The following is a 135,663-nucleotide window of genomic DNA, read 5'->3' as shown; positions in this document are numbered from 1 at the left end:
CAGTGAGATCCCTACAGGTCCTTAATAAACATGTATATGCATGGGTAGATGCAATAGCCATTGAATGTCCACTGTGGGAGCCGTCACTTTGATGCCAGCCTCCTCTGCCAAGTCTCCTCAAATGGAAGGAGAGTGGCCAGCAGCATCCTCACCCTTGCCCATTATTCTGTCATGGCTCCACCCAAGGATGCTTCTCTGTTCCACTTCTCAGCTTTCACCCTGGAAGGCATCAAACTTCGCTGTCTATTCTGGCTTCTATACTCTCTTCCTCTTTCTGATCTCCTATCCTAGCATCTGTGACTCTCCTCTCTTCTCAACCTCAATTCCTCTGTACCCTTCCCACCTCTAACTTTCTGCTTCCACGTTTCCATTTCTGTGATCAGCCCTCCTGTCCTGGCCACCAGGCCTCCTGACACTTGCTGCCGCTCCCCAGGCTGCCCCCTCTTTCCCATCTGTCCACCTCCACCGCCGTCCCACTGGCCAGGTTTCTGTTCCTGTCCAGTCTCTTCTGGAAGCCTCTTCCTCCTTGCCTCCACCCTCAGCACTACCCCCAGTCCTTTATCACCCAGCTGTCAGAGGGCTCTTTTATCTGTCACTCCTCAGCTTTGGAAGCTGCCAGCAGACAGCCAGGGGAACCCTCTGACCCTTTTAACAAATCTGCTCCAAGCCTGCCCAGCTGATTCTTATCATCTCCCAAGACAGTCCATCCTCCTTTGGGCTGCCCAGCCCCTCGGCCGACCCTCAGGACCCCTGCCTGTCTTTCACTGGTCCTACATCCTTAGAGCCCACCGACAGGCGCTGCTTCCTGCCCCTCAATAACCCCCTGCCCCCCACCTGGTCCATGTGTGCTCCCAGCTCAGCTGCAGGAACTCCTTCCCCACCCGCTGCCACTCCGCGCCTCTGCACTGCGGCTGGTCTCCAGGCAACTCCAGGCTAAGAGGCCCCAGACCTCGGCTAAAATTCTGGCTCTGCCACATGGCTCCCGTGGCCTTGGATCAATGACAATCTCTCTATAGCGTCTATCCCTTTATGGAACAGGGACAATGGCAGCCGTCTCATAGAACGATTTTAAGGAGGTTCGTTTTTCTTGCCTCCAGCGTCCATTCTCCCTTTTCGTCAGGGACAGCCCCTCCTCACCTGCCCTCCTGTCTCCAGCGGGGCCACCTCGCAGGGTGGTTCCAAGTGGGGGGCTCGGGAGCCCCGGTTGCTGCCTTTGAACACTTCCTACCTCTGTGGCTCCACGCTTCCTACCTCTGTGACCTTGAGCAGATCACAGCACTTCTCTGTGCTTTTCTTTTTCAAAAAACCATCTCTTAAATTTTATTTTGGCTGCCTCGGGTCTTAGTTGGGGCGCATGGGTTCGTTCCTTGCGGTGCATGGGCTCCAGAGTGCAGAGTCTTAGTTGCCCTGCGGCATGTGGGATCTCAGTTCTCTGACCAGGGATCAAACCCGCGTCCCCAGGATTACAAGGCGGATTCTTAACCACTGGACCACCAGGGAATCCCTTCCTTTTTTAATCTTCAAATGGGGATGACAGCATGTACCTCATGGAGCTGAAGTGAGGGTAAATGACAGACTTTATCAGCACTTAGTAACCGTTAAGTGATTTTTATGACACCTATTTAGGTCCATCACCACACAGCTGATTTAAAGTTCTGCTGCGTGAAAGCAGGCCTGAAAACTTTCCTGTCCATTCTGCCATTGTGTCCTCTGTACCAGAACTTAACCCCAACCCTTAGGTTGGACCCCAGCATGCAAAACAGATTTTTGAAAATGGGATAGCTCTTAAGAGGGAAGGTGGCACTACCCTAACCCGGAGAACCCCCAGGCTTGCAAACCACAACACTGTAGGGTCTGGGGTGAGCCGACGGACACCTGATCAGGGCCCAGGGGGCCATCCTTGGGCTTTCAGGATTCAGAGACCAAATCTTTTGCTAGTTCAACTAAAGTGACAACTGGCATAGCGCAAGATTAGGAAAGACGCTGCCAAGGAAGTGGCTTTTAAGCTGGGAAGGAAGGGCATGACTTCAACAGGTGGACAGCAGAGGACCAGAAGCAGGCGGGTGTTGAGAGTGGGTGCTAGCTTGTCTCGGTGGAGACCAGGAGGCACCGGGAGAGACTGCCGGGCCCCCAGGGGCATGAAGGCTTGCACCATGGAGCAGGGCAGAAACCTGACCCCTAGGGGTCAGCACCGGGAGCTTGGCAAGACGGTCCGTGGGTACGGCGGGGGCTGGACCCAGGGCTCTGGTCTGTCCTGCACTGCCTCCCAATCCCACTGCCAAGTTCTTCCCAAAAGGGAATATGGGAGGGGATTCACTATTCGTCTGCCAGGGAGACAGCTTTGGGGTGGTGGACGAGGCGTGGTGAGGAACCTCCACAGCTCAGGCTCAGAGCGGGATACACCCGAAGGATGCTGACTCTAAGCTCCAGACACAGCCATGTCCTCGGCAACCAGATCCCTTGTTGGGGGCAGAGCACCCCAAGTTCACCCAGAAGACAGGAGCTGAAGGGAGCTCACATGCTCCGTGAACCCAGGGAGGAAACAGGGACAGGCCTGCTGCGGAGTCCACACTCTTTATTGTCCTGTCCAGGGAGGCCTGCACAAAGCGACCTGTGCAGCAGAGGGGAGGGGGCGCAGGGCCCGTCCTCATCTTGGAGAAGGGGAGCCCTGGGAGGCGGGCAGGAACAGCTCTCCTTCGGCCTTCTGACGGCGCTGCCTGCACAACGGCCCTGCGACATCTTGGAGGTTGTCCAGTCACCAATGCGAGGTCCACACCTGGGGCTGAGGTCAAGCTTTGTGACACTGCTCTGATCTGCAGGGGTCACCTTGGGTATATCACTCGTTTCTCCAGCCTGGTTGGGGGAGCCCAGGCCCCAAACTTCAGGGGAAGATAGGCCCAAGGGCTTGGAGGCCCTGGGAGAGTGGGAAGACAGTGCTGCATGGGCTGGAGGCCGCCCGCTCGTGGGGCCCAAACCACCCCAAGCACAGCTTCTGACAAACATCTGAGGGGGGCCGTCAGTCCTGCTGGGCCATTCTAGTGGCCAGTGGAGAAGGCAGGCCCCGGGGAGCCGAGTTCACGGAGACTTCTCAGGGTGCCCTCGTCCTGGGACCAGAGCCCTGGCAGGAGAATGCAGGGCTGCCCTGGCTGGTGGGTCCAAATGCCCTTCTCTCCCCAGCCATGCGCTGGGCTGAGGCAGAGGGAGCCCAGCTCCAGAGGGAAACTAAGGCTTTTCCGACAGATGAACAAAGGGTGCCTCGAGGATGGGGGTCTCAAGCCTGGGATGGAGGGGCCTGGGAGCTTCTGAGCAACCGGTTAGGCACAAAATGCAAACGCCTCTGCCCCAAGCTCACCCTCAGCCTTTAACTCCATCCCGTCTAAACCAGACCCTGGGTCAAACCCAGCAGGCCCATCCCTGCCTTTCGGGGCGAGGACAAACAATCTGGGACAAAACAGAGGTGGTGGCTGCCTCCTCAGGAGCTGGGTGGGCCCAGGGCCACGGAGCGGCCATCACCGCAGGTTAAAGACCAAGCTGATGGTCAGGATGATGCCCAGGAGGAGGACAAAAGGCAGCCAGGTCTTCACGAAGGCGCCGACGCTGTGGAGAGAGAGGAGTGTGGGCCGCAAGGGCCTGGGGAGTGAGTGAGTGTGCAGCTCAGAACATCGTCCACCTGCACACCCAGACGGGGCTGCTCCCTGCAGGAAGCTCCAGGACCCACCCTCTCAGCCCCAAACTCGGTCAACTGAGGGACTGGTCCACTATGGAGGCCCACCAGCTCCCATCCCGGGCGGCCGCCATTCCAGGCGCCTGGCGATGGGACACCTCGCTGGGCATGTACAGGAAGACAGGCCCCGCTGTGGGCCTTCATGACTCCATCCACAATCGCCCCTGTGTCTGGAGAGGGGTCTCCGGCAAGAGAACCAGCAAGTCTTTAGTCTGTATGGTGCAGGCAGCCTACGAGGTGTGGACTGGCTGGCCAGAGTCAGCACAGGGTTGGGGCTGGAGTCAGGGCCCCGGGTTCAACCTCAGCTCTGACTCAGCCTCTGTGTGACCGCAGTTAAGGGCTTCCCAGGGGACCTCTAAAAGCCTTTGGATCAAAAGAGTCTTCAGAAAAGAACCCTTTTCAGAAGCTTTGAACCATGAGCGCAGCTGGAGGAAAGCCTGAAGAGGCGGCCAGGCTAGCCCAGGTGTGCGCTGGGGCCCCATGGGTGGGTCGCTCCACCTCTCCGAGTTCCCTCTGCCTGTGAATTGTGACTACGACCTGTGACCTCACAAGTCATGGGGCCATGGCTTCAAAGGGCTTCCCGGGCCACCACAGGGGACCCACCTTCCCAGAACCCTGCTTCTGGCAGGTCTACCTGGTTCCCTCAACCTGAGCACAGGGCTCGGCACGTGCGCAGCATCCCCAAGGAGCCACCATCTTTGTCTCCGTTTTACCAAAGGGCAGGTGCCACTTAGGAGAGGCCAAGGCCACTCGCTGAGATCTCGCCGTGAGCAGGGGACAGAGCTGGCCTCGGACGGCACGCCCTCTCGGCCAGCTCTGCGTTGTTTCAGAACCTCCGCGGCTCCCATCAGCATCTACTTGGCCCTGCTGGCTGGAGGACCCCAGAAGCTGCCCTGCTGGGATGCGTGGCCCTGGTGGGATCTGTGGAAGCACAGCCCCGGGGGGCTCACCTGACGTACTTCCCGTAGAGCAGGCAGAAGAAGCAGAGCGTCACCATGTTCCAGTTGGTGCTGTTGTTGTAGCGCATCAGGTTCAGGGCCAAGGCCACGTGTGAGTGGCAGTTGTCACAGCAGAGATTGTGCTGGAGGTGCAGGGAGGGCTGGCTCAGGCCGGCCTGCGGGGGGGCGCCCTCCCACCCTGCTTCCCGCCCCCAGGGGTGGCCCACCTACCATTCGGTGCTTGTACTCCTCAGAGGCGTCGTGCACACCGGTGTCCCACGCGTTGGGCCCGCTGGCGTAGACCTGAGCAGGGTCCAGCTTCCAGTACCTGAGAGGGGGAAGAGGGCGTTCTGGGCACTGGCTCAGCTCCATGAGTGTCCCCTGACGCCTGCTCCGCACGGGGCCCTGAGCGGGCGCGGAGCTGCAGGGGTGAACCAGGCGCAGGCAGAGAGCCACGCAGCTGGCAGCTGGGACAGTGACATGCGCAGATCCTGGGGAGGACATGGGCTCACTCCGTGGGAGGCTTCCTGGGGGCGGGGGTGGGCGGGAAACACGAGTCCTGTGTGAAACAGGAGGGATCAGCCAGGCACGGCGTGGGGAGTGGACGTTCCAGGCAGAGGCAACGTCTGAAGGAAGGAAGCGGCCCGGCGCTGTGTGGCGCCTACAGGCACGAAGACACTGGAGAGGCGGGGGGCCATGCTGTGGGGACCCGACTGTCCTCCTGAGGAGTTTATCCGTCTTTCCCCTCACCTCCTCACTCGGGAGGCTAGGGTGAGGAGGAGAACACCCGGTGGAGCTTAAAGCTCACAACCCTCAAGCTGGGGGTCGGCCCACAGGGTCTCTCAGGCGGGAGCGCCGGGAGCTCGAGCGCCCTCTGGCTGCTGCGTGGGGAGTGGCTTGACAGAGGAGCCGACAGCCTGGACGGGAGAAACCGCCGCCGTCCGGGGACGAGGTCTGGGGACATGGGCTGCTCGGCGGTTCCTGCTTGGAAAAGGGTGCCTGATGCCCTTCTGACTCCTGCTGAAGAGCGGGCTGGCAGCAGACACCCAGGCCAGAGGTCCCTGAGGACGCCAGCAGGGCTTGGGAGCCCCGCTCCAGGCTGCCGGCGCTGTGCGGGACACCCACTCCTCCAGGGCTCCACCCTCCTGGACGCCGCCTCGACCAACAGGGCACCCGATGCTCTTCTGAGCAGACAGATGACTGGAGCGCTGTCTCCAGGCCACAAGAGAGGCAGGCCCCCAGACAGAAAAACTGAGGTCCCCAAGCCCCATGCAAACTAGCAGTGCTCCAGGAGGGCCTAAATTTGCTTTCGTTCTCTCCAACCAGAACTTCCCAGCAGAGTTCCAAACAACGCCTCCCTTTTACCTTAAATGGTGTATTTGTTCCCTGAGGGGCAGGAGAAGGGGTCTAGGTTTTGGAAGGAGACAGACCTGCATGCAAGTTCCAGTTCTGCCACCTCCTTTCCATGTCTCACCTTTTCCTTCTTTCCCTCACCTTTCCGACGCAGCTGAAAACACGACCTTGCACGGCTGAGGCAAGGTCTAGGAGTCCTGTGGGTAAAGGACCTGGCCAGAAACCGGAGCAGGAGATGTGTGGTACAAGGCCAGACCCTCTGGTGGACCCTGGCTGCGCTCCCCTCAACCCCTCCTCATTGCTAGCTTCTGCTGTGCCCCCAGGAAGCCTGGCCTGCTGCTCCAGGCAGAGGAACCTGGCTCCAGGGCCAGTCACACGCACGTTCATCACTTACTTGGCAGGCTTCCCAAAGGCCATGTTGTCTTCCTGTTGGGGGACAAGAGCAGAGGTCAGTGGGGAGCCTGCATCCGGGCCTAAAGACAGACCTGGGTTGGTAGTGGAAGTGTCATGACTTAGAAGGAGGTAGGTGGGGTGGGCACAAGTGGGGCGTGGGCCCTGCTCTGGGGCCGGCGGGGTATCTCAAGTGCCTGCAGCAGCTTTGCTGTGTGAAGAAGGCGACGCGGCGGGGGTGCACAGAGTCCTGTGCCCAGAGACCAGATGCTCGGGGTACAGGCATGACCGCCCCTCTCTGTGGCTCCCAAGTAATTCTCTCCCCCTCTCCGGGCCTGGAGTTCTCCAGGTTCTCTGGTCAGTCCCTGGTCTGTGCCCACAGGGAGGTGGTTTCCTTGACTGTGAATGAGGACGCCCTCTGACCTCCCAACCCGACAGTGCTGGCCCACACGGAGCCTGGCAGTGTGACTGCAGTCGGAGCAGGACGTGGGGTGGGTTGCGGGGGGACACAGAGTGGGCCTCAAGAGGCCTCCTTTGAGGGAGATGTTAGAGCCGAGTCCTAGACCTGCTGCACAAGACGTGGAGTGCAGGAGTTACACAGGGACGGAGGCTGGGCTTAGCATCTGCTCACAGAGCTCGTCAGAGATGAATTCTCATCAACGTGTATGACACGGAAAGTGAGGGGTATGAAAGACCTTTGTGGTGTTAGAGATCATGATAAATGTGAATCAGACAGGCTGGTACTGTCACACTCCTTTGTCCCAGCCACTGATGGAGAGGAAGCTGCAACCTCGAAAGAGGCAGGATGCTGCCTGCTTATCTAGAGCAAGCCCACTGCCTCCATCTTGGGCCCAACCCCTGGGAGCAGACCTGAGAACACAGCTGGTTCATTCTAGAAGGCCTGCCCCTTCTTCTCCATGGCCATACCCAGAGAACCATGTCAGCCTCCCATGTGCCCCCACCTTGTGACTCCCACCTTCTGAAAGTCCAGAGATGTAGTTCCAGGATGGTCTGACTCTCCACTCTTGCCTCTAACCCCTACCCATGTCTTGGTACCCCCGGGGTGGGCCAAGGGCTGGGTCAGTTACTTAAGACTCCTTCTGGCCACACTGCCCTCCCGGCCTGTCCTGGAGGCAAGAGAAGGGGAAAAGGGGTCAAAACACTGGTGGGGAGCAGAGGGCCAGGGCCAGGACTGTGGGGCAGCTGCACTCTCTGGATACTAGGGACATGCGAAGGCTGCCTGCTGGCAAGATAGGCCAGCCTTCCATGGGAGCCTCAGAGCCCTCCAGAGGGCGCAGAACGGGGAACTCACCGACACAAAGTAGGGGCCAGCAAAGTCCCGAATGACTCCTGTGGATGTGCAGATGCCCATGTGGCCAATGATGGGGAAAAACCACCTGTGAGAAACAAGGACATGGAAGGGCAGAGCTCAGGGGAGTCTCCCGGCTGGTCAGACAGAGCTGGGGACACTCCACCCAGCATGAGAACAGATGAATATAATATGTGTGATGAGTGCCCATGAGGCTGGTGTGAGGGGCGGGTGGGTAGGGAAGAGGGACCAGTGCAGATGAATAACAGAGCGGGGAATCTGTGCGCCCACAACACAGCTAAACTCCAGGGACAGTAACACTGAGTGAGGTGCGGATGCGGAGTGACGGGAATGCTCCTTCACTGCTGCTGGGAGTATAAACCGTTTCTACAGCTTTCACAAACAGGCTCTACTTCAGCAACTCCACTTCAGAGTAAACACCCAACAAAAGCAATCTTTTGGTGCCAATGTCCACCAAAGCTGTGGACCAGAACCTTCACAGCACCTTTATTAAAAAATAGCAGGTAAAAAGAAAAAGAAAAAAGTTTTAAAAGGAAGGAAAAAAAATAGCTGGAAATATTTGTCAAAACTCACTTAAAGTGCATGCACTTTACTGCATGTGAATTATACCACAATAAAGTTGATGAAAAAAACCAGAAATAAGCTAAATGTCCAACGATAAAATGGGTAAGTAGCCTGGGGTAGAGTCACACAGTGGAATAGCAGCTAACAATGCGAAAGAATAAACTGCTACATACAAAACAGATCTTCACAGACATAAGCAGGGTAAAATAAATCTCACACAAAAATGCATGCATAGTATTCTGTTTATATAAAGTTCAAGAAAAGGCAAAACTAATCTATTGTGCTGGAGGGAGAAGATGGGTTATTTCTGCGGCAGAACTGACAGGCACAAGGGAGGCCCCCTGGATACTGGAAATGGCCTTTCTGGACCTGGGTGACGTGAGCGTACACATATGCAGAATTCATTAACCCATACACTTAAGATCTGTATCCTTTATGCTATATCTTATATCTCAATAATTTTTTTTCCTTTTTTTTAAAGTAGGGGGGAGCATTTAAACCAAAATATGTATATGTGTGTGTGTGTATGTGTGTGTGTGTTGGGTGTGGGGTAAGTTCAGAAGCTTCCTCTGAGGAACTGATGAAGAAACAATACGTGCAAGGGTAGAGAACCGGACAAAAGCACGGTGTATTACAGGAATTGAGAGTTCAGACTTTTAAAAGTCATGGGCATTTACAAAAACCCAAATCTCAGTAGGACCCCTATATGCAAAACACACAGGAACTCTAGATCTGTCTGTAGTCTGAGAACTATGGCTCCACAGGAACTAGGTGGTGGAGAGACTGATCAGTTTAAGAAGGACTCACAGAGCCAGCAGCCAAGTGTGATTTTAAGGCTGCCTGCTGGAGAGGTGGAGGCAAAACCTGGAGATGCAGCCCAGGAAACAATTATGTGGGGCTAGGGCATCACAGAGGAGGTGACCTTTAACCCAGACCTGTGAAAGGACAGGATGTCCAGAGGCAGAAAGCAGAACTCCAAAGGCAGCAAAGTGCTGCACGTGCCTGGAGAATGGGAGGACAGTTCAGAGGCTCTTCTGGAATACTGGCAAGAGGTGACAGTGATCCTGAGCAGAGGAGTGGTGGTGGGGTGGTGAGAAGCAGATGGCTTCAGAAGATCTTTCAAAGGAAACTGGGTGGTTTTATGACAACAGAATAGAGTGATTCTGGGCTGCAGCCTGAGGACCTGAAAGGATGGTGGGGAGCGGTGGTTTGTTTTAAATTTTTTGCTGTCACATGGCTTGAGGGATCTTAGTTCCTGGACCAGAGACTGAACCCAGGCCCCTGCAGTGAAAGGGCTAAATCCTAACCACTGGACCACCAAGAAATTCCCAAGTTGTCTTTTAAGAACGTAATCCAAATGCCGTCATTCCCTTGCTTTGACATCCACTTCCTATTACACTTATAATATACTCCAAACTCCTTCCAATAGTCTCGTCTTGCTTATCGTCTGATGCCACCTCACTCTTTTCTCTAGCTACACTGCCCACTCTGGTTCATCAAATACACCAAGTCCTCCCACCTCAATGCTTTTTTTGTTTCTTGCTTTGGCTTCCATCCCAAACCCTCTTCTAGAGCTTTGAATAGCTGGTTGCTGCTTATCACTGATGCCTCAGCTCAACCATCAACTTTGGAGGTTTTCCTTGATGATGCCTTCTAAATTAGCCACACACAACCCCAGGCACCCTAGATTGCCATTACTCTGCTTTAATTTCTTTATAGTATCTACTACAATCTCAGATTACCTTGTTCACTTATATGGTCAGTGTCTTTCCCTGTGCCTGTGAGCTAAGTTGCTTCAGCCATGTCTAACAGTCGTGTCTGCAACCCTATGGACTGTAGCCTGCCAGGCTCCTATGTCCATGGGATTCTCCAGGCAAGAATATGGAGTGGGTTATCATGCCCTTCTCCAGGAGATCCTCCAGACCCAGGGATCGAACCCACATCCCTATGTCTTCTGCAATGGTAAGCAGGTTCTTTACCACTAGTGCCACCTGGAAAGCCCCTGTCTTTCCCCACTAGCATGTAAACTCCAGGAGAGCAGGGATTTTCTCTTTGGTATTAGAGTAGCCCACAGGCAGTGCCTGGCACATGACTGGAGCCAAGCAGCCATTGACTAAATGCTGAATGAATGAATGTCCTGCATTTAAGAGTGGAGTTAGGCTCTGAAGTCAGACCTGGGTGGAGTCTTCACTGTGTTTTGGGCAGGCACTCATTCCCATCTCTCAGTGAGAGGTGAACGCTAATGATAGTGCCTCAATGTGGTGTAATTGTGAGGATCAAATAGGATATGTTTGCAAAATGCTTGACACTTCCTTGCACTTGGTAGTTGCTCAATGTTGTTACCATGAGGTGTACAATAAACACTTGCTATATGACTGGTTGGACTGGTGTATAAGTTGCTGAAGATTCCTAGTGGCCACAGCATGGACACTCAGGATTACGGGAAAAGCCTCAGATCTCTCAGACCCTAATCTCAAGATCCCTCTTTCTCTCCTCTCCCCAGTTTCTTTCATCTGGTTGGGGCAAAGGTATGGCTTTGACCAGTACTCTATATACCATGGCTGCACTGGAGGTTAGAACAAAGCCTGGAGACAACGGCAGGGCCTGCACGTGGGGAAGCCCCAGAGAAGAAACTCTCAAAGTGTTTGTCAGTCTGGAAGCTCCATAAAGGCAAGCTCCAAACCTGCTTTGTGGACTACCGTCTATTCAGACCTAGTATGTAACAGGGCCTCAAGATCTGCTTATTGAATGAATGAGTTACTGACCCTGGACCCTTACCTAGTAAGGTAGAGTATTTCAGTGGAAAAAGCCCTATGCTGGCTTCAAAGCTTTTGTTTCCTCGTCTATAAAATGGGGGTGATAGTATTTATTTTCTTTCTTTAGGTTGATGTGAGGACTGAATGAGACAGTGAATATAAAATGTTTAGAACAGAGCCCAGAACAGAGTAAGTATCTACTCTTTGCTGTTTTTTGTAGTAGCAGTAGCTGTTATCAGGCTTTTCACGCAGAATTATCAACAGTTCTGAGGGGACAGACAGATCTCTGGATTCAGTTGCCTCTTCTGATCCTCCCCCTCCAAAATCAATGACAGTTGCTTGTACCCCATCTGTTCCTAGCTCTGCACTCGAGGTCGGCAATCACCATAATGCACTACAATGGTTCACCTCTCTCTCTCTCCTGCTGGAGGGCAAGTCCTTTGAGGGGAACAGGAGCCCTCTGACAGGGGCACTAGATTCATCTTATGAACACCTGTACACAGATCTGCAGAGAAACGGAGTGTGCACTGCTTCTGGCCCAGATGACTGGGGCCTGTGGTGCTTCCACTCAACGTTGCTACCAGCTCTCTGAAGAGCAGAGGACTCTGCAAACGTGTTTTTGAGAACAGGGGAAAACCAAAGAGACCTGGGATAACAACACAATTTTTAGCAAAACCAATACATTTCCTCCCACTTATTCTTACATTAACATTTTACTTTCTTCATAGCACTAATCACTATCAGTTCTTTTATAGTTCACTTGTTTACTGTCTATCTCCTTCCACCATGATTTAACTCTGTGAGAGCAAGTATTATACCTGCTTTACTCACCACTATATTCTTGTCACATAGAACTATTCTATGCACACAGGGGTCACTGAGCAGGTGTGTTAAAAGGAATATTGAGTTAATCAATGAAAACACTTTCTTAAATATTTTTATTTTTAAAGGACCCATACTTGGATATTCTTAAACAAATGCAAAAGCATTTGAAACAGAAACAATAGAAATATTTTAACATGATCCAAGACTTAAGAAAAAGAGCTCATTTTAGAATCAGAAACATATAAGGACAAAAAAGGATCTGTTCTCCATACCTCCTGGCTGTTTTTGATACAAGGAACAAATAAGTCTATTCCATCAAGTGAGAGGGAACAGGATGTGGTTAAAAGAGAGCAAGTCAAAAAACGGTGTTGGGGATGGCTTTGCTCACTGTCATGTGAACCTGATCAAGACATTTAATGGTAGAGATCCATCATCTGAGACTGTAATTCCTACCTCAGAAAGTGGCTGTGAAATTCAGAGAAAATGGGTGTAAAAGAGCTTGGCCAAGTGTCCAGCACGGTGGGTAATGGTTATCATCAGTCGTCAGGGCTGAAGCACCAGGGGAAACCAGCTCCCTACCTCCCTAACCCCGCGGCTCCTTGCTACAAGGCACCAGCACTTTCTGGCGCACCTGCTTTCTTTTCTGACAAAGGCTGATCTGATGCCATAGAAAGAACTTTGGTTTGGTGGGCAAACTGCCTGGGACCTAAACGCGCTTTGCAACAGAGATGATGTGGCCATATGTCTAGGGGCCCTTCCAGGGACGACATCCCAGGAGTCAGTGTGGTCTCAACCAAACTCCCATTCTGGGCCTCCAGACTCAGCAGGATGTCTTGCCTACAGGAAGTGACCAGAAATCGTCTGGTTAATGAATGAATAAGCCAGTGAATGAATGAAGATGTCTCTCTCACACTAAGTCAAGGGGCCCCTTTTCTGTACGCCCACAGGTCCTGAGCTTCCCAGCCGCTGAACCTCTCCACAGTCAACAACTGTCTCTCAGATCAGACCAGGTGTAACGAGGGCGAGGAGCCGGTCCCATCCGTCAGCACCACTGAAAACACGCGGGTGGCCGGGTACGATGAACCCCGGCCCCTCGGGAAGGCTTTGCTGCGCTTTGGGCCCGGAGGCTGGCCCGGGGCCGCCGGAGGACAACGCGCCGGCCCATCTCTCCCCGTCCCGGCCGAACGCCAGAGAAGACTCACGTGAGCACCGGAATGGGCGTCCACACCACGCAGTACGGGAAGCGGCTCCGCTCCACGTCCATGGCGCCGCTGCCAGCACCGCTAAGTTGCTTCTTGTCCGTCTCGGCCGCCGTCGGCGCCTCCACTTCCGCCATACCGAGCGGGGGAGGCAGCGGCGGCGGCAATAGGAGCGGCGAACTCCCTTCCGCTTCCGCCATGCTTCGTGCGCCCTACCGGCCCAGCCCCTGCTCCAGTGCAGCTCGCTGGGTGGCGTCACTTCCCGGAGATGGGGTCCGCCCGGCTTGGCTTTCCCCCCGGGAATAGGAGCTGCGTCCCTCTGGGCCCGGCGCCCGCCCGCGCAGCGCCGTTGCGCCCAGTCTAGTGCGGGAGCCTCACCAAGCACTCAGTAATTCAGTACGCTGAGGGTTTCTGAGAGGTGTGGTGCAGTCTCTACTTGTTGAGCGCTCCTTAGGTGCCACGCGCCTGACATACACTGTTTTTAATCCCCACAAACTGGCTAGACATGCGAGAATTACTGGAGTGGGTTGCCATGCCCTCTTCCAGGGGATCTTCCCGACCAGGGGATCGAACCCGCCTCTCATGTCTCCTGCATTGGCAGGCGGGTTCTTTACCTCTAGCGCCACCTGGGAAGCCCCTAGATTTGCTAACATCAGTTCAGTCAGTTTAATCGGTCCGTCCTGTCTGATTCTTTGCGACCCCATAGACTGCAGCAAGCCAGGTCTCCCTGTCCGTCACCAACTCCAGGAGTTTACTCACTCATGTCCATCGAGTTGGTGATGCCATCCAACCATCTCATCCTCTATTGTCCCCTTCTACTGCTTTCAATCTTTCCCAGCATCAGGTCTTTTCCAGTGAGTCAGCTCTTTGCATCAGGTGGCCAAAGTATTGCAGTTTCAGCTTCAGCATCAGTCCTTCCAATGAATATTCAGGACTGATTTCCTTTAGGATGGACTGGTTGGATCTCCTTGCTGTCCGAGGGACTCCCAAGAGTCTTCTCCAACACCACAGTTCAAAAGCGTCAATTCTTCAGTGCTCAGCTTTCTTTATAGTCCAACTCTCACATCCATACATGACTACTGGAAAAACCATAGCTTTGACTAGATGGGCCTTTGTTGGCAAAGTAATGTCTCTCCTTTTTAATATGCTGGCTAGGTTGGTCATAAGTTTTCTTCCAAGGGGTAAGCATCTTTTAATTTCACGGCTGCAGTCACCATCTGCAGTGATTTTGGAGCCCCACCCCCCCAAATAAAGTCTGTCACTGTTTCCATTTCCTGCTGGTTACAAGTGAGAAACTGAGGCTTAAGAGGTGAGGTAAGTGGCCAGGACTCAACTCCAAGTCTGTTTCCCTCTCTTTTTCATTCTGTGGTCTTTCATGAGGTAGTGGTAGCATAAAGGAAGGATAAGCTAAAATAATGTGTGGCATATGTGTAGAAGTAGGGAAAACTTGACCTGGAGATATTAGAGCTGAGTCCTGATGTTTGCCGGGTGGCTCCAGGATGTGTGCGTGCAGTGGTGCAAAGCAAGGAAGGCCTTACCAGAGCAATGCGCAGGAGTGTGAATATCATCTTGGCTGGAGTAAATCACAAGCCTTAGATGTGATCCCATCCCTTCATTGTACAATTGGCAAAACTGAGACTCAGGGAGGTTAAGTAATTGTTTGAGATCACACAGTATCATATGAAGAAGCTGGGCTCAAACCCTGAATTCTTTGGGTTTTTTAAACAGATGCCAAGATACACAAAGGAAATGGAATCTGTGGGAAGGGGAAATGGGAGGACAAAGAAGGAAGGCAGAAGCTCAAAATTAAGCTGGTGAGAGGTATGGCTACATCCACTCAGAAAGGTGGGAGCTGTGTATTTTTGGGAAGATTTTTTTCCATTGAATTACCCTCCTTCAATGCTGATCTATTTTTAGCACCTAATATTTTAATGCATTTGTGGGGCATACACCTACCTCTGTTATGGAACTCTAAGGTCCTTAATTTCAGTAGCTTGCACTGTTCCTAGTGCAGAGCAGATGCCCACTGGATATTTCCTGATTTACAGAGTGACTAAATGGATGCTTTTATAAAGGCCTCGCAGACATCACAGGTGAAAATGATTCTCACCCATTAAAAATTCTTTTGAGTATGTTTGTGCCTCTCCTGTGGCCCATGTGTGTGATCCGTGAAAGGCAACGACCAGCACCTGGCACAGGTATAGAAGAGGTGGACAGTATGTTTGTGGGATGAAGAAATTGCATCTTGATTCACTGGCTATAGCTGTCTCATCTCTTCTGGAGGAAGGTCTCTGAGGAAAGTCTATACCTCAGACATGCCTCTTCCATCATTGTCAACCCGTAATTCTAGCAAAGGGCTGGTGGGTGCTCTTTAAACATTTATTGTGTATATGGATGAATAAACAACCAAAGCCAGCCTTTCTCAGGGCCTGCCACAAATCTGGTAGTACTAACATAAGCAGCACATTCACTCTACGGCCTTCAGTGGCTTCCCACTGCACTTTAGACAAACCACAAATCCACTGCGGCTCCCAAGGCCCTGCATCGTGCCCTTTTGCCTACTTGTTCACTGTCATACAGCCCTTTTCAGTTCCTCTCATGGGCCATGCTGTTTCATGCCCCCATGGACTTGGCACATACGGTTCTCTTTCACCTGAAATGCCCCCACTGCCTCCCAAACTGGCTAACTTCCATTCATCCTTCAAGTCACAGATTAAATGTCGCTTTCTCAGAGAGCTCTTGCCTGGCCTCCCAATCTAAATGAGAAAGCTCCTGGAATACCTTGTTCTTTTCCTTCACAGCTCGTTTGTGGCTATGTCTTGTTGGACTCCCCCACTAGGCTGGAAACTCCTTGAAGGAAGACACTGTATGTGTCTTATTCGCTTTTGTAAAACCAGTGCCTACTAGTGTCTAGCATAGAGCATTTCCTTAGTCAGTATTTGCTAAACTGAATGAATGACAAATACTTATAAGCTTAGTATGACAGCTACAGTCAGTTTGAGGGCAGGAACCTAGCTTGTTAGCTGCTACCTCGCAGTGCCCCCAGAGTTTTAAGGGCCCATGGATGTTGGTAGGCACAGTGCTCTGCAGAGTCTGACTAGAGAGCCCCAGCCCCTTCCCCCGTGGCCTGCATCCTCCTACCGTTGGTCTAAGCAGCTGCAGCAGGCACACGAGAAGGGGCAGGTACCTGAAGGGGTCCATGTGCCGTGCTAAGTCGCTTCTGTCATGTCTGACTCTTTGCGACCCTGTGGACCATAGCCTGCCAGGCTCCTCTGTCCACGGGATTCTCCAGGCAAGAATACTGGGGTGGGTTCCCATGCCCTCGTCCAGGGGATCTTCCTGACCCTGGGCATGGCAACCCACTCCAGTATTCTTGCCTGGAGAATTGCATGGACAGAGGAGCCTGGCAGGCTATGGTCCATAGGGTCGCAAAGAGTCAGTATTCTTGCCTGGAGAATTCCAGGTACCTGGAGGGAGAAGCCAGCTCCTTCTCTGACTCCTCTGGAGCCTCTGTCCCAGGCTTGTTCCCCATCACAGCCTGTTCACAGGGCCCCCTCCCACACGTACACGTCACCTTGGTTCTCTTACCCAATGTGAAAGCCTCCCTGGCCTGTGTCCTTGCCGCCTCTGCTGCTGCCCACCCCAATCACGCACAGACAGATGGGATATCTCCACCAAGGCCTAACACTCCCTTCCAGGCTCAGAGGATCACAGCAGTGTCCTGGAAGAAGCTCCTCTAACAGAGAGCACAGGAAAGGATTGATAGAGCTCAGAGCTACCCCTCCCCCAACACACACCCCGACCTAAAATAGGAATGACCATCTGGACCCACTTATAGGACTGGCTGGGGGAGGGAAGGATGGCAGAGCTGGAAGCGTCAAGCTGGGAAAGCTTCTAGGGTGAGATGCTGCTTGTTTGAAGGGTGAACTCAGGGCATGTTCTTTTTTGGTGTGGGTCAGGACAGCCCCTCAACTGACCCCAGGTAGAAGTCCCCAGGGCCCACATCCTTCCTTCCTTCCCCAGGCCATTCCACTCCTCATTCTGGCATTCAAGGTTCTCATGGTCTGGCCCCAACCCTTAACCTTCTTTTTCCACCCTCATCTCTCTGTCTCCTTTGGGACTGGCTTGGAGTTAACCTCACCGCGCTGTTTGCCCTTCAGAGAAACGAGCCCTGCACTTCATACCTCGTGTCTTTGCTCGAACTGTTCCTTCAGCAGAGTGCCCTTCCCCGGCTCTCCTACACCACCTTCAAGGTTTCCAGCAAATCCTCCCTCTTTGCTCCCAGAGCACGGAGGCTGTTTCTGCCTATTGAATATTCATGTGTACTTGCATTAGCATTAGCTGTTTACATGTCTGTCTACCCCAGGAGACTGTGAACTCCTTGAGAAGGGGACTGACTAGATCCTTTGGACCTTGGAGTCAGAACGGCACCCGGCAGATAGGAAGCGCTTCGGGACTGTCCCCGGATCTGTTTGTTGACCATACATTGGTCTCCTTCAGGGATCTGGCAGAAGAGTCACCTCAATCAATAAGCCAGGGAAGCGGAGCTGAGCCTGGGGCAATCTCAGCGCAGGTTGGAGGAGCTGCTGAGGGTGATGCTCTGTCTCTGTGTGTGTCCCCTCTCTTCTGCAGCCTTTCTGCTTCTGCTCCTTTGGATTCCCCCCATTAAGCCCTAAACTGTCTTCCTGGATGGCCCCAAACCTTTCTGTGGTGGGGAAGGGACCACCGGGGTAGATACAATGCAACAAACCATTTGAGAACACACCCTCTGACCCTTAAGACATCAGAGATTACAAAACGATTTCCTTCTCCATTCCATTTTATAGATGGGTAAACTTCCCTAAGAATATAGAAAGCACAGCCAGGCCCAGAATCTAAGTGTTCTGCTGCCAGGTGGGCAATAAAGCATGATGGTTGAACACGTGAACTTGGGTGTCAGTCAGCAAGCCCAGTACTGACCCTTAGCTCTGTCAGAGGTTGTCAGACCTTAGGAAAGCAACTGAACCTGTCAGGGCATCAATTTCCTCATCCCTAAAAGGGGCGGGGGGTGGGGAGTTGCAAAGTTCCTGTAAAGGTTATTGGATAAGCTATAGCTGATCAGCTATTGGCCCAATATGAACACTCAGTGTTAAGCTATTATAGCAGTTAAAACCACTCATCACCATTTTAAGACTCTTAACCACTTAAAAAGCACTTTGATGTGCATACTGTATGATTTGGTGCCTCCTTACAATGCAGTGAAGTAACCAGAGGGCAGGTATCATGGCATCCATTTTCCCAAAGAGAAAAATAAGCCCAGAAAGGTTCAGGAAATTTCCAAGGTCTAAACAAAAACTGGGCTTCTCAGGTGGTACTAGTAGTAAAGAACTCGCTTGCCAATGCAGGTTAGATGTAACAGATGGGGGTTCGATCCCAGGGTGGGGAAGATCCCCTGGAGGAAGGCATGGCAACCCACTCCAGTATTCTTGCCTGGAGAATCCCATGGTCAAAGGAGCCTGGCAAGCTGAAGTCCATAGGGTCCCACAGTCGGACATAACTGAAGCAGCTTAGCATGCATAAACTAGATAGAGTTGGGGTTCTGAACCTCAACCCTGCTTTTTCTCTGCTGGTGACCCCTTTTAGGGCCATTAAAGAGAGAGGAGGAGGAGACCTGAGATTCTGTAAATCATCATAAAATGGTGCAAACTGTGGCCTCACGGGACCGGGACCTGTTTGTGTTAGTCACTCAGTTGTGTCCGACTCTTTGCAGCCCCATTGACTGTAGTCCACCAGGCTCCTCTGTCCATGGAGTTCTCCAGGCAAGAATACTGGAGTGGGTTGGTTGCCATTCCCTTCTCCAGGGTCTCTTTCCTACCCAGGGATTGAACCTCGGTCTTCTGCATTGCAGGCAGATTCTTTACTCTCTGAGCCACCAGGGAAACCTTAGGACCTATTATATATACAGAAATGTGTCAGATACAGGAAGCAGACCATGTCTCCATGAGTGCCTCATGCCTGCCATCACGTCCATCAGACACAGGGCCTGACACTCAGCAGGGAACTCCATGGCCAAATCCAACATTCAGGGACCGTGCACATCCCCCATAATTGCTACCCACGTCTTCCAGATAATGTGGGGGCTCCAGGAAGGCAGGGGCTAACCCACTGGGTGCATTTTTGTTAAGCCAGTGCTGGGCAAATAGGGGCTCAAAAAATATCATGACATTAAATAAGAAAAATGATTTTTAAAGAAGTGGACCAGGAAGCAGAGATTAGTGACCCAGTCCTGGTTTTGTCTTTAATTAACTTGGGTTTTAGGCAGCCCATTCCCTCTTCCTGCCCCTCTTTGGAACTTGTCTATATTCGTAAATAGGACTCCATAGATGGTCTGGAAATAGGACTAGATTGGTGGTTCTCCACTCTGGCCCTACATTAGAATGAATCTGGGGTTTTCAAATAATGGATGGATGCTTGGACACCTCCCCACCTTTCCTGCAGACCAGTTAAAACAGAATCTCTGGGGTGGTTAAGTATCCCAGGTGGTTCTGATGTATAACTGGGGCTGGGAACCTCTGAGCTAGATGATCTCTCATCACCTTTTCAGTTCTGCAACTACATTTCAGCATGCTCCTTAGCAGAGAGACCCACCACAGGCCCGCGGGGCCACATCTGCCCACCACAAACACAGGAGTTCCAATTCTGAAGTCTCTTTTGCTACACATTCACTGTGCAGGCTTATCTGACTGAGCCCCGGGCTCCCCACCAGCAGGGTTTAGTAACACAGGTGGACGCACATTAAAAATGGAGCACCACAGGTCTTTTTACTGTCTCTAGTTATGCCTTTTCCAGAATGTCATATAGTTGGAATCATATGGTATGGCTTTCAGATTGGCTTCTTTCCAAAGCAATAATGCACTTAAGTTTCCTTCCTGGCTTTGGGGCTTGATTGTTCATTTCCATACACTGCACAACTGTACCTATTTTTTTTTTTCAGCTGTACCTATTTTATCTATTCACGTTTTGAAGGCTTCTTGGTTGCTTCCTGTTTGGGGCAATTATTAATAACGCTGCTATAAACATTTACGTACAGGTTTGTGCATGGACATAACACTTTCAACTAAGGAGGGCAGTTGCTGGATCTTACAAAAAGACTATTTAACTTTGTAAGAAACTGCTAAACTCTTAACATTTTGCATTCTCACCAACAGTGAATGAGTTCCTGTTGCTTCACATCCTTGTCAGCATTTGATGTTGTCATCCTAATCGGTGTGGTGTGGTATCTCATTGTTGGTTTAATTTATAATTCCCTAGTGACATAGTGACATAGAAGAACTGTACAAAAAAGATCTTCATGACCCAGATAATCTCAATGGTGTGATCACTCACCTCAAGCCAGACATCTTGGAATGTGAAGTCAAGTGGGCCTTAGGAAGCATCACTACGAACAAAGCTAGTGGAGGTGATGGAATTCCAGTTGAGCGATTTCAAATCCTAAAAGATGATGCTGTGAAAGTGCTGCACTCAATATGTCAGCAAATTTGGAAAACTCAGCAGTGGCCACAGGACTGGAAAAGGTCAGTTTTCATTCCAATCCCAAAGAAAGGCAATGCCAAAGAATGCTCAAACTACCGCACAACTGCACTCATTTCACACACTAGTAAGGTAATGCTCAAAATTCTCCAAGCCAGGCTTCAGCAATACATGAAACGAGAACTTCCAGATGTTCAAGCTGGATTTAGGAAAGGCAGAGGAACCAGAGATCAAATTGCCAACATCCCCTGGATCATTGAAAAAGCAAAAGAGTTCCAGAAAAACATCTACTTCTGCTTTATTGACTATGCCAAAGCCTTTGACTGTGTGGATCACAATAAACTGTGGAAAATTCTGAAAGAGATGGGAATACTAGACCACCTGATCTGCTCTTGAGAAATCTGTATGCAGGTCAGGAATCAACAGTTAGAACTAGACTGGTCCCAAATAGGAAAAGGAGTATGTCAAGGCTGTATATTGTCACCCTACTTATTAAACTTATATGCAGAGTACATCATGAAAAACGCTGGGCTGGATGAAGCACAAGCTGGAATCAAGATTGCTGGAAGAAATATCAATAACCTCATATATGCAGATGACACCACCTTTATGGCAGAAAGTCAAGAAGAACTAAAGAGCCTCTTGATGAAAGTGAAAGAGGAGAGTGAAAAAGTTGGCTTAAACCTCAACATTCAGAAAACTAAGATCATGACATCTGGTCCCATCACTTCATGGCAAATAGATGGGGAAACAGAGGAAACAGTGGCTGACTTTATTTTTCTGGGCTCCAAAATCACTGCAGATGGTGACTGAGGCCATGAAATTAAGACACTTTCTCCTTGGAAGGAAAGTTATGACCAACCTAGACAGCATGTTAAAAAGCTGAGACATTACTTTGCCAACAAAGGTCCATCTAGTCAAAGCTATGGTTTTTCCAGTAGTCATGTATGGATGTGAGAGTAGGACTATAAAGAAAGCTGAGTGCTGAAGAATGATGCTTTTGAACTGTAGTGTTGGAAAACACTCTTCAGAGTCCCTTGGACTGCAAGGAGATCCAACCAGTCCATCCTAAAGGAGATCAGTCCTGGGTGTTCATTGGAAGGACTGATGTTGAAGCTGATACCCCAATACTCTGGCCATCTGACGCGAGGAGCTGACTCAGTGGAAAAGACCCTGATGCTGGGAAAGATTGAGGGCAGGAGGAGAAGGGGACAGAGGATGAGATGGTTGGATGGCATCACCGACTCAATGGACATGAGTTTGGGTAGACTCTGGGAGGTGGTGATGGACAGGGAGGCCTGGTGTGCTGCTTTTCATGGGGTTGCAAAGAGTCGGACACGACTGAGTGACCGAACTGAACTGAAGTGACATAATGCTGGACAGCTTTTGTGTGCTTACTGCTGCTGCTGCTAAGTCGCTTCAGTCGTGTCTGACTCTGTGCAACGCCATAGACGGCCGCCCACCAGGCTCCCCCGTCCCTGGGAGTCTCTAGGCAAGAACACTGGAGTGGGTTGCCATTTCCTTTTCCAATGCGTGAAAGTGAAAAGTGAAAGGAAGTCGCTCGGTCATGTCCGACTCTTAGCGACCCCATGGACTGCAGCCTACCAGGCTCCTCCGTCCATGGGGTTTTCCAGGCAAGAGCACTGGAGTGGGGTGCCATTGCCTTCTCCGTGTGTGCTTACTAGTCACCTGTATATCCTCCTTGGTGGTGTCTATTCAGATATTTTGCCCATTTTTAAATTGGGGTGCTTGTTTCATATTGTTGAGTTGTAAAAACTCTTTTCTCTTAATTGTTGGCTTCTCCTTTTCATTCTCTTAACAGTGATTTCATAGAGCAGGAGTTTTGATGAAGTCCAGTCTATCAATTTTTTCTTTCATGGGTTGTGCTTTCAATATTGTATCTAAATACCTGTTGCCAAACTTAGATCTTCTCCTATGTGGTCTTCTGAGTTTTATTGGTTTGTTTTACGTTTAGTCCTATGATCAATTATGAGTTAATTTTTGTGGACAGTGTACTCAGTGTTTAGATCCTTTTTGGGGGGATGGGGTGGGGCATGTAGATATCTGGGCCTCCCAGGTGGCTCTAGTGGTAAAGAACCACCCATCTCTTGCAGGCTATGCAAGAGATGTGAGTTCGATCCCTAGGAGGGGAAGATCCCTTGAGGAGGGCAAGGCAACCCACTCCAGTGTTGCTGCCTGAAGAATTCCATGGACAGAGGAGCCTGGTAGGCTACAGTCCATGGGGTTGCAGAGTCAGACAGGACTGAAGCGACTCAGCACACAGCCACACATGGAGATATCCAGTTGTTCCAGCACCATTTGTTGCAAGGGTTGCTTTCCTTTCTCCATTGACTTGATTCTGCTCTTTTGTCAGAGGTCAGTTGACTAAATTTGTGTGGATCTACTTTTGGGATCCCTAGATCATTCCACTGATTTGTCTTTTCCTTCACAAATGCCACACTGTCTTGGTTATTGTAGCTTTATGTTAAGTCTTGAGGTTGGGTAGTGTCAGTCCTCTGACTTTGTTCTTTCTCTTTGTTATCTGTGTTGGCTATTCTGGGTCTTTTGTTTCTCCATTCAAACGTTAGAATAAGCCTGTGGATAGTCAGGAAATAATTTGCTGGGATTTTGGTTGAGATTTCATTGCCCAAGTTGGGAAGAAATGACATCTTTATTAATAATAGGCTTCCTATTCATGAGCATGGAATGTCTCTTCACATATTCTGATTTCCCTTGTTTTCTCTCATCACAGTTTTATAGTTTTCCTTTTAAACATCTTGTGTATACTTTGCTGGTACTTAGTAGGTACTAAGTATACAAGTACTTAGCACTTACTTTTTCTCTCTCTCTTTTTTTGTGCTGGTAAGGACTGAACAGGTGGCGCGCAGGGGATTTTTATGGCAGTGCAGCTATTTTCCACAGTGTGGATACAGAACACTATGCATATGTCAAAACCCATAAAACTGTACAATACAAAGAGTGAACCTCAGTATAAGCTACAGACCTTAGCTATTAATGATGTATCAATACTGGTTCATTAATTATAACAAACGTACACTGATGCAAGATGTTAATAAGGGGAAATGGAGCCAGGGAGAGAGGGGGTATATGGGACCTTGTATTATCTTTTTAACTTTCTGTAAGCCTTAAACTGCTCTAAAAAAAAGTCTATTAGAAAAAAATGTACAAATTCCAAATGAAATGGAGCTCCTGGTGAAGTCTTCCAATGGCTAATCCCTGCTCACAGGACCAAGCCTACAATCCCTCATCAAGCACAGGGAGTCCTCCACAGTGTGGCTGCCCCTGAAGCCCACGGGCCACTCCATCCTCTACCATGCGGCTGAACTGAATCCCTCAGGCTCCACGAGGGCACTGGGACTCTGCCCTAGTCCCTCGATCTGGTGTATCACCCCTTCCCTGCATGGTCTGCAAACATCCTAAAGCAGCGTCAGTTTGGGGACACAGAGGAATGATAAGCTCCTGCTTCATGACATCACCTATTGCGCTTCTGACAGAATCTCTTCCCTTTCTGTCTCTGTACTAAACTGAGTATACCCTGCTGGCCTCAGCCTGGTTCTTTCCAAATGTACCAACAGAATAATCACCAAATCTCACTAGTGAAACTATTGTTCCTACAGTACTGAACCACAGTTCCCAAACTGTGCATCAAGACACCTTAGGGTGCCGCCGTCAAGTCACAGGAGCACAGAAGGATATTTTAAATTCCGAGTTACTTAGCATCTGTTGGCTACCGTGAGGACAAGCACAGGGTGGCTCACTTTTATCCTTAGACTCCACGGCATTCCTTTGATTACGTCGTCTTTCAGAAGCTGAGTTTTTACAGCTTGCTGAGATACAAAGTAAATGAAAGTCACTGTGGAAGACAAAATGAGGGTGGTGGTGTCCAATCTGATTAGAAAGTCTGACAAGTTTTACAGTACCCAACAAGCACACGGATTCCATTAGTTACTGTAGTCTTTAAGAAGGAAATAGAGTTTCTTCTGATACGTATTTTTTTTTCAATTTTTTTTCTTTTGTGTATTCTTTAAAGACTAACTTGGTAGGACAAAAAATTTTTTTAAAGATTATTTATTATTTACTTTTGGTTGCACTGGGTCATCATTGCTGCATGGGCTTTTCCCAGTTGCAGTGCACGGGGTTCTCATCTCGGGGGCTTCTCTTGTGGAGCACAGGCTCTAGGCACACAGGCTTCAGCAGTTGTGGCTCATTGGGCTCAGTAGTTGTGCACGGGCTTAGCTGCTCCGTGGCCTGTGGGATCTTCCCAGACCAGGGATCCATGTGGGATCTTCCCAGAAGAGGGATTGAACCCAGGTCCCCTGCATTGGCAGGCAGATTCTTAACCACTGGACCACCAAGGAAGTCCAGGAGATAAATTCTTAAGTCATCTTGGCTTAATTAACATGCTGAAATGTTAGGTATTTCTTTTGGCTTAGGGGGTCCAGATAAAAACTACTGAGGCACTGATGGTTCAGTGAGCTGAGAAAGTTTGGGAACCTCTGGTCTAAGAAATCCTCTAATCTAGGGCCCATCAAGAAAACAGATTTTGAAATCAATTAAGTGGGTTATAGATAGCATTTTTTTTCCACCATAAAATAGAATGGTGACTAGAACACACTGCATGTAGCAAGGCTTAGTCTTATTGTGTAAAACTTATGTTCATTATATACATACGAATTAGCATGGGTATCTTGGGTCACAATGTAAGATGTATATTTGTTTGGGTTGTGATTTTAGAAGTTTGAAAAACCACTAAGAGTTCACCCTCCTTACTTTACAGATGAGAAGACAGCCCAGATAATGAAAGCTGATTATTGCAAATCACAGCCATCAGGGCCAGGCTCTGCACTTGGTCCTGCTGGACTGGTGGCCACGGCCCACAGGGATGCTCCAAGGCCAGCCTCATTCCACCCGGCAGAGGTGTGGTTACTCAAGAGTCATGGAGCTACGGAGATTACATCCTCTCCCTTTCCCCCAGACCCATGGGCAACCCACAAATGCCACCAGCCACACCTAGAACAAAATGGTTTTAATCAGTTGCGTCACCCTCACTCTCCTGGGAGCGGAGCAACAAAAAGGCTCGGCTCCTGCCCCCAGAGGACAGTAAGGCTTCTGTGTCTCTCCACACGCAGGGCCCAGGCTGGGCAGGCAGGAGGCAGGGAGGGAGGAAATGGCGGGTGGCTGGAACACAGGAAAGCAAAGGGGCCCCTGCTAGTCCTTGGGCCCCAGGCCCAGCCTCAGCGCTCCGGCTCTCCCCTCCCAGCTGGAGAAAGGTCGTGGAGAAGAGACAGGGGAGCGAGTCCCAGCAGCAGGAGAAGCAGCAGCAGCTGTTTCCTTCACCAATAAATACACTTCATTACCAAGCTAGGAGAGAGGGGTGGGGGGTGATGGGGGGGAGAGGAAGGGGGAGAGGCTGCCACCTGTGTCGCTGGGATTAAAGCAATGACGAGATGGTGCCAGACCCCCCACCACTATCCTCACCAGCCCACCCCCACCCCCATCTTCTTAAAACTGTGAAAAAGCTTTTAACATGGCCCTGCTGTCTCCAGGGCTTCTCTGAAGCCTGACTGAGAGGAGGCACCTGGCAGAGACAGGGCGGAGGGAGGGAGTGGGGCGGAGGGAGGCTGCAGCTGGAGGCTGGAGCCCGGGGAGCGCCGAGGGGAATGGGGAGGCGGGGAACCAACGACCAGGAGAGCTCCTGAGCTGAGAGCCAAGGGGGCCAAGAGGGAGGCCTGGGGGGGGGGGGGTGCTGGGGTGACCGCTGCATCCAGTGTAGAGCTCTGGGCTGCTGAGGAGGGGGCCGAGTTAGGGACTTTCCATCCCAGGGCTCAGGAGACCCACCCCTCCCCCCAGAGCAGCAGGGGGCAGAGAAAAGCCATCACTTCTTTGGTCTTTGTGGCGGCTCAGCATGTGGGGGGGGGGGCGGTGGAGGGAGTGCCATCTCAGCAAGAGGAGGCCTGGCTGGGAGCTCTGGCAGAAAGGTCACAGTGAGGCCGGAGAGCGCCCAAGGGAGGAGTGGGGCCCCCCCAGAGTGCAGAAGGGCTGGCACGGGTGGGCGGGGAATGGTGTGGTGCCCCCGCCCAGTGCCAGGGCCCATGGGAGAGGCTGAGCCCCCAGAGGGCCGGGGAGGGCGGCAGCGCAGTCAGGACCCAGCGCTCATGCTGGGGGGTCGGGGGGTCCGGGGGGGGGGGGGGGGGAGAGGGAAAGGACTCCGGGCTGCCAGGAGGCAGTGGCCTGATCTTGCCCTCTCCAGGTCTCCCTCCTCACTTCTCTTTCCACCCCGACACAGCGGCTCTGCAGGGGTGGGGGCGCCCTGTCCTTTTCTAGAACATTCCCTGAAGACCAGGAGGGAGCCAGCCTCACCCGTCAAGAGCAAGAATGCTAACAGGCCAAGGCCAGTCTGTCCAATTCCACCCCACTCCTGCTGTCAGCCCAAGGGTGGGGCAGCCCCTGGAGACAGCGGCAGCTCTGGCCTCCCCACCTGAGGCAGGCCAGAGCCCTCAGGGACGTGGAGGGGGGAGGGGGGTTGGGGGAGATGGGGGGCTTCCCCTCCTGCTCGTCTGCTCAGGGCTGGGGCCAGTCAAGGGGCAACTGCCCAAAAGTCCAAAAGCCAGCAAGTTGTAGCAATCCCCACCCGCAATGCCAAACTAACAAACGTAACGGGGAAAAATGAAAAAAAAAAAAAAAATGGGGGACGGGGAAGACAAACCAAAACAGAACCCCCTGACCTCCTGCCCGGGGCAGAGGATCCAGCCGATAGCGGGGGCTGGGACCGGGGCTAGGAGGGTCTAGCTGGGCCGGCACTGCACCTGGCCCTCGGAGCTGTCCTCGTCGTCAGAGGCCCCGGCACCCCCACTGCTCAGGCCTGTGATCCGGTAGCCCATGTTGAGCAGCATCACCTCCAAGGGGTCCGCGTTCATGCGCCGCTGGTTGGCCTGGGAGGCACCCTCCATGTCCTCCACAACTCGGCCTGTGAGGTCTTCACTCTGCGGAGGGGAGCCAGGGGAGGCACACTTACTCCTGGGATCTGTGTGCAGGGGAAACACACACGCAGACTGAGCTACACATGTGCAGGGGTGTGTACATACCAGGGGGTGTGCGTGGATGTACCCGTGAGTGCCTGGTGCAGGGCAACGTGTCCTGGGATGTATGTGGACGGAGGCACAGACACAGACACACACACACAGACACACACACACACAGACACACACACACACCAGGATGCATGTGAGGGGGATGACGCATTACACTGGGGGTGGGGGGGCACATGGTCATACACAGTGGGATATATACTGGGGGGAATGCACACACCAGAGTGTCTCCTGGTAGGCCCCACACTGGAAACTGATGGGGGGAATGCACGGACATAGGCGAGGGCGGACCCACACCAGGACCTGCTGGGCACACATACTATACCCCCGGGGGGGTGGTGGTACGGACACAACTCCCCCACCCCACTCTTTTGTTGCCACTCCCCCCTCAAGGAAAGGTCTTAAAATGTATAGGCAATTGGGAAGGGGGAGGAGGTGGGCAGAGAGCAGGGGAGGCCTCAGGCCAGCCCACCCGACTGCCCACACCATCCCTGTGTCCCTGTGGACCAGACACATCACAGGCATCACTTCTTTAATCCTCAAAGCGACCTTCTGAGGTGGTGCTGTCAGGCCCATTCCAATATACAGAAGATAAAAACCTGGGTTGAGTCCCTCAGGCCTAAGTGAAGGGACCAGGATTCAAACTGAGGCCCATCAGGCTCCAAAGCCTAGGCGCTGCCCCTGTGACTGAGGCACTGGCCTCTGCAGGGCTCCTGGGGACACGACGCAGAGGGACACAAGGGACAGGGCGCCGGGGGGGGGGGGGGCACCGTTTTCAGGAGCTGGTGTTGGGGCGGGGTGGGCGCCCTCCCTGCCCTCCCTGCCCTCCCGTACCCGGTCCCAGTTACTGGGTCACTGCCTCCCGGGTGTGAGGCTCACCTTCACACCTGGCTCACGGATATGCCCCTGGAATTGCCCGCTCGCCCTGACGCAGCTTGGACCCCTGGGGAGAGAGCTCCCCTGGCAGCCCCTTGCCTCCTGAGGCTGTGACTCCTTTCCCTTCCCGCCTCACACAAGCTCAGCTGGAGGCCTCAGAGAGGGTACCCCCCTTCTTTTCTCCCAACCTGGCTTCTGCCACCCTGCCCATCCCCTCACCTCCGGTCGGGGGTTCCAGAGCCGCACTACGGGGTCAATGCCACTGGTGGCCAGGAAGCAGTAGCTGGGGTGTGGCTGCAGGCAGTTGACGATGGATTCGTCGCCCTGCAGCACGCGGACCAGGTTGGTGGTCTCCTTTTCCCAGACGAAGAAGGAGCCATCGTCAGAGCCGCTGACGATATACTGAGCGTTGCTGGCGGGGGGGCAAAGGGCAGGGAGGTCAGGTGGGGACATGGCCCACAGGCCGCATGGCTGAGGGAAAGGGGGAGCAGGGAAGCTTGGAGCCTCTCAGGCCCCCTGAATTCTGGGGTCTTCACCTGACTTGGAACTCCCATGCACACGAGAATCCTCTCCACACTGGAGAGTCGTGTCACTGTCCAACCGTTCTCCTAACCTTGGGGTCACAGACGGCCTAGGTCCCTCTAACTTACTCTCCCTCAAAGTGCATTATAAGCCCCATGGGTGCTAGGATCGGATCCTGCCTTTCAGGGGTCTCTGGGAACACTCCTGCCTCAGCCTTTCCTCAGTAGTCTAGGCTCTCTGGATCCAGACCCCCAGATCCTACAGCACACCTGCCCCCAACACACTGTAGATATTTAGGAGGGATCTTGCTGGAGATGCTTGATTCATATTCATGAATCTCACCTACCCAAGAGAGTACGTCATCTACAGGGGAGGGCTGGGGGTGATGGTGGCTCACAGAGGTGAAGCCATCTGCCCAAGGGCACAGAGCTGCGATTTGAGACTTTTGAAAGCCTAGGTCCCCACGCCACCCCCAACCTCCTGTGGCCAACCGGGCTGGACCCTCCTCCTCCTCTTCAGGGCCTCGGACCTGCCAAAGAAATTGGCCTCCTTGATATCCGTGGTGGTGTTGCAGTGGCCGCAGTAGCGGAACTGGTAGTCGTAGCTTCGCTCCCGCAGCACCATCTCGTCCTCGGAGATGGAGTCCTTGCGGCTCATGCTGCGGAGGCGGACGGGGCCGCCGCCACCACCTGCTCCCTTCTTCTCCTCTGGGGCAGAGAACAGGGACCGTGAGAGTCCTGCCTGTCTCTCCCCCCCCCCCCCCATTTCCTCCCCACCCTTCACCCTGTTCTCTGTCCAAGTGGTAAGCCATGAAGAGCTATCCCTCTCCCCCTACCCTGGAAAACTGGAAACAACTGTGAAAAAGAGGCATCTGTGCATCCTGCCCTTGAGGGTGTTCAAGAGGAGACCGCTGATGCCAGGAGGGCCTTGGCTTAGGTCCCTGAATAATGTCTGGAAGGCCCGAGGATGCACGGCCCTAAGGTCTGTTGCTGTGGAGGTGAGCGGTGGGGAGGGGAGGGCAAAGCACTGCCAAGAGAGCCTTGAGCGGGTGATTTTTCTAAATAGATTCATGGCTTTGAAGGCAGTCAAGTCCAAGCCCTCCTGCCCCAGAAGACAAGTCAGCCTGGATCCCAGCAGACCGCTTAAGTGCCTTGGTAAAGTCATACCAGCTCTCTCAGTGCCTTGTTCCTGCCTGCCTCAGGGCCTTGGCACGTGCTGGTCCCTCTGCCAGAAAGCTTCACCTCTGGCGACACTTTGTACCTAGTCACCTCTTCCTCAGTTTCAAGATCTCCGCCTGAATGTCTCTTCCTCAAGAACCCCAGGCTGCCTTCCAGCCCTCCCCCGGCACTTGCACCCTGTCAGGTCTCCAGGGCCTTCTTTGCTGCTCCTTCATCGCTCAATTCCTTCACCAGGCTATAGATTCATGAATATAGAAATTCATCTGACGTGCTCCCAGATGTATTCCCAGGACATAGCACAGTGACTGGCACTATCCAGACAAATGATCAATCCACGGTCCAGTGCACTGCAGAGCAGACGAGGAAGCTGCAGTCTGCCCGCGGTGAGCTCCCCTCTCGTGGTTGCAGCCTGCACGGTTACCTGGTTCACTCTCCAGCGCCACCCAGGGGAGCAGGGCGGGCCCTTCAACACCCTGTACAGATAAGCCAGCAGGTTCAGAGAGGCTGTGCTCTGCCCAAGGTCGCCTGGGTCCACACGGCAGAGCTGAGATCGGAACTGAGGCTCCACACCTGTGTCTGAGGCCTTTCTGCTGCCCTGGGTGCTGTCTCTTCTGCACCCATGCAATCTGGAGCAAGTGCATTCTAGCCAACTAGCTGGAGTTCGGATCCCAGTGGAACGGCCAGAGCCCTGGCTATGACAGGAGAGTATGACTCCTATCCTGAGCCCCGGGGGAACTACATCAGGCACCTTAAACACGCTATTGCTAATTCTTGTCTCAAAGAGAGCAAGTGACTGTCTCAAGGTCACGTGGTTCTCAGTCAGTGTGAGCCCAGGCCACTGCAGCCTCAGAACTTCTGTCCTCTCCAAAATGTCTCGTGGCACCTCCAACAGGCAGAGTGACAGCAACCCCTCCTCAGCGCGCACTCTACTCACCACCGTCATTTTTGGAGAAGAGGGCGGCCGTGATGTCACGTCCCAATGCGTCACAGGCACTGCTATGGGCCTGCTCCGGGAACTTTCCTTTGAAATCATCCAGGCACTCTAGGGCCTCAGCCACGTACTTGAGCTCAAAGAGGCATCGGGCCAGGCGGAAGTGCGCCTTCAGGTGGCATGGATTTAGGGAGATGGCCTTGAGGCAGTCCCTCAGGGCGTCGTAGTGGTCACCATCCCTGGGAAGGCAGGCAGTGTGGTTTGGAGGTGGGGCCCCATGGCAGGCAGGGCATCCCCATTCAGTCTCGTGGCATCCTGTGGCCACCCCAGCCCACTTTTGAGCGATCTCAGGGCAAGGGTATTTGGGGATGGAAAGAATCCTGGCTCAGCCCAGGCCTTGCTCCCCAGGAGGAGGCAGAGTATGTTTAGGAGGCAAGCCAGGAAGCCCAGGGTCTTGGCAGGTAGAGGGTGGGAGGTGGGCATGAGGCAAAAACCAGTGTTGGGCTGCCCTCTGCTGGACACAGTGCAACTGTGCGCCCGCTCACCCCAGGCACCCGCAGCTCTGCAGCAGAAGGCCTGGCATCTTGCCCGCCTCAGGCTCCCCAGGCCCTCCTTCTCCCTTCCTCCACCCACCTCCTCAGAACCCCCAGCTGGCCTTCAAAGCCAGGTCTAAGGCAGGGGGCCCTCAAGGGCAGTTCTGTGGTCCGGGGAAGCCAGAAGTGTCAGGCTGGGTCTGACCGGCAGGCAGCAAGTCCTCAGCCAGGCCCCCCTCTGTCCTGGCTGACTGATCCACAGCAGCTGTGGCCTCTACCTCCCGGGGCTGGAGGATGGGGCCTGACAGTCTGGCAGTCACTTCGCTAGAAGCGGATGGCGGGGGTGGGGGCGGGTGTAGGCCACAGGAGCTCCAAATTGTCCACACTAACTTCTCCAAACTCCGGAAGCATGGATGTGGGGAAGTGGGAATGGTTTTGGTGGGTGACGGGTTGGGGAGGGTCAGAGAAGAAGCCCCTCCTCCTCCCACTCTGTGCCGGAGTATAGAATACACATCTGCCCAGGTCCACAGACAGCCCCACTTCTATACTGGAGAGCCAGGTGACTCACAGGAGCCACTTCTCCTTTTTCCCCTCTGCTGGGGTGAGGCGGGCCTAGGACCCACCTGTGTTAAGAAGCACCCCCACCGCCCGACCCCCCCCCCCCGAGAGCTGATGGCCTCCCCACCAAGGCGCAGCTCACAACCCTTGTGCACAGGGGCCAGGGTGGGTCTGACGCTGGAGCTGTGCTCCTGACCCTCCCTCCTATAGCACCCAGAGGGAGCACTGGTCCTCAGAGCAGCCTGCTCAGACCAGGGACAAGTGGCTCAGCAGTGCGGAGGCAGGCAGGAGAGAGTGTTCCGACGGCGCGGCCTGCGTCAGAACGAGTGGCTGTGACGGAGGAGCAGGCGCTGTTCGGAAACCCAATTACCGCCTGCAAGGTGCCCCTCAGAACTCCCGGGGAGAGCCAGACCAGAAAGCAGCCAGGAGCCAGAGGGTGATGGCTCCCACCGCATCCAGGAGCAGATGGCCGCCCTGGGGAGACTGGCCGGGGACAGAACGTGACATTCTAGGGTCACTGGCAGGCACGTGGGATGGGGAGAGAGCAGGCTGGCCCCAGGGCGCACCCATCCGGACTTGCTGCCAGCTCAATCTCCCTGAAAAGACAGCCCTCAACACCTCCCTCTCCTGCTCGAAACTCTTCAGTAGCTGCCCATCATCCACTGAATCGAGGCCAAAACGCCACCGCTCTGCATTCCAAGTCCTTCCCAGGCTGGCCCCAGGCTACCTCACAGACTCATCTCCTGCCAGTCCCTTCCCGAGCCCTCTGCTCCAGCCAAATGGATTTGTTGTTCTGCAAACAAGCTCTCCAGTCAGTCCGCCACCCCCACGCCTTTGTTCACACCGTTCCATCTCCCTGGGAATGTCCCTCCCCCACAGCCCCTCCCCCTTCCCTCTCCTGTCTAAGCCTGCCCGCACTGAAAGCAGACACCACGTCTTCCCGGAGCTCCCTGATCCCCAGGTACAGTGGCCCGACTTTTCCTCTGCCCAGGGCACTTCACCTGACCCTTCAAAGACTCACTGCTTCCTGCCTCTTTGGTGATGGACCATGCCCACCTCTTTATCCCCTGTCCAGAGGCTGGGCGCTCTGAAGCACAGGAACTCGGAGAGACAGAACTTTGTGTCTCTAGTTCCCAGTGCATAGTAGGGATTCAGAGAACATGTTGAGGGTACTGTGGATTGGGAAATCATCAGTCTCTCTCAGCAAAAATGCAGGAGTGAGAGTGCTCTCAGCCTAGAGCCTGCGTGAAGACCAGTGCATCCTACCCACCTGCTGGAAAAGAGGGGCAAAACACCTTAGGAGGGCCCCCAACTGTCATCTCCTGGGGTTGGTTGCCATCTGAGCCCTTGGCCAACTCCTGATGTCTGAGCTAAGGCCTGTGGGGGCAGCATCTTCCCAAACCCCCATCCACCAGCCTGCTGACTTGGGTGGGTTTCTTAAGCTTCCCTCTCTGGCCTGCCGAGTTGCAGCCAGACGATGGCACACCAGCTGGCCTGTCTGTCTGGGCAGAGCCGACGGATGCCAGACGGAGCAGAAATGGCTGTGGGCCCAGCTTTATCCATCTCCCATCCTGGCCCTGGCTGGGGGATGGGGTCTGCCTGCCTGCTTGCCTGCTGGTGCTGCAGGCGGAAGGTCTGGGGGCCCTGGTGGTCTCCAAAGATAAAGGGTTCTTCAGGATATAGACCTACTCCCTTACCACTGGCCACTACCACCCAGCAAGACCCACAGCCAGCTCCAGATGTCTAGGATCCTGCTTGTGCTTGGTCCAAAGGGTCCAAGAGCATAGAACAGCAAACCCCAAGGTCAAGGCGCTGCACAATCACTTCAAACAGCAACTGAATTCACCAGGGCCTCATTTCCATCTAGCAAGATTCTACTGCTCCTTCAAAAGTTAAATTCAAGACCCCATTCTCCAAGGACTGGGATTAACCACTCTCCCAATTCCTGCTTCCAGCAACCACAGCACTAACATGCCGAAGCTAACAGCACAAACATGTTCCACTTAACTGTGAGCTTTCCTGGTGTTTGAGGCTTCCTGACTCACAGGTCAGGCACCTGCCTACCACCAACCAGGAGCTGATGAGAGGCCTGGGCCTAACATGCCCAGGGGGCAGCAGGATGCCACTGCTAATGTCCCTGGATGCCTCAGCAACTTGGTTCCATCAGGCCCACTCACCACTTGCGCTTCATGTAGGCAGCAGCTCGGTTCCCGTAGAGCATGGCGTTGTGAGGGGCCCTCTGCACGGCCTTGCTGTAAAGCTGAATGGCCTGGGTCCACTGCTGGCAGGCAAAAGCTTCATTGGCTTGCTGTTTCACCCGCTCCAAGTATGGGGGTAGCTCTACCTGGGGGCTGCGGGGGAAGCAGAGTGTCAGGCCAACCAAGGAAGGGCAGAGCAGCCCCTCAGGATGTCTGTGGCCCTGCCTGGAGGCCTCTCAGGTTTTCTTGGTCCCTGAGATCTGCATGTCATCTAAAAGAGGACACCACTCCCACCCTTGGATGAGTAACTGTGGCAGTCAATGGTCACAATTCCAGATGCTCTGTGCCAGTGGAAAAAAACCAAGAGAGGCAGAAATGAAGTTGTCTTAGACAGGTTTAAAGGAATTCTTCACCAAACTGGGCATGAAAGTACCTGACACCGCCAGCCTCCATGCTGAGCTGAACTTTGTCACTGCCCAAGTCCTGCCCATGGATCTCTCTATAGAGAGGTTTCTCTCAAGGGCTAGAGGACCTGGGCACCTCTACATCCAAAGTTGAGCTCAGGGCCTGGCAGTGAAAGAGGCGTGAAGATGCTATGAATGGAGAAAACACAACGGGGGAGGCCTGTCTATGCAGGACCCTTTAGGAGGGAGCCCAGGGCTAAGAGGAGCTAGCCCCTGGGTCCTGACCCCAGCTACTGGCACCAAGAGACCAGAGCTGCAGCTGGAGCACGACTGGGGTCCCACCAGGCAGAGGGGGCATGGGGACCACTAGCCACATTCCAGAAGCCTCTGTGCCCCAAGTCAGGCTGGCCTTACCTGACATGCCCCCTAGTCTCTGGCAGCCGGAAGCCATTGCTGTGGAGATGCAGGCCATTGGAGACGCCATTGGACACACCGTTGGTGGACATCTTGCCATTCTGAACTTCTGGCGGGGTGGTGAGAAAGGAGCAGCAACCACTTAGGAGGAGGCCCTCACTTCTCCTCAGCAGCCCTCCAGCTCCATCTGGGGGTCTGACGGCTCACAGCAGGGCCATCCCTCCCGGGGTAGGTCCACTCCCAGAAAGCAAGTTCTGACAGGCAGGCCGGCAGGCACATGAAGAAAGCCTGTGCGCCCTCTGCTGGCTGGAGAGGGACATAGCTTCAACTTGGCATTATCAGGCTGTGGGGATGCCTAAAAGTTGGGGGTGAGGAGGTGCCCCAGGAAGAATCACTGAGGAGATTGATCTAGGATGGCAGGGGATGGCACAACTACTTCAGGTCCTCAAGAGCCAAGCCACGGAAAGAACCTGCTTTTTCTGAGGGAAGTGAAAAGGGCCACGAGGCAAACCTGTTTTTACAGTGCTCTCTGACCTGGGATTCCCTTCCAGTGCTATTTCAGAGAACCTGCTCCTTCTTGGAGGATCACAGCCACAGGGGAAGGTAAGGGGCAGGCTGCCTGGCAGAGGCAGCGCACACTCACGTTCCCCAGCAGAGATGCCCTGAATGAGCCAGGGAGGGAGAACTTACCCCCTGAGGAGTGGCATTTTCTAGGCAAGAGGAAGGTGTACGGCCGCTGCTTGTAAGTCAGGTCAAACAAATAGACCTAGAGTGCAGGGGTCAAGAGAAGATGGACACTGTGAGGCAAGAACGTGGTCGGGCCAGGAGTGAGGCCTGGGCAGCTCTCGGGAATGTAGCTGAGTGTTGAGCAGGGAACCACCAAGTGACCCAGGACGGGGTGCTTCATGGAGCAAACCTCAGGCAGGAAAATCCTCCCAGTGCCCGGCCCTTGGGGCGGACGGCTAGAAATACTATCATTCCTTAGAATCACATGTGTGTTAGGTCAACAAGGGCCTCAGGGGTTTCATGTTACAAATGGGAAAACCGAAACCTCAGTTTTCAGAGAAGAGAAGCAATTTGCCCAAAGTAACATTGCTAGTTACTTCCCTCAGTAGATATTATTTATTATTACTTAACATGTAATGAATCCTTACTTTGCTCCTCTGTTAAGTGTTTTATATGACTTTTCTCATTTCATCTTAGAAATGAGTACCACAAAATGAGTACCATCTTTAGTACCACAAAAAGGTACTATTATCATCAGCCACCTTTCCAGAAGGAGAAATGTCAGCTCAGAGTTTAATTAATTTATCCAGGGCCATCCAGCAAGTGGCACAGCCAGCACCCAGAACCAAGTCTGTTTGGCTCTGAGCCACTCTGCTAGCCTGTCTCTCCGCTTCTCCTCATACCACCTTTAAGCCCGGCGATGGCTCAGCAATCTGAATCCAGAGCCCTCTTCTGAACTCGGGGGCTCACCCAGTTTCTACATCCCATTTCGCCTGTATCACACCTTGCCTTTAAATGTCATCAATGGTTTGTTTCACTTGCCATGTCTCTCCCGTCAACCTAGCATAGATCATATTTTGCACCTGTCTCCCTCATGTTTATGATAATGCTACTCCCAGAGTAAGTACTCAGTGAGTGTTTGGAGAGTAAATGAATTTATGCAAGGGTTATTAAACAACCTGACTTAGAACAGAAGGTTTAGCAACTGGCCATTATCAAAGACCACTTCCCAAAGCTGGCCCTGAACTGCACCCTGGCTGTGTGCTCTGAGCCGCAGGATTTCCCCCTAGGAAAGCAGCAGATGAGGAAACCAAGGTTCAGGAAAATGAAGACAGGTGTTCAAAGTCACAGCACACAGCTCATAAATAAAAGGTCAGCGTCTGAAGACAGGTCTGTCAGTTCTAAGGGTTACGCTCAAGGCCAGGGTAGTTCTCTGGGAATTCCAACAGTGCCATGGCATTTCTGTATTTCACGGTAACGTCATTTACAGTGAGGCTTCTAATCTGCCTCACTGTAGTAGTGGATGTGGCGGACACAGCCCTGGCTGCCAGGTATGGGGGCAGGGGGAGGGGAGGAGCCACCTTGGGCGGCCAGCCATACCTGCTCTCCCCCCATGTTGACCAGCAGCTCTGTGCCATTGGGGCTGAAGGTGACATAGGTGGCAACCAGCACTCTCAGACGGTTGTTGTAGTCAGGCAGCTTCACTGGCAGGTGACCTGCAGGGAAGAGAGTTACCCGAGTGTGAGGCTTCCAGTCCCTCCCAAAAGGCGCAGGGAGTGGTGAGAAGTCAGCCTTCCCAGTGATCAAGCATCTTCCTCAGAAAAGCAGCTCTAAGTGTTGAGCCCTTACTGGGGCCCTTACTGGGGCAACTCTTATACACTATGTCACTGAGTCAGCACAATCCCATTTTACAGAAAAGAGACTAAGATTCCTTCAGGGTAAGAAATTTGCCAAAGGTCACATAAGAGCTGGTGCATGGTAACCAGGATTAAATCCAGGTCTGTCTGACTCTCGGTCGCCACTGCCTCCTTGCAGTGCTCCAGAGACAATCAGCACCCTACCTGCTACATAATACTGGGCCGCGCCGTCCGGGAGGGGCTTCTGTCGGTCACAGAAGGTGTGCACGCCTGCTGAGGGGCTCTGCTTCATGCTTTTTCTGGTGGCAAGGCAAACAAAATAGGTTATAATACCGATCAGGACTCCTGGCTAGACTACACTTCCTCGGGAAAAACTCGTTTGTGTCCCTGGAGAGAAACAGGAAGAGGTACCTTTCTTCCTGACCTAAGCACCCCCAAAAGTCAACCAACTAGGCAGCTGTGGACATATCACAGTGGCCCTGCCTGCCGTCTTTGGTTCATGGCCACCCTGTTACTCCCATTTCAAAGATGAGGAAGCTAAAGCTCGTGGCTCACTCTAAGCCACGTAGTGTGTGAAGAGTAACAACAGTTGTCCAAATCCACAAAGGAAAGTAATGCAGGCCAGAAATTCGTACACCTGTCCCAGGAGTCCACTGAAAACTCAGACTGGCGGAGCCGCGCAGGTCTGGGCCTTCTGTGGAGGTTCTGAGTATACTTTATTTTTTAAAAAAGAATAAAGTAAAATCGTATGTACAAATAAAGGAATTTACATGTATAAGATGATAACTATGTACACTATGTATGTACAGAAGATAATATACACAGTGATTTCTTTCAGGTAATGGAGTAAAAGTAATTTCTTTAATACACTTTTCATAAAAACAAGCATGGATTGAATTATTTAAAAAAAATCAAAGAATGAAAAAAAACCCACCTCAAAGAGATGAGGGCCTGGCAATGAGGGTAAGGGGTAGCAGGTTCCCAGGGACTTGCCGCATATTCCTACCTGTGGTTGTGGATCATGCGAATGTCGTAGAGCCTCACAAAGGGCCCGCTGGCCCCCACGGCCAGGCAGTTGTTGTCCTGGGGGTTGACGGTGAGGCACTTGGCCTCCACCAGCTGGCCACAGTACTCTGTCAGGTCGATCAGCACCTCCGAATGCTTGCTGTTCTCCCGGAGGTCATACTGGCTGTGAGAGAGGACACAGCTGGTTGGGGGTTGCGTCCGTGGGCAGAAGGCAGGGGAGAAGCCAAGGCCTGGAGTGCCAAGGATCTGGGAGGGGCTCTGGATCTGTTTGTAAGTAAGAATGTCAAAAACCACTCCCATATCTTGAGTGCCCTGTGTGCCAAGCACCCGTGGGAGGCTTCTCATACATTCTTTTTATTCTAATAGAACTCCCTAAGGTAGATACTACTGAACCCTTTCATTAATTTTTTTTAACAGATATCAATATTATTGCCACTAAGTACTATTACTACTGACTACTAACACTTCATGAGACATTGCTTGGTGTCCAGTATTGCTCCCAAGTGTTACACAGGTATTATCTAATTAAATTCTCACACCATCCCTAGGTACCACTAGAAGTTCAAAGAAGTTCCATAACTTGTCTGGATGACACCGCAGTAAGTGCAGTGCTAGGATGGTGCAGAGCTGGGAAGACTGCGTTTTAACCACTCTGCTCTGCTCCTTGATTCTAATTCTTAATTCTATTCTTAACCTAGTTTCTTGTAGGAAACAAAAGAAGTACAGAGGTAACAGAAAAGAGAATCTGGAGATCATCTACGAGCTTCCCAGAAACGCCAACACCCAGAACAAGCCCAAGTCCCATTCAGATGGTAAAGTGAAAGTGAAAGTCGCTCAGTCATGTCCAACTCTTTGTGACCCCAAGGACTGTAGACTACCAGGCTCCTCTGTCCATGGAATTCTCCAGGCTAGAATACTGGAGTGGGAAGCCGTTCCCTTCTCCAGGAGATCTTCCTAAAGCAGGGATTGAACCCAGGTCTCCCGCATTGCAGGCAGATTCTTCACCATCTGAGCCAATGGTAAAGATCAGGGCGAAACATCCACTCAGTGCAAGCACACTTCTGCCAGGAACCTGTTTTGCTTCCAGGACGCAGGCACATCCAGAAAATGGCAAAGGCATCACCCCTGTGCTCACCCACCTCCACCTAAACACCTGTAATAATCTCTTCATTGTTCACTTAGCTTTCTAAGCCATCCTCACCAGACTGCTCTTCCTAAAACATGGTTTTTGTTACAGATGAGGAAACAGGTCTGCGGGTGAAGTGACTCGCCTGGACACTGAGCGACAGAGGTGGGACTCGACCTGTTCTGAGTTCTGGTTCATCCATGACGTAGATACCCCTCGTCCTCTGTGAAAAGGAAGCGTGCACAAAGTCCCATGGGGTCTCAAGGGAGGCAATTAAAGCAGATTGTGGAGAGAGGGAAAAAGTTCTCAGGTTATATCTGAAGAAAGGAGTTAAACAAAGGCAATGAGACCACTGTAAGAAAAAGGGAAGTAGAGGCAAAGGTGTGATGATACAGGTCAGTGAAAAGGGGGAGAGTCCACTTAACCATTTCTGGCTGGTGATCCTCCTCCCAAGAATATGTCCACTGACCGACTGGTCAAGGGAAATGTATCATGTGCCTCTGTGTGCCAGGCATTGTGCTGGGCTCTAGGGACACAGCCAAGGACAGGACAGACAAAAATGTTGACAGTGTTTACTACTCAGTGAGGGACACAGACAAAAGAGTGAACCATCAAATACATAAAGTAACTCCAGATGATGAATAGCGCTACAGAGGATACAGTGAGGGCACGGAGACAAAAAAACAACGGTGAGAGGTCTGTGATAGAGAGGACAGCCAGAGAAGGTGCTTCTCGGGAGGTGACTCTTAAGCAGCATCCTTAGGGTAAGAGAGAGTTGAGAGAGAGCCGGGACTGAGAAAACCAGGTCGAGGGAACAGCACGGGGGAAAGGCCAGAGGAGGCAGACTGTGTGTAGGGCGGTGAGGAAGCCAGCGGGCTTGGGTAGCTCAGGAGAGGGTAAGAAGTGAGGGAAGTGAAGAACAGGGTAAGCAAATGCTCCCACTGTATTTGTTCCCTGATAACTGGGCTGGGCAGACCATTGAGGCTGGACCTCTGTTGGAGGGAAGGAGCCAGGTCTGTGGGAGGAAGCAGGAGGGCAGATGGGAGCCCCCGCCCCATGCCCTGCCTCAGGCCCTCACCGGATAAGCCCGTCCTCAGCAGCGCTCCAGAACGTGTTGGGCCACATGGGCGCCGTGGCGATGCGTTTCACCCGGTTTGTGTGGTCTCCAAACATGTGGATCGTCTCCTTCACGGTCAGGTCGTGGACATGCACCTTGGAGTCAGCTGCCCCTGTGATCAAGATGCGGTCCCCAGCATGAGGCAGGAACTGCTTGGGAGAGATTGAAGAAGAGGTTGGCAGGTGGTGGGGGTAGGCTACGGAAGGAGACTAGCCTGCATGTTAGCATCCTTTTTCCCCCCTCTCCATAGCAGATAAGAAAAGGAGCCCGTCCAAGACAATCCACCAAGAGAACTTTGGATCTTGAGCATCAGCCTGCAGGCCTAAAGGTCAAACTCAGGGTGTACACCTTTATTTTCCAGACTGGTCCTGACCCACGCCAAGCTGGACTAGCTAAGGAACTCTCTTCTTCTGATTCTTCCCCAGGCCAAGAGCTGAATGGATGATAATCACAGTTGTTACCATTTATTAAACATTTACCATGAGCTAGACATCAAGTATGTGATTTATCTTATTAATATAATATAAAAATCTCATTAAAATTGAGGTTTGGCACTAGCATTCAGCAGAACTGGGTTCAAATTCAAGTCTGTCTGACTCCTAGATGCTTCATGATGACTATTTAATAACCTGGGGGTTAAGTAATAAATTAGTCTTAAAACACAAGTCCCTGAGTGTTTTAAGAAAGTGGGTGTTTTAAATTGGTTCGAATATTTCTGGAGAACAATCTGGCAACAGGTAACATAAAAACTATTTCTATCTTTTGATCCAAAGCTACCACTTCTGAGAAGTAATTCTAAAAGAAAAAAGGGACCCGTGCACAGATGCTTCAAGTAGCACTCCTTATAAGGGCAGTGCTGGAAATGGCTCAGAAGTCAGACCCTGAGGAAGGGCTGAGCATCAGAAGGCTACAGCTCTATGTGGCCATCATTCAGAAGGACAACCCTATCATTCCAATGAAGCTGAGAACAAAATGGTCCAGATCACATATGGCAAGGACAAAACAGCCACAAACAATTTTGATTAAGACTACAAGTCTGAAAATACTAAAGTTCCACCTGGCTTGAGCTAAAAATTCACTCTTTCCACATCCACTTCTCTGATAGCTCACCAGTATAAGGGCTAGATGAAAGATGGAACTTGATCATTTTTAGGGACAACTAGTAATCTTTAATCCCGTCTGGAAACATCACCCCACTTGCATCAGAAACAGAACTTGTGGTTGCTGCCCTACTCGTCCTGCATCATAGATGCCACGAGGGGGAGCTCGTGGGCTAAATACATCTGTGGTTTATCACCACAAGGGAGAGGAACCTTTTTATAATAGAAGAGGAGACTGAGGGTCTTGCCCAAGTTCTCAGTATTAGGAAATATCAAGGTCACTGTCCAATTCTGATCTCTGAACTCGACATTTTGTGTTCTATGATGCCAAACTGACAGCTTAGGTCCCTTCTCCTCATCTGACCCCGCAGATTTAAACTAGACCTAACACTTTTCAGGGGACGAAAGCAGTTTCTGGTCATCATGTAAGAGGTGACTCAGCATTTCTCAGTCATTAAAAATCACAGAAATTAATCTAGGCTTGGTCCTTGGAACAGCAGATGAGAGAGCTGGGAAAGAAGTTCTGATTAGGGAAATAAGTTGGTTTTGAGCTCTTGAATCTGTCTTCCTCTTCAGGCTTCTTGTAATTGGTCTTGATATTAATCAGGAAAAGATTTCTTGGATTAGTGAGGCTTTCCAAAGGACAGCTTCACTCTCACATACACCATTATAGAATTTCAGAGCTGGAAACGTCCTTAAAGATCATTTCCTTTAAGTTCCCAGTGAGGAATACCTCAGTGCTAGGACACTGACTACATCCTCAGAAGGCCCATTTTTGCCTTTTTCAAGTACCTCTAAGCATTAGACAGTTCTTTCCTTCATCAGGCCTACATCTGCTTCTGGAAAACTCATAGTCACTAATCCAAGGTCTGTTCTCTGGAACCAAAAGGGACAAGCCTCATGTTACTTTCACATAACAGGTCTCCCAAGGTCTGAAGAGAGGCCTCACCAGTGCTCAGACCATAAAGAATCTGCCCACAAGGTGGAAGACCCAGGTTCGATCCCTGAGTCGGGAAGATCCCCTGGAGTTGGGAATGGCTACCCATTCCAGTATCCTTGTTTGGAGAATCCCATGGACAGAGGGGGCTGGTGGACTATACAGTTCATGGGGTCGCAAAGAGTTGGACATTTTCACTTTCAGAAGTCTGAAGACATTTGTAAGTCCCCTCCCTCCCCTCTCTTCAACTCCCCTCCACCAACAAACAGCAGACTCATTTCCTACAATCACCTGTGCCAGGTGCTTTTTTTTAATCAACTATCTCCTTAAACTGTAACATCAACCCTGTGGATTGCTACTTCCCTTTTTAGTTATGTTATTTATTCATGAATTTGAGGGATTTTCCTTAGCTACTTCCTTTTTATAGATGGGTAAATAGGCTCAGAGAGGTCAGGCGATTTGCCCAGTTCACACAGCTTCCAAGAGGCAAATAAGGGAGTCAAACACGGGTCTGCCTGCTATGCTATCAAAGTTCATACTCAGAACCATACCTTATATCATCACCACTCACATGCGTATACATTCATTTGGAGCTGACCTCTTGGCTCTGAGAGAGGAATTAGCGCATGGAAAAGAGACAGAGAGTTTTAGAAATCACCAGCAGATGCTCAGATCACAAAGATGTCTGTGACCCCCAGAGTAGATGGGAGACACACATGCAAACACGACCACACACACAACCCAGTCACACCGTTCAACTGCTCTGCGGCTTCCCCTGCTCACCTTGACAGAAAAGATATTTGCCGTGTGTCCTGTGTGCATGGAAAGCAGCTTCTTGTGGTGCAGCGGGTCCCACACAATCGTGTGCTGGTCATCAGAACCAGAGGCCAGCAAGCTGCAAGCAGAGACAGGGAACAGTTTTGACCTCTCCTCAAGTTCTGCTATCCCGTGTGTCCCAGGTGAAAAGGACTTAGGCCACACACAACTTTAAGAACAACAGTACGTGTCACAGAATATAAGGTTATCTTGTAAATAGTGACTGATTCTCTTTTGTTTTGCTCTGAGGATTTCTCATTGTTCCTCAAATGCATTAGCTTATCAAAAAAACAGAGTTTGGAAGGTCATCCAACCTTCCATCTATCTGGGATTCATCATTTAACTTTACGCTGCTCCTGATGAATGAAACTTAAGGAGACAGCAGAGAACAGCAACGCAGCAGAGAGCAGAGGACCCAACTCCCTTTCGGGTCCACTCGTGTCCTTAGATCTACAAAGAGGAAGGAAAACCCCCTCCTCCCAACCTCTCCACATCCTCCTCTAGCACCCGTAGGTGCCGGACCTCATACTTACTCTCCTTTCTCGTTCCACTCCAGACAGTTGACACATCCTGAGTGACCCTGGGGACAAGAAGAGAGCCAATTAGAAGTTCTCCTGGACAACTCAATGTCAAGAAGTAGAAGTGAACAGATAAAATAGCCTTTCCATCATCAGTGTTTTCTAGGTGTATGTGAGTGACCAGGACTGAATCAAACCACCTTGCAGTTCACAATATATAATGCACTTTCATATGCATAATTCCACTTGATACTGAACCCCTCTGAGCCACAAAGGGAAGATTTTATTGATTTTATTTTGCAGAAAAGTAAACTGAAGTTCAGGTAATAGTGGAAGTGTATCCAAACAAATTTCTGCTCCTACCACTAGAGGGGTATCTATTAACAATCGCTACCAGGGACAGCCTCTCAGTCACAGAAAATCAGGACAGAGGAACCCAACTGACTGAAAGGCAGCCAGTTAGCTAGAAGCTTGATCCTGCATTCATCTGGCACATATTTATCCAGCACTCACTGCATGCCAGGTACTGCTCAGATGCTGGGGGTATAGCAAAGTCCCTGGTCTTCTGGAGCTTACTTCAAGTACGTGTAAAGTAAGGTAAGTTAAGCACAGGGGTGTGAATTGAGAAACACGGAGAAGTGAGGCACTTAATGACAGATGCTGAAGTTGAAAGCATTCACAGAGAGACGTCATGGCAAGCTAGAATTATGAGGAAACAGAAACCATGAAAAGCAGAAGGCATGAAGTGGCAGAAACAAGTCTTACATGGGAGAAGAAGAGAAAAAGTCACTTCCATTCCTACATTCTGTTCTTTCCTTCATTCCTAATGGCATCTTGATTTTCATTTCATCACCTGTCCAGCCCAAAATAAGACCATGTATTTCAGGAAGTGTAAGTTCATTGTCCTTTCCACAATGGTGGGTTCAGGAACTTAGATCTAAGCCAAATTGGACATGGCATTCATCCAGACATAGGGACTGGCTCAGAAATGAGCCTGTAACCCCAACTGGATGCAGGGGGCCAGGAGTTGAGAGCGTGTAGAAAAGAAGTTTTCTCATTTTCAGAGAAGTCTACAAAAGGGACACCTTTCTTCCTGTGGATGCTGAGTGTCCTGATGTGACTCCGAGAACTGTGACCATGAGGGTGGCCAGTCTGACAGTGAAATAAACATGGAGAGGAAAGCCCAGCCAAAGGAATCACAGAAAGATGGAGCCAGAATGACCAGAGTCACCCACCCTGATGCCTACCCGACTCCTGGGGCTCCAGTCAGGAGCCAGTCTCCTCACTGGTTTAAGGTCACCAATGTGCTGGGCTGTTACTTGGGGCTCAGAGCATCCTGATCAACTCCTTCTTCAGGTCTCAGTTCGTGGGTACTTCACTCAAGAGGCCGTTCCCATCCCGTAAACCTGGGAAGGAGGCACACCCTTCCTGTGGGCTCCTACTGTCAGGCTGTATCACGCCTCTGTGTTGACATGGTTGTCTGTTTCACCAGACTGCGTGGGGGTAAGTGGCCTCTGTGACCACGCTCACTGTATCCCCGAGGCCAGGGACAGTGCTCGGCACGCATCTGCTGCACAGTGAACAAGTGGGTCCGGTGGGGCTCGTGGGAAGACGAGAGACATGAACAAACCCCCGACTCTCTCGTCAGCAGAGGCTTTTCCTCTGCCTTTTCCTTCCCTCTCATCCAGTGTCCTATAAAAATTCTCATGTGGGTTGAACCTCATGTCTTTGTAGGTTCTGCACTTCAATACATTATTAACACATTCACTCTGTTCAACTTGCCAGACCACTGGCTGACCTGCGGCCTCTCACTTTCCCATGGCACTAGGTTGAAATCCCATACACGGCTCTGGTCACTCTTCCTGAATCAGATTCATTTCTGTCCTCACCCCTCTCATTTTCCCACCAGGCTTTAAATTACTTGTGCCCAGGGGTCACATCTTCAGCTTGCAGTTTCCCAGAGTGCTGAGGGCTTTCAATGTTCGTCACTTACCAAGGGCTTACAAAGAGCTAGGCATAGTGCCTTGCACCTGTGGTGGGCAGAGCAACGGCCCCCTTACAAATGTCAATGTCCTGGTCTTCTGAAACCCACGAATACATTACGGTAGATGGCAAAGGGACTCTGCAGATGTGATTAAGGTTAAAATCCTTGCGGTAGGGAGATTATCGTTATCCAGGGGAGCCCAATACAATCACAGGAGTCCTTAAAATCAGAGAACCTTTCCTGACTGCAGAGAGGAGAGAGATGTAAGTGTGAAACTGCCTTGACTGACAACTGCTGGTTTTGAAGATGGAAGGTTTCTTCTAACCAAGAAATGCTAGAAACTGGCAAGTGCAAGAAAACAGATTCTACTCTACAGCCTCCAGAAGGAACAAAGCCCTATCAAGATATTAGGCTTGTGAGACCCAGGTCAGACTTCCAACCTACAGAATTAGAATATAATACGTTTGTGTTGTTTTAAGCCACTAAGTTTATGGTAATTTGTTACGGCAGCCTTAGAAATTTTACAGCATTCTACATCCATTATCTTGTTTAAGAAACAGGTATCATTACTTATTTCATGGATAAGAAAAACTTCCCTGGAGGTCCAGTGGTTAAGATTCTGTACTTCCAACACAGGGGGTGTGGGTTTGGTCCCTGTTCAGGGAACTAAGAATCTGCAAGCTGAGCAGTGTGACCAAAAAAAAAGGAAAAAAACAAAACAAAACAAAACAAAGAAACAACTCTCCCCTCCCCCCAGTCAAAAAACCCACAAGAAAACCCAATACTCAGAGAGGTTAGGTAAACTGCTGCGATTCTGTAATTTATATGTATTTATTGTATGTCAGAAAGATACAGTCTTGATCCTTCTGTCTGGCACAGAAGTCCTAAAACCCCTTGGAATTTTCTAAGTAATAAAAGTAATAAAAATATCGTGATATCCATAACAAACCTCTTTTAACTAACACCTGAGTTTATGTTAATGAAGAGATTTTTGGGAAGCACCTAAGGGTGCAGGCTGGTTACCCGGAGAACCAAACATATGACTGGAGGGGTTGGAACTTTCAGTCCCACCTCCCTGACCGCCAGGGAGGGGGAAGGGGCTGGAGGCTGAACTGATACCAATGGATGAAGGTTTAATCAGCCAGCCACTGTAATGGGATACCCAAAAGGACAGGGCTCAGAGCGTCTGTGTTGGGACACATGGAGATCTGGGGGGCGTGGCATGCCAGGAGAGGACGTGGAAGCTGTGCATTCCACCCATGGACCTTGCCCTCTGCACCTCTTTTATCTGGCTGTTTTCTGAATTATACTGCTTTATAATAAACCCGTAATCTAGTAAGTAAAATGTTTCTCTGAGTTCTGTGAGTCACTTTAGCAAATCAATTGAAATCAAGGAGAAGGGGTTTGGAACTTCTGAAATGTTAGTCGCTCAGTCGTGTCTGACTCTGCGACCCTGTGGACTGCCAGGTTCCTCTGTCCATGGAACTCTCCAGGCAAGAATACTGGAGTGGACTGCCATTTCCTTCTCGAAAGGATCTTCCTGACCCAGGGATCGAACCCGGGCCTCCTTCATTGCAGGCAGACTCTACTGTCTGAGCCACCCGGGAAGCCCCTTGGAACTTCTAATCAACAATTAGTCAAAAGCACACGTGACAACCTGGATTTGCAATTGGTGTCTGAAGCAGCTGTTGGGGCTGAAGGGCAGCAGGGTTGTTTACAGGACTGAGCTTCTGACTTCCTTGGTGGTCCAGTGGTTAAGGACTGAGCTCCTAACCGGAGTGATCTGATACTATCTCCAGGTAGACAGTATCAGAAATGAGTTAAACTGTAGGGAACCAGCTGGTATTGGAGAGTTGCTTGGTAGTATAAACCAAACCAACACATACCCACACGTTGGACATGGTTAATGTAGCACAGCTAAGCAGTGGTATCAGGAAGCATTTTAACTCAAGGGCTCGGGCTCTTGAGCACTGTCCGAAAAGTGCATGAATGCTTCCAGGATTATTATATTTGTCCTCAAATCAGTAGCCCATCCAAAGTACAGAAGACAGGCCACAGCAGACAAACATGATACTTATGACTCATTTTTACACAGTAAAAAGCAGCTCAGAGGCAGGTGAGTTGGAGAAAGTATAGGGAGAAAGTCCAAATCAGATTCTATAAAAATACAAAGTAACTATTGACAAAAAGCATTAATAAAGGGCTCTATAAGTTAGAATATGTGTTTGGGAAGCTAATTTATATAAGGCATGGGATGTTTAAGAGGATTTGTTTTGGCCTTGATAAATAAGGCTGGCTTAGATGAGGTACGTGATCTAGGATTAAGTTGAATACAGTGTAAGAAAATATGCCTATGACATATCAGAATTAAACAGTAGGTAAAAAAGAAGGAAGAAAACCTCAAACTTTAAAGAAATAGAGAGGAGTGGCTGTTTACAGATGGCTCCGAGAGAGGAACAGACCTCTGTGTTGCTGGCTCCCTGGAACCCTGGACATGTCTCTACTTACGGTGAGCCTTGCATACCAGGAATAAGGAAGAAACAAACTGCACAGAGAACGAACCTGCAACAAAAGTCCCAAATCTCACTCAAGTTCCAAATTCCAACCTCTTACTACCTGCTTAACTTGATTAAAGATTGATTATAATTACTATTTATTATAAATTCCTATAATTGCTAGGCAGCATAGTATACAGGAGGAAAAGGAGGCAAGGAGATGCATTTTATCACTGACACTGCTTAGAGCTGCAGGTGCATAATGATGATAAAAAGCAGATGGACACTTAGGTGGTTTTCTTACTGCTTTTAAATTCTTTACAGACCACACCCCCCCTTACAAGCCTGCACTACTGCCCCCAGCTTGGTATGCCACTGCTGGGTAGAATACTAGATAGCAATATACATGACCTTAATGTCATTCCCTTTTAAAGGTAAGACTAAATCTCAGAGATATTAAATTAAGTCACTCAGACTGTTAACACCAGAGCCTGGATGGGAACCCAGATCTATATAACTCCAAACATTTCTCTGTGCTGGATTACCTCAAATGCCGCCCTTATTCCCACCCAAGTTAAAAAGAGATGTCACTGCTACTTTCACCTTAGAAAACTGTCAGTTTGATATAAAGTCAAATTCATATCTACCCTATGACCCAGCAATTCCATTTCTTAGGTATTTACTCAAGGGAAATGAAGACATTTGTCCACCTAAAGACTGATATAAGAATATCCCTAGATGTTTTAATTTTCAAAGTCCCACACTAGAAATAACCCAAATGATATTCAACAGGAGAAGAGATACACAAAATGTAGTGTATTCAAACAGTGTAATCCTACTCAGAAATAAAAAGGAACTACCATAGATACATGAAACCATGTGGATGAAACTCAAAACACATGATGCTAAGCAAAAGAAGCCAAACAGAAGAACATGCATACTGTGTAATTCCAGTTTCAGAAAGTGTATGAACAGGCAAAACTAACCTATGGGAAGAAATAGAAAACAAACAAACTAATCTTTGGAGACAGAAGCCAAAAAGCGGTTGCTCTGAGAGAGGAGTGTGGACTGGAAGGGGCACCATGGGAAGGTCTAGGGTGATGGAAGCATTTTCTGTCTTGTCATGAGTAGCAGTTACTCAAGTGTCAGAACTCATCCAGCCTGAGACCTACGTGCTTTATTCTTATGCAAATCATACCTCGATAAAGGGAAGAGAAAAGGCAATCATAATAACAGTGATAGTAGTAGCTAATATACAATAAGTGGTATCTCACCATCCTCTAGGGACAGTATTATGCCCTTCACTTACGCTGATTTAAACTTTACAACTGCCTCATGATGGAAATACTACTACTATTCTCATTTTTTTAAATGAGAAAAGTTAATATCCATATTGCATAAACAGTATAGTAAGAATGTGAATCCATGTCTGACAGACTCCACAGCTTGGCTCTTAACCATGGTGTCATATTGCCTTTTTAAATTCCGGGGTATCTCCCTCAAAACTGAAATGTCTGCTATGTGCCTGTAAGTGCTAAGCTTTCATGTATACCAATTCATTTAAACTTTATAATACATGTTGTTTATTAGCCTTAATGTATTAAGATTACACAGTTGCAGTATAACAGAATGTAGTGAGTCCTGAAGGCAAATAAAACTCAGTTATCTTAAAGGCAGAATGATGTGAGTACACAAACATTTCCATAAAATCCTTCTGTTGCTTCTTTAACCGAGTTCAATGCTTTCTCAAATTTTAGTGTGACTGAAAATTACCTGCTAGAGTAGTAAGAGAAACAAGAATAACTAAAACTCATCATACTACGTGTCAGGCCCTGTCCTAACTGTTTCACATAATTACTCTTCAAAGTTCATTAAACTGCTCATAAAGGAGAGTAAATGTGTTTCTGGGTTCACAAGCTGTGTTTCCTTGAGGAAGTCCTATAACTTCTCTGTGTTTCAGATTTTACATCTCTAAAAAAAAGGTGATAATATACATAACCTCATAGGATTGTTGTGGGGAACAAATCAGTATTTGTAAAACACTGTGATAGCTGAGTAACAAAATTGGAAATCAAGTCCAAATATGTTCTGTCCCCTGCACCATGATAATTTAAGACTTACAGTACAGCCTGATGTGAACTATGATTACTAGGGAAGGAAAAATCCTCCTAGAAGTCATTAAAAGGAACGATTTAAAACATATTTCTAAAAAAATAAGGTAAAATATATTTCAACTGCTATATGTTTAAGTAAAAATCTAAGTATGAATATAGTGGGGTGAGTCAACAACCATAATTCATATGAGAAACTTTTTCCTTATGCTGACCTATATCTGCTGTCTATCCCAGCAAATTCACTTTATTTGATTGATGGAATGATTTATTTTTATTTCTTATATGCTAGGCACTCTTATATATGCAAAGGCTATGGTGGTAAATAAGATAGAGAACTCCAGTGATGAGGGAGAAAAAAAACAAATAAGCACAGGAATCAATAAAATGAGTTCAGACAGTGATAACTGTTATGTAGAAAATAAAACATGGTGGGACTTAGCTGGTGGTGCAATGGATAGGAATCCACCTGCCAATGAAGGGACATGGGTTCGATCCCAGGTCCAGGAAGATTCCACATGCCACAGAGCAACTAAGCCCATGTGCCACAGTTATTGAGCCTGTGGGTCACAACTACTGAGGCTGCAAACTCCCGGGTCTGAGAGCCACAACTGCTGAGCCTATGTGCTGCAATTACTGAAGCCCACGTGCCCTAGAACTATATGCCGCACCTACTGAGCCCACATACTGTGACTACTGAAGCCTGTGCGCCTACAGTCTGTGCTCTGCAACACGAGAAGCCACAGCAATAAGAAGCCCACGCACCACGAAGAGTTAACTCCCATTTGCTGCAACTAGAGAAAGCCCCTGCACAGCAATGAAGATCCAGTGCAACCAGAAAATTAATTAATTAAAAGAAAAGAAAACATGGTGATGGGTTATACTTTAGATACACTGGTCAGGGAAACCTTATAGATATGTTTGAGAAGAAATTTGAACACTGAGAAGGAAAAGCATGCCAGGCATAGGAAAGAACAAGTACAAAGGTAAGATCAGGCTTGGCATGCTATAGATATACAATTAAGGCCAGTGGCTAGAATATAGGGATAAAAGGGACAGAGTAAGGCAAGCTAAGTTTTGGAGGTAAGCAGAGGCAAGATTTAGCGGGGTCACATAGGCCACAAATAAACCCTTACATTTATGTAAGGTTAGCTGCTTTCCAACAAGAGTGCCAAGACAATTCAAATGAGAGAAAGAGTAGTCTTTTCAACAGATGATGCTGTAATAACTGAATGCCGCCGCTGCTTAGTTGCTTCAGTCGTGTCCAACTCTGTGTGACCCTATGGACAGCAGCCCACCAGCCTCCTTTCTCCATGGGATTCTCTAGGCAAGAGTACTAGAGTGATTTGCCGTGCCCTCCTCCAGGGAATCTTCCCAACCCAGGGATCGAATCCAAGTCTCTTATGTCTACTTGCTGTGGCAGGTGGGTTCTTTACCACTAGCGCAACCTGGGAAGCCCAATAACTGAATGGTGGTAGTGGTTTAGTCACTAAGTCATGTCTGACTCTTGCAACCCTGTGGACTGTAGCCTGCCAGGCTCCTCTGTCCATGGGACTCTCCAGGCAAGAATACTGGAGTGGAGGAAGGTTGCCATTTCCTTCTCCAGGAGATCTTCCTGACCCTGGAATCGAACCCAGGTCTCCTGCATTGTAGGCAGATTCTTTACCAACTGAGCTATGAGGGAAGCCCATATACATAACTGAATATGTTTATGCAAAAGAATGAAACCGGGCCTCGACATGACACCATATATAAAAATTAACCCAAAATGGATAAAAGACATACATAGAAGACTTAAAACTATAAAACTTTTAGAAGAAAACACAAGTGTATATCTTTGTGATCTTGTATTAGGAAATGGCTTCTTAAATATGACACCAAAAGTGTAAATGAAAAAAGAAAGAAAATAACTTGGACTTCAAGAAAATTAAAAGTTTTGTGAGTCAAAAGTGCTCTGAAGAAAGTGAAAAAATCCACAGAATGAGAGGAAAAATTTCAAATCACATAATCTGATAAAGGTTTATTATCCAGAACATACAAAGAATTCTTATGACTCAACAATAAATAACAGTTTAAAAATAGTCAAAGCACAAATAGATGGAGAAATATACCATGTTCATGGATGAGAAGAATCAATATAACAAAAATAAGTATACTATCCAAAGCAATTTATAGATTCAATGCAATCCCTATCAAACTTCCAACGGTATTTTTCAGAGAACTAGAACAAATAATTTCACAATTTGTATGGAAACACAAAAAACTTCGAATAGTCAAAGCAATTTTGAGAAAGAAGAATGGAACTGGAGGAATAAACCTGCCTGACTTCAGACTATATTATGAAGCTACAGTCATCAAGACAGTATGGTACTGGCACAAAGACAGAAATATAGATCAATGGAACAAAACAGAAAGCCCAGAGATAAATCCACACACCTATGGACACCTTATTTTTGACAAAGGAGGCAAGAATATACAATGGAGAAAAGATAATCTCTTTAACAAGTGGTGCTGGGAAAACTGGTCAACCACTTGTAAAAGAATGAAACTAGAACACTTTCTAACACCATTCACAAAAATAAACTCAAAATGGATTAAAAATCTAAATTTAAGACCAGAAACTATAGAACTCCTAGAGAAAAACAGGCAAAACACTCTCTGACATAAATCACAGCAGGATCCTCTATGACCCACCTCCCAGAGTAATGGAAATAAAAGCAAAAATAAACAAATGGGACCTAATTAAACTTAAAAGCTTTTGCACAACGAAGGAAACTATAACCAAGGTGAAAAGACAGCCTTCAGAATGGGAGAAAATAATAGCAAATGAAGCAACTGACAAAGAATTAATCTCCAAAATATACAAGCAACTCTTGAAGCTCAATTCCAGAAAAATAAATGACCCAATCAAAAAATGAGCCAAAGAACTAAACAGACATTTCTCCAAAGAAGGTATACAGATGGCTAACAAACACATGAAAAGATGTTCAACATCACTCATTATAAGAGAAATGCAAATCAAAATCACAATGAGGTACCATCTCACGCCAGTCAGAATGGTTGCTGTCAAAAAGTCTACAAATAATAAATGCTGGCAAGGGGGTGGGGAAAAGGGAACCCTCTTACACTGTTGGTGGGAATGCAAACTAGTACACCCACTATGGAGAACAGTGTGGATATTTCTTAAAATACTGGAAATAGAACTGCCATATGACCCAGCGATCCCACTGCTGGGCACACACAGCGAGGAAACCAGTTTGCAAGAGATACGTGTACCCCAGTGTTCATCGCAGCACTGTTTACAGTAGCTTGTAGTATTACAATATTACTCAGCTATTAAAAAGAATGCATTTGAATCAGTTCTAATGAGGTGGATGAAACTGGAGCCTATTATACAGAGTGAAGTAAGCCAGAAAGAAAAACACCAATACAGTATATTAACACATATATATGGAATTTAGAAAGATGGTAATGATAACCTTATATGCGAGACAGCAAAAGAGACACAGATGTAAAGAACAGACTTTTGGACTCTGTGGGAGAAGGCAAGGGTGGGATGATTTGAGAGAATAACATTGAAACATGTATATTACCATATGTGATATAGATCACCAGTCCAGGTTCGATGCATGAGACAGGGTGCTCAGGGCTGGTGCCCTGAGGGATGGGATGGGGAGGGAGGTGGGAGGGGGGTTCAGGATGGGGAACACATGTAAACTCATGGCTGATTTATATCAATGTATCACAAAAACCACTACAATACTGTAAAGTAATTAGCCTCCAGTTAAAATAAATTAATTAAAAAAATAAAAATTGTCAATGGATCTGAATAGACATGCCTCCAAAGAAGATATACAAATGGCCAATAAGCACATGTAAAGAAGTGTAACATCATTAGTCATTCAGTTCAGTTCAGTTCAGTAGCTCAGTCGTGTCCAACTCCCTGCGACCCCATGAAATCGCAGCATGCCAGGCCTCCCTGTCCATCACCAGCTCCTGGAGTTTACTCAAACTCATGCCCATCGAGTCGGTGATGCCATCCAACCATCTCATCCTCTGTCGTCCCCTTCTCCTCCTGCACCCAATCCCTCCCAGCACCAGGGTCTTTTCCAATGAGTCAACTGTTCGCATGAAGTAGCCAAAGTATTGGAGTTTCAGCTTCAGCATCAGTCCTTCCAATGAACACCCAGGACTGATCTCCTTTAGGATGAACTGGTTGGATCTCCTTGCAGTCAAAGGAACTCTCAAGAGTCTTCTCCAATACCACAGTTCAAAAGCATCAATTCTTCTGTGCTCAGCTTTCTTCACAGTCCAACTCTCACATCCATACAAGACCACTGGAAAAACCATAGCCTTGACCAGATGGACCTTTGTTGGCAAAGTAATGTCTCTGTTTTTAAATATGCTATCTAGGTTGGTCATAACTTTCCTTCCATTAGTCATTAGGGAAGTGCAAATCAAGACCACAATGAAATAGCACATCACCCCCACTAGGAATGACTATAATAAAAAAGACAGTAAGTATTGGAAAGAATATGGAGAAAATGGAACCCTTGTACATTTCTGGTGGAAATGTAAAATGGTGGTGCCACTTGGAAAAACAGTTTGGCAGTTCCTCAAAAAATTAAACATAGAGTTGCCATATGACACAGCAATTCTACTCTTAGGTATATAACTAAAAGAACTGAAAATAAATGTCTGCACAAAATCTTCTACACCAATTGTTCACAGCAGCATTATTCACAATAGTCAAAAAGTGGAAACAAACAAAATATCCACTAACTGATGAGCGGATAAATAAAATGTGGCATATCCATATAATGGAATGTTATTTTGCCATAAAAAGGAATGAAGTATTATTCATGCTTCAACATAGATAAATCTTGAAATTATCATATTAAGGAAATGAAAAAGATGTTAGTCACTCAGTTGTGTCTGACTCTTTGCGGCCCCAAGGACTGTAGCCTGCCAGGCTCCTCAGTCCACAGAATTCTCCAGACAAGAATACTGGAGTGGGTAGCCATTCCCTTCTCCAGGGGATCTTCCTGACCTAGGGGTCAAACTGATGTTTCCCACATTACAGGTAGATTCTTTACCTGTCTGAGCCACAAGGGAAGTCAGATACAAAAAGCTACATAGTACATGATTCCATTCATGTGAAGTATCCAGAATAGGAAAATCCATAGAGATGGAAAATAGATGAGTGGTTGCCAGGGGGTGGAGCCAGGGGCAGGGGATGGGGAGTACTATGGGTAAAGAGCTTCTATTTTGGGGTAATAAAATGTATGGAATTAGGTAATGGTGACAGCTGCACAACATTGTGAATATACTAAAAAACAAAACAAAAAACCCACTGAATGGTACACTTACATAAAACATATAGATGTAAAAAAAAAAACAAAAACCAAAAAAGCTCAAGTCAACAAAAAGGTGGCAGGCTAGATTTGGCCTGCCAAGTCATAATCTGCTGATCTAAAGGATAGTCCTTGAAATCTCTCACAAAGTCAGATCTCTGCTCCATCTTTTTCTTTCAGGGTGACTACTTGATAAACGTTGTCAAATTTCCTTCTCTAAACTGATATTGTAAAAAAAACTCTGACAAGTCTTCATTAGAATCAGGTTACTCTATCAAACTATCCTGGTCTACCATATCAACTATATTCAAAAAGAAAACCTCACTAGTTTGATATGATTTGTTTCCAGTGAATTTATGCTCAAATTTACACAAGAAACAAAACATAAACAAAAAAGCAATCAAACCAATTGTGAAGTTGGGATATATATAATGTGTGCAACTTAAAAGGTCATTATTAATAAAACTAAAAAGGCAGAAAAATAAATCCACCAAGCTAAGAACTATTTGTTAAGGACTTTAAAAAAGCAGATGCATGGGTGAGGTGGGAAAGACTATGAACTTTTAAGGCCAGACAGGCCTGATATAAATCTTACTAATCTTATTTCTACCACTCATGTGAACTTGGAAGTGCTTTTTTACTCTCCTTATTTGTAAAGAGGGTATTTTCTTCTCCCTCTCTCTACCCCAGTGCTAATGCCAAACATTGTGCCAAGAAATCCCATGAGTGGAAGAAACAGAATGGATCAAAGTATGATCAGAACTTTTTAAGGCAGACCTGGAAAACCCTAGTGATGTTGAAAGCAAACAGCTCCCCGCCTCCAAAGTGAGGACTGTAGGTCACAAACTGAAATCCCAGGGTATTTGGTCCTGTCTGGTTAGGATAAAACTCACTGAGACAAGATGAGCTAGCACATAAAACTAGATGGGGACAAGGAATGCTCAGCAAAGGTGTCCAAGGAACACAGAGAAGTGTTTTGGTCTATATGCCAGAACACCTTACAACTTATCCTAATCAACATTAAACTTAAATCTTGACTCCCTTTGGTCTCTCTTAATCAGTTCCTGCCACTGCAATGCTTCTTCATATTTTCTTAATGAACATTTTAAACTCTCTATTTTAAAAAAATGGGTGCAAAAATATATGGGTGCAAAAACACCCACATACATCTTTCCCCTAATTCATTAACTGCTAACGTTTGTCTCCCCCTCTCCTCTCTCTCCACACACACACACACACACACACACATACACACACTTTTCTTTTTCCCCTTGAGCCGTCTGAGAATAAGTTACAGACTTCAGGACCCTTTATACTTAAATTTCAGTGTCAGGAAATTTGACACTGCCACAATACTATTATTCAATATATAGTCTATATTCACGTTTTATCAACTGTCCAATATTATCACTTTGAATCTGTGGATCGAGGATCCAATCCAGAATCACATGCTGCATTAATTGTCATTTTCCTTTTAGTCTCCTTTAATGTGGAACAGTTCCTCAGTCCTTCTTTTTCTGACACTGACATTTCTGAATAATATGTCAGCTGTTCTGGAGAATGTCTCTGGGTTTGGATTTGTCTGATTAGCTCCTCATGATTAGTTTTAGATCACGCATTTTGACAGAACCACCACCCAGGTGATTTTGTGTCCTCCTCAGCGCACACTATCAGGTGGCGTCTACTGGGTTTCTCTGGCTTCCCAGCTGGCGCAGTGGTAAAGACTCTGCCTGCCAATGCAGAAGATGCAAGAGACATGGGTTTGATCTCTGGGTCAGGAAGATCCCCTGGAGTAGGAAATGGCAACCCACTACAGTGTTCTTGCCTAGAAAGTCCCATGGACAGAGGAGCCTGGCAGCTTACACCCTACAGAGTTGCAAAGAGTTGGATGAGACTGAGCACAGACAGACCAGATTTCTCCACTCTAATGTTATTATTTTCCCTTTTGTTTGTGAGAAAATACTTTTACATTGTGCAAACATCAATTTACACCCAAAGGTTGGATAACTCACTGATTATTTTTGTCTGAATCAATTACTGATTTGGTATGATGCTTATAAAACTGATTTTCCCAACATTTCATTTCTTCATTTAGGCTTCCCTTGAGGCTCAGCTTGTAAAGAATCCTCCTACAATGCAGGAGACTTGGCTTCGATCCTTGGGTTGGGAAGATCCCCTGGAGAAGGGAAAGGCTACCGACTCCAGTATCCTGACCTGGAGAGTTCCACGGACTGTATAGTCCACGATGTTGTAAAGAGTTGGACAAGACTGAGTGACTTTCATTTTGGGCTTCCCTTGTAGCTCAGTTGGTAAAGAATCTGCCTACAGTGGAGGAAACCTGGGTTCGATTCTTGGATTGGGAGGATTCCATGGAGAAATAAATGGCCACCCACTCTGGTATGCCTGCCTGGAGAATCCAACGGACAGAGGAACCTGGCAGATTACAGTCCATGGGGTTGCAGGAGTCAGAAACGACTTAGAGATTAAACCACCACCACAATCTACTAGAATTAAGTGGGTTTTTTCCCCCTTTCTCTCCTCCCCTTCTTCTCTCTCCCTCTCTTACCAGCACAAACTCAGGTATTTTTTATTCAGTGGGTTTTAATTCATTAATGTCATTATTCATCCTGATGCTCAAACTGCAATGGGTTTGGCCAGTAGTATGCCTTTCAAGCTGGCTTCTGTGTCCTTATGATAAGCCCCTATCATTTTTATTTCTTCACTTTCTGTTAATCCTCTGCCACAAGATGTTGTAGGCTCATGGCTGTTCCAGTCTTGAATCAGTCACTCCTCCAAGAACCCCTAGTTCTTGTTAGAAACCAGTAACTCATATGGCTATTGAGGTACCATCGCTTCTTGGACCCTCTCAGAAGACAGAGCTAGAAATAAAATATAAATGTATGTTAAAATAGATGTACTTTTAAACGATGAATTCAGGAATTCCCTGGCAGTCCAGCGGCTAGGATCTGGTGCTTTCACTGCTGGGGCCCACGGTCAATCCCTGGTTGGGGAACTAAGATTCTACAAGCTGTGTGGCCAAAAAAAAAAAGCAAAACACCCATGAATTCATACTGATACTAATAATTCCAATTCAATACCTCAGAGTTCTTCTTTTGCCTTATCCATATTTGAATTTCCCTTTTCCTACAGCAAGACAGGAACAACACTGATAATATTATATCAATATTATAAATATTATATGTATTATACATTGATAAATTTACCAACAACACTGACATATTTACTCATTTGCTCGGTTCTGCAACATACACAAAATAGTTAACAGAACTGCTGCAGAAATAGCACTACAAATGACAAATTTACTAACTAGAGTTCAATCAAGATTTCTTTGTCTTCAAAATATATACAAAGAATATTATATATATAGTCTAAGTATTATGTCAAAAATTACCTGAGTTAGTTGACATCCCTTTCCCCATCTCTGCCAACTTTATTTTACTTTTTGAATGTGTAAAACCTCAGTATGGTTATAAAAGTAAAAATTTTACAAAAAGGTCCAGAAGCGTTATTCCCTTTTCTCTACCCCTCCATTCTATGCCTTCTATCCCCAAGAGATGACTAATTGCATTAGTCTCTGCTTATCCAGTCTACGCTTATGTTTGCAAAAATATGCAGTTACATATATAAATTCTTACTCTCCTTCGTTACACCAAACTTGGCAAAATTATATTAAAACAACCCTTACATACATTAAAAAAAAGATATTCCATCTCACTCATGTGTGTTAGTCACTTGGTCGTATCCGACTCTCTAAGACCCCATGGACTGTAGCTCTCCAGGCTCCTCTGTCCATGGAATTCTCCAGGAAAGAATATTGGAGTGGGTTGCTATTCCCTTCTCCAGGGGATCTTCCTGACCCACAGATCCAACCTGGGTCTCCTGTATTGCTGGCAGATTCTTTACCATCTGATCCACCATGGAAACCCACTCATAAGAGAAATGTAATCTGAAACTCTATTGAGATACCATGTTCCATCAGCTAGAATGGTAAAATATTCTAAAACTCAACCCACCAATCTGTTGGTAAGTTGTGGAGAAACAGGTGCTGTCATGCACTCATACTAGGAAGGCAAAATGTTGTAACTCCCATGGAGAAAAATTTGGCAATAGCTAACAAAACCACATATACATTTACCCTTTGGTCAGCACTCCCACTTCTAGGTTTTTACCCTGAAGATGTATCTCCAGCAATACTAAAATCCCTATACACAAGTTTATTCAATATGGCGTTGTAATTACAAACTATTAGAAACAACTGTAAGAGCCCATACATGGGAAATTCACTGACTTAGCCTTGCTTTATCTACATACTATTAATAGACTACCATGCAGCTGTGAAAAAGAGCTCCATGAGGGATTCCCCAGAGGTCTAGTGGCTAGGATTCAGCACTTTCACTGTCATGGGCCTGGGTTTGATCCCTGGTCAGGGAAGCAAGGTCCCACAAATAGCAAGGCAGAGCCAAAAAACAACAAAAAAAGAACTCTCTAAACCGACCTGGGTGATTTTCAAGACATATTAGTAAGTGAAAAAAAGAGAATATATATCATTTCTCAATGATTCTTATCCTTAACAAGTCCTCCAAGTCCAATCACTCCATTCTTCCCTTACAAGCTACTTATATCTTGACTTCCTTCCCACTCCCCTAAAAATCTATGATTCATTACCACAATCATTCTCTTCCAACCTTCATCTGACAAAATCCCAACCCTAGATGATCTTTTAACTTTTCTGTATCTTCAACTTTCCCTTTCTCTACTGATTCTTTCCTGTTGAGATTAAGTGTGCTCAAGGTCCTCTAATCTAAAAAGTCCCCCTTGATGCCAAATTCACATCTAGCTGTGGCCTTCCATTTTCTTCCTTCATAACCATACTGAAAGAGCATTCTATACTGGACATCTTTACTTCCTCATTTTCCAATAATTTCTCAACCCACTTTTACTGATACCACAAAAGTAGCCCTTGCCAAGGGGACCACGAGGCTTCCTTACCCTAAATCAAAGGGACGCTTCTCAATCCTTATCTTACTGGTCCCCGGCTGTATTTGATGATGCTGACTACACTTCCTCCTCAATGAAACTTTCCTCTTCTGGGTTCCATGGCATCACCCTCTGTTTTCCTTCCCACTCCTCTAGTTACTCTTTCTTTTCTTTTTTAAGGTGCTCTTTCTTGATACCCTTTGTGTGTTCTTCTTTGTCCCCTTGGCTCTTATACTGGTCTTCTTACGGCTCTATCCTAGGCTTTCTTCCTACTCTATACACTCAATGGCAATCATAACTTACTTTTATTGTTCCAATGTATGTGTTTCTCACTGCTCCCAAATCAACATCTCCACTGTGTAACTCATTCCTAAGCTCAGACTGAAGTATTCCAACTACCTATCTAGAAGCAACTGTTAGAATCAGACATCGAACAATGGACTGATTCAAAATTAGAAAAGGAGTACATCAAGGCTGTATATTGTCACTCTGCTCATTTAACTTATACGCAGAGTACATCATGTGAAATGCCAGGCTGGATGAAGCTCAAGCTGGAATCAAGATTGCCAGGGGAAATATCAATAACCTCAGATATGCAGATGATATCACCCTAATGGCAGAAAGCGATGAGGAACTAAAGAACTGCTTGATGAAGGCAAAAGAGCAGAGTGAAAAAAGCTGGCTTAAAACTCAACATTCAAAAAACTAATGATCCAGTCTCATCACTTCACAGCAAACAAATGCGGGGAAAATGGCAACAGTGGCAGATTTTTATTTTCTTGGACTCCAAAATCATTGAGGATGGTGACTGCAGTCATGAAATTAAAAGATGTTTGCTCCTTGAAAGAAAAGCTATGACAAACCTAGACAGCATATTAAGAAGCAGAGGCATCACTTTGCCGAAAAAGGTCTGTACAGTCAAAGCGATGGTTTTTCCAGTAGTCATGTACAGATGTGAGAGCTGGAACATAAAGAAGGCTGAGTGCTGAAGAACTGATGCTTTCAAATTGTGGTGTTGGAGATGACTTTTGAGAGTCCCCTGGACTGCAAGGAGATCAAACCAGTCAATCCTAAAGGAAATCAGTCCTGAATAGTCATTGGAAGGACTGATGCTGAAGCGGAAGCAACAATACTCTGGCCACCTGAGGCAAAGAGCTGACTCAGTGGAAAAGACCCTGATGCTGGGAAAGACTGAGGGCAGGCGGAGAAGGGGGCACAAGAGGATGAGATGGTTTGAGGGCATAATTGACTCAATGAACATGAGTTTGAGCAAGCAAGCTCTAGGAGATAGTAAAGGACAGGGAAGGCTGGAGGGCTGCAGTCTATGGGGTCACAAAGGGTCAGACAAAACTCAGTGGCTGAACGGCAACAACAATCTAGAAAGCACTAGATGACACCTGGCCTGAGCTCCAGAACAGCCATAACCAAGCTCATCATCTTTTCCTTCAAAATTATTTCTTCTCCAGTGCTCTTCAACTCTGTGAATGATACTATCATTTACTCTGCTAAAAAGAAACTTAACTTCATCCTTGACTCCTCTCTTTTTCTAACTTTTCACATTCAACCACCAAGAATTCTGTTAATTCCACCTCTTACATCTTTCAAATTCACTGACTTCTCTCCATCCAAACTACCATTATCTAGGTTCAGGTAACCAATTACTTCTTCCTGAATCACAACCACAGTCTCTTAAGTGGTTTAGCTGTTCACAGCTTAAATGTCAGCAATCTTCATTTTGAAGGCAATTTTAATTAAAAAACAAAAACAACCTTAACTCTCATCATGTTGCTTACATGGTACGGGCCAGTCTATAGCTCTCCACTGCTCTGAAGATAAAATCAACAATCTTCAATACAGCTTACAACACCCTTTATTATGGAACATCCCACTCACACTCATCTCACCAACCTCATCTATATCCTTTTTCCATTTGTATCTATGACTATCTGTTCACTTGAATCAAGTACCCTCTGCTCTCTTTTGTATCACTCAAATGCTGTCTCCCAGTCCAGAAATTTTCTCTTCCTGCTGCTGCTGCTGCTGCTAAATCACTTCAGTCATGTCCGATTCTGTGCGACTCCATAGACGGCAGCCCACCAGGCTCCCCCGTCCCTGGGATTCCCCAGGCAAGAACACTGGAGTAGGTTGCCATTTCCTTCTCCAATGCATGAAAGTGAAAGTGAAGTCGCTCAGTCTCTTCCTATCTCCCCCAAATCTAGTTAGCTCCTTCCATCCATATTTCAGGTATCAGCCTAGACTACATTTCTCTTAGGAAGCCAAGTTGAGATCTCTCTGGCCCACTGTATTTCACTCGTATGTGAAATTTCTCAGAATAATGATGGACATGTGGGGGAGAAGAGGTTGGGATTGAGAGAACAACTGCTTGTTGCATACTATGTTTAAGAGTGAAGAAGTGTGATAAGAATGTAAATTGATGCTTTGACTATAAATTGATAAATTGTGCAAATTCCATGAAAGGCAATTTTGTTAATATTTGTCAAAATTACAGGTGGATACACTCTCTGACCTGCTAATTTCATTTGTAGGTATATATTCTAAAGATTAACACCCACATATGCCAAATGATGTTGCAAGGATTAACACTGTCCATACAAAAGATTGTAAGTAATCCATATATCCAACAACAGGGACAATTTAAATAATTTATACTACACTCATACAACACAATACTCTGAAGCCATGAAATAATTAGATATTAGAGACGTCTTTATGTACTGATATGGTAAAATCAAGAAAGTATATTTTTAAATTCAAAAGTAAGATACAAAGTAGTAAATATGTTAGGCTAACATTTGTGAGAAAAGGTAAGAATCTACATAAAAATGAATAAAATTTCTCTGAAAGGATACTGAAATTGAGTATGTTAGTTGGTTCCCAGAGAGTGCATTTGGTGGCTGAGAAAAACACTGGAAAGGAGATGATCTTTTTAAACTTTTAAGCTAGCTCTAAAATAGAAAATTTTAAAAAGTCAATCAAACCAATAGGCTTTCAGTGAACCTCTACTAAATGTTCAGCATTATATCCTAAAAGTTCTCTTGGAATTTCCTTTTGCCTTTTTCAAAAAGTATACAAAGTAGTAAGTTAAGAAATCCAGGAGAAAAAATTCACCCAGACAGTAAGAGGAAAACATTACAATCAATAACCACAAAAGGCAGGAGCTTTTACTGTTGATTTTACCTCTTTTATTCCACCCCCCAACCCTTATAATATCACCTCTTAATGCCCCAAATCAACTCTGGTTAAATGAAATGGGGTCCATATGTGATAAGGGATTCTGTCGTGGCTTAGATGGTAAAGAATTTGCCTGCAGTGCAGGAGACCCGAGTTCAATTCCTGGATTGGGAAGAGCCCCTAGAGAAGGAAATGGCAACCCACTCCAGTATTCTTGCCTGGAGAATTCCATGGACAGAGGAACCTGGTGGGCTATAGTCCATGGGGTTGCAAAGAGTTGGACACAATTGAGCGACCAATACACACATGTGATAATGGGTGGGAAACAAAACAAGGGAAGAAAATGACCGTAAAGCATTTTTAAAAGTAAAAGCATTCAAATCAGCATCTTAGGAAACTTTAAGAACTTTCTATAAATAACAATAATAATAGCAGCTATTATTTGAGGACTATATACCATGAATTTTACAATATACTAAGCACCATGCTAAATACTTTACATACATAAATTAACTATTCCTTCTCTTAAACCTAGAAGACAAACAGGATGTGTATCTTATTATACAGATGAGGAAGTGAGTCCTAGAAGTTAAAGGGCTTATCCAAGGTCATATGGCTTATTATAGCATTTTTATTACTATAGTTGGGGGGTTGAGGGTATCAAAAAAGGTTATCCTTTCCAACCTCAAATTAGGAAAGAGGGAAATAAGATAGCCTTTTGAGATTAGGATTGTAGAAATCAGTACAGCTGAATATTTTTCCTTCTTGACTTCCAAGATATCATGTTCTCCCACCACTAAGCTATTCTTTCTGTCTCCTGTGGGTAGAGAAAGAGAAGATACAGTTAATCTCTAGATGCTGAAAATGCCTTGTTCTTGGTCTTGGGCCTTCCTCTCTCTTCTTTCTTTTTTCCCCCAGTGACACTATCCAGTCACTCAGCTTCATGTCTTTATAGACCACTGGTTTACAAACTTTTGAGTCTCAGAGACCTCTTTGCACTTTTAAAAAGTACTGAGGATTTTTTTAATATAGGTTATCAATGTTTACCATATTAGAAATTAAAACTGAAATATTAACTTCATTTAAAAGTAACATTATCAATTATAACTTTAATGAAAATAAAATTATTAATTTCACTTAATAATAATAAAATGATACATTAACACATTTTAAATAAAAAGTAACTATATTTTTCAAGGCAAAAAAATTTAATGGGAAGAATGGCAGTGCTTTACATTTTTGCAAAACTCTTTCATGTCCAGCTTAATGGATTCTCATGTCCGGGCGCTCATATCTACTTTTGTATGTACTTTGGTGCAAGATGTTATTTCAGTTGAAGTATATGAAGAAAATCCAGCCTCATAAAGATAAGTAGTTGGAATCAGGAGTAGTATTTTAATGGCCTTTTCAGATCATTGTAGGTATCCTTCTTTGATACTACACAATAACTGGATAAATAATGGTTTCTTAATGTTACGATGTGGAATCTAAACCCACATAAATGAGCTGTTGGTAACCTGCTACATTAAAATGCGCTGGTTGATTTTACATTATGACTGCGTCTTTTACACACGTATGACTTTTGTACATGTATGACTGTTTGGAAAACAGCGACTTACTGAATTTGAAGATCTTCAAGCGCTAACATTTATTATACAATAAAATATTGCTGACATTTGTTAATATTACCACAGATCTCATCAAAAAGTCTTTTAAGAAGTATTAAGAAGGGACTTTCCCAGTGGTCCAGTGGCTAAGACTCTACGCTCCCAATGCTGGGGCCCCAGGTTTCATCTCTGGTCAGGAAGCTAGATCTGATATGCCACAACTAAAAGATGCTGCATGCTGCAGCTAAGACCTGTCAGAGTCAAATAAATAATTTTTTTTTTTTAAGTATTGAGAAGCTATCAAGCTCTTGGTGGCAAACACAAGTTTTCCTATATTCTTTTTTTTTCTTTTTTTCTGTTTAAAGTTCAAATTTTATCCTTGGCAACAAATACTGTCAGTTGTTCTTCCTGAAGTGACAGCTTACTTCATTCATTTTAAAGAAAATGTCTGCCAAATACCCATATTTGAATAACCACAGTTTTCGTCTGCTAGCCATTCTTTCAGATGGTGTTCCATGAAAAAAATGTCCAGTTGAGCTTACAACTCAAAACAACTGAACAAGTGCTTTTCCTCAAGACAACCATCATAATTCAGTATGCAGAAGCAGTACTTTGTGGATTCTTCCTACCCCATATACTGAAGAGATCTATACTTAACGGGTTGAAATTTAAAATTAGTTACGTTTTATTGCACTTACATCAAGGGCATTTTAAGTAAGACTGGCTTGTTCTGAAGTGGGGGTCACTGCAAATGCATAGGGTGAATAATTCGATGAATTTGATGTTACTTGCCTTGATTCACACTAAAGTGACAATAGTTTTACCACTTTTTCACAAACTTTTAAATGAAATAGTTTAGTTTTGCAAATAATGTCTTAGTATTACTATGAACGTAGTTTTGACCTCATGGACTCCATTGAAGAGGTCATGGGGATCCCAGGGGTCTGCACGCCACACTTTGAGAACTGCTACTGTACAGACTATTACAATGACGTTCTGGTTTTTATCCCAGTCTATTCTTCCCTGGTGACTCAGCGGGTCAACAATCCATGGGCAAGGACCCGCAGGAGATTTGGGTTTGATCTCTGGGTCAGGAAGATCCCCTGGAGAAGGGAATGGTGACCCACTCCAGTATTCTTGCCTAGAGAATTCAATGGACAGAGGACCCTGGGGGGCTACTGTCTATGGGGTCACCGAGAGTCTGACATGATAGAGCGACTGACACTTTCACTTTTCATGCTTCTTTTGGTCCCAGGCCCACTGGACCTTGCAACAAGGATAGAAATGTCTTTGCACTTATCAAAGGCTGAGCCCTCTGCTTCAACTGTGTTTCCTAAACCCTCCAATCTTCCTTAGGACTTTGCTCCTTCAGTTATTGTCCTAATCCAGCATCCTCAATCCCTTTCTCTCTTATCAACATACAAACAAGCTCTAGTATCTCTTCCCATTCTTACAAATCCCTCCTTTGATCCCATAGGCCCCTCCAGCTACTGTCCCATTTCTCTGCTTCCTTTGGTAAACAAAGTCCTTCAAGAATTGTCTACACAGCTCAATAGAGCTGGAAAACAAATACAAAAACAAAAGTGACTTTGAAGGGTGGAAACAAGCGGAATAAAAACAGATATCTTCTTCCTCCAAACTCCTGAAAGACTCCCCACTGGTTAAAGTCAAATAGAAGAGAGACTCGATACATCTGTGCAAGTCAGCTGTCCAGGCAGTGAGCAGAAGATAAAACAGTGAAGAGGAGGTGTAGAGACAAGAGAAGGTTATCTTTTACAATTTTGTTAGGGGAACCACTTATCGAAACCTCCCACCATGGCCAGGCACAACAGTAAGGGTTTTCTTACAATAGGAGGTCCTGGTGAACAAAACAGAACCAACAAGGTACCACCAGCTGGAAGGGTTTGGGAAAAGTCAGAAGGAGAGTGGGGATGCCAGTCCGTATGTCCCATCAACCTCTAAAAACCCTTCTCATGGAATTCATCCTGGCTGAGCGATGAGTGTGCCAGTGGGAAGGACCCTGGGTCAGAATGACTGGCCAGGGACAACCCAGGAACCTGTGGTGATGGGATTATATCACCATAAAACCTGAGACTGTAAGCCACGGGGCAGAGCAATTCTCTTGGGTTCCTCTACCCTGCTGTTCTCTGCCTGGTGCCCTTTACCAATAAAATCTCCTGCTTTTTCAGCATGTGTATCTCCTTGGACAATTCGTTTCTGAGTGTTAGACAGGAGCCCACTCTCTGGCCCTGGAAGGGGTCCCCCTTCCTGCAACTGTTTACACATTTTACTGCTTACATCCTATCTTTCCTTTCATCTAGGGGAAAAGTTTGTAATAACTAAATAAATAGATAAATAAAATTTAATCACCCTCTTTAAAATTTTGTGCAGTTGTAGGATCTCAGCTCCTCAACGAGAGGATGAACCCAGGCCCACCGCAGTGAACGCACCATGGGACTTATGACTCTTAACTATGAGAGAATCTCCTAAAAAAATTTTTTTTAAATATAGAGTTGTCTACTTGCTATGGGCTTCCCTTGTAGCTCAGTCGGTAAAGAATCTGCCTGTAATGCAGGAGACCCAGGTTTGATTCCTGGATTGGGAAGATTCTCTGGAGAAGGAAATGGTAACCCACTCCAGAATTCTTGCCTGAAGAATCCCATGGACAGAGGAGCCTGGCAAGCTACAGTCCATGGGGTCGCAAGAGTTGGACACGACTTAAGCGACGAAACCATTACCACTACTTGCTACTGCACTCCTTCATGTCCCACTTACTGCTGTCTAGTATCTATTGTCACCACTCCAATAAAACTGCTCTAGTTAAGGCCACAGTCATTGTTTTGCCCTTACTTATTCAAACTTTCCAAAGCACTGAGGAAAACTGACCACTCCTTTCTTGAAATGCACTCCTTACACTCTCCTGGTTTTGTTTCCGTTCTACTTCATGGACTCTCTTCGGTGGTTAACTTTTCAATCTCCTTAGATTGTAATCGATTCTGACAGCTGGAGTATCTCTAACAGTTAGGTATTGGACTCTATTCTTTAAGCCTAAATGGATAGCTGAAATCTCTGAATTTCTCCCTATGGTCCAGAGCTCTCCCCCAGTTAGCACCATCAACTGCCTACCTGACAGCTCCACAAAGCTATCCAACAGTCTTCCCAACTTTACAGGTCCAACCCCCTGATTCTCTCATAAGCATATTTTTTCTCCCAGTCTTCTTTCCATCTGCTCTGACTTCTCTAAGCCTCACAAGTGGCAAAGCTGGGATGTTTGCTTTAACATCTAAACCTCTGTGCATGCCTTCATACTGTGCACTGCTACTACAGGTCCCCAACAAGGCTGCCTTCAGCCAGGTGTAAGTTCAAACAGTTCATCCACCTTAACATATTTTTGTATTTGAGTGCCAAATCTTTGGAAATCATAGAATCCTGTTTTGTGTTCACCAAAGTTTCCAAGTCTATTGTGGACAAAGTTATCAAACCAGGAAGAGATAGTAGAGACAATATGGGTTGGGTGGAGGCACAGCTAAAAGGAGAACCCCAGCCAGCTAGCGGGAACTGTCTACTCAGCATCCACCCGAGCAGGGTTTCTCAGCCTTGGCATTATTGGCACTGGGCACTGCATAATCCTCTGCTGCACGTTCTTTGTTGTATTCTGATTGTAGGATGTTTAGCAGCAACCCTATACTCTATTCACTATATGCCAGCAGTGCTCTTCTAGTTTTCACAGCCAAAATTGTTTCTGGACATTGCCAAATGTCCCCTCAGAGGTAAAACTTTCCATGCACCAACCCCAACTACACTAAACAGATGTACTTTATCCTCTAAAGGAAATATGGAAAGAAACAAACAAAGGATAAACACAATATATTTACAAACTTATGAGTTCAGAGACTTTTTAGAGACATGTGTGTGTGTGCTAAGTCATTTCAGTCGTGTCTAACTCTTCAACCTTATGGACTGTAGCCCACCAGGGTCTTCTGTCCATTGGGATATGGGGAAATAAAAGTATAAAAGAGTTTAACAAACTGCAAATGGTGTAAGCCCAATTTTGTAGAAAAAAATTTATATAAGCATTAAAAACACTGGAAGACTTAAGAATAATAATTGTTATTTACTGAACTACCTATTTTTGATAAACTACTATTTTTTTATTAAAAAAAATTTCAAATATCAAATCAATCAAATAATTGATTATAATTATATGAAAATACACAAGAGATGAAAGTATATAAAATGCTAATAGTAACTATATTAGGGAGGTGGGAATAAGATGCAATTTCTAGTTCTCTTTTCCATATTACTATTAATGTAGTCATATTTTATAAGAGATAAAGTTTATAGTGAAAAGAAAGCAATAACAATCATCTACGACTTCACTACCTCCAGATAACACTGTTAGTTTTCAATAAATTCCTTTCTAATCTTTTTCTAAGATCAACACAAATCACTTACAAACATTAATGTGAAGGAACCAAGGATGACACCAAGTTGGATAGGACAGCTAAAAGTTGGATTCAGAACATGATCTTGAGGAAGGAAAGAGAATGAAACTAACATTATGGACTGTTTTAGGTCTGACACAACGAAAAAGCCCAACTTCTGGATTTTGGACCTGACTCTCCATGAACTAGACAGGACAACACTGGACAAGGTGCTTAGATTTTCTAAATCGCTTTTAAAAATATACATATCTATTTCCTATCTACCTCCCACAGCATTTCTTTGAAGCTAAAATGAGAAAGCATGTGTGTGTGTGTGTGTGTGTGTGTGTGAGAAAGAGAGAAAACACTTTGTAAACTCTAAATTCATATACAAAGGTAAGAATCTTAACTGTCCAAGCCAACAGTAAAAATAGTGGTATGAAAGAAATTCAATAGTCTTTTTCCAAGCACCAAGGAAATAATATGACAAAAAACAACTTCTGTGTGACCGTGTGAATCACTAATCTTGATTCAGATTTCTGTGCCTAATAAAGCTGCTGTAAAGGAGAGGTAACCTTCAGGTATGACCTACAGAGAAAAACTGTTTATGCCTTGAACAGTGCCAAGAGGATTCTCAGCAGGCAGAGAGTGGAGAACCAGTCATCTGCTTCAAGGGTGCAAACTGGATCTCTTACCTGCAGCTCTGCTTCCAGGCCCAGCCGTCTGATAAAGGGATCAGTGACATGGTAGCGCCGCTCAAAACTCAGGGCACCCCGCTCCTGGGGGACAGAAACAAACTCATAGGTTCACCAATTCAAATGTAACATGATTTACTATGTTCCTATTACACATACAGCATTGTGCTGGGCTAGAGCTAGAAAAAGAGAACAAGAAACTGGCCTGCAGGAAATTATACTATACTTCGGCAGGGATTAGAGAATAGAAGCGAGTATGTAATTAAGCACTAAGTCATAATTGTTAGGTTCCAAAAAAGAAACCTGAAACAACAAATAGGGAATGTTTCCATATTTAGGTTAAAGAAGGTGGGCAACATCTTTAGGACACATATTGCAGGATATATACAAAGGAGAAAAATAACTTGCATGGTCCTCCAATTCTGTAACTCTGTGCCTCTAGGAATTATTCGTGGCCCCTGAGGGCCACCCAGTCTGATGAAATCAAACCAAAAAAGCATCCCGACAAGTGGACAAAGCTGCAAAAGGATGCAGGGCAAAATACATGAAACACAGACTAATGTGCGCCAAGTATTTAGCTCATGTAGAGGTATATACTCAGTCCTTCTAGATGGTGACCACACCTTATGCTGCATGCCACTTAATTTTTTAAAGATTTTTGGCACCTAACCTTTACAAAGAACTTTCTCGGGTTCTTTTAGATTTTATCCTCAAGATTAGCCTGCAGGCAGACAGACATTATTATCGTTTAACAGTAGAAAACTGCGGCGCAAGGAGGTGAAATGACTAAAGTCATACAGGTAGTTAATTAGGGCAGTGAGATTATAAGCTCCTGACCCCAGCCTGGGGTTCTTATTTCAGAAGCACCTCTTATCTTGGTTGAATCTCCTCCATTAAACCCCTGTGTTTCTTTACTGAAGGCCTCCCTGACAAAGTCTGGGCTACATAGCTAAATGAGTGTGACTGCTCAGTCATCTATTCATCTCACAGTACTAGAGCGTCTTCCACGTACAAACCACAGAGAAGAGGTGCAGGCTTTGGTACAGGAGACCCTCGAGGAAAAGAAGAGCAAGCTTAAGCTAAAGTGGGATTAGGACTCTCCCAGGTTCAGCTGAGCAGCCAGAGCAACATGAAGAAGCTCTACTTACTTACTTCTGCTGCACCCTCACCCTTAGAGATGTGCACACTCATGCTCCCCTCCCTCACCAGACTCCATCAATCTCAGGAGCCCAGGTACAAGTGCTTGGACAGAGGAATCTCCTTGCATTCCACGTTCTTGGATAAAAGAAGATCAGAGTCAAGAGACCTTGGCTCTAGTCCTGGGTCTGTCACTAATTAAATTATTTGTGCAACTTCGGGCAAGTCAGAGACTCTAGTCATCAGTTTATTCAGCTATAAAAGAAACCTGTGGGGAGAAAAGGACCTCATGTTCTGGATCATGGGCCTGGGTTGCTTACCTTTATCTGCCTACGGATGAGGTCTCTAGTTATGTTGACTTTTGCCATCTTCTCTTAATGGGTTCAACAGAAGGACGCTATAGAAGGATCTTCAGGACCCTTGGGCATTCCAGCCAAGCCCAGGTCCACAAGACACACATTTAATTATCTGGGGGAAAAAAATCATCAAACCTTGGGGGATGGGAAAAGGTGGCTTTGGAGCCCTGATTCCACCCCTAACATACCCCACCAGCCCACCCAGTAAACTGGCTATTGCCTGTGATTTATGACATGGTGCACTGGCCCTGCTCCACAGAGGTGAAGAACCTCTGAAGGGTCAAGGGGGCAGGGGAGAAACAGTGATTCACAGCCACAAGAAATATTGGAACAAACACTGAAGGAGTGTGGGCTTCTCCAGAAAGAGAGAGAGAGAGTGTGTGTGTGTGTGTGTGTGTGAGACTATGAGTATGAAGGAAGATGGAAACACATCCTGAAAGGAAGAACAAGGCATACAGTGAGAAAGATGTCAAGTTTCACTTGCTCAGTATGCATCTGTGGCCACCAGTCTGTAACTTTTAATTATGCTTCAAAATCCTTGACCTTCAGCTTAGCTCTCCCCCGAACCAAATCAGTATCACAGACAGAACATTCAACTTTCTAACAGATTCACAGAGTCAAAGAGTGGAGAGGAAATGTAATGGTGACCATGTCCAACTTTAAGAAAACCTTCTTCAGTATCCTGGTAGATTTTCAAACTCAGAACCTCTTGAAGCAAACTATTTCTTTGTTATACAACTCTGACAGAGAAACCATTTCTGATAAATTACCATTAAGAAAGCACAAAATATGGGAAATAAAAAAGCTCCAAACTGAAGCACACTCATCACAGAGTTTGGAAGAGCAAAATAAATAAATAAAGCCACCCAGGTTTCCAATGATAGAGGAACAGCTAAATAATGGATAGCCATATGATATAATACAGCATTAGAAAGGCTACTTGTGAAAGAAAAATGCTTATGTCACATTGCCTGTATTTTCTTTTGCAATAAACACTATCATCATAGCTATGTTTAAAAAAGGAAATATAAAAAATAACAATTGCCATCTTTACATAGTAGTATGACGGAATCTTTCCTTTTACTTTTTGATGTTTTCAAATTTTTTCTATACAAGTACATTAATTTTACAATCAGAAAAAAAAAAAAGCTAGAGAAAATAATCCCATGAAATTTTAAAAGAAAGTTCTGCCTCTTGTTATGCCCACTTTTTGGTCCTGTTTCTACCTCTGGAGTCACACAGGAGGTCCAGTCTTTCTTCTCCATGATGGCCTTATGACATATGGCTTTGGGACCCATCAGGCCTCTCTGCCTGCCACTCTCCTGAGTCAGCAGGACCCCCTGAAGCCACTTCTGGATCTTCTGGCCCGGGTTTTCCTCCTGCTGGCCTCCTACAGATCCCTTGTACACACTCCTAAAACCAAACGTTCCCCACCTGAGCTGTGAGCAGATTCCTTCCCTTCCTTTTGGCATTTAACCACCAAAGGAGACTCCATTTATAAACACTATGTTATTGGAGATAGCTTTTTTCCCCTTTAGTACTAGGCACACAGTAGGACAATAAAAAAACTTGCTGCCTGATTAGATGTTCCCATTCAGCTTGAATTCTTTGGGGTTTATGTCTCCATGATCTATTTTGGGATCACAAGCTCTTAAAAGGGCAAGAACCTTCCCTTAGAATGTGGAAGCCAACCAGCACTGCATCTCAGTAAGCACTACCCGGGATATACGGAAGTCCTGGGCACTAGCTAGGATCACAAGACCTACAAGCACCAGGAACATCCAGGGACGCTACTTAAGAACTACAATTCTGGGATGGCTTTTCCAGGGGCCCTTGGCTATCAAATTAAAATGATGAATTTGAACAAACTGACATTAACTAAGCACTGGCCTGCAATTGTGTTTGTGGTTCTGATTTGTGTTATAACAGTCAAAGCCAAAATATTAACAGTAATTGCCCTCACAATCACCAAGAATATGGGATGGGGCTTATTACAATGGAAAACACCAAAGTCGGTGAGTATATATGACATAAAGTAAGACCAGCCATGTGGCCTTGGTCAAGTCTCTTAATCTCTCTAAGTAGGCACTCATTCCTGTGACTCACAGGCACAGGAAGCACTGAAACAAACAGTGAAGGGGCCATGCATGCTTCACCAGAAGAAGGCTCACTTTTTCCTCCCAACACCCTTTTCCTTAGAAGGTTACTGGGAAGGTCAAATAAAATAATGTAAGTATAAAGCCTTTCCCCTAACTTTATTTTGAAAGGAACATAAATACTTGTATCTACTAAGAAATAGTAAGTTGCCAAATATTATGTACTTACTATGTGCCGAAAATTGTGCTAAGTGCTTTATATTTATTCATCCATTCATTTATTCACTCAACAAGTGAGCACAAGAAGCTTCTACTATATGCCAGGTACTATTCCAGGCCTAGGAGACACAGCAGTGAACAAAACAGATAAATTCCTTATTTTCAGGGTACCTATATTCCAGCAAGAGGGGATAGATAACAAATAATAATACAAATAAGACTATATCCAATAGTGAAAAGTGCTATGATGAAAATAAAACAAGCTGACCAGAGAGTGACTGATGAGCTACTTTTAGACTTGACGTTAAAAAAGATATGGTGCATTTTGGAGTTGTCTGGCTGCTCAGCATGTGAACTTCCTTCCTGTATTTTGGGAATTTCCCATCTGATGAGTCTGGTGGGAAATGGAGAGCCCTCTCACTATGAAGTGAGGATGGTGGAGACAAGATTCTCTTTCTAGGCTCTCCTACACCTAGTGTGTGTGCGTATGGCCCAGGCTACGTCAATAGACACATGAGCCCCAGACCTTAATTGAGATCTGCTGTCAAAGAATCAGAGGATCATGGAGAGTCCATGCTGGCAGGAAGGGGTGCTACAGCTGCCATTAAGGTGCAGTGAGCTGGTGGTAGTGTAAGCTATAAGTGGCAGCAGTGACTTCATGGACTGGTTTTGTGAATAATTTTGGCTGTGGGTCCTGGCTGCTAACTAATTTCCCTTGTTCCAGCCCATTCTTCAAGCCTGGCTTTGTGGCCTTCCTTGAAATTTTGTTGAGTTTCCTTAATATCCTTTCAAGAATCAGCTAGAATTGGTTTCTGTTGCTGACAACTACAAATCCAGTCTGATATAGAGGAGTTCTCTGAGATGACGACATTTAAGCTGAAATGTGAATGGCAAGAAGTCACAAAGATTTGGGGGATACAACTGAGAAGGGAGACAACCAGTGTTAACATCAGCTCAAAAGCTTGTATGGTAGATGCTGCTCCTATCGTCACTGTCCTATCATCACACAAGGAGACACAGTCATAGATATGAAACAATTCCCACAACGTCACATAGCTGAGAAATTGGAGCCGGAGCAGGGACCTAAACCTAAAACCGTATGTACACTCTTAACCACTATGTATACATAAATAAATTACTACGGTATGCAATTTCCTAGAGTAATGATCACTACAAGAATCCCCAAAGTGAAAGTTGCTCAGCAGTGCCCGACTCTTTGCGACCCCATGGACTATACAGTCCATGGAATTCTCCAGACCAAAATACTGGAGTGGGAAGCCTTCCCCTTCTCCAGGGGATCTTCCCAACCCAGGGATCAAACCCAGGTCTCCTGCACTGCAGGCAGATTCTTTTCCAGCTGAGCCACAAGGGAAGCCCAAGAATACTGGAGTGGGTAGCCTATCCCTTCTCCAGCAGATCTTCCAGGTCCAGGAATAGAACTGGAGTCTCCTGCACTGCAGGCAGATTCTTTACCAACTGAGCTATGAGGGAATTCCCAAAAGAGCCAAATAAATTGTCATTATTCACCCACTAATTTTCTTAAAACATAAACTGAATTTTTACCAAGCACCAAGCACTGAGCTAGTCATGAGGGAATACTGAAGATGAAAAGATACAGTACCTATGCTAAGAAGCAAAGAACCAAAGGCAAGGGACTTTGGGGAATTCCCTGGTGGTCCAGCAGTTAGGACTTGGTGTTTTCACTGCCAAGGGCGTGCGTTCAGTCTCTGGTGGGGAACTAAAATCCCACAAGCCACAAGGAGTTCTAACTAATATTGGTGTGTGGCTTGGAAATACTAAAAGGAACAAGAAGGGTAAAAGCAGAGAAACTAGGCAAGCAAAAATCACTGCTATTCAGGTAAATGGTAAAATGGAAACTGGGATTTAAAACAGTATCAGACTGGTAGGCAGAGGTTTAAGACCCCAAATGTCAAATTTAACACAACTGCTGCTCAGGTGCTATTTTGGTAAACAGCTCCATCCCCATCCTGAGAAGAAACGATAGCATACTGGCAGACAGCTCGTTCTGTAACACAGCCCACCCTCTCCTCTCTAAGGAAACAGTGCCTTTTCATAAACTTTTAGAGGCAGACAAGCATAACTGGAAATGCTTCTAAGTAGAGGTCATTTAAAAGGCTCACCTCAGGAGAGAAATACACTCAAATGTACAGAGGGCATAACTAGTTTCATACTTCTCAAATACAAATAATCAGAGCAATAAATAAAAGTTATATGAATACAAGATTCAATCATGGTCAAATTTTAAAAGCATTATTTTAAGGAATGTTCAGAAATAGTCGATTCTACAGAGTAAAGAACTTATAGACATGAAATGATATGAATTGAAATACTGAAATTGGCAAAAGGAAGTTACGTGTGTGTGTGTGTGTGTATGATTAAACACTAAAAAGTGTTTAATTCAAGAGAATTTCTATCTCTGGTGCAGTATGCGAATTACATAATATTCAGTTCTGTTGAGGGGTAAAAAGACCAAACTAAGTGACTTCAAGAATCCATAAAGTAACAATTTCAGTGTCTACTTTGCCAGGTACAGTGCTAGACTAAGAGCACAGAATGTAGTCAAAGTTACTTGAGTATCAAAGGCACCCAGGCCATAATCAGAGCTCCAAAGAGACACTGAAGAAGGCTAACTTTAACTTAGTCAAATGATCAAAATGAATAGCTAGGACAGTAAGTTCAGAAGGAACATGGAATAATAAATTAAATCTTATTTATACTCATTTATTCACACATCTAAACATATAACAGTAGAGCTAGACAGACTCCTGGGAAATCACTAATGAAGAATGAAGAGTTTAACAGTCAACAAGCAACTTTTTTTGGGCTGTGCCACACGGCTTGTGGGAACTTAGCTTCCCAACCAGGGACTGAACTGAGGCCATCACAGTGAAAGGGCTGAGTCCTAACCACCAGGGAACTCCCAGACAGCAAGAAACTTTTAATGTATCTTCTTCATCCTAAGGATAGCACAGTTAATAAATAAACTCTGATTTTCACACTTAAAGCTCTCATAACATTGAGGGCTAATTTGCTGGCAGAACATGAAAGTTCAAGAAAACGTTCTCCAGCTAGAATACAAAGGTTTAGGAATGGTATTTACTTGTAATTTAAGATACTACAGGCAAACTCCAGCTGATATTCAATGGAAAAGAGGAAGAAAGAAGCCAGTTTTTGTGAATCAGGAATATGAGAAATATAGAAACACCTAAGGCACAGAGGAAAATGTTATAAAGAAAACGTGAGCTTCTATGTAGATGTATCTTCCAAAAGGTATTCTGTTCCTGGAGCTCTAAAACATCTAGAACTTAACACCATCACTTCCACAAACTTTTAATTTAGGCTACTGGGATACTTTCTTCAATGGGCCTATATCTGTTAGTTAAAAGAAGCTAATAAAATTCAGTTTGGAGGACTTAAATGCATTACTTCATAATGCAAGTGTTAGTCCCTCAGTCATGTCTGACTCTGTGCAACCCCATGGACTGTAGCCCACCAGGCTCCTCTGTCCATGGGATTCTCCAGGCAAGAATACTGGAGTGGGTTACCATTTCCTTCTCCAGGGTCATAATGCAAAGGGTACCAGTAATATAACAGCTTAAGGTTAACAAACCCTAGAACAAAGTACACCTGGAGAAGATTACTCATCTGGAACCAAGGATTAAATGGCAATATGCAGACATGAGGAACCACCCATTTTGGGTGTGCCTTAGTCCTTGTTTGGGCTCTGGTTAATGTAGCAGAAAGAGAAGCAGACTTAAAATACATAGGCACCCGGGCCTGAATTTCAGCCTCTGGTTGGGCAAGTTACTTAATTTCTCCGAGTTTCAATTTGCTCACTTGTAAAAGAGGGATGCTAACCTACTTCAATGGATCATTGTGAGGAATAAATGATGAAGTATGTATGAAAGTGCAAAATATATACCTGGATCACAGGGGCTTAATAGATGGTTAATTGAAGGCTTAGTTGGGCACGACTGAAGTGACTTAGCAGCAGCAGCAGTAGTGAAATGAAAGTCGCTCAGTTGTGTCCGACTCTTTGTGACCCCATGGACATTCTTCAGGCTAGAATACTGGAGTGGGTAGCTGTTCCCTTCTCCAGGGGATCTTCCCAAGCCAGGAATCAAACCCAGGTCTCCCACGTTGCAGGCAGATTCTTTACCAGCTGAGCCACAAGGGAAGCCCAAGAATACAGGAGTGAATAGCCTATCCCTGCTCCAGAGGATCTTCCCCACCCAGAAATCGAACCAAGCTCTCCTGCACTGCAGGCAGATTCTTTACCAACTGAGCTATGAGGGAATAGATGGTAGCCAAACCTAAATTCTAAGACCGGATAACTCCTGTTATCTATGCTCAGTGACACGGTTACAACATTTCTTCCACATTTCCTTCCCTACTAGAGAGACAAAGCTGACATTGAGGATTCCATTGTGCGTGGTATGGTGGGGCAAAGAGAACAGGATGTCTTTATCACCTCTGCTAGCTTTGAAATACAAGATCAGGAGAAAAAAAGTGACTTTGTTGAAAACAAAGAAATTCCATACAAAACTTGTGTAAGAATGCATATAGTAACATTATTCACAATAGCTAAAAGGTAGAAACAACCAAAATGTCCATCAACTGATGAATGGATAAACAAAATGTGGCTTATGCATACAATGGAATGTTATTTGGTCATAAAAAGGAATAAAGTATTGATTCACGCTGTAACATGGATGAAAACTTGAACACATTATGCTAAGGGAAAGAAGCCAGTCCCAAAATGCCACATATTGTGTGAATTCATTTATATGAAATCTCAAGAATAGAAAAAGCTATAGAGACAGAAAGTAGATTAGTGGTTGTCTAGGGTTGAGAGAGAAGATGGGGTGATTGGGGGTGGGCAGTGATAGCTAAAGGGTATGGTTTTCTTTTTGGGGGGGGGATGACGAAAATGTTCCAGAATTAGATGGTTATACAACTGTGACTATATCAAAAGGTGAAGAACTGCACACATTAAAAGCATGGGTTTTATGGTAAGTAAATTATATCTCAGCTGTAAAGGAGGAAAAGTCCCCAAACCCTTTCTTCGGTTCTCTACCTCAAAACCACAATCTAAGAACATTTAGTTCTCACCCTTTCCTTCATTTGTCTCCTAACTCGAATAGCAGTTATTTATGTGGCTTCTTTTCCTTAACAGACAGAAAACATCCTGAGGGCCAACTCTATCTATCTGATTCATCTACTGACCCCTCCTGGGTCTCCCAAGGAGTGATGTGGGCTTAGCAGGTACCAATATATTAAAACTTGCTGAATGAATAACAGCATGACTGCCCTGCATACAAACATTATACCTATCACAATGCTTCTGTTCATGCTTTTATTTGAACTTCATAATATCTTGAGAGGAAGCTGGAAAGTTTCTATGATCCCCTTTTAACAAGGGCGAACTGAAGCCCACTGCTATGTGGTACTGAGGGAGAGGCACTGAACTGGGATTAGGGTCTTGTGCTCCAGGCCAAGACCTGCCTCTAGCTGGCTATGTAACTCGGTGAGTATGGCATTTCATTCCCTCAGTCTATTTACCCATCTGTAAAATGAGAGGTAGACTGAGATGCACTGCAAAATTCGTTCCAATTCCATTATCCCAGGACACACTGCTGGGAAGCAGTAGAGTGGAGATCAAACCCACATCATCTGTATTCTCCTTCCTCTGGACTTGCTGCCTCCCACTGCAGGGAGGTGCCCCCAGCTGAGTGACAACTGACCGACCTCCCTGTCAACATCCTGAATTATGCAAAAAGATATATGCAAGTTTCCTCTCTATTTGCAATGGTTTTCCTACTGGAGCAATCCTATGGGGGAAAAAAAAGCACTTCCAATGCATAAAGGTAATCTGAACTAAAATAATAAAATAAAAAGTTGGCTGCAGAGTCCAACAGACCTCAGGTTCAAATTCCAGTTCTGCCACTTACTTTCTCTGTGACAGTATTTCTAAACCTCAGTTTCCTAATCTATAAAACAGGGATTATAAAGCCCACCTTCACAGAGTGATGAGGAATGGGAGGAACCACATATGTAAAATGCCTGACACTGAGTCTGTAAATAGTATTTATTGGACATTCTAAGCACCTTACAAGTACTATCTAACAGACCTCTCCTCATAACAGCCCTATGAGATGGGTACTACTATAATTCTCATTTTATAGATGAAGGACTGAGGCATGGAGAAGTTAACTTGCCCAAAGTTACAGTAATTAAATGAAGAGTCAAACTAGGTAGTTTATCTTCAGAACCCAGGCTGTTGACCACTAAAAAAGAATTACTACTACTATCTTTATTTAGAGCACATCCAAGAGGTCTTTGCCAAAAGAAACTCTGTCTCTTATCATTTCTTAGGGTTAAGCTAAGGCATCAAAATCACCTTGACTCTGCTGGTCTCAAACACAAACTTAAAGGTTGCATTTCAGGGTCATGGACTAAGTTCGCACAAGAACATCTGAAAAAGGTGTGGATGGCAGGACAAGTCCATCAGTCAAGCATCATTGGAAAAGTTCTTTGCCATCTTTGAGGCTCCTGGATTAAACGATTCTGTATGGGGCTGACTGAAGCATTCTCTGGGAAAGGCCATCCTAAGAAATGCTCCACTTTGTGGGAGCGCTGGATGAAACTCATCTTGATGTCTTCTCTGTCTGTAGAGTTCTCTATCACCATCCGAGTTTTGTAAAAGAATTTCCTGTTCTCAGAGCTTTGCTTCTCAATGACCATACTAATTTATCTGTGATGTCACAGGGCCACAATTATCTTAAGGTAGTGGAAGGGAACAGAAACAGAAATGGGAGAGAATTCTGATAACGTTATCCTTTCTCACTGAATTCAAGAGCATCCAGTCTTGCACTTCACCTTTAACTTGCATCGTCCCAAATCCTGCCACAACTCAACGTACCTCTCATAGGGAAGACCTTTAAGTTTCACCCTCTAATTTCACTCCTAGTAGAATCAAGGAAAACTAAGTCAATCAATTTGGAAAGGTTTCCTTTTTGATTCAATTGCAGTTGTGTTATATCCAGATGTCCAGCTCAAGAGGGAACCGGAAGAGCCACTGGCACCCTTCATCAAGCCTCAACTGATGAAGCTCTCTGACCAAAAACGCCTGACTCCCATTCTGAGAAAGGCTCTCTAGAAGGTTTACGAATAAGCACAGTTTTATGTTTTCCGAAAATAAAATCTGGAGGTTATGAACAAGGACAAAATTTTACCAAGGTCGTGATCCTACCACTGCCTCCAAAGAGCTTGTAGACAGCGACCTGGGCAAGGACTGAGCCTCTTCTGCCCCCTTCCCCAAGAAAATGGGGTTAATACCTCCCCAGATGGCTACAGGGAGGATTAAGGGTTATTATTCTTTGCATCCAGCTCTGTCACAGCTCTAGCAGTTATGACCTTGTTCATTCTAAAATAAGACATTAAATATAAAGATGCAGCAGTGATCCCTGAGTCTGGCTCTACAACAGGGTGAGAATTTCCTTTCCACAGAGCCTCCAACACTGCCTCCTATACCCCAACCTGTTGGCTGAATCCTCCTCTTATTCAGGCCTCAAGTTTTTAAGGTATTAGTCACTAATGCCACAAAGCCCTTTGTGGAGTCAGCAGCTATTACTAATGGCACCAAGAATGAACCCCAGAACTACTCTCAGCGTTTCTGACAGGCCTGAATTCACCCCGAAGAAACCAAAGTCCCTTCACCCCCAAACCCAGGCCCTTGATGGGCAATAGATGAGATCTAATGAAAAGCAAATATTACATCAGTGAGTCCTCACAAACCCACTGTAAAGTAGCTGATCATTTCACAGATCAGAAAAGCATAGCTCAGAGAGAACATGTGATTTACTCTAGGACACGCATCTAGGAAGGTGCACACATAGGATCAGTATCAGCCCTACTATTACTCCCTGTGTAACCTCCAGCATATCTGTCAACTTTCTGGATCCTCAGTTTCCTCATCTGTAGAGTGGGAATAGTGATAATACTTATCACTAGGACTAAATGAAATATTGGAGGAAAAGTGTCCAGCAAGTGCCAGGCACAAAATATTCAATACATATTAGTTTTTTATGGATCAAAACAGTAGGAATTTTATATAATTTTCATATATTAAGTTTAAAATACTAAAAAAAAAAAACACCTTCTCCAATTAACTACATAAGTATGAACTCCTCTACCATATCTTTGATAAAAAGTGGCAAAGCCTCTGCTTGAATACTTCCAATAATGGGTAACTCACTCCTTCACAAGGCAGCCCATTTTGTTTTTAGAAAGCCAAATTCTCTCCTGTCAAGCCAACATCTACCCTCTTGGGATTTTCATCCTCTGATCTTAGTGCTGCATTCCAGAATCACACAGAGAAAAGTCCAGCTCCCTTTCCAAGGACAGTTCTTCAAGTATATGTCCCCCAGGCTCTTAGCTCTGGTCCTTTCAGCTCCTGATCAAGTGTCACGGTCCCTGAGGAGAGAGAGCTGGATCTGAATTCTGATCCTTTCACTTACTAGCTGTGTGGCCTTAAGCAAGTTATTTTGCCTCTCTGAACCAGTATCTTCATATGTATGCCAGGAAAAATGATTTTCGCCTCACCGGGTAGTCATGAAGGTTAAATTAGATAAAGTAAGAACACTACTGAGCATAGAGTCTGACATATACCAGGCCCTCAATAAATGTCAGTCACTTTTTAGGATGTATTCCAATTAGCAAATATCCCTCACAGTAAATAAGCCAAAATTAAATGTAACACAAGGGAATGGTTTCTGATGGGAACTATCAAGGCTTGGGTTTTTGAAGAGCTTTCTTATTATACAGCTGAGAAGAAAACAAAGTCCAAGAGTTATATGGGATTGGCAGCCCAAAGATGTGGTGGAGAATCTGGAAAGGTGACAATCAAAGAAGAAAGGAAACAGAATGGATCATTAAACCAGTCACCCAAAAGAAAAGGTATCACCACACTATGTGTTGTCTATGACTCCCACTCTGAGACCCAGGACTGCATATGCAGGCTATATTCCTTAATTCAAAAGAGAGAAGAAAAATAATTGAAGAATAATTAAAGTCACAGTTCTGGATCGTCCCAGTAGTTAGCCTCTCCAGAGCTACAGATGTTTAGCAGGGGGCTTCTTCAGTTGTAACCTGCCAGATTCTGAAGCCCAGGTGTGTGAAAATATCCTTCACAGGACGTCTCATGAGTTCTTTCCAGCTAGGAAAGCAGTTTGACAACTTTAAAACTCAAAACTGGCAAATTGTCAATGATATCATCACCACAAGCATTATACATATTCTCTATCCTTCAGTGACCCCAAGGAAAGGAATCCCAGGCACAAATATAAATTGCTGTTCAGTTATTCCTCAGAGTTGACCCCAAGCACTGCTTCTACAAACGGGAATGTGACTTGAACAAAAGTGCCCCCAAACAGATCAAAAGAGGGAAGGATCGCTAGACTCCAGAACTGAAGCAGTGTGATCGCAAACTATGGCAGAAAAGGTTGTTTTCCCACCTACCAATGAAGCACAACAGCTTACAGTGAAGAAATTCATTGTCAGTCTTAAGACTCGGCCCAAAGAAGCCCTTCTAGTTATTCCTTGGCATGTGATAGAGGATCTGGTTATTACCATACTCAACAGCCAAGACTCAATTCAACCTCTTTAAAAACAGAAGAATTACAAAGAAGAAGCCAGAATTCAAACCAAAATAGCCTTAAGTAGTTCCTTCACCTTAGGAAGAAAGACTAGCCACTCAAGAAGGACTGCAAGATACAGGAAAGTTGAGTGAGGCCACTGGGCATACCTGTGCCCTAGGTGGGGATTTCATAATGCCTCTGAGTCAGGAGGTGACCTCAGAATAGTTTTCTCAAAACTGTTTCAGGCTTTATTAAAAGTGATGACTTAACTGCCACTTTGCCCTAACCACCTACCCATCTTTAGGAAGAATGGGGAAGCTACAGCCACCCTACCAGGCTTTTAAACTCACTAACTTGAGAAGAAAACTTTAAAGTTGCTCTATCAGTTAAAGAAAGTCATAGAAGAAAAGGCCTTTGGGCGAAATAGTCAAATAAGGTTGCTAGACATGAGTCGTAAGTCCCGATATCTCTTTTCTAGAGACCCTGGTAGCACACCTGCAGAGGAGAGCCAGAGGGCATTGAGCAAATTCAACCTGGCTGGCAAGGGGGCGTCTCACTGCAGCTTTCAGTAACGAGTACTGGAACCTGCTGGGTCGCAGTCTCTCTCCTACTCCACACTTCCTACTTGCCCTTTGAAGTGGGTACTGAATAGCCAGCTCCCAAGTAAAGGCCCTTTTGTACGGGCGCTACAGTCGCCTGGTGGAAACACCTCGGCAGAGTTCAGTTTGGTGCCAGGATGGGCCACTGAAGGCATCTGCGGCTGCCAGAAGCCTGGACTGGACACGGGGACGGACAGAGAGAGAGAGAGAGAGAGAGAGAGAGAGAGAGAGAGAGAGAGAGAAACTAAGAGAGAGCAGGAGATCAGGTCAACGTTGCCCTCTCGGCACTTCCACCTGCCCCCTTCTTCAAGAGACCCGGGCCAGATCAGATGTCAAACAAAAACTCCGCAAAAAAGTCCCGTGATGGGACGACTTCCATCTCTCCCTCTGCTGAGGCTTCCCGAACTCCCAAAGCCTCCCCCCCCCGCCCCCCACGTCCCAGCCAGCCCTCCGTCCCCACCTCGCCCCCGGCCCACTCTGCCCCCCACCCCGGCGAGGCCTGCCCCTTCTCGGGACACCCAGGGGCCCCCCCAGGCGGACAGGCTCAGGCCCCCGGGCAGGCAGGGCTGGGGCCGGCCCAGAGCAGAGGCGGCCCGTGCGCCCAAGGCTGCCGGAGCCGGTCCTCGCCTCGGCGCCAGCGGAGAGCAGGGGGCGGCGGCTACCCGTACCTGTCAGGCCTCTTCCTAGGACCGGTGGCGGCGCAACTTCAGGAGCCCATGACCGTCCGGGGGGCCCGGCCCCTCTCCCCGGAGGGGGGGCGCGGATCCCGGGGAGGGGGCTGGGGAACCCGGGCTGCTCTAGCCCCTTCCCATGCTCCCCGCCCGGCGCCTGGCCGGGGCCGGACAGCGCCTCCGCCCGCCCCTGCGCACCGCCTCACACCCGCGCTCACACACACACTCACACTCCCTCGCGCGCTCTCACACACGCACTCCCCTCCCTCCTCCTCTGTTTATCTCCTCCAGCTGTCTGGGGACCCAGGAGAAGCCCAGCACCGCGCCTGCGCCACGCAGTCTCCGCCCCCGCCCCGCGTTTCACAGCCAGCGGCTACGCTACGGAGACAGCGCCCGGCAGTTTCCAGAATGGCGATCAGGGCCCCCCCCACCCCCCTCCCCGCCCCGACACCCTCCACTCCCCGCGCCCGGTCAACGTCTGCTGCCGGCGGCGCCCACTAACCTGCTAGTGGGGGAGTCCCGCACAGGCGCGGCCAATCCGCTTCGCCGCTCGCCAGACCGGCAGCCAGTGGGCGGGCGGAAAAGCTGGGCTAGGCCCTGGGGCATCCTGGGAGTAGTAGTTTTTCTCCGTCGAAGAACTCCCGCAGCGCGGGCTCACCCCGCCCAGTTGCCATTAGTTACCCGGACGCGCCTTCTACCCTATATCCACGTAAAATGCTCCCTGCTGTCGCTTTTGGGACACTCCCCTCACCCATTGCCCCCAGAGCCCGACACAACCTCCTAAGAGCCTTCTCAAGACTTCCTCAGAGCCCCTTAATCGCGGGACCCCTGAAGGCTGGGGCCCCAGGTCCTCCCCCAGAGCCAAGTCTCAGCTCACTCCGTCCTATTCTTGGGGGCTGCTGAAGCGGCACATTCCTCACCGTTCTCTCCCCGCCTGAAGGAGGAGGATAAAAGGTAATCAGCCTACACCGGGTGGCCTGGAGGGGAGCCAGTCATACACACACTCTTGGAAACCCTCAGTCTGTTGGGAGAGACAAGATGCGTCTGAGATCGGTGGAAGTGCTGCTGGTTCCACCTCTGAGAGGCCGTTCCAGCCTTGTGGAGTCCAAGCCTAATGGAGGAGTCACTTCCTCTCTAAGGCAGTTCCCAAGGTCACAAAGGAGTCATCATGCCTAACTTCTGAAGGTAGAGACCGGGACTCACCCATGAGGAGCCTCCAGTCAGAAAAAGAACACAAGGTCATCTTCCAAGAATGGAAACTTAACGCTCACCCATAGAGTGCCCTCTGTCAGACAATAACAATAATGTGCTTTTGCTGAGCATTTACTTACTATGTCAGCACTGTACTGAGTACAGTTCCTTGAAAAGCAAAAGTTAGTCGCACAGTCGTGTCCAACTCTTTGGGATCCCATGGACTGTAGCCCACCAGGTCCTCTGTCCGTGGAATTCCTCAGGCAACAGTACTGGAGTGGGTTGCCATTTCCTTCTCCAGGGGATCTTCCTGACCCAGTGATAGAACCTGGGTCTCCTGCGTTGCAGGCAGAATCTTTACCAACTGAGCTACTAAGGAAGATGCTATTCCTTAGATAGGTACTATTACTGTATCTGTTTTGCAGGAGAGGAAACTGAGGCATAAAAAAGTTAAAGGCAAGTTGCCCAGGGTCACATGGATGATAAGGAACCAATCTGAGAGTCTGAACTTTTGAACAGTGCCTGTCCTTCCAGTGAGAACCAGGCAGCACTTGTCCTCAGGAAGAACTATATATATGTATTTAGCATTTATAGTGTTTGCCCCGTGTTTATCACTCTTCTGCTCATATCAAGAGCTGAATTAGTCTGTGAGCTCCCTAAGTGCGATTTCTCCCCATTTGGAGGCATTAAAGCCTACCCTTGTCAATTCAGCTTTGTGCAATGCCTTTATCCTAAAAATGTTGTGGATCATTCCTCCTGATCTCTCTCTTATAGATAGATGTTTCACCAAATTTAAAAAATGATAGGGGATTTCCCTGGCAGTCCAGTGGTTAAGACTCTGTGCTTCCAATGCAAGGGGCACGGGTTCAGTCCCTGGTTGGGGAACTAAGAGCTTGCATGCTGGATGGTGTGACTAAACTTCGAGACTGGGAGAAAGCTTTGAGATCACCTATGTAGAGCTCCCAAGGTGCAGGCTGAAACACTGGTTCAATTCAAATGAATAATAGCTAACATTTATTGAACATTTACCATGGGAGATAAGTACTTATCAGTGAATTAAGCAATACTGTCATGGATCATATAGCTAGTTGGAGTTAAGACCCAGCTTATTTGAGTCCAGAACCCCCATTTTAAACCCTGTTCTGTGCTGGCAATATCACAGAAGGTCTTAGAAATACTGATAGAGAAGTATGGTTGATGTTTCTGTGACTCTTAGCACAGTATTTTGTAGAGAGCAGACATTCAGTAAATATTTGTTGTCAGTTGTTTTGTTGTTAGGGAGTGGATGATAGCAAGAAGAATATTAATAATAGCTACATCTATTATTTATTATTTTCTATCAGGAGCTCACTTGTTCTCTCACGCACTCTTTTTCTTTTCTACATCTATGAATATATATGTATATGACAGGTTTATATATTGCATATGTACACACATATACATATATGTATCCATGTCCACATATACATGTGTACACATGTATAGATACATATATACACATATACATAGGTATGCATATATATACACATATATACATACATATATACATGTATCTTTGTATACACACATGTATACATTCACACACACCCTAACTCATTTGATCTTCACAGTATGAGGTAGGTATTATTCTTACTCTCGTTTTACGTAGAGGAAACAGAGACTCACAGGGGAGTTCAGTTCAGAATGAGACCCCTCCCAGCCATAGGTGTTTTCAGATCAATTTAACTTTCTAACCACTAGAGTTGGGCTACTTTGGGAGGTTTGGAGCTCTCTGTCTTCGGTAGTATTCATGTATAGGATATATTATATAGTCATCTGTCCAGGATACTCTAGAATTACTTTATTGTATAGATATTTAATTATATGACCAATTCTAATATTTTCTGATTTGACTTTTGGAAGTATACAAAGATTACTCAAATATGGTTTGTGGTAGTGAATGCAGCTTCTTTTCCTCTTCTAAAAACATCAAATGATGCCCCAGCTGACCAGCTCTATAGTGGTAGTCACTGACACCACTATTTTCATGTCCTGATTGGACCCTGGGACAAAAGGGGACATATTCAACCTGAAATTAAAGATGCTCATTAAAGCATTAAAGATGCTCAATATTTTGCAACCCAACACTGCAACTTCTGACATTTTTCTTTTTTTTTTTTTTTACAAATTTAGAAAGAACACCACCTTTTCCCCCCACAACTCGAGACATGTCAGATCTGACCAGGAACTGAATCTGCATCCCCTGCATTGGAAACACGGAGTCTTAACCACCGGTGACTGTGCGTTCACTTGCACTGGCTCTTTGCGACCCTATAGACTGTAACCCACCAGGCTCCTCTCTCTGCAGGGTTTTCCAGGCAAGAATACTTGAGTGGGTTGCCATTTCCTCTTCCAGGGGATCTTCCAGACCCAGGGGTCAAACCCGTGTCTCCAGCATTGCAGGTGGATTCTTTACTGCTGAGCCATCAGGGGCTTCCCAGGTGTGTCAGTGGTAAAGAATCTGCCTGCCAATGCAGGAGAAGCAAGTTCAATCCCTGATCATGAAGTACTACACAACCAATTCAATGATTCACATCCTATCAAGATAGAGAAATCTTAAAATCATAATAATGAGTGGAAAAAAGGAAGTTGAAAAAGATCCATTCAGTATGATATTGATGTAAAATGTAACACAGAAATGCCACATATTATAGATGCTTACATATGAAATAAAAGTACAAAAAGTTAAATGGGAAAAACACATAGCAATTTGGGGAAAGTGGTTACCTCTGAGGAAAAGGAAGAAAACCATGATGAACAATGGGGTTTGGTTATGCATGCCACATCATTTCAGTCGTGTCTGACTCTTTGCGACCCTATGAATTATAGCCTGCCAGGCTTCTCTGTCCATGGGATTCTCTAGGCAAGAATATTCCAGTGAGTTACCATTCCCTCCTTCAGGAGTACAGGGAATCAAACCTGAGTCTCTTATGCCTCCTGTATTGGCAGATGGGTTGCTTACCACTACTGTTACCTGGGAAGCTGGGTTTTAGCTATAGTGCTAACTTATTTCTTAAAAAAAGAGGTCAGTAGTAAACATAGCAAAATATTAAACATCACTTTTATCTTAGTGGTTATATTTTTATCTATATTTTTCTGAATGTTTGAAATAGTTTGTAATTAAATATATATATTTTTAATGTACTCCCCATCAAGGGCTTCCCCTGGTGGCTCAGGCAGTAAAAAATCTGCCTGCAATGCAGGAGACCTGGGTTTGACCCCTGGGTCTGGAAGATCCCCTGGAAGAGGAAATGGCAACCCCTAGGTCGCTGTGGGAGAATCTGAGACCCACTGATTTCGGTTAGTCCTTTCATTTTACAGAAGAGAAAACTGTGATCTAAAACAGTCTGGTGATTTGCCTAAAGTCACAGAACCTCAAGGGTCCAGACTGTCCACTCCAGTCCAACTGGTCCATCAAGAGTATCCCCACTCATCTTGAGGACACCGCACCTTTGTTCAAGTTATTCACTCCACTTGGAAGCTTCCTCCTGCTCCCATTTATCTTACTGATCTTCTGTTCCTTCTCTAAAACCCTGCTTAGAGAAACCAATAAAGAATTAGCCAATCTCATGCCCCAGATTTGGGTCTGAATCTTAGAGTCAACTGAGCCCTAATCTGCTTTCCTGCTTGGCATCCTCAGCTTTCTGCTCAACCCTTCCCAGGTGAGCAATTCTTCCTCTCACCGGGCAGCACATTTCCTTGTTTGCGTTATTCTGATCACTAGAAAGTTCTTATTTGTAATGAAGTTCTTACTTCCACTTATTTGTTTCAACTCTGTTCTCTGTGGCAAGGTAGATTTTGTGTATTAAGTGAGGTGATATTTACATAAACTGTAAAGTCTTGTGTCAATTTGATTAGGAGTGATAGTCAAAATGATCCCTTTTTCTCTTAAAAACCTTCAGGGACTTCCCTGATGGTCCAGTGACTAAGACGCCTGATCCCAATGCAGGGGGCCTGGGTTTGATCCCTGATCTGGGAATTAGGTCCCACACGCCACAACTCTAAAGGTCCTACATGCCCCAGTGAAGATCAAAGATCCCGTGAACAGCAACTAAGAACTGGTCCAGGCAATTAAGTATTTTTTATAAAAAGCTTAAATAATGAATACGACTCTCATGTCCCTACTGAGTTTCTCTTTCCTAAATGAATTATCTTCATTTCTTTTTAATCCAGCCAAAGAAGGGGCAGAGATCGCCACTGATGGGAACGTTCAAGAGAATATCTCAAAGAATTCTATGGTCGGAATTCCCTGATGGCCCAGTGGTTAGGACTCCATAATTTTACTGCTGAGGGCCTGTGCGAGCTGAGTGGCACAACGGAAAAAAAAAAAAAAAAAAGATTCCTAGATCATTTCCAAACGAAGCATTCCAGAAATGTCTACCCAAAGATGGCCCCGCTAGGATAATTGGCAGGTTAACCGAGACTGTTAGAAGATTAATTGAGATGGTTTTCAGTGGCAAATAATAAATAACCTGACCAGCAGTGGCTTTAACACTTGAGATTGTTTTCACGCTTAACAAGAAGTCCTGAGGTAGGTGATGGTTGTAATTAGTCCAGCTGGTCAACATGATTTGTTTCTATTTTTTCTGCTCCAACACTCAGTTTTAATTTTTCAGTGTAATAAAATGGCTGCTGCAGCACCAAGCATCATATCTATGTTCAAGGCAAGAAGAACAGGGGAAACGGAAACAGCTAACTGTCTTTTGCTGGAAAGCAAAAGCTTTTTAGAAGCCCCCAACAGATTTCTGCTTAAATCTCACTTGTTGGAACTATGTCTTAGAACTACCTACAAGGTAGATTTGGAAAAGTCCAGAAAGCAATTATTTAGCATCCCAAGAGGAGGCAAAGGAGGAGATTAATAAATGGATTTGGGGGCTAGCCAGCCAGGAGTATCTGCTGTAGAATCTTTCAAGGTGATAGACTTGGGCAGAACTCAGGGTCCAGGAGACAAGCCCAGTTCTTTACAGTTAGACTCTCAGTGATATCAGGATTCCTGGTATCAATCAAATTTAGGGCAATGACTTTTGCTAATCAAACTCACAAAAGATAGATCAAATAGAATTCCAGTGTTTTCAGGGCTTCCCTGGTGGCCCAGTAGTTAAGAATCCACCTGCCAATGCAGGAGACCTGGGTTTGATCCTGTATTCTGGAAGATCCCACATGCCTCAGAGCAACTAAGCCCATGTGCCCCAACTACTAAGCCTGTGCTCGAGAGCATGGGAGCCACAACTACTGAGCCCAAATGCTGCAACTACTGAAGCCTGAGAGCCCCAGAGCCTGTGCTCTATGACAAGAGAAACCACCACGATGAGAAGCCTGTACATCACAACTAGAGAGTAGCCCCTAATCTCCGCAACTAGAGAAAAGCTCAAGCAGCAATGAAGACCCAGTACAACCTAAAATAAATAAATAAAAGAATCTGCTTGCCAATGCAGGGGACAAAGGTTTGATCCTTATGCTTCGAGGTAACTAAGCCCAGGCTCCACAACTACTGAGTCTGTGCTCTAGAGCCTACAAGCCGCAACTACTGAAGCCTGCACACCTAGAGTCCATGCTCTGCAACAGAAGAAGCTACCTCAATGAGAAGCCCTCAAACCACAACTAGAGAAAGCCCTTGAACAGCAATAAAGACCCAGCGCAGCCAAAACTAAATTTTTTAAAAAAGAGTGGGGGACTTCCCTGGTGGTCTAGTGGCTAAGACTCTGTGCTCCCAACACAGGTGGCCTGGGTTCGATCTCTGGTCGGGGAACTAGATCTCGCATGTCACAAATAAGACCTGGTGCAACTAAATAAATATTTTTTAAAAAAAGAAAGAATTCCAATGTTTTCACATATAATGAGAAGTAGTCGTTAACCTTGCAGGCATAGAACCCAGAAATAGATCTTCACAAATATAGTTAACTGGCCATTGACAAAGAGGTAAAGATTATTCAATGGAGTAAAAGTAATCTTTTCAATAAATATTTATAGAATTATTGGACATCCACATACCAAAAAAATAGAGAATCTAGATACAGCTCTTGTATCTTTCATAAATATTAACTTATAATGGAAATATTAACTTAAGTGTGAAACTATAGAACTTCTAGAAAATAAAAAAAGAGAAAAGTTAAATGGCCCTGAGTCGGGTGATGAATTTTCAGGTCCATGAAAGAAAAAACTGGTAACCTGGACTTCATTAAAATTAAAACCATCTGCTCTACAACAGAGGCACTTAAGAGGCACCTGTCATGTAATGGACTTGTATTCAAAGCATACGAAGATCTATTAAAAATCTACAATAAGAAAACAACCCAATTTAAAAATGGACAAAGTTCTGGGTATCTCACCAAAGAAGATACCTAGGTATCAAATAAGCATATGAAAAGATGCTCAACATCAGATGTCATTTGATAAAAGCAACTTACCTATTAGAATGGCTATCATTAAAAAAACTAACAATACCAAATGCTGGTAAGGATGTGGATGGAGCAACAGTAAATTTCATTCATTGTTGATGGGAATATAAAATGGCACAGCCACTTCGGAAGACAGCCTGCTGGTTTCCTACAAAGTCAAACTAACTCTTGCATGCATGTGTGTTAAGTCAATTCAGTCGTGTCCTACTCTTTGCGACCCTAAGTAGTCTGCCAGACTCCTTTGTTCATGGGATTCTCTAGGCAAGAACACTAGAGTGGGTGGCCATGCCCTCCTCCAGGCGATCTTTCCGACCCAGCTATCAAACCAATGTCTCTTAAGTCCCCGTCATTGGCAGATGGGTTCTTTACCACTAGTGCCATCTGGGAAGTCCTAGACTGAGTCTTACCACATCAGACGTCATTTGATAAATGCAACTTACCTATTAGAATGGCTAATAGGTATTCACCCAAATTGGGTGGCTCAGATGGTAAAGAATCTGCCTGCAATGCAGGAGACCCAAGTTCAATCCCTGGGTTGGGAAGATCACCTGGAGAGGGGAATGGTTAACCACTCCAGTATTCTTGCATGGAGAATTCCATGGACAGAGGAACCTGGAGAGCTACAGTCTATGGGGTCAACAAGAGTCGGACATGACTGAGCAACTAACACACATACACACTCACCCAAAATGAGTTGAAAACTTATGTCCACACAAAAACCTGCACACAGATATTTATAGCAATTTAATTCATAACTGCCAAGAGCTGAAAGTAACCAAGATGTTTTTCTAAAGATGAGTGTATTAAAAGCTGTGGTAAATCCATACAATGGAATATTAATCAGTGATGAAATGAACTATTAAGTTACAAAAAGACATGAAGGAAACTTAAATGCACACTACTGCGTGAAAGAAACCAGGCTATTTATAATATGATTCCAACTATATAATATGCTAGAAGAGGCAAAACTGCAGCTACAGTAAAAAGATCAGTGGTTAGCAGGGGATTTAAAGAGGAAGGAAGAAGGGAGGAAGGAAATAGGACTTTTAGAGCAGTGAAACTATTCTATATGATACTGTAAAAGTGAATATATGACATTATGTATTTATCAAAATGCCTATTGCTATACAACACAAAAAATGAAGCTTATGTAAAAACTATGGACTGTAAAAAAAAAGAAAAACAACTATGCACCATATTTAATGTATCAATATTGCCTCAACTATAACAAATATGCTACACTAAAGAAAGATATTAATATTAAGTGACTGGAGGCGATGGAAAGGGAGTATATGGGCCTTTCTACTATGCACTCAATTTTCTATAAACCTAAAACTGCTCTAAAAAATAAGTAATACTTATTCAAAACTAATACCAATGAGGCACTTCCCTGGTGGTCCAGTGGTCAAGAATCTGCCTTGCAATGCAGAGGATGTGCTTGGGGGCCCGTGCCACAACTAGAGAGTCCTTGGGCCACAATGCAAGATCCTATAAAATGCAACTAAGATCCAGCACAGCTAAATAAACAATAAAATATTTGAAAACTACGATAACAATGAAAAACCTCCGGGCAGAAGTTTCTTTCTTTTTTTTCCAAATTGCATTTTGAGGCTGACAAAGACGGGGAAGGACAGGCAAACTCACATATTGCCCAAATTAAACAGCAGTCTACAAAGCAGGAGAAGACATTTGCAATATATACAAATGAGAAAGGCTTGTGTTCTAAATATATAAAGAATTACTATAAACCAATTAGAAAAGGACAGACCACCTTTACAATAAAAGGTAAGATAAAAATAGACAAAATGCCTGAAGAGATGCCTACTGAGAAAAAATTCACATGACCATTAAACAAGAGAAGGTGCTAAACCTCAAGTATCAGGGAAATGCAAATTAAAACTTCATGAGCTTGATTCCTCTTAAGTCCTTTTGGAATAAATTCCTGACCTTGCCCCTATTCAGAATCAGCGAGGAGCAGGAGAACATGGAGACAAAGCTGTGGCTGGACTGTGCCTGAAAACTTTAACTTCCCTTTACAATTTTACGTAGAAGAAGCCCAGGAGGAGCTCATGTTCCATCTGCCTGGAGGCCAGCCTGCACCGCATCGAGGCGCACAGGCAGACCACCCCATCCAGCTGGAGAGGGGCGTCGCCACCACAGGCCTGATGCACATCTTTGTCATCAAGTCGTCTGAGCTGAGGCAGTGGCTGTTCCACGGAACTGGAGCACTGAGAGCTGGGCCCCCCAAAGCTGGCCCGAGACCTCGAGATCCTGTGGCTGGCCACCCCTGGTCATCGTGCTGGACCCACTGGGCTGGTTTTTGTCCAACAGGAGAGGGAGGACTACCTCTCTTAGGCCTTCTCAGGCTTGCCCCTACCAAATGTTTGGTTTTAGATGTCTTTAGACTTTGCTTGGAGAAGGAAATGGCAACCCACTCCAGTACTCTTGCCTGAAGAATCCCAGGGACGGAGGAGCCTAGTGGGCTGCCATCTATGGGATTGCACAGGGTCGGACACGACTGAAGTGACTTAGCAGCAGCAGCAGCAGCAGATTTTGCTTTATCAGGAAGAAAATTTTCTCTTCCCTGGGCAGTTAAGAGGTGAGGGGAAGTTTTGGCTTATGCATTGGTGAGAAGGGCATTGATACAAAGTTGAATTTTTGGCCCAGTCTTGTCCCTCTCTGTGACTCAGCTGGTAAAGAATCTGCCTGCAATGAGGGAGATCTGGGTTTGATCCCTGGATTGGGAAGATCCCCTGGAGAAGGGAAAGCCTACTCACTCCAGTATTCTGGCTTGGAGAATTCCATGGACAGTATAGTCCATGGGGTCACATACAGTCGGACAGGACTGAGCGACTTTCACTTTCACTTGTCCCTCAAAAGCCTTCTAGGCACATGTCTGAGAGACATGTAAGTCTTCTGGGCGTAAGACAGTGTCTACCAGCAAAGATCCTATAAAATAAATGACCTCCCCAAATCCCCAAAACTAAAAAAACTTCATCAGATCTCACTAGTCACCCTTAAAATGGTCAAATTTAAACTACTGATGTTAGCAAGTTTTTGTTTTTGTTTTTTTTTGGCCAAGCCAAGGCTTGCAGGATCTTAGCTCCTGACTGGAAATCCCAAAACAGGGATCAAACCCTTGCTCCCTGTAGTGCAAGTGTGAGGTCCTCAGGGAATTCTTGATGCTACCAAGTTTTGGTGACAGTGTGAATCAACTGGACAGCTTATTCATTATTGGTATGAATGTAAAATGTACAACCATTTTGGAAATTGATTTTGAAAATATCCATTAAAGCTGAATGCATACTAATATCCTCCACTCTACGTGGATCGTGAACATATGACCATAATTTATGCACAAGAATATTTATAACAGATGACAGAATCATAACCGAAAAATGGAAACAACCCAAATGGTCATCAATAGTAAAGTGTATGTATTCATACAGAATACTATTGATATATAGCAAGTAGAAGGAGCAAACCACTGTCACAAGCAACAACCTAGATGAAGCTCATGAACATAACACTGTAGAAAGAAGCCCAGCATGCAGTAAAATTCCATTTAAAATTTATTCAGATTAACATATCTAGATCTAGCTCATTTAATAGCTATATCAGTTCAGTTCAGTTCAGTCGCTCAGTTGTGGTCCAGATCTTTGCAAACCCATGAATTGCAGCACGCCAGGCCTCTCTGTCCATCACTAACTCCCGGAATCTACCCAAACCCATGTCCATTGAGTCGGTGATGCCATCCAGCCATCTCATCCTCTGTCGTCCCCTTCTCCTCCTGCCCCCAATCCTTCCCAACATTAGGGTCTTTTCAAATGAGTCAGCTCTTTGCATCAGGTGGCCAAAGTATTGGAGTTTCAGCTTCAACATCAGACATTCCAATGAACATCCAGGACTGATTTCCTTTAGGATGGACTGGTTGGATCTCCTTGCAGTCCAAGGGACTCTGAAGAGTCTTCTCCAACACCACAGTTCAAAAGCATCAATTCTTTGGCATTCAGCTTTCTTCACTGTCCAACTCTCACATTCATACATGACTACTGGAAAAACCATAGCCTTGACAAGACGGACCTTTGTTGGCAAAGTAATGTCTCTGCTTTTAAATATGCTATCTAGGTTGGTCATAACTTTCCTTCCAAGTAGTAAGCGTCTTTTAATTTCATGGCTGCAGTCGCCCTCTGTAGTGATTTTGGAGCCCCAAAGAATAAAGTCTGACACTGTTTCCTGTTTCCCCATCTATTTCCCATGAAGTGATGGGACCAGATGCCATGATCTTAGTTTTCTGAATGTTGAGCTTTAAGCCAACTTTTTCACTCTCCTCTTTCACTTTCATCAAGAGGCTTTTTAGTTCCTCTTCACTTTCTGCCATAAGGGTGGTGTCGTCTGCATATCTAAAGTTACTGATATTTCTCCCGGTAATCCTGATTCCAGCTTGTGCTTCTTCCAGCCCAGCGTTTCTCATGATGTACTCTGCATATAAGTTAAATAAGCAGGGTGACAATATACAGCCTTGACGGACTCCTTTCCCTATTTGGAACCAGTCTGTTGTTCCATGTCCATTTCTAACTTGCTTCCTGGCCTGCATACAGGTTTCTCAAGAGATAGGTCAGGTGGTCTGGTATTCCCATCTCTTTAAGAATTTTATAGTTTGCCGCTAAATAAAGAAACTATATTGTTGTTTAACCATTCCTATTGGATAGGCATTTAGGGTATTTTCAGTATTTTTATCACTTTTTAAAATTCTTTTAAAAATGTTTTACTTTATATGGGCCTAGAGTTGATTTTCAATATTGTGTTAGTTTTAAGTATACAGCAAAGTGATTCAACTATACATACACATATATCTATTCTTTTTCAAATTCTTTTCTCATCTGGTTTATTACAGAATATTGAGCAGACTTCTCTGTGCTATACAGTAGGTCCTTGTTGGTTATCAATTTTTAATGTAGTAATGTGTTTATGTCAATCCCAAACTCCCAATTTATCCCTCCCCTCACTTTTCCCCCTTGTTAACCATAAGTTTGTTCTCTGTTTGTGAGTCTATTTCTGTTTTGTAAATAAGTTCATTTGTATCATTTTTTTGATTCCACATATAGGCAATATCATGATATTTGTCTTTGTCTGACTTACTTTACGTAGCATGATAATCTCCAAGTCCATCCATGTTGCTGCAAATGGCATTAATTCATTCTATTTAGTGGTTGAGTCTTCCATTGTATATTCGTATCACATGTTTCTATCGTTTATTTAAATTGCTTCCATGCCTTGGCTCTTGTAAACAGTGCTACATTGAATTTTGGGCTACATGTATCCTTTCAAAACATGTCCCCCCCGCCCCCAGGAATGGGATTCTTTTCCTATTTTAAAACAATGCTGCAGTGGATTGATATCATGCAACTTTCCAAACCAGATAATTTCTTGTGAGAAATATTACATATTTACATATTGATAAGTAAACAGATACATTTCTTGTTTCTAAGAAACATACATTTGATTTCAGAATTTCAGCTGATGGTCAACAGCACAAACAAAGACCTGGCAGTAGGACAGAGTTTGGCAGACTGGCTCTAATTAGGAGACTATCTTGGCTACAGCCAAATTTCCCAGGGCATCAGTTTGGATAGGGAAGTTGAGGTAAAATGGGGAAAACTGGAAAGTCCATATGAGGAGTGTAGACTGTACCCTCACAGACATTGGAGAGTCTTTGAAAATTCTTGATCAAGGGAAATACACTCTGTTTTCAGAGATTCACTGAATACTCATACTGCATTAAGCATTGAACTGGATAGACATTAGGCTTACAAAAGCAAAAGGCATTGCCCTATTCTCTCAAAATATAGTGAGAAAAGATAAATGTGTCTATGTTCAAAGCAATATATTTGATAAATTTGTAGAGGCTTATGCCCATGGACAGAGGGGCCTGGTAGGCTGCAGTCCATGGGGTCGCTAGGAGTCGGACACGACTGAGCGACTTCACTTTCACTTTTCACTTTCATGCATTGGAGAAGGAAATGGCAACCCACTGCAGTGTTCTTGCCTGGAGAATCCCAGGGATGGGGGAGCCTGGTGGGCTGCTGTCTATGGGGTCGCACAGAGTCGGGCACGACTGAAGCGACTTAGCAGCAGCAGCAGCAGCATGCAGAGTTTGCCAATATGAAGGAGCAACCAATTCTGTTTTGTTGGGGGAGAGTCAAGAAGGGGTTCAAGGTGAGTCTGGAGTTTGACAGACAGAAAAATTAAGAGATGACATGAAATGAAAAACTTTTGGGAGCTGATATTCGAGATGTGCCTGCCTCCAAGGTGAGGGACAGGATGCTCTGGGACGGAGAAGGGAAGGAGATTTACTTTTCATTTTATATCAGTTGGTACTTCTGAATTTTGCATATGCATGAGTAACTTGCCCAGAGTTCTACAGCAAGGTCGCATAACTGCAAGTTAAGCTCTTAATCATTATACTATCTCCCAAATAATAATTCCAGGTCCACTTGGAGAAGAGAAGAGAGGTAGATGTCTGATGGATCAAGAGAACGAGACTCAAACAGAATCCTTAGAGAATTCCTTGGCAGTCCAGTGGTTAGAACTCTGCACTTTCACTGCCAAGGGACTGAGTTTGAGGCATGGCAAATGAAAAAAAAAAAGAAAAAAAAAAAAAAAAACCAAATAAACAAACACGAAACCAGAATTGTTAGTTTGAAACCTAGATCACTGACTGTAGTGCCAATGACTACACGGGCATTCTGGGAAAGTCTATTGATTAAATAATGAGTGTGTTTTGGAAAGAGTGAGTTAGAAATTTGGCAGAAACATTTAAACATATCCTGTAGACCATTTCCCATGAACCTTTCAGAGGGTCTGTACATTCAAAAAAATATCCACAATAGTGCAAAAAAGCTACCTGCTGGACTTCCCTGGACGTACAGTGGATGAGAATTCACCTGCCAGTGCAGGGGACACAGGTTCGATCCCTGGTCCAGAAAGATTCCACATGCCACAGAGCAACTAAACCTGTGCACCACAACTACGGACTCCAAGCTTTAGGCCCCATGAGCTGAAACCACGGAGCCATCTTGCCACAACTACTGAAGCCTGTGCATCTAGAGCCCGTGTTCTGCAATGAGAAGCCTGCGCACGGCAACAAAGAATAGCCCCCACTTGCCCCAATGAGAGAAAGCCCATGTACACCAACGAAGACCCAGCTCAGTAAGAAAAAAAAATTTACTTGCCTTTTCCACTGTGTATTCCTGTGATCTAAATTTTTCTCAGTATTTCATTTTCTAACATAGTAAATATCAATAGATAAAAACTACAAAACAAGAATTTTTCTAAGTTTTCAGTAATTTTTAAGCATCACCAACTCAATTAACATGAGTTCGCGCAAACTCCAGGATATAGTGAAGGACAGAGAAGCCTGGCGTGCTGCAGTCCGTGGGCTCGCAAAGAGTCAGATACGATTTAGCGATTGAACAACAAAGAACTCCTAGGATCAAAAAGTTTGAGACCCTCTGTTGGTCAATGGCTTTCAAACTTTTTCAACAAAGTCTTTCAGAGGAAACTCCATTTTTCATCATGATCTGTATCGACATATATATGCAGCTGTGTAATTGAAAGTTTCACAAATTCTGGCTCACTATTTGGGATTCATTCAGTGTTTTCTGTCTTATTTTAAAAATTAAAATGCTGGTAACAGTTCACTAAGTTGATCTCATGACCCACTAGCAGGTAATGATCTGCAACTTGAAAAGCATGTCTCATCATTGTAAGTAGAGAAGAAAGCTGGAGCATTAGGAGAAGTCCCTCTCAACATAACATAGTGTTCACTTAATACTTGTTGAGGAAATGAATAGAGCAAATGTACTATTCTTCAAGCTTCTGATTCTCCAACTTTGTATCATTTGTATAAGGCAAAGTGTATCAAATAAGGAGGATTTCTTCTTTCTTTCTTTTTTTTTTTTTTTTAGGATTTCTTATTTCTTATTGCAAGGGTCAAATAAGAAAAATATAGGTGAATTCTCTTCGTTTATTGCAAAATACTACAGAGATTGTGTAGTAGCAGACAGAGATGTCTGTCGGCACAATCTCCAGCAGGTAGCCTGGTGGATACCTGTCCATAGGATGCTCTCAGTAAATACCTACTGAGTGAATGAATGGATATTTCGCCCCACAGTGCCGGACACACACACTGGGGCAGCAAAGTTGGACCCACCCTGGAGGGATCGGGAATTACTTTTGGCAACATTCCTGCTCGGGGTACTGCCTTGTCACAAGAGTGGTCTTGACTTACCATGCAAATCCTTTACTGTTGCCAGTATTGTTCAGTAACAAAATGTACATTTCAAGAAATTTCATGGGCTTTTACTTCCACTTCAGATAAAGAAAGTGGCAAAAACACCACTCCCAACTTAACAAAGGGAAAAAGGCAAGTAGTCTACAATGTTGTGATTTTTCTTCAACCCATCGGAGAACAATGAAGTCAACTGAATTCCAAAGAGTGAGAAGCTTCTCAAAGGTTTGATGGGATACATGCAAGTGTCACCTTCGTCAAAGCACAAGAGAAAGCGGCAGCTGCTAGAGAAGCTGGTGAGAAGAAATTAGCTAAAACTTTGACAAACTTTTAAAAACCAAGCGTGGGCTAGCATATCAGTGTGGTATGGACCGGGGCCCCGACACAAGAGGAGTTTTCACTTCAAGTTCTTTTCCACAGGCCTCCAGTGGCTGCTCACTAGAAAGACTGAAAGCAGAGCAGGAGACCAGAGAACGCCCTCGTGGCATAGGTGTGCAGCAGGTAACTGGCTGCTGCTGAATGATGCAAAGTGAAAGTCGCACAGTCGTGTCTGACTCTGCAGTCCCGTGGGCTGTAGCCCGCCAGGTCCTCTGTTCATGGAATTCCCCAGACAAGAGTACTGGAGTATGTTGCCATTTCCTTCTCCAGGGAACCTTCCCAACCCAGGGATTGAACCTGGGTCTCCTGCATTGTAGGCAGATTCTTTACCAACTGAGCTACTACAAAGTCCCTTACGGTTTTCCAGATGCTTCCTTCTTTTCAACAAAGCAAAACTTTAAGCCTTTGGGGGAGGGGAAGCAGACCCTCATGCCCAGATTCCTCCCAGCAAAGATCTATTGTTTCTGCAGGAGGAATAGCAACAACACCCTTCTGCCTGGACTGGTGGGTGTGTAGCGAACACTCTCACTCCAAGACACAAGCACGGCCTCACTGCAGGTGGGGGATGAGTAGAAGCAGAAACCCTCCACCTTTCCAGGAGGGGCCGGAAACAAGTTCGTGCTCAGGAGCCTACAGCAATACCAATTTGAGGTTTGGGAACACTATAGACCAACCAAAAACACCAGGCGGCATTTGGTGCCACAAGGAGGAGGGGCAGGGATGCTGAGAAGGCTTCTTCCTGAGGCCCAGATGCATAGATCCTGCCTAAGACTGAGGCTGGGTCAGGACAATGGAGAAACCCACCTAGATCTTACCATCATGACCAGTATAGCATCGTGTAAGAGGTAACCGCAGGCTGCCCCAAGGAGAGCAGGGAGAGCATGGAGAAGAACCCCTGCTGGGCTGCAGGGGTGCAGGGGTGGCCAAAAGCTGAGGGGGCAATGGACAAAAGCTGGGAACATTCATTGTCAGTAGATCTAACAATAAGAAAAGGTAATGGAAGTTCTTCTGGAAGAAGGAGTATGATACCTGAGGGAACTTGGATATGTACAAAGAACTGAGAAGTATTGAAAATGGTAAAAAATAAATAGAAAAGACACTTTCAATCTATTTAAAAAATAATTGGCTGACTAGGACATCCCTGGTGGTCCAATGGTTAAGAGTCTGCCTGCCCATGCAGGGGACACAGGTTCGATCCCTGGTCCCGAAGATCCCACATACTAGTGCACCACACTGCTGGAGCCTGCACTCTAGGGCCTGAGTGCTGCAAGTGCTGAAGCCTGCATGCCCTAGAGCCTGTGCTCTGCAACAAGAGAAACTACTGCGATGAGAAGTCTGCATACCGCAACTAGAGAAAGCCCGAACACAGCAACAAAGACCTACCACAAAAATAAAAATAAATAAAAATTTTAAAAATAGCTTATAAAAAAAAAGAAATTGGCCAACTAAACAAAAATAGGCAATAAAGTATTGTGTGGCATTTATAACATATTTAAAAGTAAAATGCATGATGATAATAGTACAAAATGTGCTCAGAAGGAACCAGAAGTTTACTGTTGTAAATTTACTGTGTAAGTTTATTGTTGCAAACACTGTATCAGAGAAATGGTAGAATATTATCTGAAGGTAAACTGTGACAAGGGCTTCCCTGGTGGTTCAGCTAGTAAAGAATCCACCTGCAATGCAGGAGACCCAGGTTCAATCCCTGGGTGGGGAAGATTCCCTGAAAAGGGGAATGGCTACCCACTCCAGTATCCTTACCTGGGAAATCCCGTGAAAGAGAAGCCTGATTGGCTAAACCACCAGCAGAGAAGTCCCTCTACTTTGTACTTGAGCTCCCCTGGTGGCTCAGATGGTAAAAGAATATGCCTGCAGTGCAGGAAACCTGGGTTCGATCCCTGGGTCCAGAAGATCACTTGGAGAAGGGAATGGCAACCCATTCCAGTGTTCTTGCCTGGAGAATTGCCTGAACAGAGGAGCCTGGCAGGCTACAGGCAGTCCATGGGATCGCTAAGAGTTGGACATGACTGAAGCGACTGAGCATGCACTAAATTGTTATTTTTCTTATTGCATTAATGTGAAACTATTTTCATATGTATTAAAAATTATGCTCCAGAGACTATGGATTGAAATAGTATATAATGGTCTAATATCCTACATCTGGATTTCCTAATGATATTTATTTTGCAAAAATTATGCAAGGTAGCATTATTGGGGTTCTAACACAGGGAGAGTTGGGTAGAGAAAGAAACAGTCGCGGTAATAAAGGCAATTAAGAAGAAATATTTGTCAGTAGCCACTAACAGTCTCCAAGGCACCATTTACATAGTAACCTCAAAATACCCCTCCACAGGTCCTGGGGCACAAAGCTGTGGTTTTCAGATTCAGTATCTTTGGCTCATTAGAATGTCAACTCCATTAAGGGAGGATTTTTATTCATCTTATTCTCTTCTGTATTCCTTGTATGTGGTTAAAAACTCAGGTTGAGAGCTGGAAAACTTTATGTATTTAATCTTATACCCTCCATTGCTCTCACAGAGGATCTCTAGGATGCTGAAAGCTGGAAGGACCTTAAATACCTACCAATGCTATTAGAACTATCTGCAATAATGGAAATATCTATATTTATGCTGTCAAATACGATAACCACTATTCACAATTGTCTATTGAGCACTTGAAATGTGGTTATTGTAATTAAGAACTGAATTTTAACTTTTAGTTTTAATTATGCTTTTCTGGTGGCTCAGATGGTAAAGAATCCACCTGCAATGCAGGAGACCCAAATTCAATTCCTGGGTTAGGGAGATCCCCTGGAGAAGGGCTTGGCAACCCAAACCAGTATTCTTGCTTAGAGAATCCCATGGACAGAGGATCCTGGTGGCCTACAGTTCACAAGGTTGCAAAGAGTCGGACATGACTGAGCAACTAACACTACCACTACTAATTAAGTTAAATAGCTATGTGGTTAGTGGCTACCATATTGACATCATGGATCTAGACTAATTCACTATTCTTTGCACAGAGGACATCAATGACTTGAGTAAGATCACGCGTGAATAGATGGACATTTCGATGGGATTTGATGAGCATTAAAGATGAAATGCACTGAACTTAGAAGTAGGCTGAATTTGGCCTCTAGTACCTAGACAGCATATTAAAAAGCAGTCATTACTTTACCAACAAAGTCTATCTAGTCAAAGCTATGGTTTTTCCAGTAATCATGTTTGGATGTGAGAGTTGAACTATAAAGAAAGCTGAGCGCCGAAGAATTGATGCTTTTGAACTGTGGTGTTGGAGAAGACTCTCGAGAGTGCCTTGGACTGCAAGGAGATCCAACCAGTCCATTCTAAAGGAAATCAGTCCTGAATATTCATTGGAAGGACTGATGCTGAAGCCGAAACTCCAATACTTTGGCCACCTGATGCGAAGAACCACCTCATCTGGAAAAATCATGCTGGGAAAGATTGAGGGCAGGAGGAGAAGGGGACGACAGCGGATGAGATGGTTGGATGGCATCACCGATGCGATGGACATGAATTTGAGTAAACTCTGGGAGTTGGTGATAGAGAAGCCTGGCGTGCTGCAGTCTATGGGGTTGCAGAGTCGGACTCGACTGAGCGACTGAACTGAACTGGTTCAGCCACAAAACTGGGAAAGTTGGGTAACTTCTCTGGGTCTCACATGTCTTCTATAAAAGGAGACATTTACTTTATGGCTTACTTGCTCTAAAATCCCTTCTAATGATTCTTGTTGAAAGATTCTGATTGCATAATTTGTGCGCCCTCCGCACACAGTGCCACCTAGTGGTGGAGTTTGAACTCTGCGTTTCCTCCTCCTGGATCAAATTCCTGGACAAGGAAAATGGAAACGGTGGCTCCGACAGTAAAGCGTCTGACTACAGTGCGGGAGACCCGGGTTTGATCCCTGGGTCAGGAAGATTCCCCTGGAGAAGGAAATGGCAACCCACTCCAGTAGTCTTGCCTGGAAAATCCCATGGACAGAGGAGTCTACAGCTCTCTGTATGGACAGAGGCTACAGTCCATGGGGTCACAAAGAGTTGGACACGACTGAGCGACTTCACTTGCACTGTGAGCTGATCACCCTCTTGCTGTGAGTGACTTTGCTATCAGAGGTACACTTCTCTCTACGCTCCTCATGTCGATGTGGGCAGCTATTCAGTGCTGACACTTTTAGATGTCCCAGGGCTTTTCCTGACCGCCTCTCACCCGCTGTGTTTGGTCCATGACATGGCAGCTACCTCCTCTGACCAGCCTCTAGTGTGATTCTTTTTTTGTTCTTTTTCTCCGACACAGCTCAGCTGTGGCCGAAGAAGACGAGTAGGTGGAAAGCCCCCAGCCCCTTAACATACATCGGGGGTAGTGCCTGAAAGACTCTCAGGGTCTCTGCCCCCATGGTCCTAACAGCTCTGTGACCTTGGGCAAGTTATTTAATTTTTCTGACCCTTAGTTTGCATGGTAGAAATAAAAATACCTATCTCTCAGGTAGTTCTGAGAAACAATATATACTGAGTGTTTAATAGGCAATCAATAAACGGTAGTGTGTTATAATCATGGTAATAAAACACACCTTCTGTTAGCTCAGCGCTGATCTCTGAACTCTAGGGGATGCAGAAGGGCTGTAAGAGACACGATCGCAGTTGGTTTCCGCACTGGGGTAAACAGCAGGCTGCCACACAGGAACAAGAGCGGATCAGTGGAGGCAGGGTATAATTAAATGCAGAATGGTAGGTCATGACCTGTGAGTGCTGAAGGAGCAGAGTGCCCAGAAAGATGATAATCATCCTCATGTCTACACAACACTTCAGTGTTCACACTGTTTCTTAACATCTATAATTTTACTTATAACAACCATGAGGTAGATGGTAATGTTATCATCTGTGTTTTATAGAGGGAACTGAGGCTCTCAGGGGCAAAGTGGCATGCCCACAGTCACACTAGGAAGTGGCAATGGGGAGACTAGAGACATCCCAACTCATAGGCAGCCTTCTTTTCCCTCTCTGGAAATTTTCTAGGTTAATCTGAACTTGAGATGGATCTTGAAAGGTGAAAAGCGTTGGAGAAGTGATGGAGGTTGTTCAAGCAGTGACACCCAGAGGGACGCAATGGAAGACGGTGGGAAATTGGACCAGGTGACCACTGAGATCACTCAGGGTAGACAAATGCCTTGATTCTACACACTAAGGATTCCTAACCCAGCCTGGTGGGGTGGAAAAGGCTGGGGAGGACTTCCTGGATAAAGTGACGTTGAGGCTATGACCTGAATGACAATTAGGAGTTGGCCAGAGTTTCCAGGCAAAACAAATGTCATGGACACATTTGGGGAAAGGAAATGTGTTTCAATCAGACAGGAGCAGAGTGTGGTTGAAAGTAAGGCTATGCACACAGGGCAGGGTCTTATATTCCACATTAAGATCTTGGGCTTTATTTCAGGTCACTGAGGACTCAATGGGATGCTTACCCAGGCGATTTGAGTTTTAGGCTAATCATTGTGATTACAGCATGCAGACTGAATGGCAAGGGCCTAACCGGAGGCAGGGGAGGCTGATGCAGCAACCTAGGCAAAGTAGGGGAACTGCCTGGAGGAGGGAGCATAGCAGGAAATGGAGGACTTGGCATATCTGGGGGACAAATAAAGAGGTAAAATGGACTGGAGTTGGTGATTGATTGGAAACTGAGGGTAGTGGCCCAGGGCAGATAGAAAGAAAGGAGGAGTTGAGGATGAGTTCTGGTTTCTGGTTGGAACAACTAATTGGGTGGCTGTATCAGTCCCTAGGCTAGGAAAGGTGAGAGAGAAGCAGTCCCTAATAGGAAAGCAAAGGAGTGAGGCTTTGAAGTGGGGAGAGGATTCAGCAGCTGATGGGGAATAGAGGTCAAGTACTCAGTGGAAGAAAGCAGAATTTCTTCTTTCTATTCATCCAGCACATTATGGGTCTACTATATCAGACACTAGGAGTACAGCAGTGAATCAAACAGACCTGGTCCTGATCTCGTGGAGTTTATATTCTCGTGGATGGATACAGACAAGCAGAGAAATAAGTACAGAAATATGGCAGGAGGCGGTAGGTACTATGATGACACATGAGCATGTGTAAGGGGATGTGGATGGTGACTGAAGTCCTGAAATTAAAAGACTTGCTCCTTGGAAGAAAAACTATGACAAACCTAGACAGTGTATTAAAAAGGAGAGACATTACTTTGCTGGCAAAGGTCTGTTTAGTCAAAGCTATGGTTTTTCCAGTAGTCATATACGGATGTGAGTGTTGGACCATAAAGAAGGCTGAGCACTGAAGAATTGATGCTTTTGAACTGGGGTGTTGGAGAAGACTGTTGAGAGTCCCTTGGACTGCAAGGAGATCAAACCAATCAATCTTAAAGGAAATCAGTCCTAACTATTCATTGGAAGCTGAAGCTCCGATACTCTGGCCACCTGATGTAAAGAGCCAACTTGTTGAAAAAGACCCTGATGCTGGGAAAGATTGAGGACAGCAGGAGAAGGGGACGACAGAGATTGAGATGGTTGGATGGCATCATTGACTCAATGGATATGAGTTTGAGCAGGCTCCCAGAGATAGTGATGGACAGGGAAGCCTGGTGTGTCCATGGGGTCACAAAGAGTGACTGAGGAGATGTGGGCTCTGCATGGGGTGAACAAGGATGGTTGCTCTGATTTTTAGGCCCAGACCTGAATGAATGATTTGGAGGGACACCTTTGGAAGGAAGGGCAAGGCTTTAAGAAGTTCTCTAAATGCTGTGGCTACTTCAGACATTATAGGGGTAAGGTCAGAAGTGGAGGCTAGATACCTTGTAAGAAATTTGGATTTTACCATAAAACCACTTCCTTCCCCTACCCTGAAAGGTAAAATTCCCCAAGATCTTTTTCAAGCCGACACTTCTAAAGACTTGAACTGGTTTTGCTGTCTCTCTGCTCTGCTACCTATCAGCTGCATAACCTTGGGCATGTCTCTTACCTTCTCTGAGCCTTAGCTTCCTAGGTATAAAATGGGTATACTAATAGAGTTGCTGTGAGGACCAAATGAAGTTATGCGTAGTGCCTAGCACGGAACAGATTGCTCGGTAAAGTTAACTTTTTGTTTTCTCTTTTCCACAGAGGGAAAAGATACAGGATAAAAAGATACAGGATGAGAAAGCTGGCATGATTGAGGTGTGGAAATTGATAAATTCTAACACTGAACTCTCATAGCTACCACTGCTGGCATTGGTTCCAGGACCTCCTGCCAATACCAAAATTTGTGGATGCTCAAGCCCCTCACACCTATAAAATAGCGTGTGCTGTGCTTAGCTGCTCAGACGTGTCCGACTCTCTGCGACCCCATGGACTGTAGCCCACCAGTCTCCTTCGTCCATGGGGATTCTCCAGGCAAGAATACTGGAGTGGGCTGTCATGCCCTCCTCCAGGGGATCTTCCCGACCCAGGGATTGAACCGGGATCTCCAGCATTGCAGGCAGATTCCTATAAAGAGAAGCCTGCGAACCGCAACTAGAGAGAAGCCCACATGCTGGAACAATGCGAATCGCAACTAGAGAGAAGCCCACATGCTGGAACAAAGACCCAGCATAGCCCAAAATGGCAATCAATCAGTCATCTCTAGGTTACTTCTAATACCTGATACAATGTAAATGTTGTGTAAATAGTTGTCAGTACTATTGTAAATACAATGTAAATCATTGGCAGTGCTCAACAAATTCAAGTTTTGCTTTTTTTTGGAATTTTCTGGAAATGTCTTTTTCTGAATATTTTCTATCTGCAGTTAGTTGAATCCACGGATATGAAGAGCAAACTATACAGTTACCTTTTCTCTCCCATTTTCTCCCCCGCCCCCAGCTTCTGACCTGGACATATTTGTGTTTCCAAGCAGGTCATCAAAGAAAGGCTGATAACAATCTTCCTGGTGGCAGTCTAGAAGGTTCAGTCTTGAAGCTGCCTTCTGCTTCTCTCTCCAATGGACTGCTTTTCTTTCACCAGAGGAAGAGAGAGGAGAGGGGAGAGGGTGTGATGGAAGTGACTCCATCAAGAGTTTATGGGATTTTTACATGAGTCCCCACCCTGCACCTCCCTGCCCAGGGGTCTCTGCTGGGTGGGCCGAAAGGTGGCTCTGGCCCTTAGCAGGGGTGGCAATGCTGAGCCTCTAAAGACCACTGAGCCAGGATAGGGTGGAGGTGGGAGGGTGAGCAGTGGAGATCATATCTGTGCTGATGACTTAGATTCCTGCCAGAGTTTGGCCTCTACAGGCAAAGAATAAAGAGCTCACGGAAAGAAGGGACCTTGGGTAGGGGAAGGTAGAAAGGGGCCTGGGTAAGCTGAACAGGATGACTTTGGCTGAGTCATTCTGAAATCAACCACACCCTTGAAGTCAGGCTACCCTCAGTAGCCTTCAATGGTTCCCCCACTATCAAGAGATAAAGTCCCAAAGGCTTAACCCTGACCTGACCAAGAGTCTCCACTGGGTGTGCTATTCTACTCCACCCCTTCCCCATGCTCCCTGAAATGCAGCCTCCTCCGATGTTTCTGCTTCTAGTAGGCAAGACCTTTCTTTCTTTTTTGATGTCTTTCTCCCCTACCTTTGAGGGGTTCCCAGGTTTCTCAGTAATATAGAACCCGCCTGCCACCAGAGACTCGGGTTCGATCCCTGGGTCAGGAAGATCCCATGGAGGAGGAAATGGCAAACTGTTACAGTATTCTTGCCTGGAAAATCCCTAACTCCAGACTTTAATTGGATTTCACCAATTTTCTTTTTCTGTTCCAGAATCCCGGTCAGGACACCACCCTGCATTTAGTTCCCCTGTCTCCTTAGTCTGCTCTGGCTGGAGACAACTTACCAGTCTTTCCTTATCCCTTTGATCTTGGAAACTTTGAGGAACACTGGTTAGGTATTTTGCAGAATGTCCCTTAATTTGGACTTACTTGATATTTGCCTCATGACTAGACTGAGGTTACGGGTTCAGGAGGAAAAATAGCCACAGGGTGAAGAGCCCTTCTCATTATACCCTATCATGGATCACATGCTACCCATGTGATTATTACCCATGGCTTATTACTGGTTATGTTAACTTCCACCACTTGGTGATTCTATCACTCCCACTCCCTAACCACCATCCCTGCCCCCACACCTTTCCACAGTCTGTTCTTTAGCAAGTCACTAAATCCAGTTGACACTCAAGGGTTAGGGAATAGGATTAAATTTCACCTCCTGGAGGAGGAAGCATCTACATAAATTATTCGGGATTCTTCTTTAAAGAAGATTTGTCTCTTCTCCCCCATTTATTTACTTATTTATTTGATTATTTATTTTTATTAACAGGGGATCATGTAATATTTACTTTACACTTTGGGTTATAGTCCAATACTATGTCATTTCTTCTGTAGCTCAAATTGTCCCAGCTTTGCCATCCCTTACTCTTTCTGGTTGTCGGGTTTTGGTTTTTTAATCCTTTCTTACTTTCTGGCACTGCAAGATGTTCTGAGCTCATCTTGTCTTTTCTCTGGAAATTGGAAATTCTTAGTCACTCAATCGTGTCCAAACCTTTGAGACCCCATGGACAGTAGCCTGCCAGGCTCCTCTATCCATGGAATTTTCCAGACAAGAATACTTACTGGAGTGGGTTGCCATTTCCTTCTCCAGGGGATCATCTTCCCGACACAGAGATTGAACTCTGGTTTCCCCGCACTGCAGGCAGATTCTTTACCATCTGAGGCACCAGAGAAGCCGTTTCTTTTCTCTACCCACCATAAAATCATCTACTTCTCCAAAGATCCCTGGTTTCTTCTATTGAAGATGATTTTTAGAAGCCAAAATCTGGACACTGGATCACTGCTCACTGCTACTGGGAAGAAAACTTACATTTTTAAATTGTGAAATATATCATACACAGAGGAGTACATCAAACATATAAATATGGTTTAGAGAATAATTACAAGCTGAATATAATCAAGTCTCTATTCAGCATTAATTATATCCATTCCTGTGTTTCTTCCTCCTGAAACTTTCTCTGACCTACAAGAACAGGATGAGGTGCCCCTAACATGAGCAACCATAAACTCTGTATTAATATGTGTCGATGGTAAACAAGTTGAAGATGTTTAAAGAAGAAACCAAGTCAGCATTATTCTATCATCCAAGGGAAGATGTCTAACTGCCGAAAGTGGTCCAAGAATATAATGGGTTCCCCTTAGATTTGTGCTTTATTCACTAGCCATGTGGGGCCACTGAGCAAGTGAAATGTGGATGATCTGAATTGGGATGGTTTAGTACAGAAAAAGAATGTAAAATATCTCATTAACTTTTTATTTTGATTTCTTGTTGAAAGGATAATATTTTGGGTGAGTTGAGCTAAATAAAATACTATTAAAATTAATTTCACCTGTACATATGACAAAGTTTATACATTTAACCTTGGTTAATTTTATGATATGCAGATTAATAATGGGGAACTTCCCTGGTGGTGCCCTGGGTAAGATTCTGCCTTGCCAGTGCAGGGACATGGGTTTGATTGTGGTCTGGGAAAAATACACATGCCGAGGATCAACTAAGATCTCACCCACAGCTACTGAAGCCATGTGCTGCAGCTCCTGAAGCCTGAGCCCCCTAGAGCCGGGTGCTCAGTAACAAGAGAAGGCACCACAGTGAGAATCCCGAGTACCACATGGAAGAGTAGCCCCTGCTCGCCGCAACTAGAGAAAGTTCGCTGCAACTAGAGAAACCCCCACGCAAAGCAACAAAGACCCAGCGCAGCCAAAATAATAAATAATAAAAACACATAAACAAAATTGCTTAAAAATTAATAATAGGGATTTAAATATTCCAAGAAAACAAAAATGCTTCATTTCACCTGTTTGTTCCCCCCCCCCCCACCTTTTGATAGTTATCAGAAAAATATAAATTATACATGTGGCTTGCTTTATATTTCCAATGGACGGGGTATTATGTAAAGCAGGGGTCCCCAGCCCCTGGGTCACAGAAAAATGATTGAATTACTGCCTAAACCATCCCTCTCACCCCCGCATTCCTGTCCGTGGAAAAATTGTCTTCCACAGAGTTGGTCCCTGGTACTAAGAAGGTGGGACCCACAGCTCTGAATAGTGAATTCCTGAGGACTAGATGTTTCACAGCACTGAGTGGATTTTGGTGGAGTGCTGGAGATAACAGTGGAGGTTAGATAAGCTGCTTCTTAAGATTTTAGCCTTGAGAGTTTATGTCTCTGCCTTTTCTCCCACTCTTTGCCTCTGTCTACACATCACTGACTCGATGGCATGAGTTTGAGTAAGCTCCGGGAGTTGGTGATGGACAGGGAGGCCTGGTGTGCTGCGATTCACGGGGTCGCAAAGAGTCGGACACGACTGAGCAACTGCACTGAACTGAACTGACACTCTGCTTATTTTCCAAACGTGCTCACATGTCCTATGTCTTCCATTTTTATTCTTTTGCCTTATGGTTTCTTATCTCTGAGCTTTTGTTTATCCAGTGCACTCCACCTTGAATGTCCTCTCCCCTATATTTTCTGTCAAAATCCTACCCAACCTGAAAAGCAGTTGACATGCCACTTCACCCACAAAGCCTTTTTTGGCCCCCACAGAGAGAGGTAAAATCCCTGAACATCTCCATCACTACTCACCAACCCTTCAGCACATTTCTCTAACTCATCTCCCCTTGCTTTTGTTTAGTCGTCAGATCGTGTCCGACTCTGCGAACCCATGGACTGCAGCATACCAAGCCACCCTGTCCTTCACTATCTCCTGGAGTTTGCCCAGATTCAGGTCCATTGAGTTGGTGATGCTATCTAACCATCTCATCCTCTGCCAACTTCTTCTCCTTTTGCCCTCAATCTTTACCAGCATCAGAGTCTTTTCAGATGAGTCCACTCTTCGCATCAGGTGGCCCAAGTATTGGAGCTTCAGCTTCAGCATCAGTCCTTCCAATGAATGTTCAAGGTTGATCTCATTTAGGATTGACTGGGTTTGATCTCCTTGCAGTCCAAGGGACTCTCAAGGGTCTTCTTCAGTACCACAATTCGAAAGCATTAATTCTTTGGTCCTCAACCTTCTTAATGGTTCAGCTTTCATGTCCATACATGACTACTGGAAAAACCGTAGCTTTGACTATGCAGACCTTTGTCGGCAAACTTCTCCCCCTGGCTAAATTGGAAATGCCTGGAGGGCAAAGGTGCATGGCACAGATACTTCTAAGAATTGGTGTCCAGATCCTCAAACTCTGTTCGTGCTCTTTGCTAAGACACATCTTCTGAAGAAGATGCTCTTTGGTCCAGGTCCATCTTTTTCTTTCCCACCCACCTTCTCTAACTTTACAAAAGGCTCTAAGCCCTGGTTTTTACCCACAGTCTTACCCTGGGGGGGGGGGGGGCGGTTAAATACCTTGAGGGTATAAACCAAAGTAAAGAACTCTGAAGACTGGATAAGGCATATTGTAAGTGGAGCAATTGCCAGTTCTTTGCTTTCAAAATAGAGTTGAAGGAGGTTCTAATTTTTTTGTCATTAAAAATAACTTTAAAAGAAATTTCTGGTTGCACCCCACAGCATGTAGGACCTTAATTCCCTGACCAGGGGTTGAGCCTGTGCTCTTTGCATTGGAAGACAAAATCTTAACCACTGGACTGCCAGGGAAGTCCCCCTAAAATAACTTTTGATCATTTTCAAAATAATCACTGTGTAATTTTTTGGCTTGAAACTCTAAGAATTAAAAAAGTTAAGTGACATTATTATAACAAAACTCCCTTCATTTTCATCTACTTGTTTATTTGGACACAGTTTCTCAGAGCTTCTATTTATAAAAGTTAAAAATAGATATAAAATTGATGCTGAACCCAGCTTCATTCCAGTAGTAACATTTATCCATAAATTCACAAACTAATTGAAAAAAAATCTATTTCAGTAAAAGACATATTTCCAATATTGTTTCACTCTTTGTTTAATAATTATTTTTCAAAAGATATATGTTATGTTGCTTTGGTCAACTGTGTATTAGTACAGTAATAAGTGATATTTCAATCCAGAAGAAATTTTAAAACATAGAGATTTAGAGTCAAAGGAAAATTTAAATTATTTAAATTTCAAAATTTCTTAAATTGCCATCATATATATAAATTTCTATCGGAGTATGAATAAAGTAATCAATAACAGACTTTCCAGCATAAGATTACCTTAGGATAACATTCTGTGAAAGGAAGCAAAATGCAACTATAAATTCAAGAAGAAAAAAAATAATGATGTAGCATTTCTGCTTGTTAAAGTGAGCTTGTTCTGGTATTTTCTTCAAATGAAACATAGTATCAAACCCTGGTGATACTTACATTCAGCTGATGATGGAACAGTTTTATTTAGCAAGTGTATCTTTTTTTTTAAGTTTGGGCTGCACTGGGTCTTTGTTGCTTTTTCGGGAATTTCTCTAGTTGCAGCAAGTAGGGGCTACTCCTTGTACTACTTGGGCTTCTCATGGCAGCGGTTTCTCTTGTTGCGGAGCACAAGCTTTAGGCTCTCGAGCTTCAGTAGTTGTAGCACACAGGCTTAGTTGCTCCGTGACTTGCAGAATCTTCCTAGACCAGGGATCAAACCCATGTCCCCTGCATTGGCACATGAATTCTCATCCACTGTGCCACCAGGGAAGTCCAAGTAAGTATACCTCTTGCAGTGACTTATATTTAAGATGTTTCAGTGAACAATATTAAAATGTGCCACCTAGCCTGCATGGTGGCAGATACACTCTCCGACATACCTCTCCCATCTTCTCTCCCCTGGTTGGCTGACTTGGTTGGAGGACATCAAGCGCTCTGTGCCTTCTAGCCTCAACTTGGATTTGGTCAGTGGGAAGCCCTGGCAGAAGATAGGATGGAGGGAGGAGCAAGATTAGGATATTTATTGCCCTTGATCTCGCCCCTGGACATCTAATCATTCTGGCCCTGTCCCTGGATGGAAAGTCACTGCTCCTCTTAAGGCAGAGAAATTGCCCTTTAGACCTTAGGTGGTAACACCCTAGCTGCTGCTCTTTCCAGCTTCCTGCATAATCCCTGGTGATTTCCCTACACCTTGACCGCACCTTCTAAATTAGCTCCCTTGTATATATGACCTGCTTGGGCTTCCCTGGTGGCCCAGAGGTTAAAGCGTCTGCCTGCAATGCCGGAGACCTCGGTTCGATCCCTGGGTCGGGATGATCCCCTGGAGAAGGAAGTGGCAACCTACTCCAGTATTCTTCCCTGGAGAATCCCATGGACGGAGGAGCCTGGTGGGCTACATTAGTCTATGGGGTCGCAAAGAGCTGGACACAACTGAGCAACTTCACTTTCTTTCTGAGTTGTCTTAATTTGAGTGTGTTATTTGTTTCCTGTTGGAATCCTCACAAATGCAGTTTTAAAAAAATTCTTTAAGTTGGCACGAGAACAAAAAGTCTGAAGACCACTGATTCAGACTGCTGCAGGAAGGGGGACTGCTTCCAGGGCCCGAGAGTGGGCTCTTGTCTAACACTTGGAAATGACTTGTCCGAGGAAATACACATGCTGGCAAAGCCAGAGGCTTGTACTGGGGAGAGTGCCCAGGGGGAGAGCGCAGGGTAGTGAAGTGAAAGTCGCTCAGTTGTGTCTGATTCTTTGCGACCTCATGGACTATAGCCTGCCAGGCTCCTCTGTCCAAGGAATTCTCCAGGCAATTCTACTGGAGTGGCTAGCCGCTCCCTTCTCTGGGGATGGTCTCCCGCATTGCAGGCAGATTCTTTACCAGCTGAGCCACCAGAGAAGCCCAAGAATACTGGAGTGGGTAGCCTATCCCTTCTCCAGGGGATCTTCCTGACCCAGGAATCAAACTGGGGTCTCCTGCATCACAGGCGGATTCTTTATCAACTGAGATACTAGGGAAGGGCACCCAGGTGGAGAGCAGCAGGGTAAAGGAGCCCGAAAGAACTGCCCTGCCACATGGCTCTCAGCCTCTGATTTTATGGTGATGGGATTAGTTCCTGGGATGTCTCTAGATAATCATTCTGACTCAGGGTCCTTCTTAGTGGCACATACATTGCTCAGTCAAGATAGATTCCAGCAAGAAGGATTCTGGGAGGTTGGTAGGATATATGGACTGGCATCTACTCTCTCCTTTTGACCTTTCCTGAATTCTTCTGGTTGGTGGTAGCTTGTTAGTCCCACATTTTTAAATAGGACCTCTTGTTCTAAGGTAACTCATACAAGTAGCTATATTTTGCCTGACCAGGTTGAGTGGTTTCAGTGTTTCCCCTAACAAGACTATAGCCTCAAAAAAAAAAAAAAGACTATAGCCTCATTTGTTCACTTAATAAACACCGATTGCATCATCCCTAGTGTTCATTTACAAAGATGAATTAGTTGGCCACTTCATGCCCATTAAAATGGTTATTATCAAAAACACAGAAAACAACTTTTTTGTACAGCAGAGATGTAATTAATTCAATTAAAAAATTTAAAAACACAGAAAACAAGTGTTGGCAAGGATGTGGAGAAATCGGCACCCTTGTGCACTATTGATGGGAATGTAAAATGATGCAGAAGCTGTGAAAAATAGTATGGAGCTTCCTCAAAAAGATTAAACATAGAATTACCCTACGGCCCAGCAATTTCACTTCTTGGTATACACTCAAAACAATTGAAAGTAGGGTCTCGAAGACACCCTACTGTGTATACCCATGTTCACAACAGCATTATTCACAATAGCAAAAGCATGGAAGCAACCCAACTGTCCGTCCACTTAAATGGATTATCAAAATGTAGTATATTCATACAATGGAGTCATATTTGACTTAAATTCTGACACATGCTGCAACATGAATGAACCCCAAAGATGTAATACTAAGTGAAACAAGCTAGTCACAAAAGGACAAAAAATACATGATATGTATGATTCCACTTATATGAGGTACTTTAAAGGCAGAAAGTAGAATAGGGAGTTGCCGGGGGCTGAGGGGAGGGCAGAAGGAGGAATTATTGTTTAATTGATATAGAGTTTCAGATTTATAAGAAGAAAAGAGTTGGATGGACGGTGGTGATGGCTGCACAACAACGTGTTTTATGTGTTTATTTGGCTGCATTGGGTCTTAGTTGCACCATGTTGCATCATGTAGGATCCTTTGTTGTGGAGCTCGGATTCTCTAGCTGTGGAGTGTGAGCTCAGAAGTTATGCCTTGTTGCTCTGCAGCAAGTGGGATCTTAGTTTCCCAACTGTAACAGGAGGGAAAGGGGCAGGTCATAACTTTTGAAAGAATGACATAGCCCAAGGACACAACATAAACTGATTAGAATCAGGTGGGACCAAGATGGCAGGCAAGACTAGACCTTGATCCTCAGTCAGCAAGTGAAATGATGCACCCAGAGGTGCCTGGATATTTCCAAGGCACTGGTAACAGACCAAGGAGTGGGTGGTGGCCCAAATCCTGGAAATCTCCACCCCTTCCCAAAAATAGCTGGAATAGTCCTCCCATGAGAGTGTGCTAAGTCACTTTAGTCTCTGTGCAACCCCATGGGCTATAGCCCACCAGGCTTCTCTGTCCAGGGGATTCTCCAGGCAAGAATACCGAGATAGTCCTCCCACTCATTTGCATATGAAATTACCCGACCTATAAAAACTAACCAGACCACATTTCCAGGCGGCGCTCACCCTCTGTGACGGCCCACACTCTGTCTGTGAAGTGTGCTTCTCTCTGAATCTGAATAAATGCACTTCATCCCTATCACTCTGTCTCTCACTAAATTCTTTCTGTGATGAGACATCAAGAACCTGAGCTTTATTAGGCCCTGAAACCAGATACCGTGGGTTTGGGCTGGGTTAGAGTCCCAAGCTGGGTTTGGCTGGGCTCAAGTCCCAGGATACGGGTTTAAGTCCCAATCTGAGGTAATTGGTTTCACAACCAGAGATTGAGCCAGTGTTCCCTGCATTAGCAGGCATTTTCTTAACCACTGGGCCACCAGCGAAGTCCCAACAATGTGTTTTTAATACCATGAACTGTCCATTTAAAAATGACTAAGGTGGTAAATGTTACATATATTTCAACATAATTTAAAAAAAAGAAAGATGAACTGCATGGGGTTCCATGCCTTATGTAATAATTTAGTGTGAGAGAAGACATACAATTAAGCAAAAAGCAATATAACAATACAACTTGTACTTTATTTGTTTACTTATTCATTTTTTATTTGGCTGCACCAAGTCTTAGTTGCATCATGAGGGCTCTTTAGTTGGAGCACGTGATTTTAGTTGCATCATGAGGGCTCTTTAGTTGGAGCACGTGACATCTAGTTTTTTGACTAGGGATCAAACCCCAGTCCCCTGCACTGGGAGCACTGAGTCTTAGCCATTGGACCACCAGGGGAGCCCCGAGATATGTACTTTAGTAAAGATATGGACAAGTTGTGAGAGGACTGTGGAGAGAGCAACTAATTCTACCTGGGGGAATTGGGAGGGGCTTCCCATAGAAGGTTTTATTTGGTCTATGGCATTGAAGATAAGTAAGAGCTTGCTTAGCAGTAAGAAGGAGAAAGGACATTTGAGGCAAAGGGGCAACATGAATCAAATAAGGAAAACCAAAGATTTCTAGGGGATTGGTGAGTCATGGATGGGTGTTCAAAGGTAGTTCAGAATGTACGAAGAATAAAGGAAAGCATTTGTGTATATGATTAAATTAAAATTAAAAACATAAATGTCAAAAGACATTATGAACAAAGTGAAAATACTAAAGGACTCCCTGGGAGAAGATAATTGCAATTTATATATAAATAACACCTTAAAGTCAGTAAGAACTAGAAACAAGCAAACAAGTTGAAACATAAGCAAAGGACAAAGTGGCAATTCGCACAAGAACTCCTGACTGCAGGAGGAAGTGTAAATTAAAATGAGTAGATACCATAGAGTCTGGAAAGAAGGAAATAGTAACTTTACAGTGAAGAAACATGGGAACACCACCTTAACCAAGTGATGAAAGGTAATAACATCACCAGTAATAAGGCATGTGGGTAGCATCTGACCTCCAGTAGGGTGTGATGACAAAGGTAGTTCATCTCTTCCCCCAAATCTATAATCTCTGGAAAGCTATGAAGAAAACATCAGATAAGCTCTAACTGAAGGGCATTCTGCAAAATGGATTAGGTTTGTGCCTCAGGTGGTAAAAAATCTGCCTGCAATGCAGGAGACACGGGTTAAATCCTGGGTTGGGAATATCCCCTGGAGAAGGGAAAGGCAAGTCACTTCAGGATTCTTGCCTGGAGAATTCCGTGGACAGAGGAGGCAAGTGAGCTATAGTCCATGTGATCCCTGAGAGTTGGACTTGCCTGAGTAACTAACACTTTCACTTTCTTCTTCTGCAAAATACCTGACCAGTATTCCTCAGGACTATTAAGGTTATAAGAATAAGGAAAGACTGAGAAATGGTCATAGCCCAGAAGAAACTAAGGAAACATAAGGACAGTGTAGTATTCTGGATGGTATCCTGGAGCAGAAAAGGGACATTACTGAAATATGAATAAAGCCTGGATTTTAGTTAACAGTACAAGTTGGGAAAAACACTAGACAAGGTATGACCTAAATCAAATCCCTTATGACTATACAGTGGAAGTGAGAGATAGATTTAAGGGACTAGATCTGATAGACAGAGTGCCTGATGAACTATGGATGGAGGTTTGTGACATTTTACAGGAGACAGGAATCAAGACCATCCCCAAGAAAAAGAAATGCAAAAAAGCAAAATGGCCATCTGAGGAGGCCTTACAAATAGCTGTGAAAAGAAGAGAAGCAAAAAGCAAAGGAGAAAAGGAAAGATATACCCATTTGAATGCAGAGTTCCAAAGAATAGCAAAGGGAGATAAGAAAGACTTCCTCAGTGATCAATGCAAAGAAATAGAGGAAAACAATAGAATGGGAAAGACTAGAGATCTCTTCAAGAAAATTAGAGGTACCAAGGGAACATTTCATGCAAAGATGGGCTCAATAAAGGACAGAAATGGTATGGACCTAACAGAAGCAGAAGATATTAAGAGGTGGCAAGAATACACAGAAGAACTGTACAAAAAAGATCTTCATGACCCAGGTAATCATGATGGTGTGATCACTCACCTAGAGCCAGACATCCTGGAGTGCAAAGTCAAGTGGGCCTTAGAAAGCAAAACTACGAACAAAGCTAATGGAGGTGATGGAATTCCAGTTGAGCTATTTCAAATCCTGAAAGATGATGCTGTGAAAGTGCTGCACTCAATATGTCAGCAAATTTGGAAAACTCAGCAGTGGTCACAGGACTGGAAAAGGTCAGTTTTCATTCCAATCCCAAAGAAAGGCAATGCCAAAGAATGCTCAAACTACTGCACAATTTCACTCATCTCACACGCTAGTAAAGTAATGCTCAAAATTCTCCAAGCCAGGCTTCAGCAATGTGTGAACCATGAACTTCCAGATGTTCAAGCTGGTTTTAGAAAAGGCAGAGGAACAAGAGGTCAAATTGCCAACATCCGTTGGATCATCAAAAAAGCAAGGGAGTTCCAGAAAAACATCTATTTCTGCTTTATTGACTATGCCAAAGTCTTTGACTGTGTGGATCACAATAAACTATGGAAAATTCTGAAAGAGATGGGAATACCAGACCACGTGATCTGCCTCTTGAGAAACCTGTATGCAGGTCAGGAAGCAACAGTTAGAACTGGACATGGAACAACCATCTGGTTCCAAACAGGAAAAGGAGTATGTCGAGGCTGTATATTGTCACCCTGCTTATTTAACTTATATGCAAAGTACATCATGAGAAATGCTGGGTTGGAAGAAGCACAAGCTGGAATCAAGATTGCCGGGAGAAATATCAATAACCTCAGATATGCAGACGACACCACCCTTATGGCAGAAGGTGAAGAAGAACTAAAGAGCTTCTTGATGAAAATGAAAGAGGAGAGTGAAAAATTTGGCTTAAAGCTCAACATTCAGAAAACTAAGATCATGGCATCTGGTCCCATCACTTCATGGGAAATAGATGGGGATACAGTGGAAACAGTGTCTGACTTTATTCTTTTGGGCTCCAAAATCACTGCAGATGGTGATTGCAGCCATGACATTAAAAGACGCTTACTCCTTGGAAGGAAATTTATGACCAAACTAGACAGCATATTAAAAAGCAGAGACATTACTTTGTCAACAAAGGTCCATCTAGTCAAGGTTATGGTTTTTCCAGTGGTCATGTATGGATGTGAGAGTTGAACTATAAAGAAAGCTGAGCGCAGAAGAATTGATGCTTTTGAATGGTGGTGTTGGAGAAGACTCTTGAGAGTCCCTTGGACTTGCAAGGAGATCCAACCAGTCCATCCTAAAGGAGATCAGTCCTGGGTGTTCATTGGAAGGACTGATGTTGAAGCTGAAACTCCAATACTTTGGCCACCTGATGTGAAGAACTGACTCATTGGGAAAGACCCTGATGCTGGGAAAGATTGAAGGTGGGAGTAGAAGGGGACGACAGAGGATGAGATGGCTGGATGGCATCACCGACTCAATGGACATGGGTCTGGGTAAACTCCGGGAGCTGGTGGTGGACAGGGAGGCCTGGCGTGCTACTGTTCGTGGGGTCGTAAAGAGTCAGACACGACGGAGTGACTGAACTGAACCGAACTGAATAAGCCAGTGTTGACTTCTTAGATTTGACAAATCTGCCATGGTAATGTAAAATGCTAACATTAGGGGAGATTGATTGAAGGGTATCTGGGAACTCTCTTGACTATCTTTGTAACTTTTCTATAGATATAAAGATACTGGTGGCTCAGTGGTAAAGAATCCACCTGCAATGCAGGAGATGTTGTTTCAATCCCCAGGTTGGGAAGATTACCTGGAGAAGGGAATGGCAACTCACTCCAGTATTCTTGTGTGGGAAATCACATGGATAGAGGAGCCTGGCAGGCTAAGGCCAAGGAGTTGCAAAAAAGTTGGACAGGACTTATCGACTAAACAACAGCAACAAAGGTTTTCCAAAGTAAAACATTTATTTTAAAAAATGATGAGATACTGGGACTTCCTTGGTGGTCCAGTGGCTAAGAATCTGCTACCAATGCAGGGAGCCCACGTTTGAACCCTGATCGGGGAACTAGATCCCATGTGCCAGAAATAAGAGTTCATATTGTTGTTGCTGTAGTTTAGTTGCTAAGTTGTTGTTTAGCTGCTAAGTCGTGTTCAACTCTTTTGTAACCCCCATGGACTGTAACCTTGCAGGCTTCTCTGTCCGTGGGATTTTCCAGGCAGGAATATTGGAAAGGGTTGCCATTTTCTTCTCCAGGGGATCTTTCTGACCCAGGGGTTGAACTTATGTATCCTGCATTGGCAAGGGGATTCTTTACCACTGAGCCACAAGGGAAACCCAAAGAGTTCGTATGCCACAACTAAAGATCATGCAGACTGCAACTAAAGACTATATATGCGGCAGAGAAGATTGAGGATCCTATGTGCCACAGCTAAGACCTGGCACAGTCAGATAAATAAACTTTTTTTTTGAATGATGAGATATTATTCCTACCCGTGAAATTAACAAAGAATAAAAAGTCTGACTCAAAGAAGTATCAAGGAGGATATGGGAAAAATAATTCTCTCATATTTGCAGATGGAAGGGTCAAAGGTATTGTAGGAAGCAATTTAGTCTAGGAAAGCAGAAAATGTACAAACCCTGGAATCCAGAATTCCATTTGGACACCAAGAGATATTTATAAAGGCTTTGATACAAATTGTCCACAATAACATAAAACTGAAACAACTTGAATGTCTATCAATAGGGGGGTAGATATACAAATTATATACAGATTATAAATATGGTGCAATATTTACTACATAGCAGCTAAAAGGAAAGAATGAAATTTATATATATCAATATGGCTAGATGTTAAAAATACAACATTGAATGAAAAAGTAAAGGTGGAGAAGGGAATATGTGGTATGGATGTGTGTGTGTGTGCTGAATTGTGTCCGACTCTTTGCGACCCCGTGGACTGTAGTGGAGCTCCTCTTGTCCTTGGAATTTTCCAAGCAAGATTACGGGGTTGCCATTTTCTCCTCCAGGGAATCTTCCTGATCCAGAGATAGAACCTGTGTCTCTGTGTCTCCTACATTGCAGGTGGATTCTTTACCAATCTGCCCCCTGCATGTATCCTAATTCATTCACCTTATTATTATTATTATTATTATTATTTTTGCCACACAGCATGGCTTGTGGGATCTTAGTTCCCTGACCAGGGATTGAACAGACCTGGAATTCCCTAAAATATCTTTCTTGTATGCCTCATTATGTGCCAAGTGCTACTCTCTGTTCGGAGGATACAGCAGTGAACAATGGCTAGCAACTACCCAGGACTTACTAAGAGTCGAGCATTCTGTTATAACAGTAGCAACAATAACAATAATAGCAAGCACTTACGTAGCACTTACTATGCTCGTGTGCTAAGGTGCTTCAGTTATATCCGATTCTCTGCAACCTTATGGACTGCAGCCCACCAGACTCCTCTGTCCATGGAATTCTCCAGGCAAGAACACTGGAGTGGGTTGCTGTAGCCTCCTCCAGGGGATCTTCCCGACCCAGGGATCAAACCTGTGTCTCTTACATCTACCTGCGTTGGCAGATGTGTTCTTTACCACTAGCACCACCTGGGAAGCCCAGCATTTACTGCATTATAAACCTTGTGACCCAGGTTCTGTTATTAACCCCAACAGATAGATGAAGACCCTAAGCAGCAGTGGAGTTCAGCAATGCCTCTAGGGCACCACAGTTGGATGGTGGTAGAGACAGCAACCACATCCTGGAAGCCTGGCTTCAAGTCTGTCCTACCAACCATTGAGCTGTCTGCCTAGAATTCTCCCTCCTCATGGAGCTCCATTCTAGGGAAGGTAAGACAGGTCATAAGCATGCATAGTAAGTTAGACAGTGAATGAGCTGTGGAGAAAAACAAAGAAGAGAAGGAAAAAGGGAGTATTACCCTTCAAAGAGGGGGTGTGGGGGGTCATGGATGGCCTCAGAGAGAGATAACATCTGAGCAAAGACCCTAAGGAAGTGAAAGAGGAAACCATGCCTGTATCTGGGGGTACCCTCATTTCAGCCTTGACAACAAGATCAAAGACTCTGGGGAGCAGTAAACCTGGAGTGTTTGAAAAATAAATAGCAAGGAAGCCAGGGTCACTAAAGCAGAGGGAATAAAAGAAATGAGGCCAGAGAGAGATGGAGGCTAGATTGGGTGGGGCCTTATATGTCATGAGGACCTTGGAGGGATCTGAGCAGGGGGTGACAATATCTGATTTGGACTTAGGAGGGATCCCTCTTTGTTGAGGTGATATTACTCAGAGGCTTGGGTGGTAGCTTGAATTGGAGTGGTAGCAGTGGGTGGTGGTAAGAAGTGATCGGATTTTGGAAATATTTTGAAGATCAAATTGATGGTATTTGCTGAGGATTGACATGACAAAGGGAAAGGAGTCAAGGATGATTCAGGTTTTGGGCCTATGTAAATAGGAAGACAGAGCGATTGTTTCCTGAATGGAGAAGACAGGGGGAGAAGCACGTTTGAGGAGGAGGTGGGAAGGCCTGGAGTTTTGTTATGGACATGCTGAATTTGAGATTTCTACTGGACAACCAGGTGGACATGCTGAGCGTTCAGTTGGACATAATAGTCTGGAGTTTTGAGCTGAGGAGATAAAAATCTATGCATCATCTGCATATAGATGTTATTTGAAACCACAAGAAAGGATGAGATCACCAGAGAAATGAATATAGATATAGAGCAGTGAAAATGTGAGAACTGATCCCTGGGGCCCCAGCATTCAGAGTTTGCAGCTGAGGAGGAGGAAAGGGAGAAGGGGGAGAATTCAGCAACAGGAAACTGAGAAGGAACAGCCAGAGAGGCGGGAGGAAAACCAGGAGAAAAGCCAGGAGAGAGAGCCAGCTAGTTGAGGAGAGAGAGGCAGCTAGTTGAAGAAAGTGTTCCAAGAAGGATCAAGTGATCAAATGTGTTGAAGGTTGCCGATAGGGAAAGAAAGATGAGGACTGAGAAATGACCGTTTGATCAAGCATCACGGAGGTGCTGGGTGGCAGAACGTGCCATCCCCAAATATGCCACTTTGGCACAAGGATTGTTTTGAGCTAAAGGCAATTGAGAAGAGGCAGATAGAGGAAGGGCTCTCTACCCTATATCCTCATTTGAATAAAAGCAGGACACATATTCATAAAGGTGTCCCAACTCCTGTCTCTACCAGGAGGGACAGAAGTTAATCATCAAAAAACTTTAGACCCTTATCAGTCTAGAGACAGCTCCAGAGAAATTTATTGGGTTGGCCCAGAATTTTGTTCCCATTTTTCCATAAAAGCCCAAATAAACTTTTTTTGGCCAACCCAATATATAAGAAACTTTACTGACTATCCTTTATCTACCATCATTTCCTCTGATTTGCCTTCCCACAATTTGCTGCCCCTAGTGAAAGTTACCTGGAGAAGGAAATAGCAACCCACTCCAGTACTCTTGCCTAGAGAATTCCATGGAGAGAGGAGCCTGGTGGGCTGCAGTCTATGGGTCACGCAGAGTCAGACACAACTGAAGCGACTTAGCTGCAGCAGCAGTGAAAGTTGCTCAGTCGTGTCCGACTCTTTGCAACCCCATGGACTATACAGTTGGTGGAATTCTCCAGGCCACAATACTGGAATAGATAGCCTTTCCCTTCTCAAGGGGATCTTCCCAGCCCAGGGATCAAACCCCGGTTTCCCGCATTGCAGGTGGATTCTTTACCTGCTCTTAGAGTCAGGTCTTTTTCCTTTCTAGTGTCATATCTCTAAAAATTTCATTCTTTTGCTAAGATGTTATGTCAGCCCAAGGTCTAATTAAATCTTTGAGTTATTCATCTCTGGGTATATGATGCACATGTTTATGAACATCTATTTGTTTTTCTCTTATTAGCCTGTCTTTGGCCAATCTAATTTATGCAGCCCCAGCTGCATGGCTATAGGAAGAGATTTGGGGGCAGAAGAAGAGATTTTTCTTTCTCTACAGCGGTCATTAGTAATATTGACAAGAGTGGCTTTACGTAGAGTATGTGGAGTTTAAAACCTAATTGGATCAGATTTGAGAGTCTGAGAGAAGAGAAATGATGCAGGCAGTATAGACAACTCTCTCAAGTGTTTGACCACAGCTGGAAGGAAGTGTGAGGTGAACAGCAGTGTGTTAATGTGTCAAAATAATGCATCACATTCATCATAAGGTTTCCTGTCATTGGTAGAGATTGATGTACATTACTTGTGTTTTATTTTGCCATGTGTCCTGTGGGGTCTTAGTTCCCCTACCAGGGATCAAACCCATACCCTCTGCATTGGACGCACTGAGATTCAATCACCAGGAAATCCTGCATTACATTCTTCTTCTTCTTCTTCTTTTTTTTTTTACTTATTCATTTATTTGGCTATGCCAGTTGTGGCATGTGGGCTCTTTTAATTTCAGCATGTGGGATCCAGTTCCCTGAGCACGGATGGTACCTGGGCCCTATCCACTGGGAGCACAGAGTTTTAGCCACTGGACCACCAGGGAAGATATTACATTCTTATAATATAATCTTGTGTATAACCTTGTCAGTGAAGGTTCAAAGAGACATTAAAATTTGATGAAATAGTACAAATATCCCTTAAAAAAAAGTGAAGGCAAACGGAACAAACTGTAACAGCTGATAATTCAGAGAGGTGAACATTTTGGTATTTGCTATATTATCTTTACACTTACAATTTCCACAGAATCTTAACCACAGGACCACCAGGAAAATCCCTCTTAAAAATAATTAGAGGGGACTTCCCTGGTGGCTCTGGAGAAGGATATGGCAACCCACTCTAGTATGCTTGCCTGGAAAATCCCATGGAGTGAGGATCCTGGTAGGTTACAGCCCATGGGGTTGCAAAGAGTTGGACACGACTGAGCAACTTCACTTCACTTCCCTGGTGGCTCAGATGGTAAAGAATCTGCCTGCCAATGCAGGAGACCCAGATTTGATTCCTGAGTCAAGAAGATCCCTTGGAGGAGGGCATGGCAACCCACTCCAGTATTCTTGCCTGGAGAATTCCATGGAGAGAGGAGCCTGGCGGGCTACAGTCACTGGAGTTGCAAAGAATCGGACATGCCTGAGCAACTAGCACACACACATTCCTTGGTGGTCCAGTGGTTAAGAATCCACCTGCCAATGAGGGGACATGGCTTTGATCCCTGGTCTGGGAAGATTCCCCATGCTGCAGAGCAACTAAGCCCATGTGCCACAACTACTGCAGCCCACGTGCCTAGAGCCCATGCTTAGGTAACAAGAGATGCCACCGCAATGAGAAGCCCGCACACTGCAAATAGAGAATAGCCCCTGGCTCACCACAGCTAGACAAAGCCTACGTGCAGCAACAAACCCCCTCTGCAGTCCAATGAATAAATTAATTAATTACGATACATAAATAATTAGAGCTGAGAAAAATGTTTGTGGGCCTGAAGGTATGAAGGCCTTTGAGTGCCATGTCAAGAATGTGGTGGGGGGAGGGGCATGGCTCAGAAAGTTCTCCCTGAAAACTGTGCAGAGGGTGTGGGAACAATAAAAATTTTTCCTTTAGCCATTCAGGCAAGAGTTTTCTAAAGTGTGGACAGGACCACCTGCATCAAAATCTTCCAAGGGCACTCAAGAAAATTCAAACCCTGGGCCTTTCTCCTCTGGCTTACTAAATCCTAACGTCTCCAGCAGGGCTAAGCAATCCGTACCTGAGAAGGTGGAGTGGTAGCAAGTTCAGGGAACAGTTGGGGCTGTGTTTAGTACCTGTGGAGATGAGGTGCCCAGAGGACTTTCTGGCCTGGGAGTGGATATAAGAGTTTCAGGTTCATTTCATTGTCCAGTCTCCCACAGCAGGAAACACAAGGACTTGCACATAGTAGGTGCTAAAAGTTTATTGAGTGAATTAAGAATTTAGCTTAAGGGACTTCCCTGGTGGTCCAATAGCTAAGACTCCGAGCTCCCAATGCAGGGAGCCTGGCTTTAATCCCTGGTCCAGGAACTAGATCCCATATGCTATAACTAGAGATCTCACGTCCCAAAACTAAGACCTGGAGTGGTCAAATAAATAAATAAATACCTAAAAAAAGAATTTAGCTTCAAAGCCAATCACTCAATCACAAATTCTACCTTGTTACCAACTCTATCCTGGTTGCCTAGGGCGCAATGTATCTTCATGGTGGCCATTAGCCCAAAGAAGTGGGAAAAACTTAGACTTCAGAGTCAGACAGACTTGAATGCATACCTGATTCCCCTTATTCCCAGCTCTGTGGCCACAAGTGGGTCTCCCCCAGGAACTTGGTTTTCTCATGTGCAAATAATGTCATTTGCTCATTCATTCAGCCTCTTTTGCCCTCCTGGAGTTTGCAACCTAAGGAGGTAATGGTAGTAAACAATAAATATAGTAAGTAGATTTATTATACCATATATGAGAATGTGAAAATCGCTATGGGAAAAAAGAAAAAAAAGCAGCAGAATGAGGGCTGGGCCTGAGTGGTAGTGATCAGGCTGGGGAAATGTCACTATTAGTTAGAATTTGCATGTAGTAGGCCACGTTGACTGAGACAGTAAAAAATCCACCTGCCATGGAGACCCAGGTTTGATCCCTGGTTTGGGAAGATCCCCTGGAGAAGGGAATGGCAACTCACTCCAGTATTCTTGCCTGGGGAATTCCAAGGACAGAGGAGCCTGGCAGGCTATACAGTCCATGGGGTGGGAAGGAGTCAGACCCAAGTGAGTGACTAACACACATGCAGGCCACACTGAATAGGATTTGTGGATGTGATGGGATGTGGAGGGTTTTGTGGAGGGACGTGATGGTGTGGACCAAGTGGATAGCTAGAGAAGTGTATTCCAGGCAGAAGGATCAGCAAGTGCTAAGGCACCGAGAGAAGTGTGGTTGGCACTGTGTGAGAAATAGCAAGGGGGCCGTATGGCTGGAGTGGAGTGAGTGATGGAAGAAGAGGGCCTTGCAGGGCTGTGATGTTATACAACAAAGGAAAGAAGGAAATGAACTCAGTTACCAGGTGCCAACAATGTGTAAGAAACTGAGCTTTGCGTATTAATATATCAACTATGTAATCTTTGCACTAACCTTCGAGGCATATATTCAGACCTCACCCCCTTTTATATACATGAATAAACTGAGTGACAGAGACAAAATGACTTCCTCATGATGTACAGCTAGCAAGTGGCCCAGAGGATCTTTTCCAAGTATGACACGTTGTTTGCTGCTTATCTGTCATAGCTATAACAATTCCATAAAATTCCCATTACTTAAAATTTATTTGGCTTTGCTGGATCTTAATTTGGGCACATGGGATCTTAGTTCCTGGATCAGGGATTGACCCCATGTCCCCTGGGGTCAAGGTAGACTGGACAAGCAGAAGGAGGATTTGGGGAAAGGCTTGAGGGATGTGATGGAGTAGGCCCAAGTTCCCGTTACTTTTATCAAAAGGATTCAAGGAGGGACACAGAGGGATAGACATGGCCTAAACAAGGGGAGATGCCACCCAGGGCCAGGCATCTAGAGATGGTTCTGGATCTGCAGGGGAGGAGTCTGCAGAGACATGGCCCCTGTGAGTCAAAAGCAATGTGAGCCAGCAACGGTAACAAAATGAGGACTTGCCAAAATGGGGTTACAAGTATTGCAGCATATATTAACTGATGACCTTTAACAAGACAGACTTCCTTGGTGCTCAGACAGTAAGGAGTCTGTCTGCAATGTGGAAGACCTGAGTTTGATCCCTGGGTTAGGAAGATCCCCTGGAGAAGGAAATGGCAACCCACTCCAGTGTTCTTGCCTGGAAAATCCCATGGATAGAGAAGCCTGGCAGGCTACAGTCCATGAGGTCACAAAGGGTCAGACATGACTGAGCAGCTTCACTTTCTTTCTTTTAACAAGATCATGCTTTTAACATGCAGAATACACAACAATATAATTTATCTAAAATTACTATTATTATCATTATTTATTTTTTAAAATTTTTATTTATTTATTTATTTATTTTATTTTACATTGTATTGGTTTTGCCACACATTGACTTGAATCCGCCATGGGTGTACATGTGTTCCCCATCCTGAACCCCCCTCCCACCTCTTTCCTCACCCTATCCCTCTGGGTCATCCCAGTGCATCAGCCCTGAGCACCCTGTATCATGCATCAAACCTGGACCGGTGATTCGTTTCACATATGATAATTTACATGTTTCATTGCCATTCTCCCATATCATCCCACCCTCGCCCTCTCCCACAGAGTCCAAAAGACTGTTCAATACATCTGTGTCTCTTTTGCTGTCTCGCATACACGGTTATGGTTACCATCTCTCTAAATTCCATATATATGCGTTAGTATACTGTATTGCTATTTTTCTTTCTGGCTTACTTCACTCTGTATAATTAAGGCTCCAGTTTCATCCACCTCATTAGAACTGATTCAAATGTATTCCTTTTAATGGCTGAGTAAGATTCCATTGTGTGTATGTACCACAGCTTTCTTATCCATTCATCTGCTGAGGGACATCTAGGTTGCTTCCATGTCCTGGCAATTATAAACAGTGCTGCGATGAACATTCGGGTGCATGTGTCTCTTTCAGATCTGGTTTCCTCTGTGTATATGCCCAGAAGTGGGATTGCTGGGTCATATGGTAGTTCTATTTCCAGTTTTTTAAGGAATCTCCACACTGTTCTCCATAGTGGCTGTACTAGTTTGCATTCCCACCAACAGTGTAAGAGGGCTCCCTCTTCTCCACACCCTCTCCAGCATTTATTGCTTGTAGACTTTTGGATAGCAGCCATCCTGACTGGCGTGTAATGGTACCTCATTGTGGTTTTGATTTGCATTTCTCTGATAATGAGTGATGTTGAGCATCTTTTCATGTGCTTGTTGGCCATCTGTCTGTCTTCTTTGGAGAAATGTCTGTTTAGTTCATATAATTAAAAAAAATTATTAAACTCATAACATGCCACAAGGGTCGTGGTCTGATGATCAGTTTCTCAGATGTGAAGGCATTTTTTTCTAGCCTGCATTTCTGCGTCTGAACATGTAACTGTATGTGGCCCTAACACCAAAAGTCTACATTGAGGCCCTCAGTATGTGTAAATGAAGATACAGATGGTAAATGTAGGTGGAGCTGCGGTGTGCTGCCCTGAGTTCCACGGGTACATTGGCTAAGATCCTATAACAGCCCCATGAGACTTGCATTGTTGGTGCCTGCATGTGATGGAGGAAGAAACTGAAACAGGGAGGTTGACTGACTTACCCAAGGTCTTCTAACTACTGAGTGGTGATGGGGGGTTCTGAACCCAGACAAGCTGGCTAGATTACTATTATTTTTTTTTTAAAGGTACATGTATTGTATTTTGCCCGCGCTGGGTCTTGGTTGCTGTTCTCGGACTTTCTCTAGTTGTGGCAAGCAGGGGCTACTCTTCGTTGCTGTGCATGGGCTCCTCACTGTGGTGGTTTCTCTTGTTGCAGAGCATAGAGTCTAGGCCTATGAGCTTCAGTGGTTGTGGCACATGGGCTTAGTTGCTCCTCAGCATGTGGGGTCTTTCCAGACCAGGCTTGGAACCGGTGTCCCCTGCACTGGCAGGCAGATTTTAACCACTAGATCAACAGGGAAGCCCCAAATCTGGCTAGATTCTTAACTTTTGTGTTATACTGCCTAGTCCAGGCTGGGCCTTGGTTGTCCTGGGTGGTTTATCCCAAGGGCTCTTTCTTGGCACTGTCGTGTTGGTACAACCTTCTCCAGGCTTCGGAGGATCTCAGTTCAGTTCAGTCGCTTAGTTGTGTCCAACTTTTTGCAACCCCATGGACTGCAGCACACCAGGCCTCCCTATCCATCACCAACTGCTGGAGTTTACTCAAACCCATGTCCATTGAGTCGGTGATGCCATCCAACCATCTCATCCTCTGTCATCCCCTTCTCCTTCTGCCTTCAATCTTTCCCAGCATCAGTGTCTTTTCAAATGAGTCAGTTCTTCACATCAGGTGGCCAAAGTGTTGGGAGTTTCAGCTTCAGCATCAGTCCTTCCAATGAATATTTAGGACTGATTTCCTTTAGGATGGACTGGCTGGATCTCCTTGCAGTCCAAGGGACTCTCCAGAGTCTTCTCCTGAGGTAATTCCTGGTCCTCACAGGATCTGCTACTTCCCAGGCTGGTACCCAAGGACTGACTGAGGACTGGAGTGATGAGTCAGAGAGTGAGGAGGATTAGAGCGTGCCGTTGAATGTTGCCCTCAGGACTGGAAACAACTGGGAGTTCCCTGATGGTCTAGTGGTGAGGATTTGGCACTTTCACTGTCGCAGCCCAGGTTCAAGCCCTGGTCAGGGAACTGAGATCCTGCAAGCTGTGTGGCATGAAAAAAAAGCTGGAAAGATCTCAGGGTTCCCTCTGCATGTCACCTGCATGAAGTCCCTCCACTAACCCCACATTTGTCCTTCTTTTTGCTATATTGAACCTGTGGTGTTTTGAAAGAGCTCTGGATTAAGATGCTAGAAAGCTAACTTAAATCCTGAATCTATTATCTAACAGCTGTGTTATCTTGGCCAAATGGTTTTATGTTTAAATTTTCATTTTTTTCCATGTGTAAAATGGAAATGAGAATAATGGCTACTATTCATTGAGCGCCAGGACTTGGTACATTGAAAAACCTGGAGCACTTGGGTGTAAACTATACAGGACTGAACCGTTGTGAGGCATAATGTCATTATTCTCATCCTTGCCCCAAATGCTTTTCCTCTCTTTGGTTATTTCCATTATAGCTGATGTTATCTTTTCATCCGCTGTCAGGTGACACAAGGCCCTTGACTTTCTCTGAAGGCTCTTCTGTCATCTCAGAAGCAGCTGAACCTGTGCCAGGAGAATGTGAAGTACCGAGAATCAGTTTAACGTTGGCACCTTCAGTTACAATCACATCACTCTTGTATCATTTGAATATACCTTCTTGAGAAAGGAGAGCATAGCTTATGAAAAGTGCACAGATCATGAACACTCAGCGCGTTATCACAGTATAACCTTTGTATCCACCACCCAAGAAAGAAAGGAAGGGAACAGTATCAGCCCCTAGAAGCCCTTGCTGTGCCCATTTTGTGCCCCCTCCCAAACACTGCCGCCTCCTTCCTCCCCATTACGTCTGTGTTGCCAAAGCCTAACACACATCCTTGTCAAGAAGCCCATAAACAGTTGCTAAACTGAACCGAGCCCCTTTGAAATCATTTTGTGATCTCAAGGTAGTCACTTCAACTTCCTTGGCCTTGATTTACTCTTCTGAAAAACAGGGATGGCATTTCAGTAGTTTCAATAATTTTCAATCCTAGCAGTACACTAGAATCACCTGGGGAATCTTTTGAAAAGCTGTCCAACATGCTTGGGCTCTGGATACGAACCTCTGAAGGTCCCAGGCAGTGGTAGTTTTTCATGACTTTCCAAGGATTCCAGTGTACAGCCATGATCACTTGAATCTTGCCAATTCCAATCAATACACAATCACATATACATTCAAATCTCAGTCCCACTCCTGCCATGGGTTGAATTGTGTCCTCTGCAAAGATGTGGTTTCTAACCCCCAGAACCTGCGAATGTGGACTTATTTGAAAACAGGGTTATTGAAGATGATCAAACTAAGATGAAGTCGTTAGTGTGTGTGTGTGTGTTAGTCACTCAGTCGTGTCCAACTCTTTGCAACCCCATGGATTGTAGCCCGCCAGGCTCCTCTGTCCATGGTATTCTCCAGGCAAGAATATTGGAGTGGGTAGCCATGCCCTTCTCCAGGGGGTCTTCCCGACCCAGGGATCGATCTGGAGTCTTCTGCATTGCAGGCAGATTCTTTACCATCTGAGCCACCAGGGAAGCCCAATAGATCTTTAGAGTGGGCCCCTAATCCAGTGTGACTGGAAACCGTATAAAAAGAGGAAATCCTGGACCCAGAGACAGAGACCCAAGGAGATCACCAAGTGAAGATTGGCGTTATCATGGAGCACCAGAAGCTAGGAGAGATACCTGGAAGAGACTCTTCCTCAGAACCCTCAGAAGTCCTTCTGCTGACTCCTTGACTTCAGGTCTCTAACCTCCAGGATATGAGACAATAAATTTCTATTCTTTAAGCCACTCAGTTTGTGGAACTTTGTTACAGCAGTCCTAGAAAATCAACATAACTATTTTCATACTAGCCAAGGAACTCTCTTGGCCTGTTTCTTCACCTGCAAAGCTGGAAGTATAATCATGGTTCCACGGCCTGGGCTCTATTCTAGACACTTGACATAGATTATCTCATTTTACTAGCGGCTTCCCTGGTAGCTCAGTCGGTAAAAACGCTGCCTATAGTGTGAGAGACCAGGGCTCGATCCCTGGGTTGGGAAGATCCCCTGGAGAAGGAAATGGCAACCCACTCCAGCGTCCTTGCCT

At 45.6% G+C, this 135,663-nt stretch overlaps 2 protein-coding genes and 1 non-coding gene across 6 annotated transcripts; 1 reads left to right on the top strand and 2 right to left on the bottom strand.

Annotated features, from left to right (window-relative positions):
• Positions 1-1,997: 1,997 nt before the first annotated feature.
• TMEM222 (transmembrane protein 222) lies at positions 1,998-13,318 on the bottom strand. The gene is made up of 6 exons (XM_065930168.1): positions 13,083-13,318; positions 7,718-7,802; positions 6,410-6,441; positions 4,894-4,990; positions 4,675-4,805; positions 1,998-3,597 (listed from the first exon to the last, which is right to left on the bottom strand). The coding sequence occupies exons 1-6, from the start codon at positions 13,277-13,279 to the stop codon at positions 3,510-3,512; spliced, it is 630 nt and encodes a 209-aa protein (XP_065786240.1). The 5' UTR covers positions 13,280-13,318; the 3' UTR covers positions 1,998-3,509.
• Positions 13,319-25,620: 12,302 nt separating this feature from the next.
• WDTC1 (WD and tetratricopeptide repeats 1) lies at positions 25,621-86,212 on the bottom strand. 4 transcript variants are annotated; one of them, XM_065930165.1, is made up of 17 exons: positions 85,909-86,212; positions 72,632-72,779; positions 71,175-71,258; positions 44,330-44,376; positions 43,764-43,875; positions 40,905-41,092; positions 38,681-38,863; positions 37,879-37,973; positions 37,418-37,533; positions 36,002-36,077; positions 35,312-35,417; positions 34,473-34,646; positions 31,208-31,443; positions 29,625-29,802; positions 28,793-28,985; positions 27,416-27,592; positions 25,621-25,970 (listed from the first exon to the last, which is right to left on the bottom strand). In XM_065930165.1, the coding sequence occupies exons 2-17, from the start codon at positions 72,677-72,679 to the stop codon at positions 25,818-25,820; spliced, it is 2,166 nt and encodes a 721-aa protein (XP_065786237.1). In that variant the 5' UTR covers positions 72,680-72,779; positions 85,909-86,212; the 3' UTR covers positions 25,621-25,817. The 4 variants fall into 4 exon arrangements, with proteins under 4 accessions (XP_065786237.1, XP_065786236.1, XP_065786239.1 ...); XM_065930164.1 differs by having other exon boundaries at positions 35,312-35,420; positions 85,909-86,211; XM_065930167.1 differs by having other exon boundaries at positions 25,827-27,592; positions 85,909-86,211.
• A 47,307-nt stretch (positions 86,213-133,519) lies between these two features.
• On the top strand, positions 133,520-133,591 carry TRNAE-UUC (transfer RNA glutamic acid (anticodon UUC)). Its single transcript has one exon. It is a non-coding gene; the product is annotated as a tRNA-Glu (tRNA).
• The last annotated feature ends 2,072 nt before the right edge of the window (positions 133,592-135,663 follow it).

The sequence above is a fragment of the Muntiacus reevesi genome, chromosome 3 (genome assembly GCF_963930625.1).
Source record: "Muntiacus reevesi chromosome 3, mMunRee1.1, whole genome shotgun sequence".
Lineage (NCBI taxonomy): Eukaryota > Metazoa > Chordata > Mammalia > Artiodactyla > Cervidae > Muntiacus > Muntiacus reevesi.
This window is presented reverse-complemented; position numbering and strand designations above follow the sequence as displayed.

Bases quoted from the DNA above. Each gene is read 5' to 3' on its own strand.
- WDTC1 (XM_065930164.1), bottom strand. From the start codon at position 72,679: ATGGCAAAAGTCAACATAACTAGAGACCTCATCCGTAGGCAGATAAAG. The intron at 37,974-38,680 runs GTAGGAATATGC...CCTTGCCACCAG, and splicing joins CGCATGATCCACAACCACAG to AAAAAGCATGAAGCAGAGCC. The intron at 28,986-29,624 runs GTCCGAGGCCCT...CCCCCCCGCCAG, and splicing joins GAGGCCAATTTCTTTGGCAG to CAACGCTCAGTATATCGTCA.
- TMEM222 (XM_065930168.1), bottom strand. From the start codon at position 13,279: ATGGCGGAAGCGGAAGGGAGTTCGCCGCTCCTATTGCCGCCGCCGCTG. The intron at 6,442-7,717 runs GTGAGTTCCCCG...GTCCCCCAACAG, and splicing joins CTGGCCCCTACTTTGTGTCG to GAAGACAACATGGCCTTTGG. The intron at 3,598-4,674 runs GTGAGCCCCCCG...CTCTCTCCACAG, and splicing joins CTCTACGGGAAGTACGTCAG to CGTCGGCGCCTTCGTGAAGA.